This window comes from Terrapene carolina, unplaced genomic scaffold (genome assembly GCF_002925995.2).
Source record: "Terrapene carolina triunguis isolate 2854851 unplaced genomic scaffold, T_m_triunguis-2.0 Scaffold111, whole genome shotgun sequence".
Classification (NCBI taxonomy): Eukaryota; Metazoa; Chordata; order Testudines; family Emydidae; genus Terrapene; species Terrapene triunguis.
In genome coordinates, this window is record NW_020664462.1 from 6,002,806 (window position 1) to 6,108,426 (window position 105,621).

At 43.1% G+C, this 105,621-nt stretch overlaps 1 protein-coding gene across 7 annotated transcripts; it reads right to left on the reverse strand.

The window, feature by feature from the left end:
- Nucleotides 1-11,726: 11,726 nt before the first annotated feature.
- On the reverse strand, nt 11,727-86,779 carry NKTR (natural killer cell triggering receptor). 7 transcript variants are annotated; one of them, XM_026652169.2, is made up of 17 exons: nt 86,700-86,779; nt 82,012-82,106; nt 69,926-70,000; nt 67,872-67,979; nt 66,198-66,242; nt 64,212-64,299; nt 52,524-52,553; nt 50,542-50,687; nt 47,197-47,392; nt 46,323-46,478; nt 42,028-42,115; nt 36,558-36,703; nt 20,289-23,252; nt 19,148-19,243; nt 18,496-18,555; nt 17,721-17,822; nt 11,727-14,346 (listed from the first exon to the last, which is right to left on the reverse strand). In XM_026652169.2, exons 2-17 carry the CDS (start codon nt 82,067-82,069, stop codon nt 14,268-14,270), a joined length of 4,437 nt encoding a protein of 1,478 aa, XP_026507954.1. In that variant the 5' UTR covers nt 82,070-82,106; nt 86,700-86,779; the 3' UTR covers nt 11,727-14,267. The 7 variants fall into 7 exon arrangements, with proteins under 7 accessions (XP_026507954.1, XP_026507953.1, XP_026507952.1 ...); XM_026652168.2 differs by having other exon boundaries at nt 46,323-46,481; XM_026652167.2 differs by having other exon boundaries at nt 47,170-47,392.
- Between the last annotated feature and the right edge of the window lie 18,842 nt (nt 86,780-105,621).

Below are 105,621 nucleotides of genomic sequence, written 5' to 3' on the forward strand. Positions count from 1 at the left end.
TATCAGGGATGGTCTAGACAGTATTTGGTCCTGCCATGCGGGCAGGGGACTGGACTCGATGACCTCTCGAGGTCCCTTCCAGTCCTAGAATCTATGAATCTATGAATCTATGAATAAGTGGTACCTACTGGCATTTTATCTGTTAACTATTTACATATACACATCTCATTTCCAGAGCACTGCTGTAATGTAGTGGACCACTATAGTTAAGGTTGCATGGTAGTTGCCATTCTAAGCTCCTGTCTTTAGTCTCTTAGGACTTATTGAAATGTTCCTCCATCAGGCTGAAATTTTTCTGGGTCATGGGCACACTTAAATTTTTGTGGGTTGTTTTTTGGAAAGTTAGAACAAAAATTCTTCAACCATTTTGAAACAAGGGAGTGGGGAAATTACATACATTATACACATACATACTCTTCATTTTAAAATAATTCTTGCATATTCTTTTTGAACAGCTTTGCACCTGAAGTGAGATAGGAGTAAAAATCCAAAATTTAGGCCCTGACCCTGCCATGAGATGATTTCAGTCATACCCTTCCACTCACGTAGAGTGCTGGGATATAATCTCATTGCAGGATTGGGGCCATAGCAGGGAAACAGCTCCCGTTGAGAAGTGTCTTTCAGTGCTGTGATGAAAATTGTTTAGATTTCAATGAGCGATGAGCTGATAGAATCTGCAGTGTGCGTACATGCAATGCCTTTTGTAATTGGCTTTTTTGCTATGCTTAAGTATGCGCTTATGTTACCCATACCCACTCAGTGTGGTGCTCTGTCCCCCTCTAGTGGTGGCTAGGCCACATATAGAGGTTGATGAGCCAGCTACAACCTTGGATAAGAGAGAGCTGAGTCTTTTAGCTCATGCAATAGAGGCTTATGCTTTAAGAACCAGGGATACCAATGCGATCCCTGCTGCTGGCAATCTACCCAGGGGCATGGCATTTAACTTAAAGCAAATATTTAAGTACTTGACTGAAATGAAGTAGCAAAACAAAGCAAAGCTGCTAGTGTATGCTCAGAAATACCGGTTTCTCTTGTGTTGGTCGCTGAAAAATGCACTCTTTTCACGGTACCACATTCCTTTTGGGACAATGACACCCTCTCACCATTGCTGCTCCATACTATGACTTTTCACCCAAAACACTTCACATTTTTTGGGCATTGTACCACTTTAAAGATGAATGGAAAGTAGTCCCTTCAGCGGGGAGAAGAAAAAGAGGGGTAAATATGGTTTTGTTCCTTGTGGGGAGCCTTAGTTAGAAAACAAATCTTTAGGGACACAAGCCCCCAAACCTGATACTTAAATAATGTTATAATTTGTTCAGGGAAATGTCCTATCAATTGTAAATAAATTAAAATAAAGCCACTACTTAACCACAGGAAAATAATAGGGTTTATCTAGAATCTACAATGGCTTTGCAGCAGTTCACTAAATTCATTGAGTTCTATGGTGCTGTCTCATTCTATGTCTGTACAGGGCCTAGGACAATTGGCCCCTGTTCTTGGCTGGTCCCTAGGCACGACCAGAGTATCAAAGCAGGGGTCGAGTATTATACTGGTAGAGGTTCCATCTGGAGAACCCAAGGTTAGATACATATCCACTGTTTTAAGTGGAGGACAATTTTAACACAAAGTATTTCCTGCAATGGTGACAAACCCGGACATCCGCCACTAGAATGATCTGAGTTGGATTTCCTGCCTCCTAATACTTGTTCTTCTGCACATAGGTGAATATATGATCCTAAATCATTAAACAACATTTATTGGTTCTCTTTGGACCATTCTATTTTTTGCTATTTAATTGTCTTTACTCATCCTGATGGATGGTATAAGATTGTAAAAACAGAAGGGTTGAAAGGTACCTAATGAATACTGTGAGTTTTTAGTATCCAAGTCTGTAGTCACATGGGCTCCAACACTGCTAGAAGTGTTTGCTTTCAAATAAAAAATTCAGAACATAGACTAAAAGCCCTTAGAATCTATGCTCTAAGTGACAGTGTCTATTACTTCACCAAAATGCAAAATAAGAGAGATGGAGCAGGAACTTGATTGTTAATTGTTACTAAAAGTAGACTGCATTAGGGATACAGCCAACAATAAATTCCAAGCCAGGTCATTAAAGATCCCATTGCAATTTTTGTAAAAGCACAGGTGTTTACCTCAGTGTATTGGCCATATTCCAGTTGCTGGGTAAAATGAAAGAAAAGTGCTATGACAAATAGGATTACAGGTAAGCAATCTTCACTTATTTTTACACTTTCACATTTACAAATTGTAATCCTGATCTGCTGTCAACCTTGGTGCTTGGTCATCAAAGAGGTCTGGAGGAGATCCTGCAGTATCCACAAAGATGACATCTCTAGTGTGTTTCCTTGGAATCTCTTATCCCTCATGTCAGATTATCGACAGTGGTTCTAAAAGATATAAACCCACATGCATCAACTACAGCAGGTTAGACTTCTCCAGGAGCAGATTATCTCATAACTGCCTATATCTGGGCTTTGCACACCATCCTCTGAAGGATCTGGTGTTGGCAGCTGTCAGATTGGATATCGGACTAGTTGGATTAGGGTCTGATTCAATACGTCTCTGAACCCATTTGCAGAGAGACATTGAATCTTACCTACTACAGGACAGGCCCAACAAGGAAAATAACAGAACACCACTGGCCATCACGTACAGGCCCCTGCTAAAACCTCTCCAACGCATTATCAACAATCTACAACCTATCCTGGAAAACAATCCCTCACTCTCACAGACCTTGGGAGACAGGCCAGTCCTCGCTTACAGACAGCCCCCCAACCTGAAACAAATACTCACCAGCAACTACACACCACACCACAGAAACACCAACCCAGGAACCAATCTCTGTAGCAAACCTCGTTGCCTACTCTGTCCCCATATCTACTCTAGCAACACCATCAGAGGCTCCAACCACATCAGCCACACCATCCAGGGCTCATTCACCTGCATGTCTACTAATATGATATATGCCATCATGTCCCAGCAATGCCCCTCTGCCATGTACATTGGCCAAACCGGACAGTCCCTACGTAAAAGAATAAATGGACACAAATCGGACATCAGGAATGGTAACATACAAAAGCCAGTAGGAGAACACTTCAACCTCCCTGGACATTCTATAACAGATTTAAAAGTAACTATTCTTGAACAAAAAAATTTAAGAAACAGACTTCAAAGAGAAACAGCAGAATTAAAATTCATTTGCAAATTTAACACCATTAATTTGGGCTTGAATAGGGACTGGGAGTGGCTGGCTCATTACAGAAGCAGCTTTGCCTCTCCTGGAATTGACACCTCCTCATCTATTATTGGCAGTGGACTACATCCACCCTGATCGAATTGGCCCTGTCAACACTGGTTCTCCACTTGCGAGGTAACTCCCTTCTCTTCATGTGTCATTACATAATGCCCTGCATCTGTAACTTTCACTCCATGCATTGGAAGAAGTGGGTTTTTTTGCCCACGAAAGCTTATGCCCAAATAAATCTGTTAGTCTTTACGGTGCCACCGGACTTCCTTGTTGTTTTTGTGGATACAGACTAACATGGCTACCCCGATACTTGAATTTTACCGTTGTTATAGATGTGCATATTGGGAGGGTAGGGAGCAGCACCTTGTTCTGGTCTAATTATCACTAAGGCTAAGATTTGGTCATGGTTATTTTTAGTAAAAGTCACGGTCAGGTCATGGGCAATAAACAAAAATTCAGGGAGCCCGTGACCTGCCCGTGACTTTACTAAAAATAACCAGGGGCAGGGCTAAGTAAGGGGAGAGGAATGGAGTCCCATGGGCGGGAGGGGGCGACTGACAGGCCGAGAACCCCGCCATGGTGGGTGGCCCACCCCTGGCTCCAGCTGCTCCAGCCAGGGGCGCAACAACGGGGGGGTGCACAGCCCCTGGTCCAGAGCTGGCCACAGCTGCAGGACAGGGGTGCCCAGCCCAGCTGTAGCCCTTGCCAAGTCCAGGCGGCAGCCGGGGCGGGGAGGCACAGGGCTCTGGGAAGCCGCGAATGGGGCACATGGCACCCACTGGCCGGGGCACACAGCCCCAGCTGCAGCCCCCAGCTGAAGCTGCAGGGCTGGGGCGCAGCCACAGGGGGGCACGCAGTCCCCCTCTGGAGCTGGCTGCAGCTGTGGGAGAGGGGTGCGGTGCACAGTCCAGGGATGCTGCAAGGGGGGCGCATGGCCCCGGCTGCAGCCCCGGTGGAAGCTGTGGGGTTGGGGCGCAGTGGGGGGGGGCACAACCACGGGGGACACAGCCCCCGCTCCAGAGCTGGCCGCAGCTGTGGGACAGGGGCGCACAGCCTGGCTGCAGCCCCCCGCCTGCAAGCTGCAGGGAAGGGGGCACAGGGTCCCTGCTTCCAGCCATCCAGCCCCAGTGACAGCAGGGCAGGGGTGCACAGTCCCACCTCCAGCTGCTGAAAGCTGAAGCAGAAGAAGTCACAAAGGTCCAGTCAAGTCATGGAATCTGTGGCTGCTGTGACTAAATGGTAGCATTAATTATCACTTCCACCAGGTAGTGGCACAGGCCTTTCAACCACCCCTCTGCCTTTGGAGACTTACAGATCTTGCTGGACTCCCAAATTCTCTAGGGCAGAATGTTGTGCAGCCACTGGACCAGTGAATTAATGGGCCGGAAGGGCATTAGAAACATCAGTTATCTACAATCATCAAAGCATTAGCTCTCAGATGTCCCCTTCCTTGATGTTGTCTTCACAAGACACCATAATTTATAGATGCCGAGACAGATCCGGCACAAGAGGAAGCAGGGTTTGCCTGGGACTCGGACAACCTGGTTTCAATTCCTTGCTCTGCCACAGGCTGTGTGAACATGGGGTATGTGACGCAATGTCTCTGTGCCTCAGTATCTCCTCTGTAAAAAGGGGACAATAAACAGCACTTCTCTACCTCACAGAGGTGTTGTGAAGGCGAACACATTAAAGATTGTGTAGATACTTCAGTAATGGAGGCCATATTGATCGAGAGAGGGAAGGGGACACGAACAGTGGCGGGGAGCACTGATTGCGGAGCTGAGAGATTTTACAATCGAAGGTCAGGGCTGTGGTGAGGACTCAGAGGTTTCTTCTCTCCTGTTACAGAACATCTGTGAATTCCCTAGCAACAGAACAGCCAGATAGTGAGCCGTCTGATTAAGCTGGGCTGTCTTCCCCAAGGGCTCAGTCTAATGTTTCCTGCCATCAAGAGCTTTCATCTTACTTTGCAGCGAAGACAGAGTGGATTCAGGATAGGGTCCCTAGTGTCACCATGGGGCAGCTCGAGGAGCCCTTGCCTCATACTAGTGAGCATACTTGGTTGGCATAGAACGACACTCATCAGTAAGTGATGATCACCAACACAAGGGTTTCACAGTTCAGCTGTTCAAGCAAGCTAGAGCAAACGCACTGAACAATTCAGTGGGAGTTGGAATCCTAAACCCCATCGGTTCCTTTAATAATCCCAGCCACCGGTCCACCCCATTTCACAACAGGGTGAACAGGGGATATCTGCTGTACTGTGTGTGAAGATCTATTGCTCCATGATTGATAAAAGCCAATGAGAAATGCATAGATCTACTGCTGCTGTGGGGGATCATTAACACTTCCCTTAAAGATGGTTTAAAACTCTTAAAAACAAAAACAAACCAACCACCTGAAACTTTAATTTCAATGACAATTAACCCTTTGGAGAAATAAAAAGAAGGTTATTCACTCTATGCATGAACTGAGGTTCTTTGAGATGGCTGTCCGGTGGGTGTTGAATCTGTGCTCCTGCACTTGTAATCAGAGATTTTTAGTAGCAATGCCTGGTTGGGTATCACATGCGCTGATCCCCTCTCATACGGTCTCTGGCAGTTACATAGCACCGTGACACCAATCCCCGCTCATTTCCTTCTCTACCGCAGAGCCACTAGCATGAAAACTCTGAAGTAGAGGTGAGAAGGTAAGGGTAGTGTGCAGCACCCACAGGGACAAGCATCTCAAAGAACCTCAGTTACTGCCCATGGTGAGTAACCTTCTCTTCTTCTTCAAGGGATGGCCCTGTGGGTGCTCCACTTTAGGGGACGGTAGAGCAGTGCCCCTCAGGGGAAGGGAGGGGTTTCAGAGTTGCAGTCATGGCAGATGATAAAACCACAAGTCCCAGTACAGCGTGTGATGTCGAGTGCTGCGTGAACATATGGGTTGACGCCCAGGTTGCTGCTCTGCAGATGTCCACAATGGGCACATTGTTGAGGGAGGCTATCGATGTAGAGAGAGCTCTGGTGGAGCGTCTGTGGGTCCCTGGTGGGGGTTGTAGCTATTGATGGCGATTGCAAAAGTCAATGCAGCTGGAGATCCATTTCGACAGCCTTTGTCTGGATGTGGCGTCGATGGAAAGAAATAACTTTGGTGACTTTCTGAAAGACTCTGTCCCTTCAATGTAAAAAGTTAGCGCCCTTCGGATGTCCAGGGTATGAAACATTGCTTCTTGCTTGTTCCCGTGAGGATTTGGGAAGAACGATAGGAGATGGATGGGTTGATTCAAATGGAATGTGGAACTATTTTAGGTAGGAACTTGGGGTGTGGTCGTAGGGTAACTTTGTTTTTGAAAAATATTGTGTATGGGGGATATGCCATGAGGGCCCCCAGTTCTCCCACTTGTCAGGCGTAGAGTTGCCAACTTTCTAATTGCACAAAACCAAACACCTTAGCCCCGCCCCTTCCGAGGCCCTGCCCCCATTCACTCCAGCCCCCCTCCCTCTGTCACTCGCTCTTCTCCACCCTCACTCACTTTCACTGGGATGGGGCAGGGGGTTGAGATGCGGGAGGTGAGGGCTCTAACTGGGGGTGCAGGCTCCAATATGGGGCCAGAAATGAGAGGTTCAGGGTGTGGGAGGGGGCTCCAGGCTGGGGCAGAGGGGTTCAGTGTGTGAGGGCTCTGGGCTGGGGCAGCGGGTTGGGGTTCAGGGGGGTGAGGGCTCTGTCTGGGGGTGCAGACTCTGTGGTGGGGCCGGGGATGAGGGGTTTGGGGTACAGGAGGGTCTCCAGGTTTGATGGGGGGCTCAGGGCAGGGGCACGGGCTTACCTCCAGCAGCTCCCAGTCAGCGGCGCAGTGAGGGTGCTAAGGCAGGGTTCCTGTCTGTCCTGACTCTGCGCTGCACCCCAGAAACGGCCAGCAGTTCCGGCTCCCAGGCAGAGGCGTAGCAGGCAGCTCTGTGTGCTGCTCTCACCCGCAGGCACCGCCCCCACAGCTCCCATTGGCCACGGTTCCCAGCCAATGGGAGTGAGGAGTCAGTGCTCGGGCAGCATACGGAGCCCCATGGCCCCCCTCCACCTAGGATCCGTACCTGCTGGCCACTTCCAGGGTGCAGCACAGAGCCAGGACAGGTAGGGACTAGCCTGCCTTAGACCCTCAGCACCGCCGACCAGACTTTTAACGGCCTGGTCGGCAGTGCTGACTGGAGCCGCCAGGGTCCCTTTTCGACCGGGTGTTTCAGTCGAAAAACGGACACTGGGTCACCCTAGTCAGGTGGATGCGATAGCAACAAGGAAGGCCACCTTCACGGAGAGGTGGAGAAGTGAGCACACTGCTATGGCTCAAAAGGGGACCCTGTACGGTATCACAGCACCAGACTGTGGTCCCATGATGGAGTGGGGGCTCGTATTTCAGGGTAGTGGTTGTGAAGACCCTTGAGAAAATGTTTAGTGGTAGGGTGGACAAAGATTGAGAACTTGTCCATTTTGTGGTGGAAAGCTGTGATTGCCTCAAGGTGTACTCTGATTGAGCTCACTGAGACACCCGATTTCTTGAGGGCCAGTATGTAATCCAATACCATTGGTAAAGGAGAGGTAATTGCAGTGTTTGCTTATTCTGGCATCATGTATGAAATCTCTTCCATTTGCACAGATAGGTATACTGTGTTGTAGATCATCTGCTGTTTAAAAGAATGTCCCTTACCTCCTGTGAACAGGTCATTTCACTGTCTCGGAACCATGGAGTAGCCATGCCTTCAAGTGGAGTCTTGCCAGGTTCAGGTGTTAGACTTGGCCAGTATCCTGAGACAGGAGATGGAGGTAGAAATGGAAGTGGGTGTGGTGGGCACACAGCCATCTTCAGGAGGTAAGGAAACCACGTTTGTCTGGGCCACCTGGGGGCTATCAAGAGGACTCTGGGGTTGTTGGTACTTATCTTGTGTATGACCCTGGCTAGAAAAAGGGTTGGGGGAAAGGCATATAGTAGATGTGTATTCATTTGCAGAGAAAGGCATTGCCGAGAGAACATGGTCCCCGCCCCGCTCTGGAGCAGAAGTATGGGCACTTGGTGTTCTGGTTTGTTGCAAGGAGGTCTATAGTTGGGAACCCCCGTGTCTGAATAGACGATGTGGGAGATGTCTCAGGTCCTTGACCAAACCCTCAAAACTGTTGTTTAGAGGGAGGCTGTTGGGATGTTGAGAGCTGAGAAGGGAGTGGTCTCCGTCTATTGAGTCTCTGTGGGTCATATTGCCTCTGAGGTTGGGTGTAGGGCACAGATTTTGTTCTTTATGCCGAGTAATATTTCCCCCATTTTTTTCTTTTGAGTAGGTGTGTAAATACCCAAGGATCTGAGGGTCACCCTGGAGTCCTTTAATGTGAAGCAACTCATCCGTCTTGGCTGCGAATAGCTTCGGGCTCTCAAACAGAAGATCCTTGAAGGTACATTGTACCAATTTTGGAAAAACCAGAGATGGAGCCAGGAAGCTTGTTGCATGACTACAGTCGTGGCAATGGAACGTGCTGCTGTATCTACTGAGTCCAGTGAGGCTTGTAAGGCTGTTCAGGCAAGAAGGTGGCCCTCCAAGATGGCTGCTTTGAATTGCTCTTTTTTATCCTCAGGTAGAAAAATCAATACATTCAGACATTTTTGAATAATTTGTGTAACTGTATTTGAATGCCTTGCAATTGGCAATCCTAAATTGTAGGTTGCTGACGAGTAGGCCTTACGTCCAAAAAGGTCCAACCGCTTCCAGTCCCTGTCATATGGGGTGGTTCAGGAGTCTTGTCGTCTGTCCCTTTCTTTCAGGGCCTCTACCACCAGAGAGTTTGGTGTGAGATGTGAACAAAAATTCCATGCCAGGGTCTGCCAGATGGTCTTGGCCAGGTCCAGGAAAGCCTCATTTATTGGTAGGGCAATCTTGGAAGAAGTTGAAGTCTGGAGGATGTCCAACAGCTTTTGTTGGGATTCTGCAACTTCTCCCAACAGAATCTCTAATGAATCGGTGATCCTCTTAAACAATTCTGGAACTGTTTAAAGTTGTTCCCTGTCATGGGTGGTGAGGGCATGATAGGAGGAAAAATTGGTAGCTGGGGTTACTTCTTGATCAGAAGTCTCCTCCAGTTCCTCAACTGGCTATTGTGGAGGTTCAAAGGGTTCTGGTACAGAGGGTGATGGGGAATGCCTCACCCTCTCTCTGTGCGTGAACTGGGAGGCTTAGCACAGAGTTGGCGGTATGCTGCCCATGGGCCCCAGTAAGGCCACTGTGATGGGAATGGCATCCTTGGGTGTCTGTATAATCCTGGAGTTTCAGGGTCTGGGATGGTATTCATGGTGCTCTGGTGGACCTGGTCTGGTAGTTGTGCGGATAGGCAAGGAGCGATGTGAGGAGTAGATTTCTCCTTCATCATTATCATCCTCGTTGCTGGATATAGGAAAGTCCGTCAGAAACCAGGATCGACGACCAGCAAATGAGGCAACGTTTAAAACCTGGGGAGCTGGCCATGCCCCTTAGAATAGGGTAAAGGGCAAATTAAACAAACAAAAACCAAGACACACCTTAATAAACCCTGACTAGAATTTTCTACATCATGGGGAAAACACAAAAAGGGCCATTGCCCTGTCTCCTCCATGTGCTTGTTTGCCTCAGCCAGTCTTGTCTTTTAGATTATAAGCAGTTTGGGGCAGAGACTTTCATTTTCTGTATTTTTTACACAGCAGTTAGCATAACGGGGGCCCAACATGGCTGGCCCCTGGGTACTATCAATGCTAAATAAGTTCCATTTAAAAAAAAATTCATTTGCAGATCACCTTTAAGGGCTTTAAATATGACAGACTGCAAAATAGTAAGGACTTGTATTATATATATATATATCTATATATACACACACACACACTCCAGTACCAGTGTTTTAGCTTTATAAAACACTGGTAACACATTCTAACTGGTTATACCCATGCAATTCCATTGACTTCAGGTTGAATGGGTGTAATTTTAAATGCAGAAATTGGTCCCTTTAATTAACAGTTTATAAAATTTTAATAAGAGATTTAACCTCCTATAAATAAATAGCTAAAAACTATCCTAAAATGCAGGTGGATAAGTGTGTTTCACAACCATATTAATGCAAAAAGTTGTTTATATTAGTGTATGACTGCAGGAGAATTTGAAGCTTTATCTTCTTGTGATTTAAATCCTAGGCAGCATTCATGTTGGAAATTACACCAGATGGGTTCCAGCGTTCTGCAGCTCAAGGTCATCTAAATGCTGCGTTCTGCTCCAAACGGTAAGCATGATCATGATGAACCACGTAAGGCCATCAACAGAAATTTAATACTGTCAGACAGTGGGTGATCCTCAGCTAGAGCATTTTAAAATGCTTCTTACCACCCCAGGACAAGGACACAAACAACCCTCATGTAAAGGTGATACTGGAGGAACTAGAGACCTCTTCATGTGCAAATCTATTTAAAAAAGAAAAACTGCATTTATGTTGCTGCTCTTTAAACTGTTTAGAGCACAAGAGCTAGTTATTCATGTGATGGATTCCATTATGCCCAAAGTTATTATTTTCCTCCCTTAGGCATATTAAAAAGGAAATTGCTTACCTGTAATTATAGATTCCTGAAGATAGTATCTTCTACAGAGCTACATTGTTAGAGCATTCTGGATGCAATGTAGTTGATAATCTAATAAAAACAGCCAGAAATATAAAGACATAACCCACTGAACCAAATTTAGGTTTCTTTAAAATGGGGTTCTACTGTATTTGAAACATAGGTATTATGTTCTAGGATTTTAGATTTCAATTTTATGGAATGATGCCCTAAACTAACAATACATCCCTTAATATATGGAGATATACCTATCTCATAGAACTGGAAGGGACCCTGAAAGGTCATTGAGTCCAGCCCCCTGCCTTCACTAGGGGGACCAAGTACTGATTTAGCTCCAGATCCCTAAGTGGCCCCCTCAAGGATTGAACTCACAACCCTGGGTTTAGCAGGCCAATGCTCAAACCACTGAGCTATCCTTCCCCCCGAGAGACAATGCTGATCTTTCCATGAAATCCAGTTTTTCTGGAACAGAAGTTCTAAAAGACTAATGGCTTAGTTTGCTAAGCCATTATATCTGCTGACTAAAACTAATCCCATGTTTTGAGTATTACACAAATTATGTGGCAATGTGTATTTGGGAAAGAATATTTAGCTCAGCATTTAAAGTGAGATCATTTCAGCAAAGATCTGTTAAAGTGTATTCCTTCACAAAGAATATGCACCTTTTACATATCTTGATTTGGTGTCTGACTACTTCCTTGCTTCAAACCTTTTCAAAATATGTGTTCCTCACGCAGCTATTATGTAAATTCACTATACAGATGTAGGAATCCTTTCCTATATTGGTCAGGAAGAGAAAAGACAACTTGTAGTCTTTTAGAGAAAAAAGAACAACCACACAGATGGATATAGAACTTGAAGTATACTTTTAATTTCTTTAAGTTCCCCTCTTAAGTACTAGAGGAATTTTTTCAAATGTAAAGAAATCAGTGTTTGCATATATGTACAAAAATTCCATTGACATTTTTAACCACCACCTGCTTCAGAATAACAAATTTGCAGTAAGTAAACAGAACATTATAAAAACGCTCAATAGTGCATTTTCTATTAAGACAATTCGACGTAATACAGAGTCCTAAATACAGCGTGAATCCCTTTATAAAGCTGACAATTGCTGATGTGAACCATAAAAATATAACATTCTAGCAGTATGCTTTGGACTGGTATAGTTATTAGTTGACAGTATTTCTATTGCACCCAGTTTTTCTAGCTTTAAAAGTCAACTCTAGCCTGAAACACAACAAAGTTATAGCCTGGGAACACTTTTTGTTTTACCCCATGTGATATGGCAGTGTTGAAGATTTTGGATGCCTTATTGCATGTTTAGTACTCAAAATAGTAAAACTAATATGGATTAATCCCTTGCACACAAGGTGAAATATTCACTTACTTTTGCATTTAAAATTATGGATCTGCACCAAATAACACTGTAGTTGTTTTGAGTTAGCAAGGACATATTCATTCATGATTCTGATTAGCAGGTTGCAACTTTATTAGAAAAATTTCTGTAAACCTGCATGACCTGCTAGAACACAACTATTTATAGCTTCAGTTGAATGTATATTTCAAGAACTTACAAAATATGGATTTAGAAGATTGTGGGTGTGCCTTTTCTTTTAAAGCTACCATAAATGTTAGAAGGGTTTAATCCTAACTTTTGGAATTAAGAACCTGATTCGGACCTATGTTTGAAAGCTGGATATTCATATCTCAATTAGTTCAGTTCTAGGTATCCCAGGACCTTGCAAACTAATGGCCTCCTCTTATCTATGCACAGAGGGTAAGTGGAGTATGACATTACATTTTCAACCTTCTTTTTGAATTTCCTTTGCATGTTTCAGTTGAGCACCTAAAGACTAATTTTTAAGTAATTTAATGCTATCAAAAATTATTGAATTAACTAAGAAAAAAATTGACAACTTTTTACACTTCAAAGCTCCTGATACAAAATAATAATAATTTTCACTGTTGCAAAACATTTGAGAAAAGTAAACCATCTCAAAATATTACAGAAAGTTAGTAAAGCAAGCTATTATAGTACATTGCAGTACTCATTAGCACCGCTAAAGCTAGATTAGTCAGCTTTTCCATTATAAACCCAGATTTCAGGAGTTTATTACTGCCATTTAAATAAAAAAATCATTTCTTAGTATACAAATTCTTAAACAATGAAAAATGTATTTATTTACAAGTAATTTTAAATCAGTTGAACCAGAGTTTTGCAAAAAATTATTCAACACAAAATTTTTGCAAACCATTTGTCCATAATGTGGACTCACTTTTGGTATTAAACTTCCAAAGTACTGTGGATACTTTTTATTAAGCAGATCACTTTTATAGCAATGCCATATTACAGATTAATAAATAGTCCAATAACTGCACAATGACATCTCCCTAAGACAGAAGGGATACATCCGAACTTAGAAGACAATGTTTTACCTACAAACATTTTGGAATGGGCCATTATGATTTATTCTGTCAAAACTACTTTTCATGTCTATTTTCATGGACTTATAATGTGACTCAAAGATTTATAATGTTCAACTTCAAAGACAAACTGATGTGTTCCACGCACAGCGGCATGAATTGAAATAGGACTGCCTAGAAGCAATTTTTTTTCTGGGGTCTTAAACATTGGGCTTATTATCACAAAGAAAATCACTTAAAAACATTTAAGTTCTTAGATAACAAGTCAGATATTAAGAATCAACTCTGATTCATCACCCTTTTCTTTGCACATTGTGCCTAATTATTACAATCTGCATGGTTTACAATATCTCACCCTTTTCCTCATACCTCTGGAATATCAAGGTACAAAGGGGTTGAGTGTTAAGACAGTGTGGCAGTCTGTTTTCATCACCTTGCTACTGTTAATCAAATCTATGTTTATAAGAAGTATGTACAAGACACCACTGAACTGATGGCCAGCATTTAAAAATAAGCATTTTAATAAAATATACAGATGGCAGCCTTTACAAATATTTTTCTTCAAAGTTTTATAGCTATCAGCATTTATTTCAAAATAATAGGCTGAGAGCCCTCCGGTATTTATATGGACACTTTGAGACAGTACAGATTGCTGCACCCAGAAAAGGAATACCAGCAAATGTACATAAATGTAATTTCATGGCTTGGAAAATGTGATTCAATCAAATAAAGTTAATCTTCATAGTTTGTTACAGTAGCATTTGGCATAAGGGAAAAACCCCCAAACCTTAGCTGAATTGTGCTCAAAATGTCCATTTGTCAATGCAGCCAGTCAAATGAATCCACTGCTAATAAGCAAGTTTCACCTCACTCAGTAAACATCCTTCACTTTCACTTGTGACACTGACAGAACAAAGGTATTACAACATTTACATAGAATTACTAAATACAATCTACATTGCTGAGGAGACATTTTCAGCTAGATCTGCTGCTTTCACTGGGGCTTCGGTTGTTAGAATAACTGCGATCACTTTCACTGTCAGAGCCATAAGACCTACAATTTAAAAAAAAAAAAAAAGATTAAAACTCCTTACAAATCAGATTTCTCTCTTTTTGTTTCAAGTTCAAAACTGGGTTAATCCAAATCTTAGGAGAGGAGTGTAGGTGAAAGGAAAAAAATCTGTGGAACCTTCTACAGGAACACAATATATATCCATTTTGAAGCACTTGGAGGAGAGGAAGGTGATCAGGAAAATCAACATGGATTCACCAAGGGCAAGTCATGCCTGACCAACCTGATTGCCTTCTAGGATGAGGTAACTGGCTCTGTGGATATGGGGAAAGTGGTGGACGTGATACAACTTGACTTGAGCAAAGCTTTTGATACGGTCTCCCACAGTATTCTGGCCAGCAAGTTAAAAAAGTATGGATTGGATGGAGTATAAAGTGGACAGAAACCTGGCTAGATCGTCGGGCTCAGCAGGTAGTGATCAACAGCTCGATGTTTAGTTGGCAGCCAGTATCAAGCGGAGTGCCCCAGGGGTCGGTCCTGGGGCCGGTTTTGTTCAACATCTTCATTAATGATCTGGATGATGGGATGGATTGCACCCTCAGCAAGTTTGCTGATGACACTAAGCTGGGAGGAGAGGTAGATACGCTGGACGGCAGGGATTAGGATAGAAGAATCCCATGCACTGCTACAGGCTGGGGACTGATAGGCTAAGCGGCAGTTCTGCAGAAAAGGACCTGGGGATTATAGTGAACGAGAAGCTGGGATGAGAGTCAACAGTGTGCCCTTGTTGCCAAGAAGGCTAATGGCTAATTGGGCTGCATTAGTAGGAGCATTGCCAGTAGATCGAGGGAAGTGATTATTCCCCTCTATTCACACTCATGAGGCCACATCTGGAGTATTGAGTCCAGGTTTGGGACCCCACTACAGAAAGGATGTGGACAAATTGGAGAGAGTCCAGCAGAGGGCAACAAAAATGATTAGGGGGCTGGGACACATGACTTATGAGGAGAGGCTGAGGGAACTGGGCTTATTTAATCTGCAGAAAACAAGAGTGAGGGGGAATTTGATAGCAGCCTTCAACTATCTGAAGGGGGGTTCCAAAGAGGATGGAGCTAGGCTGTTCTCAGTGGTGGCAGATGACAGAACAAGAAGCAATGGTCTCAAGTTGCAGTGGGGGAGGTTTAGGTTGGATATGAGGAAACACTATTTCACTAGGAGGGTGGTGAAGCACTGCAATGGGTTATCTAGGGAGGTGGTGGAATCTCCATCCTTAGAGGTTTTTAAGGCCCGGCTTGACAAAGCCCTGGCTGGGATGATTTAGTTGGGGTTGGTCCTGCTTTGAGCAGGGGGTTGGACTAGATGACCTCCTGAGGTCTCTTCCAACCCTAATCTTCTATGGTTCTATGATTCCATTGAAAATGTGATCATTTTGATAGAGCTTCATCATTTCAAAGCCTATTTGTTACATCCAAAATGTTGCTAAATTTCCAGAGGTTGCAGTGAGGTCAACAGGGCATTTGCCATTAACTTCAGTGTGGCCAGGATATCACCCACAGTAACTAAATTTTGGAAGCAGAACCAAAAATATATTTTGTTTTGCTTGAGTTCAGTGAGCTAGCACAGGCTGAACAGGCAGTGTCTTTTTGAATGGATCCTTAGAGCTGTTTTACTTATGTTTTCTCCAAGGGCCTAATCCTGCAAAACCCTTACCTCATGTGAGTAGTATCAAATCAACATGTGAGAAGGGGTTTGCAAGACTGGGCCCCCTGAAATGATAAAACTAGGCTTTGGAAATATCAGCATATCAAAATGAGCATAGGCACTTCCTGGCTGTATAAACCAGAAGTGTTGAATACTTGGCCAATGGCCAGGATGCAGCTCGCTTGATGTTCTTTTTTGGTCCTTTTGGTTGTGAAGAAAACCTTCCAAATGTAAATAAGTGTACCCTGATCCAATGTTGTCTTCCTGGTGTTTGCAGGCAGCCTGAAACAATTATTCAGAGGGGTCTATTTCCCACCCTCTGTTATCCTCATGAGGATGTCAACATTAATGCATAATGAAACTTAACTTTATGGGCATGTCTTCACAGTGTGGTAATGCACACCAGTGTGGGGGTGTCAATTCTAGTGTTGTGCACTAACTGACTGACATAGACCCTGTTGGTGTGCACTAAAAGTTCTCTAGTGCACAGTAGGAAACTTTGAGTGCACACCAGCAGGGTCTACACAGGCCAGTTAGCATGCAACACATTGGTGAATGTTAGAATTCACACCTCACTGATGTGTTACATTGCACTGTGTAGACAAGCCCTATGTCACCAGTGGATGGGATGGGAAGGGGTGGGAGTGATTTCCACAGGCTAGAAATGGAATTGTTACAAGGAGAGAAATATAGAGGAAACAAGAAAATTGGGGAATGAAAAAAGAAAGGAGAATGGAGAAGGAAGAAAAAAAGGGCAGAAACAGTGATGTTGCTAAATGCTGGCACATTTTTCCACCAAGTGATGCTGGTTGAGAGAACAACTAAAACTTAACTTACTACCGAAAGATCATATTCCACCCTTGATCTTTGTGCAAGCCTCCCACAGACATCTGAAGGAATTCCATTGTGGATTGAGGATGATATATAGTCCCAAATTTATATCATGGACCACACTGTACAGACAGCAATACCAGCAATGCACTAGGCTTGTAGACAACGATTCTTTTTTAAACATGTGCTAGGAACGTCACCTTTAACAGCAACTGGACTGTGAAGAATGTAGCCAAAGTCTATAGAAGTGTAAATGTAATTACACTTAGAGTTACTTTAATTGTAGCTGTAATTACATTGTAGGAAGCATCATTTCGATTGTCATTCCTGTTAGCATAGTTATTTTTCATCTCCCTTTCACAAGTTTTTTGTATGAGACATTGAGGTCTAGCTAAAAAGGATCTACCATCCAGTAGAATCTTGACACTCAGGGTAGTTTTCGGTCCTTTATACCCATGGCATTTAAGCACAAGCATGGTCAAATTTAAATTCTGCAATTACTATTCCTGATTTAGCCAATGGGAACTAATTAACAGATTTTTAAAAAATGTGTATATGCATGTGTAGAGATGAACATATGCACACGTCCACACAATGGATTACATAGAATAGTACAATGATTTCTCTCTCCTCTCAAATCCCTCTGCCCTCCTCTTTATTTTGGAATTTTTGAAGTACTGATTGCGTGTGTTTGTGTTAACTCTTTATATTTCTGGTTCTTAATTTACCATTAAACAAATTTGCTAGTAACAGTACATTTTATACTTGAAAAAAAGACTGCATCTATTGAAATGTTGTTCCTTATAAACTTCCAGTAAAGCACCTAAAGAAATTAATTGTGTACAGTTAAGTTTTTGAAATTGTGGCACTGAAAAATTACATACCTGGATCGTCTGTCATAACTTCGAGATCTGCGGTAGCTGTCACTCCTCTGACTTCTACTTCGACTACGACTTCTGCTATAGTAACTATCATAAGTATATGACCTATTATAACAGGGAAAAAATCATTGAAGATTTTGGAAAGTTCTTTTCTAAAATGATAAAAATTAGAATTTTGGATGTTTCTTGTAAAGACATTTATATAAGGAAAGATTTTTGTTGCTATATTCCTATTACTTGAAGGATTTGGCAAATAAGCCAAAATAATTGTAAATGTAATAAAATGTTTATCAGGAAGAGTATAAAGTTTCTTCACAAAGCAGCGGTTTACCCAAATAAGTGGTTTACTTTTAAAAATAACAATATATTTTAAAATAAAATAAAAAAATTTACAAATCTGTCAACAAATTTTGCACAAAGTATCAAGAATATCAAGCCTTGACTTCCCTCCTTGACCATACTCTTGTAAAATAAACAGCAGAAAAATTTGGGGGGGATTTAAAACAGAGGACAAAAGAGTAGAAAGCAGCAGTAAAGGGCACCAATCAATTCAATTCTCTTCAGGGCCTAATACCATGCCCATGACTGATATCTGGATACTCTGATTGCTCTTTTCCTCTTTTAAAACAATCTGATTTAATTTCCAGAAAGGTAAGTTTGCAATATTTTGGCTTACTATAAAGCTGTATGTACTTTGAACAATATCACTGTCTTAATATATTTGCTCATTATAAAAATTACTTTGTTCCCAGTGTTCGTGAAGTATCATAATCCATACCTGGATCGACTGTGATGATCATATGAACTGCTTCTGGATCGACTTCTACTATAGGTTCGACTGTGACACAATCAAAGAAATACATTTTAAGCATGACATTTAACGTAATTATTCTTCAAAAATAAGCAGTTACAAAAGTCTGTTTCTATTCTTAAAAAGTATACATATTTCAGAGTAGATTGCTTCCAGGATGCACTTGCATAGCTACAACTCACCATCAAAAAAACTAATTTAACTTACTAGGATGTGTCTGATTTGTAACATACTCAGGGTATTCTTATCTCAAATCACAGAAACTTACCTATGATTAAGGTTAAGATTTTGTCATGGGAATTTTTCAAAGTCACGGACAGGTCATGGGCAATAAATAAAAATTCACAGAAGCCCGTGACCTGTTGGTGAGTGGGGGACAGACAGTCCAAGCCCCACTGCAGGGGGTGGAGGGGAGGGGCTGAGAGCCGCTTCAGCCCTGAGACTCTAGAAGGGGGGCAAAGAGCTGAAAGCCACTCCAGCCATGCTACTCCAGACCCTGGGGGCGAGGGGGAGGGAGGGCCCTGAGAAATGCTCCAGCTGAAGCTGAAGAAGTCACTGACATCCATTAAAGTCACGGAATCCATGACTTCTGTGACCTCCGACAAAATCGTATCCTTACCTATGACTCTTGTAACTGTGGTAAGATCTACTTCGACTTCTTGACCGATCTCTACTGTACCATCCTCTGCTTCGGCTTCTTGTATAGCTTCTTGATCTATAATTGATAAACAACTTTGAAAAGCATATACAGTGACTCCTCATTTAACGTTGTCTCACTTAACGTTGTTTCAATGTTACGTCCCTGCTCAATTAGGGAACATGCTTGTTTAAAGTTGTGCAATGCTCCCTTATAACGTCGTTTGGCTGCCTGCTTGTAAGATTCTGTGGAAGAGCAGCGACTTTACAAGGGAGCATTGCACAAGTTCCGCTTTTCTGCCTCCTCCTCCCAGTGCTTCCCCAGCTGTTTGGCGGCTCTTAGGACTTTCTGGGAGGGAGGGGCAGAAGCGGGGAAGCCCCGTGTCTCCACTCCTCCCTCTCCCAGCCCGAAAATCCTAAGTGCCGCTAAACAGCTGTTTAGCGGCACTTAGGACTTTGGGGGGGAGGGGGATGTGGCGTGCTCCGGAGAGGAGGTGGAGCGGGTGAAGAGGTGGGCCTGGAGTGGAGCAGGGACGGGAAGAGGCAGGCCTGGAGCATTCCCAGCAAAATCCGAACCTGTTCTCTGGGGAAGCTGCCGCTACTGCTGCAAAGGTGCTTCCTAGCGTCCTTGCCTGCAGCGGGCTGTGCCTGTGTGGGGTAAGCCAGGGGCACCTTCCCAACCACAATACAGTACAGCACAATACTGTACAGTATACAGTATCATTCCTTTTGTCTGCCCCCCCCAAATTTCCTTGGCACCTAACCCCCCGCATTTACATTAAATCTTATGGGACAACTGGATTCATTTAACATTGTTTCACTTAAAGTTGCATTTTTCAGGAACATAACTACAACGTTAAGTGAGGAGTTACTATACCAAAATATAATTAAAATGAAGTGACGGAAACAGAATTAACACTTCAAGATAAACTTGAAAAGTAAAGTGCTTTATTGCAAACTAGTCAGTGAAGAGATATATTGCTAGTTTCTACTTAGCACATTACTGCTGGAAAATGAGAGATCCTGTCAACACAGAACTTGCACTTCTATTTCAAATTCATTTGCTTACTGTTTAAGTAAAACTGTAGATTACTAAAACAGAGATTACATAACAAATTACTAACCTATATGAGTAAGTGGAACTTCGTGATCGACTTCTTGAGTGACTGTAGGATAGAGATCTTGTTCTATGTCTGGATTTAGATTCAGATTTACTTCGTGACCTACTTAGACTCCTGGATTGGCTGTTGTCATCTCTACTTGGAGGAGACTGTTCATCACTTGAACTCTCCTGGTTCCTTGGTCTCCGATTTAACCGTGCTGTCTTTCTAACTTCATCAAACAGAGATCCTGGCCTGACTTTATTTTTACTTTTTATTTCTATTCTTAAACCTTGTGGCTTAGAGTCAGGTGCTGAAGTACTGTTTGTAACTTCTGCAGCACTACTAGTAGTAGCAGATTGTAGATTACCTACACCCTGTAAAGGTTTCCATTTATTATCGATCATACTGCTTTGTGTATTTTCAGTTATTTCAGTTTTCAAAGTGTTTTCCACAGTAGTGACCATGGTGACGGAGCTGCTGTCTTGTATTTCTATTTTTTTGACTTCTTTAACATTGATCAGTTGTTTAATACGGTTTCCTTGTTTGGCTGTGTCTGGTCCAGGGTTCTCATTCTGTAAATCTTTGTTTGCATTAATATTTAAAGTCTGAGATTTAGCACTCAGGATGACAGGAGACAAAATGTCCACACCCACCTTCCCAGGAGAGTTACGATCTGGAGTACAAATCTCCATGTTATCATCTGTCTGCATAACATCCTCTGATCCATTTTGTTTACTTTCTTCAATATGTTTAACACCTTTCTTTGAAGTAGCCACATTTATTTCTGGATTTAATGTACTGGCTGAATAGTTGTGCTCACTGTTGTCTTTATTAAGGTGACTATGCTCTGGTGATGTATTGCACGTAGTGTTCCTACTTGAGAGGTTCTCATCTTCACAAGACTTTTCACCATTTCCAGTTTTATCTTTGCACATTTTGTTGTTTTCATAAGCTTGTTGGTTTTTATCTTTACTGTCCCTGGTAAGTTGCTTTTGTTTTTTATCATCTCTGGTAACAGGCTTTTCATTCATGTCCTCATCTTCCTCCTCCCCAAACTCCAGTGGAGGCTGCCAGTGAAAAAGCTCTTTTTGTTTCTGAACCTTATGCTTCTTCTCTTTTTTCTCCTTTGATTTCTCTTTGGCTTTTTTGGAATGTGATTTTTTGAGGTTCTTTTTGGACCCATGTTTGTGTTTTTTTGACTTTCCTTTAATATTTGCCAAACTGGAGTGGGAATTCTCAGATGCAGAAGAGGAGGACTGTTGCTTGCTTGTTTTCCAAGTATGATCAGAAGAATCCAGAAAACCTTCTGAAGAATTTGATTTAGTTTTCACCCTGCTTTTGGTAAGACTGAGCTCTGTATCAGATCCTGATGTGGCCTCACCTTCCTCTTTACTGGACGAGGGCCTAGAATCTTCTCTACCGTTTCTAGTCTCTCCTCTTTCTGAATTTGATTCCGAGTCCCATTTACTGCCTGAATAAGTCTTTCTTTTTGTCTTTGCACCACTTCTATGCTGTTCAGAAGTTTTCTCCCTCAAAGATTTCTTTTTTGAATGGTCACTGTCCCATTCAGACTTGGATTTCTCCTCACTTCTGTCAGCAGTCAAATTGTTTTTATTCTCTTTCTGGTTGTCTCCTTCTGGTTGAGAATGTCCTTCTTTCTCCTGGACTGGCTGTATTTTAACAGAATGCTCACTATCTGTAGAAAAGTCTAAAGATGATCTTCTCTCACTCTCTTTTCGTCCTTGAGAAGACTCATCATAGGTTTTACTCTTCCTGACAACTGTGCTACTTTCAGAGCTACTCTCTTGCCTTTTCTTCAATGATTGGAAATTTTGCTCACTGGATTCAGATTTCCTTTTGCTTCCATGTCTATCGTCATCACTAAGAGAGTAATAAGATGATGACCCGCTATAACCTGATTGATCACTGCGGTATCTATTTGGTGATTGAGATCTGCCAGTTGACCGAGATCTTGATCTTGAACTAGATGGACTCCTTGATCTTGTATAAGATCTAGAGTAGGATCTGCTTCGAGAAGACCTGCTCCTTGATCTTAGCCAACTATCTGAACTTCTCTCACTATGAGACCTTGAATAACCACTTCGATCACTATCTGAACTCTTTTGTCGCTTACGGGAGGAGGAGGAGGAAGTATTAACCTCTTTAATATTTGTTAAATTGTAGTTACTTTGGGTAGGGATTAAATGGGTTGTTTTAGCTTTCATTTCCTGAATTCGCTCATAGGATGGTTTCCAGGGCTTTTGTCCAGGTTTCCACCTGGAAGGTGGAGGACTGTCACTTAACGATATAACCGGAATATTTTCAGCTACAACAGGTTGTACTACAACTTTATCACTCTGTGGTATTGCTGCTCTTACAGGTTCAGTCTTATTTGGCTTATTTTCATTCAATTCTGCTTTAGTATTTCGTGGTGAATTTGAAACTGTCCTGTGATGCCTGGAGTTAGTGCTAGATCTTGATCTGCTTCGAGAATGAGATAATTTAGATGCTGTTCTTGATCTAGAACTCCTTCTGGAATAAGACCTTGATCTAGATCTAGATCTGGATCTACACCTGGACCTGTAATATGAATGAGAATCTCTGCTCGATAGAGTTGATGAACTCTGGTCATCTTTGTCAGATTTAGACCAGTCTCTTCTGGATGAGCGTCTAGAAGATAATGAGGAAGAAGGAGACTTCCTTTCACGATCCCGAGATGACTTTGTCCTCTTGATAGAAGAACGAGAGGATTCTACCTCTGATGAGGGTGAGGTTCTCTTTTTTTTAGTTTGTTTATGTTTCTTGAAATGCTTTTGCTTTTTGGCTTTCTTTTTGTGTTTTGTCTTCTTTTTCTCTTTTCGGTGCTTTTTGTGGTGGCTGGTATACCTCAGGGTACTGAGATCAGAATAGCCATTATGTGACCAAGATCTTGATCGCTGGGACAAACTTCTGTCATCCCATCTGCTTGAACATGGGTCACTCAACCTTAAAAAAAAAAGTAGACATTAAAGGAAATTCCTTAAAATTAGTTTGCTTATTTTCTACATCCAATATAGAATATCAATACAATTGGTTCTCCAGAGAGCTGAATGAAACTAGATACAGGAAAATGCTATATTTGGTAATAAATAAGGCCTTCTTTCACAAGGGAACATATACATCTTAAAAAAAGCCTATTATACTATAACAAAAAATTCCCTTTCAGATGTGAAATGGCTTTAATTAATTATGAAGTTATTAGACAGCTACTTCTCATCTGGGAGATAATAGCTATCAATATCAGTTAATCATTAGTTTTACAGCATGCAGATAAGCTAAATGATGTGATTGGCTTATATACTGCACAATCTCACCATCCAAAAAAAAAAAAAGCCTGGTAGCTTACCAGTACAGTAACTGTTGTTCTTTGAAATGTATTGTACCCATATACACTGCAGGTGTTTGTGCACCCCGTGCACTCGAGTCAGACTTTTGTGAGGAGTACCACCAGATGGAGCATGTGCGCTGCTTTCCTCGTGCTCTGAGGTGAGGGCATAAAGCAGGTATGGCTACTGCCTCCCTCTCTATTCCTTCGCATTGTTGTATATAATGTCCAAAGTAGCAGAGAAAGTGGGAGGGTCCTGGAATGTATACGTGCACAACACATCTCAAAGAACAACTGTTTTTTCTCTTTTGTGTGATTGTGCACATATACATTCCACTACTGGTGATGCATAAGCAGTTCCCTTACAGGTGGAGGGACTTCAGATCATCTGAACAGAGATTGTAACACTGACTTGCCAACGTTGGCATTGTCACGAGACGCTTGAGAGATGGTGTAATGAGCGCAAAAAGTATGTACAGACAACCACATTACTGCCTTGCAGCCATCAGCAAATGCAACATTGGTCATAAATGTTGATGAAGTGGACATGGAGTGACGTTACTCTTGGTGGAGGAGAGACTTCAGCAAGATTGCAGTAGAGCTTAATGCAGTCAAAAACCCAATGAGCGATTCACTGTCTGACCCTTAACTTGCTCAGCATAAGCTACGAAAAGCTTGGGAGAACTCTAGTGAAGTCCAAGTAGAACACCAAAACTCTATGAACATCCAATGTATGAAGTGTTTTCTCAGCTTTAGAGGAAAGGTTTCAGGAAAAACACCGGCAAATTAATAGATTGACTCAGATGGAAAGCTGACACTACCTTAGGGTGTGATTTAAAGGAAACTGTCTTAATGGAAGTCCATGAAAGGAGGATCAACAAGAAAATTGTGATGTTCTGCAACCGTCTTAGCAGATGTGACTGCCACCAGAAAGGCCACTTTCATACACAGTAACGGTAATGAGGTTGTAGCCAGAGCCTCAAAAAGGGGGGGGGGGAGGGGAGAGTCTATTGAATTTGGAGAGGACTAGACTTAGATCTCATATAGGTACAGGATCAGACATAGGAGGGTAAACATTGAGTAGATCTTTCAAAAATCAGGAAACGAGAGAGAGAGAGAAAATGGAAAACCCATCTACTGGTGGATGTAGAGCAGAAATAGAAGCAGGTGAACTCTCACAGAACTAACTGAAAGCCTGACCATTTTGGGAAAACAGGTACTCCAGTACATATATAGCCTCTGTGTGAAGGGGCGATAAATGTTAAGATTGTGCCCAAATCAAAAACCTCTTCCACTTTCCTGCATCTGTGGCTCTAGTGGTTTCCTTTTTGCTGTTCAATGGTGGTCTGAACCTCTTGAGAGCACAATTTCTCATGAGAATTCAACCAGAGCTCATCCATGTCATGAGATCGAGAGATTGGAGGTTTGGATGTAGAGACTTACCTTGGTTCTGAGACAACAGATCCTCAACCAGAGGCAAAGTTAATGGAGGTCGAACAGAGAGCTGATGAAGGACTGTGAAGCAATACTATCTTGGACGTGCCGGTGCATCAAGATTGAAGTTACTTTTCAGTTTTCTGAATACTCTTGGAATGAGAGGCATTGAAGGGAATGCACATAGAAGAAAACTGGACCATGGAAAAAGAACAGCATCTGTGATGGAATCTGGGTTGCAGCCCATCCTGGAGCAAAATCTCGTGCACTTGTTGTTCAGGTTGGTTCCAAACAAATGTGTTACTGGTGAAAAATCTGGAGGAGAACGTCCTTCCTGATTGACCACTTGTGTTGATCTATGAAAACCCTGCTGAAGGAATCTGCAAGTGTGTTTCTTAATCCTGGATGGTGAAAGTCCTCCAGGGAAACATGATGAATGCATAAATTCCATAGGATAGCCTCCTGGCACAGTTGGGATGATCTTGCACCTCCCTGCTTCTTCAGATAAAATATGGCAGTGGTGCTGTATGTAAGAACTTGTACCACCAGATTCTCGATGGTGGACATAAACATCTTGCAGGCAAACTAATAGCTCGGAGCTCTACACATTTATGTGGAGCAAAACTTCCTGGGGCGACCAAAGAGCTTGTGTCCAGAGTTGACCGAGATGGGCTCTCCAACCTTTGGTAGATGCATCTGTTATCAGAGTCATAGTCAGTTCTGGGGACAAGAATGGAATCATCTTGCACTCATTGTGGGGATCCAACCACTAAATGACAGACTGAAGCACTCATGGCAGGTACGCAAATCCATATGTCCAGAGGGTTCTGGGAAGGACTATATATTGAATGGAGCCAGGCCTGCAGACAGGTAAGGTGAAGTCTGGTATGCAGAGTTACGTACATGCATGAGGACATGTGGCCCAGAGCTGAAGGCAGGCATACACTGTTGTCACTGGGTAGGAATTCAGGATTTTGGAAAGGAAGGCTAAAGATTGATATCTTTAATTTGGAAAGTAAGACTTGGCTGTCCTGGCATTAAGGTCTGCTCCTATGAAGGATATGCATTGATTATAATTGTGATTTGTCCACATTTAGTTTCAGACCCAGATGAGAGAACAACTGCCTGATTAGAATGCTGTTTTGGACCTGGTTGCTTGATGCTCCACAAACTAGTCAATCATCAAGGTAAGGAAATACCTGAACACCCCAGCAGCAGAGGTGGGCCGCTACAACTTCCATGCACTTGAAGACCCTTGGAGCTGATGACAGTTCGAAGGGAAGCATTGCATACTGGTAATGATTGGTGTCTGCTAAGAATCGAAGGTACTTCCTTGTCAGAGGAATTTATCGCCACATGGAAGTAAGCGTCTTGTAAACTGAGTGCTGCATACCAATCTCCAGGGAAGGTGTAACAGCAGTGAGAGTAACCAGCCTGATCTTGATTTTTTTTTGTTTTTGTTTGGTTGATGAAATGGTTCAGCTTTCTTAGATCTAGAATGGGGTGAAGGCCACCAGATTTCTTTGGGACCAGGAAGTACCAGGAATAGAAACACTTTCTTCTGTGTTGGTAAAGAACTTCTGTCACTCTCAATTATAGAAGAGACTGGCGTTCTTGAAATAACAGTCTAGTGAGAAGGGTCACTGAAAAGGTACGGGAAGGTGGGTTGGGAAAAGGAAGGGAGGTAAATTGGAGAACATATCCCTCCTTCACTGTGCTGAGCATCCACTTGTCTGAGGTGATGCTTCCCCAAACACTCTGAAAGTGGGACAGGTGCGATCCAGGGAAGAGATGTAGTTGGTGTGCTGTCCTCAACTAAAAAATCAAAATGATTGCTTGGAGGATGAAGCTGCCTGGTGAGAAGGACCTCCCACTGATTAAGATGGCTAGTTATGTCGGGAAGGACTTGACCTTATCTTGAACGCATATTATGACCTCTGTTGGAAAGAGGATCTGGAGTAAGACTGGGGCCTAAACAGTTTCCTCTTGGTAACCAGAGTATAAATGCTTAACAAACCAAGAGTTGCATGATAGTCCCTCAGTGTGTGCATAGCGTCATCTGTTTTAGCATCACACAGTTTAGAACTCTCAAAAGGTAATTCCTCTATTGTGTTCTGCAGCAACCTTGAAATGCCAGAAACCTGTAGTCAGAAAGAACATGGCATGGAGACTGCAATGCCTTTGGAACACAAAGCTGTATCAGCAGCATCTACTGCTGCCTGAAGAGACATGCAAGCTGTAAGATGCCCCTGAAACCAGCACTAAAAACCATTCCTTATATTCCTCTGGCAACTTGTCAGCAAATTTAGAAATTGCAAAGAAATTAATAAAGTTATATTTTGACAAAACAGCCTGATAATTAACAACTCTTATTTGAAGTGTGGTAGTGGAAGAAATCTTTGGGCTGTATAAATCCAGTCTCTCATTTTTTTTATCCTTGGGAGTAGCCTAAGGGTGAGACTGATGGGATCATTCATTAGCACCTGTGAACACCAAAGAATCAGGAACTGAATAGGTAAAGAAATAGTCAAAATCTTGTTGAGGGATTTGCTATTGTCTGTCCACTAGCTTGTCCATAGGTGGTATAGAGGCTGGAGTTTTTCAGAGAGTTTTCGCTACCTACAGTAATGCTTCACTGATGTGAAGTGCAACTCTTCCTGCGGGAGAGGGCTGTAAAATAACTAGGACAGTGGGGTGGATTGTCTTGTACAAGTTTCTACTGTACCCCCACCAGAAAGTGTCAACCCTCCTAATCAGGTCCTGAAAAACTCTGAAGTCCTTGGAGGGGGAGATGAAGTCTCTGGTGTGACTGCCTTATCTGGTGAAGATGAAGAAATAGAAGAAGGAAGATCTAAGGGTTCTTCCATTAATTCCTCGTCTTCTTCCATGGGATCCAGCACAGCAGGTTGAGGGATGGTAGCAGGATGATGAGTAGAGGTTTTTGGCAGCAGGGGAGTAGGAGAATTCCTTCTAGAGTGAGGGAGAGCTAGATTCTTTTGGAGCAGCCCAAGATCAGTAAGGGGGACCCCAGGCTGGGATTTCCTTATAGGAAGACCAATCCTGACCTTTAGGTCTGGTAGTTGAAGACCTGTAAGGCGATCTAAACAGTGTCAAAGGTGAGACAGATTCTTCTCTTTTTGAGGTAGAAGAAGAAATTTAAGCCTTCTCAGAATATGGAGGAGCAGTTCCCATTGGTGTTCTAGGTGGCCTGGATATAAGAGACTTTAGGCTCCAAACAAAGCAAGGGTTGGGGTTGGCCGAATGAAGATGAAGTGATCCATGCCAATGATGCCAGCATAACTCATAAGAGCATAAGAATGGCCACACTGTGTCAGACTAATAGTCCATCTAGCCCAGTATCCTGTCTTCCGACAGTGACCAATGCTAGGTGCCCCAGAGGGAATGAACAGAACAGGTAATCATCAAGTGATCCATCCCCTGTTGTCCATTCCCAGCTTCTGGCAAACAGGCTAGGGACATTTCAGAGTACAGTTTTGCATACAGTCATCCGAGAGGTGACTGTAACAGGGATAGTGCCCGCGGTGCCAGGTATGTTGATGGCTCTGAAGACACTATCACTGAAGACACTGTCACTGGTTGTAGCAGAGGAGAGTCCGGCAGGGAAAAACAAAGGAGATCCCCTGAGGACAACAAGGCCCACATGGTGGAAGGTACCTCAGGTAAGTGTGTCAACAGTACCAGTGGAACACAGGCAGACTGAAACAGCTGAAAAGAGCTGATAAATTGCATGACCACACTTTGGTTCATTATGAAAAATAGTCAAGAGACCAAATAACCAATGTCAGTCAGGTATAACAACACGGTACAGGAAAAAGGACCTATATGATACCAGTCTCTGAAGAACAGTCCTATGAAACAATGTTATATTCACCTTATGCAGAAGGTGTGCTCCCCAAGTTACACATTTCAGCTGGTATTATTTATATGATTTTACAAGCTACACATTCTTACTACACGTCACCAAAATCCAACCCACCACTTTCTTCCATATTCCTAACTTGTTATTCTGTTCCCTCCTTACTTTGGTTTTGGATACTAGCATTCCAGGTACTGATCTGTGAAGGTACTTCCGTAGCTTGTATTGAGAGACAGAAGCAATATATCTTGATTTTGACAAGTTCCCTATCTGCTTGTGACAAAGGCTGATTTCACTAAATGCAAGGTGTTATGGGACACTTAGCATAGGAAGTGAACAAGATTATGGTAAAGGCTGGTTTAGGTTATATCACTGTTACAGTATTTGTGCTTAATTTATACCACACACACAGTATTTACATGCTAGCCAATATATATTAGTCAGCAAGGACAAAAGATTCATCATGGGTGAAGACACTGGACTTGACGGTGCTCCCTCATATGGAATTGGTGAGCACTTACATTTGTGAAGCCTCAAACGGGTACCAGAGGATTTACCGGAAGATTTTCTGGGGAAAGACCAAAACTTTGAGGATTTGTTAGCATTGGAATGCACATGTCGCTTTGTTGAAGCTGACAGGGAAGACAAAGCATGATGTTTGTCACTGGACTTGCGTTTTAAAACAGGAGGAGCTGGAGGGGCACTTCTGCTTGAATCTGAGTCCCCTGCCTCATGGTCAGGGCTCAACTATGATGCAAGATGCATTGCCTCTTTCACAAGGTGGACTTTAAGTCAAAATTTCCTCTGTTTTTGGTCCTGGTGAGGAAGGAGGTACAAATAGAGCATTTGTCCCTCATCTAAACCAGACAAATCAAGCAGCTCTTGTGCCCATCTGTGACCGGGATAATGGCCCCGCAGGCAGCACACTGCTAAAAACCTGGGGATTTTTTCCATATTAAAATCCTCCAGGATAACGAGCTAAAAATTATAATTAGCCAGCTAGCTAGACTACTACTAACTATATTACATATATAAATAAAACAAACTTTTAGAGATGCTGGCTAACTGAAGCAAATGCTACAGGGAGTTCCAATGCTCACTGTGGGAAGTGAGAAGGAACTGAAAGGGAGGAGGTGGCCAGGCCCCTTTTATGTCTTTGCCTGAGAGAACAAGGAGAGCAGGGACACATCCACTGCATAGTGGTACTGCTGGCAAAAGTCTCTGACTCAAGTGCACTGGGTGCACAAACACCTGCATTGGAATGTATGTGTGCACAATCATTTGAAGGAGAACTATAGATTCCTAAGTTATGTTGAAATCCAAGCTTAACCATTTTCTCATACTTATTTTGTGCTTCTCTACCAAACTATCTTACAATATATGAACACATAGAAGGAGTTCATAGCAATTGGGATGTTTTGTTTAGGACTTATATTCAATAAAAGACTGTTACTCACCTTTGTAACTGTTGTTCTTCGAGATGTGTTGCTCATATCCATTCCAATTAGGTGTGCGCATCTCGCGTGCATGATCGACGGAAGATTTTTACCCTAGCAACACTTGGTGGGTGGGCTGAGGCGCCCCCTGGAGTGGCGCCTTTTTGGCGCCGGATATATGCCCCGGCCGACCCAGCACCCCCTCAACTCCTTCTTGCCAGCTATTCTGACAGAGGGGAAGGAGGGCGGGTTTGGAATGGATATGAGCAACACATCTCGAAGAACAACAGTTACAAAGGTGAGTAACCGTCTTTTCTTCTTTGAGTGCTTGCTCATATCGATTCCAATTAGGTGACTCCCAAGCCTTACCTATGCAGTGGGGTCAGAGTGAGATGTCGCGGAGTGAAGGACCGCTGAACTGAATGCAGCATCACCCCTGGACTGCTGCACTATTGCATAGTGGGCGGCCTCAGGTAGAAGACAAGGAGGAATATGTCCTGGTTGACATGGAAGGCAGACGCCACCTTAGGGAGGAAGGCCGGGTGGGGTCGCAGCTGTACCTTGTCCTTGTGGAACACCGTATACGGTGGTTCCAATGTGAGTGCCCTGAGCTCAGACACGTGCCTCGCCAAGGTGATAGCTACGAGGAAGGCTGTCTTCCAGGAAAGGTACAGGAGCGAGCAGGTGGCCATCGGCTCGAACGGGGCACCCATGAGTCTGGATAGGACCAGGTTAAGATCCCACATAGGGACCGGTTGTCGAATTCTTGGGAACAGGTGCTCCAACCCCTTGAGAAATCTGCTGACCGTGGAATTGGAGAAGACCGAGCACCCGTTTTCGCCTGGGTGGAAAGCCGAAATAGCTGCCAGGTGCACCCTGATGGAAGATATTGCCAAGCCCTGCTGCTTTAAGGACAGGAGGTAGTCCAAGATGATAGGTACTGACGCCAGGGGGGAGGGGGGGTCGTCGTATGATTCCGGGCACACCAGCAGGAAAACGGCTTCCACTTGGCTAAGTATGTGGACCTGGTAGAGGACTCCTGCTACCCAAAAGGATCTGCTGGACCGAGTGAGAACAGCACAGCTCAGACTGATTTAGCCATGCAGCAGCCACGCTGTGAGGTGGAGAGTTTGCAGGTTTGGATGACAGAGTCGACCGTGATCCTGATTGATCAGGTCTGGCCACAGCAGGAGTGGAATCGGGGTGTCCACCGACTGCTCTAGGAGAGTGGGTATACCAGGGCTGTCTGGGCAATGCCGGGGCGACCAGAATCAGACGGGCTCTGTCCCTGCGCAGCTTGATTAGGACCCTGTGGACTAGCGGGAATGGAGGAAAGGCGTAGCACAGGTGATCCTTCCACTGAATTAGGAAGGCGTCCGACAGGGTACCCGGAGAGCGCCCTTGGAGAGAGCAGAACACCTGGCATTTCCAATTCTTGCAAGAGGCGAATAGGGCTATCAGGGGAAAGCCCCACTTCAGGAAGACAGAGTGGATGACGTCCGGGCAAACCGACCACTTGTGAGCCTGGAATGATCTGCTGAGGTGGTCCGCTAAGGTGTTCTGGACCCATGGGAGAAACGACGCCACCAGATGGATTGAGTGGGCTATGCAGAATTCCCACAGACGAGTGGCCTCCTGACAGAGGGGGGATGACCGGGCTCCCCCTTGCTTGTTGATGTAAAACATGGCCGTAGTGTTGTCTGTGAGGACTGCAACACAACGGCCGTGAATGCGCTCTTGGAATGCTAGACATGCCAGGCGCACTGCTCTGAGTTCCCGTACGCTGATGTGCAGGGATAACTCTCCTGCCAACCATAGCCCCTGCGTACGGAGGTTCCCGAGGTGGGCTCCCCATCCCAGGGATGATGCATCCGTGACTAGGGACATGGAGGGCTGCGGGGCATGAAATGGCACCCCTTCGCACACTGATTTGGGTCCAGCCACCAGCCTAGAGAGGTTAATACCCCTGGCGGGATGGTAACCACTGTGCTCAAGCTGTCCCGACCGGGGTGGTATACTGTTGATAGCCAGGCTTGGAGTGGACATAGTCGCAGCCTGGTGTGCCTGGTCACAAACGTGCAAGAGGCCATGTGTCCCAGGAGGCATCGGCATGTTTTCATGGTCGAGGTCGAGAAGCTTTGCAGGCTGTGGACGATGTTCACCAGGGATTGGAAGCGTGCTTCCGGCAGAATTGCCCAGGCCAGGCCTGAGTCTAATACTGCTCCTATGAATTCTATCCTCTAGGTTGGTACCAGAGTGGATTTCGCGACATTGAGCCGGAGGCCCAGCCGATTGAACATGTTCATGGTGAGCTGAACATGAGACTGCACCTGATCCCTGGAGCGACCCCGAATAAGCCAGTTGTCAAGATATGGGAATACTTGGACCCGTTGTCGACGAAGGGAGGCCGCCATCACAGCCATGCATTTGGTAAACACCCTGGGGGGTGGATAGGCCAAAAGGAAGGACGGTGAATTGAAAGTGCTGTTGATTGACCACAAAGCAAAGGAAGCGTTTGTGCGCTGGGTAGATCGCAATGTGGAAGTACGCGTCCTTCATGTCGAGGGTGGTGTACCAGTCTCCAGGATCTAGGGAAGGAATAATGGTCCCTAGTGAGACCATGCGGAACTTCAACTTTACCATAAATTTGTCGAGTCCACGTAAATCCAGGATGGGCCAAAGCCCGCCCTTGGCCTTGGGGATTAGGAACTAGCAGGAATAAAAGCCCTTGCCCCTTGACTCTCCCGGAACCTCCTCTATCGCTCCCAAAGCCAGGAGTGATTGGACCTCCTATAGAAGGAGGTGCTCGTGAGAAGGGTCCCTGAAGAGGGACGGGGGGGGGGAAGGGGAGAAAGCAAATTGGAGGGAGTATCCTCTTTCCACCGTGCATAGGACCCAACGGTCTGATGTTATGTAGGACCACGGATGGAGGAAATGGGAGAGACACAATTTTGGAAAGGCGGGGAGGGATCCTGAATGGAGACTGGTGCTCCGTCCTCGGGCGCACCTTCAAAAGTTCTGCTTAGGCCCTGCCGATGGCTTGGGAGGGCCCTGGGCTTGGCTGGCTTGGTATCCAGTTTGTTTCCTTTTACCACCTCGGCCGCGTCTTCTAAAGAAGTCCTATCTCGGCCGAGGAGGAGGGTATGACCTCCGAGACTGTGGTCTGAAGGGCCTTCTCTGCGTTACTGGGGTATGCATTCCCAGAGAGCGCATGATAATTCTCAAATCCTTCAGACTCTGCAGCCTTGAGCCTGTCTGCTTGGAGAATAGGCCCTGGCCATCAAAGAGCAGGTCCTGGAGGGTCTGCTGTAACTCTGGTGGTAAGCCAGAGACCTGCAGCCATGAGATGCGGCGCATGGCTATGCCCGAGGCCAGGGTCCTGGGTCCTAGCTGCTGAGTCTGCTGCATCCAGAGAGGCTTGTAGGGAGGTTCTGGCCACCTTCTTGCCCTCCTCTACTATAGCCCCAAATTCCTCTCTGGACTCCTGTGGAGCCAACTCCTTGAATTTCTCCATAGAGTGCCACGAATTATAATCATATTGGCTCAGGAGTGCCTGCTGGTTGGCCACCCTGAGCTGCAAGCCTCTGGCTGAGTACACCTTGCGCCCACACAAGTCTAGGTGTCTAGCGTCCTTTGATTTAGGCGCCGGGGCCTGCTAACCGTGCCGCTCCTTCTCGTTGACCGAAGCCACGACAAGGGAGCACGGTTGGGGGTGCATATAGAGGTACTCGTAGTCCCTTGAAGGGATAAAGTACTTCCTTTCCACCCCCTTGGCCGTAGGTGGAATAGAGGCTGGCGATTGCCAGATTGTCTTGGCATTGGCCTGTATGGTTCGTATGACGGGGAGGGCAACTCTGGACGGTGCCTCCGTGGACAGAATGTCCACCACAGGGTCCTCTACCTCCACCACCTCCTCTACCTGGAAGTTCATATACTGCACGCCACTCTGCGGAGTAATTCCTGGTGGGCGCGAAACCGTAGTCCCCGCCACTGCCTCATCGGGCGAGGACGATACCCCCGGGACTAAGGGATCCTGCGCGAGGTCCTCTTGTGGAGGATCTTGTTGCTCAAGATCCATCAGGCTAGGAGCGTGGGCCTGCATTGGTGTTGGAGCAGTCGCCGCCGAGCCTCCGGGGGGGACAGGGGGGGGGGAGGGGAAAGGCGCGAGACACAGTGACCTCCGGTACTCGGGGCTCCAAAGGGGCGGAACGGGAAGTTCCTGAAGGAGTCCCCTGGGCCTGATGGTATGCCCAGGGGGTCCAAAAGGACCACTGTGGGGGTTCGTGGCCCGGGTCCTGGCCTTCTTCTAGCCACTGGCCTGTACCGCCCTTGCCCTGGTCCTGGTAGCCACCTTGCGAGTGTGACGACGCAGAGGCGGAGCGAGATGGCCAAGGCGGTGCTGTACGCGCCAGTGCCAAGTACCCCGGTGCTGTACCGTGCCGTGGTCCGGTGCCGTGAGGCAGAACGGTACCGAGACGTCCATCGGTGCCTGCAGTCGTATCGGTACCGGGAGCCTGATCTGGATGTCGATGTCGACCTCCGGTGAGATCGGCGTCGGAATCGGCTCCGGGTCGAGTGCCGCTCTGACCGGTACCGGGAGTCCGATCGGTACCGGCTGTAGCGCGATTCGGAACTCCGCGAGCCGGAGCGGCATCACGAGTACAACCGGCGCCAAAAATGAGAATGGTGCCGGGACTGCGAGCGACGCTGTGATGGGTGCCGGGAAGATCGGGACTGGGACCGGTGTCGTCCTTCTTCACTCGGCGACAGTGGTCGCATGAGGGACGGCTTTCCCTTCGACAGCACCATCCGTGCCGGAGGTGCTGCTGGCTGCAGAGGAGTCGGTTCTGTGAGTGCGATCAAGTCCCGCGCCGTTGAAAAGGTGTCCGCTGTGGGAAGATAGTCTCAGCTCGACCGCAGTGTGCCCAGGGGACCTTACGTGCATCGGAGTCGACGGCCCTTGCGGTGCCGGAGTCGATGGTGCAGGAGTCAATATTTGTCCTATGCGCTCCGGCAATGGACATGGCTCCAACTGCGGTGCGGGAAGCATCAGCGGCTGTCGCACCGACAAATCAGAAGTGGCCGGCACCTGCTTGGGCTGCTGCTGCTTCTGGCTCGGAGATAGAGACCTGCGCCATGATAGTGGAGGTGCCGGGGAGATCTGGCACCGCGAGTCTTTGGTAGAGTCTGAACGTGGTGCCGGACCAGGCGGTGTGGCAGGGGCACTCCGCACCGAGGACGACGGTGCCGAGTCTCGGCACGCGGAGGAAGGGACCGGGCTAAGTGCCGCCTCCATAAGGAGCTGCTTCAGTCTAAAGTCCCGCTCCTTCCTGGTCCTCGGCTTGAAGGTTTTGCAAATGCGGCACTTGTCTGCTTCGTGGGATTCCCCCAGACACCTTAGGCAAGAGTCATGGGGGTCTCCCATTGGCATCGACCTCTGGCAAGCTGATCAGGGTTTGAAGCCTAGAGACCCAGGCATGGGCCTGGGTACCGGGATAGGGGAGAAGACCCCGTTCCCCCGCACTGATTAAACTAACTCTAACTATACTAAGTAATTCACAACTATTAACAACTATAACCAACTATTAACAATTAATCAGAAACTATTAACAAGTACTAAAGCGAATGCTAGGGAGAGTGGAGATCAGCAAAGCTGTGCTCCACAGTTCCAATGACCGTCATGGGCAGTAAGAAGAAACTGAGGGGGTGCTGGGTCGGCTGGGGAATATATCCGGCGCCATAAAGGCGCCACTCCAGGGGGCGCCTCAGCCGACCCACCGAGTGTTGCTAGGGTAAAAATCTTCCCATGATCGTGCACGTGGCGCGCGCACACCTAATTGGAATCGATATGAGTAAGCACTCGAAGAAGAACCATCAGATACATAAACGCAGAAAACTGAACAAGACTATACATATACTCTGATGGTATAACAAAATTCACACCACAGTTACCAAGTCATTAGAATTTCTTGATAGAGCTGCTTCTGTTGAAACATTTATAACTGTATAAGGACTGTTTACAAGATTGATACATTTCATTTTCACTGTGCTTCCAAGAGAGACCGTGGCATAGTAACAATACGGAAAGGTTATGGAACAAGTCTTTTCTATTTTTATTATTCTGAACGTGAAGACAAGTAACATATATAACCGTTTAAAATTTGTAGTAAAGATCTTACTTATCTCCTTTACTCCACTTCTCCCCACTGGGTGGTCTGTATGTTCTTAACCTCTGCATCTCCTCTTTCCAATGAGGGGGGGTTTCACTGCTCTCATCATCATCAGATTCAGAACAGGATCGTGATCGAGGTGGTGTGTGGTATCGCTGGAAGAGTACAAAAGCAAGCTTAAACAAAGGGCAAAAAGGAAACCAAGTACCCAATAGGAGAGAACTGAGGCAAAAGTATCATTCAGCTGTTCTCAATAACACAAGCAAAGTCAGGAGTCTCATCCATAAATTCATAGATTTTAAGGCCACAAGAGACTATAGTGATCATTTAGGCCTAGTCTACACTACTGCGGTAAGTCAACCTAAGTTGTGCTACTCCAGTTACATGAATAAAGTAGCTGGAGTCAACGTAGCCTAGGTCGACTTACTGCAGTGTCTACATTGTGCTGCATCGACGGGAGATGCTTGACTCTTGACCTACCTTAATCTTCTTGTTCCGGTGGAGTACCGGAATTGACCGGAGAGCACTCTGCGGTCGATTTAGCGGGTCTAGACCCCCGCTGCATCAATCGCAGCAGCATAGACATGGCCTTAGTCTCACCTTCTCAATAACACAGGACAAACAACCTCACCCAGTAATCTCTGCATCAAGCCCATAAAGAACAATTACTTACCCTACAGTAAGTGTAGTTCTTCAAGGTATGTTGAGCACCAAAAGTGGAACCCATTTGGACATGTGTCCCATGTGCATGAGATCTGTTCGGAGTATTGGTCAGCAGTATTTACTTTAGGGCCCCCATCTGACGGCATAATGGATTAAGTGAATCCAACTGTCTCAGTTCCTTTGCCAAAACAGAACCCCAGAGCAGTAGGATTCCATAAGAGCAGAGGAGGGAAGGTTGCAGAATCCATGCAGACAACACATCTCAAAGAACCACAGTTACTGCAGGATAACAAACCTTTCTTCTTTGAGTCTACATGTATTTCACTAACAAAGCAGTTGTCTGTTTGCTTGGAGGAGGGTGGTAAAAGTCCTATTTAAATTTGACGGCAGTACATCTCTTCCAAAATGAGCATCCAATCTGGAAGCCTCTATTAAGGAATAATGTCTTGTAAATATGCAGACCAAGCTCCAAGTAGCTGTTCTACAAATTACAGATGTAGGGCCATTTGTCAGATAGCCTGAGCTCTAGTGCAATGAGCTCCAATATGGCTAGCTAGATTGAATCTGACTAACTCATAACATGTCCTTATACAACTGGAGACCTCCTCAGATAACATGAATGTATATAGGTTGCTCCTTAACTCTATCAGCAAAGGCCACAAATAGTCTGGCGGTGCTCCTGAACGATTTTATCTTGTCAATGTAAAGAGACAGTGCCCTTTCTGTGTGAAGTTTAGCTTCTCCCACGGTTAAGTGAGACTTGGGAAAGAAAACTGGGAGGTGAATGGAGTGGTTTATTTGGAACTCTGAGACAATCTTGAGCAGAGGTCTAAGAGTAACCCCATCCTTATGAAATACTGTATGAGGACCTGAATCTTTCCTACCCTGCAAAATGATGAAATGGTTACTAAAAAGGCAGTCTCCAGTGAGAGGTGGCATAGGGAACAGATTGCTATGGGCTCAAAGGGAGAACCCATCAGCTCTGCTAATACTAAGGTCCCTTGATAGAGGGAGCTCCAGAGCTGGGGAAAAAAGTGCACTGCCCCGGATAGGAGAATGATGCTGATAAATGGACCCTTATGGACCTGAGAAAAGCCCAGATTGTTTCAGGGCTAGTAAACAGTCCAACCACTGCTGAAATTATTCATGACAATGGAAGAAGCTGGTGCTGAGCTGCCCAGATAGAAAACCTCTTCCATTTAGCTTTGTAAGTCTCTCTGGTTGAAGGTTTCTTGCTTTGGAGCAGAATATTCCAAACCTCAGCTGAACAGCTTCTTTTGGTGTGTGTCATGCAGACAGGATCCAGGCTGTCAGATGTAATGAAGCTGGGTCTAAGAGGCTATTGCTCTGCAAGACTATCAGGCAGGGTCAGCAGGGTGGGGGTGGGGGGTACTGTGTTAAAAGGTTCCTCAGATCTGAATATAAGAACTGCCTGGCCCATGCTGGGGCTATCATAATCTGAGTTTTGCCTCAGTTTCCTTAGAACTCTCAGTATCATGGGGATCGGGGAAAGTCATACATCAGTCTCAGTGTACAGGGGATGAGGAATGCATCTATCAGGGAGCCTGGGCTTGAACCCCTTCGGGAGCAAAATGTCTGACACTTCTTGTTCCTGGTCTCGGGCAAATAGGTCTATTTCTAGGAATCCATACTTGTGAACAATGTTCTGCAGGATGAAGTCTGACAGAACACCCCAGTTGTCTGAGGATGCCTGCTGAATTGATCTGCCAAGGTGTTCTGAAGGTTGAGAAGGTGGAGAGCCATCGGTTTGATCAGAGTCAGAATACACCAACTACAGAGCCAAATGGTCTCTTGACAGAGCACAGACACAATCTTTCTCCCTCTTGTCTGGTGAAATAATGCATAGCTATGGTGTTGTCTGTCAGCACTAGTATTGTGGATCTCCGGAGTCGAGAATGGAATATTCTGCATGTGAAATTGACAGCTTTGAGCTTTAAGATATTTAAATGGAAGCAAGCTTCCAGAGAGGACAATAGGTCCTGATTTTTAAGGTGACCTGGATGACCTGCTCATCTCTGAGTGATGGAGTCTGCCATCAGCATCATGGTAGACTGAAGTGTAGATAGGATACTCTGTGGCACACCTGAAGAGAGTCTTTTTCCACCAACTTAATGAAGAGAGAACTTCTTGAGGGACTGTAATCATTATGTTCATTCAGTGTCTCTTGGGTAGATACAATGTGCATAGACCATATGGGGGGGCGGGGGGAGGGATAGCTCAGTGGTTTGAGCATTGGCCTGCTAAACTCAGGGTTGTGAGTTCAATCCTTGAGGGGGCCACTTAGGGATCTGGGGCAAAATCTGTACTTGGTCCTGCTAGTGAAGGCAGGGGGCTGGACTCGATGACCTTTCAAGGTCCCTTCCAGTTCTAGGAGATGGGATATCTCCATTAAAAATATGTGAAGTCTGGCAATTGCTTCACATGGGTACATGAGACTGCATGTTCCAGAAGCCTGAGGCATGTTTCCACTGATATTCTGGGTGATCCTGAAGTTGGTTGATGACACCTACTATTGCTTGGAATCTTTTTTGTGGAAGGTACACTCTTCACTGATCTGGAGTCTACCAGTCCTCCTATTAACTCTATGCTCTGAGTCCAAGTCATTGTAGATTTCTGTCTGTTGACCTTGAGGCCCAGTGAGGCAAACAGGTGTGAATTACTTGAACTGAAAAGATGACCAGTTGGAGTGATCTGCCTCAAATTAGCCCGTCATTGAGGTAAAGGTAGAGTTGGATTCCTTGTCTTCTTAGGTGAACTCCTATAACTGCCAAACACTCAGAGAACACCCATAGTGTGGAAAGACCAAAGGGCAGGACCCTGTACTGGTAATAAAATGTTCCACAGGAAATATCTCAGATTTCTCATAGGGCTTGCTGGCTATATGTAAATAGGCATCTTACAGGTCACGAGCTGCAAACCAGTCTTGAAGACCTAATGAAGGAATTATGGAGGGTAGAATCATCATCCTGAACTTGAAATGGAGGATATAGATGTTGAGATATCAAAGGTCCAAGAGGGAGTCACCAACCTCCTTTCTTCTATAGGATAAGAAAGTAACGGTAATCAAACCCCCAGCCCTGAACTCAAAGGGCAACTCTCTCCACTGGTCTGAGTTGAAGAAGAGAGTCTACATACAACATTCAGGACCCACAGGTCCCAAGTAACCCCAGCCCAAGCTTCCCGAAAATAAAAGGCACTTTCCAAAGGGATGGGGAATCTTAGAAAGTAAAGAATTCTTTAGTGGTTCTATTAGGCTCTCAACATTGGCATCAAACTTGATGTCCGGTGGGAGCCCAAGCCTGTGAAGCAACAGACGAGGAGGCAGAGGGTCATATGCGACGGCATCTCTGTGGCCAATAGTAATACTGGGCAGAGGAATGCTGTCTGAAGGATGGCTGCAGCTGTGGTTACTTCCTTCTTGGAGCTGAGTCAAAGACTCAAAGTATACTCAGTTACCTTTGAATCTTTCAAGGAGCAGAGGGCCTCAACAATTCCAAGGTTAAAAAGTTGGTTTGCCTCAAATGGGAGGCGCCACGAGGACTGAAGCATGACAACGTCCTCATAGCTACTGCCATGATCATAATATTCAAAGAACTTCTGTCTGAGTAATAGTATAGCTTCTAGAAAAATATCCAGTATTGATTTAGAGACTTAGTGATGGAGAATCCAACATATCCCTATGCAAATTGCTGCAGTGGCTAATTACCTTCACTTAAAAATCTGCACCTTATTTCTAGTGTAAATTTGTATAGCTTCAGTTTCTAACAAACTTCTTTTGCCTTTTTCTGCTAGATTAAAGAGTTATCGGAACTCTCTTCCCCCATTAGGCTCTTCTCACCTCAAACTTTTCTTGGATAAATAATGTACAGTATTTTGACCTTCCATGTCTCATTATAAAACATGTTTTTCCTAGACCTCAAACCATTCTTTCAGCTCTTCTCTGAACCCCTTCCAATCTTTCAACTTTCATGACTAAATTATAGGTGAATGTGACTCTGAGATATTGACCTTGCATTAAACAACATTACACTTCACCTGTGGCTCATGTAACTCATTGCACAGTGCATCTAAGATGAGACCTATGTTGACCAACTGACCTACAACTACATGTGTCTCTTACTTTGGCTAGCAAAACCCATCAAAATAGAGACTGAAAGGCTAAAACATCCAAAGATCCCTCCCCCATACCACTGAATCCTCAGACCCCAACAATGTTACTCTACTTTCTCGACTACATATATACAGTAATCAGAAGGGTACAGTTACTATAACTGGAGACATGATCAACAGCCATCATAACAAAAGGCAAAAGAGACAGTACTTCCTTATCTCTGCGCCTTACAATCCTGGGGTTCAATGAAGGCTATTGCTCTCTGGCAAATGGAGAGAGGTAGCAGCTATTGTCATTGTGTTGGGCTGCTCCTGTAGTCTATCGTCCAGGGTGCCATAAGTTGGGATCCAGCGGTGATTAGGAGATGAATCTAGCGGGTATTATTTACCCTCGAAGTATTTCATCCTTAAGTGATTTCGATACCCACTCACGACTAAGGGGCAAACATCTTGCTTTTCCCATCAATCTAATAGGTAAGCCTGTTTTTAGTGTGCGGGGTAGAAAAATTTGATGATTTAACAAATACAGTTTTAATTTTGCTGCAACATTTCGACACACCAACCAAGTAAGCTATGGTCCTTCAACCTCAGTTATAATAAAATCACATGCAAACCATATGAGTAATTTAAAACTCTGGGAAGTGGAGGTGGGTAGGGGAAGGGGTGAGAGGAAATATATACATACTATTGTTCCTCTTCCTTTAATTTTTCTTCCAGATTTAGAGACTGACGGCTTCTGGTCAGTCAAAACTGGTGCAACATCAAGAAGTTTCCTAAAATAAGAAGAAAAAATGGGTTTATTGTAACACAGTAATAAAAATATGAATTTGTTCCTCATACATCATTAAGCTAATAATGTAAAAAATATTTACCAAGAGGTCCAATAAAACAAATTGGAATACTGAAAGTCAGTGTACTGAGAAAGCGATATTATGAGAAAAAGAAAAAATAAGTGAACAATAGATAGCTTCCCTATGAAAGGTGGATCACTACCATAGTAATTTTCACCCAGCTAACAAGATTAGACTATCTACAGTAAATAATGATGACTTATTAATGAACTTGCAAAATGATCTGTTAGAACAATGCACCCTTTTTCTAGGACACAGTCATTTTTTATCACCTGTCTGCTAATCATATGTGCACTGAGTAATGCCCGGATCCCCGCATCCACAAATATATTACTTTAAGAGCTTGTCTACACAGACATTTAGTTCTCAGCAAACTGGGGTGTAAATCTAACCCACGCTATGCCTGCCACACACTAGGGTCCATGTGAACCCTGACAATGCACACTAGAGAATTGTAAGTGCACATCAGGACGGTCCACACTCACCCTTACCGTGCAGCAAGCTAGCATGAGATAGAATTACATCCCAGCTCGCCACAAACTACATATTCATGTACAGAAGCCCTAAGGGGCATCACTAGATTACCACCTATGGATAATTGATCAGTTCTAATGATTTTTAGCAATGAAAGGCAATTCAACATTCCTGTAAATACACTTTAGTATGCTCAGTAGAAATGAGTAGTTGTCAAAGCTTGAAGAAATGATTTATCATTTCAAGCAGTGATTTATTTGATATTGTCAACTTTATTACATTCATGAATATTGTTTGAATGTAAACAGGCTCTGTAGATGATTGACCAGTACTGCATATTAAGCCATTCAGGCCATTACACAGCGTATGCTATAGGAAAGAACATTCAAACTTTGTATAATATTTCTATTATATTTAATTTGCAACTATTTTACAAACTCATGATTGTTTGGTTTCTCTAGAAAGATAGTTTTTTTGGAAAATAGGGAGAAGAATATTAACATCAGGGTCTTGACCAAATTCCAACTGATCACAAGACTGAAATCAAATTGCTCTTACAGTTTAAATTGGAAAGGTAATACTTAGTTTTCCCTCTTAAACTACTCTGTTATATTGCTATGCACTGCTAAACAATTACTGCATTTTATCCTGGGGTTTCATACAGAAGCAATGGATGAAGTGATCTATTTGTATTGTTTAATATTTCAATTTAGGTTTGTAACACATTTAGGATCCTTAATGTAAAGTTATTACTAGGGCTGTCAAGCAATTAAAAAAAGTAATCTAGATTGATCACGTGATTAATTGTGCTGTTAAACAATAATAGAATACCATTTATTTAAATATTTTGGATGTTTTCTACATTTTCAAATATATTTATTTCAATTACAACACAGAATACGAGGTGTACAGTGCTCACTTTATATTTTTATTACAAATATTTACACTGTAAAAAACAAAAGAAATTGTATTTTTCAATTCACCTAGAACAGGGGTTGGCAACCTACGTCACGCAAGCCGATTCTGAGTGGCACGCTGCTGCCTGCCTGCCGAGAGGAGGAGGAGGGGCAGGAAAGCACCACGCTGGGGGAAGAAGCGGGGAGAGGGGAAGCTTGGCTGCCGTAGGACCAAGCTTCTTCCTCCTGCCCCCGCAGGGGAGAGTGATGGGGGGGGTCCCGGCCCCCAGCCCCACTCAGCCCCCCCGCTCTCCCCTGCGGGGGCAAGAGGCGGAAGCTTGATCCTGCAGCAGCCAAGCTTCCCCCCCTCTCCCGCTTCTTCCCCCAGCGTGGTGCTTTCTTGCCCCTCCTCCTCCTCCTCCCTGCCGCCGATCAGCTGATCGCCCTTGCGAGGGGGAGGGGGACGAGTAGCAGCGTGCTCTCTGCTCCGTAGAGGAGGCAGAGAAGAGGTAGGGACGGGGCCTTGGGGAAAGGGGTGGGACGGGGCATATCCCTTCCAGCCCCCTGCCGTAAGCCGCTCAGGGCAGGGGGCTGGGAGCACCCCAGCCCTCTGCCCTGAACCCCCCCACACCCAGCCTTCTGCCCTGTACCTCCACAGACACACCAGCCCTCTGCCCTGACCCCTGAACTCCCCCCCCACACCCAGCCTTCTGCCCTGCACCCCCACACCCCCCCAGCCCTCTGCCCTGACCCCTGAACCCCCCCCCAGGTCTGGGATCCCGGCTGTCGGCCCCTTGCCAGCCGGCGTCCCGGCCGCAGGCCCCGCTCAGCCCGCGGCCGGCCTAGGTGAACAGAAGCCCAGGCTGGAAGTGGGCTGAGCAGGCTGGCGGCGTAAGATCAGCATTTTAATTTAATTTTAAATGAAGCTTCTTAAATATTTTGAAAACCTTGTTTACTTTACATACAACAATAGTTTAGTTATATATTATAGACTTATAGAGAGAGACCTTCTAAAAAATGTTAAAATGTATTACCGGCACGCGAAACCTTAAATTAAAGTGAATAAATGAAGACTCGGCACACTGCTTCTGAAAGGTTGTCTACCCCTGACATAGTACAAGCTCTGTAGTGCAATCTCCATCATGAAAGTTGAACTTACAAATGTAGAATTATGTACAAAAGAATAACTGCATTCAAAAATAAAACAGTTTAAAACTTTAGAGCCTACAAGTCCACTCAGTCCCACTTCAGCCAATCGCTCAGACAAACAAGTTTGGTTACAATTTGCGGGAGATAATGCTGCCTGCTTCTTGTTTACGTCACCTGAAAGTGAAAACAGGCGTTCGCATGGCACTGTTGCAGCTGGCGTCGCAAGATATTTATGTGCCAGATGCGCTAAAGATTCATATGTCCCTTCATGCTTCAACCACTATTCCAGAGGACATGCGTTCATGCTGATGATGGGTTCTGCTCGAGAACAATCCAAAGCAGTGCGGTCCGAAGCATGTTCATTTTCATCATCTGAGACACATGCCACCAGCAGAAGGTTGATTTTCTTTTTTGGTGCTTCAGGTTCTGTAGTTTCCGCAGCTGAGCGTTGCTCTTTTAAGACTACTGAAAGCATGCTCCACACCTCGTCCCTCTCAGATTTTGGATGGCACTTCAGATTCTTAAACCTTGGGCTGTGCGATGTAGCTATGTTTAGAAATCTCACATTGGTACCTTCTTTGCGTTTTGTCAAATCTGCTGTGAAAGTGTTCTTAAAACCAATATGTGCTGGGTCATTATCTGCTATAATATGAAATATATGGCAGAATGCGGGTAAAACAGAACAGGAGACATACAATTCTCCCCCAAAGAGTGCAGTCACAAATTTAATTAGCGCATTATTTTTTTAACAAGCATCATCAGCATGGAAGCATGTCCTCTGGAATGGTGGCTGAAGCATGAAGGGGCATACGAATGTTTACCATATCTGGCACGTAAATACCTTGCAACACCAGCTACAAAAGTGCCATGCGAACGCCTGTTCTCACTTTCAGGTGACATTGTGAATAAGAAGCAGGCAGCAGTACCTCCTGTAAATGTAAACAAAACTTGTTTGTCTTAGCGATTGGCTAAACAAGAAGTTGGACTGAGTCCACTTGTAGGCGCTAAAGTTTTACATAACTACACTCAAAAACAAAACAAAAAAAAACCAAAAAAATCTACATTTGTAAGTTGCACTTTCACGATAAAGAGATCGCACTACAATACTTGTATGAGGTGAATTGAAAAATACTATTTTTTAATCATTTTTACAGTGCAAATATTTGTCATCAAAAATAATAATATAAAGGGAGCACTGTACAATTTGTATTCTGTGTTGTAATAGAAATCAATATATTTGAAAATGTAGAAAAACATCCAAAAATATGTAATACATTTCAATTGGTATTCTATTGTTTAACAGTGCAATTAATTGCGATTAATTTTTTTAATCACAATTAATTTTTTTGAGTTAATCGTGTGAGTTAACTGCGATTAATCGACAGCCCTAGTTATTACATAAGATTCGATCTGATGAGATTAGAGACACAGGCTGAAGTGGAAGTTCCAGTGGAGAATGTTACAAGCAGCTAAGTTACTTAATGTTTAAGAACCTTACTTTCACCACTAGGTGGCCCTCCAAGAGTCAAAACAGAAAATCCTTTTTGGAAAGAACATGCCCACTAAGTTAATACTATAGTGTAACAAAAAAGGTTAAATCTGCTGCTTACGGCTCAGATTCTACTTTGACAACAGGCACATCTCTTCTCAGCAAAAATCTATTTTCAGGCACTGGTGGAATTTCTTCAGGGCGAACCACAGGTTTGTCCCTTTTTGTGCTCAAGTCAACTGATTTTCTCTCGTTTACATCACTCTTGTCAGAATGGCTGCTGGGGATGGGGGGGGGAAAAGCAATTTACAAAGCAAAACTATTATCTAAACCTAGGCTGAAAGAGGCACAGATTATCAAAACTGATTTCAAAAAAATAACCTTAAGTGACATATACAACCTTATCACATTGTTAACTCATTTAATTTTATGCCAACATCTACAAGTCAAGCTATCAAAGAACTAGAGAAACAAGGCTCCTTTCACATTTAACAGACAAAAGTTATATTTCCTTCTTTGACCATCAGTTAACTTATTACAGTGTCAACAGGTATCTTAGTATTCTAAAATATAGGAAATCATAATTGAAAATAAATATCACATTTTAATGTGAGTATCCTTAACAGTACAGGGAATTTTTCTCTATTTTAAAAACTATCGCAAATAGTTAAATCTTGTCTCCATGCATTAGTTTCTCCTTTCCAATGTATGTAAACATATTATGTCCCAAATGACTTTTCAGTGTGCAGAGATGCAGTTTATTACTTGTTATTAATAGCTTCTCTATAATTATTTAGTAAAGAGTCTTTAATTAAATCTACAGTAAACTTGACTTTAATTTTAAAGGATGAACAAAATCAAACTTCCAGAATTAAATACACCTTAATAATGTTTTCCATAAAGCACCTATATAATTAACATGGTAATTTCAGACATGATTTCTTTGGGATTCTTAACAGATTAGTCACCCTCTTTGGTTTGATATCCGTTTGCACCTTGGCTCCTCTTTCTTTTTCTCTTCCCTTCTTCGCTTTCTTGATTGTTTAATTTTAGTTCTTCTCTTGCGCTTTCTTCTTCTACTTTTCTCATTTTCAACTTCACTTTCCGATGAAGATTCTGAAGAGGTTGATGAGCTAGAGGAGGAATCTGAAGCTTCTGAGTGAGTAGATGCTTTCCTCTTTTTCTCTAAAACTTAAGACAAGACTATTATAAAAACATTATTCTCCAAAAGAGCAGAGTATAAACTAAAAACAATCATCATCAACTCCCTTATTTCCCGATTAGCCATAACTGAAAAGAAACAGGACACTTAAATGTGCAATTACATTAAGTAAGTGTTCAGACCATACATATTAAATGAATGAAGTATCAATGAAATGATTAACCTGAAGTATAATATTTTTTTAAATCCGAGTAAGGATGGGTGTGGTAAAATTCTTCAGTTTCTACCAAGTGAACTATACAGCTCTCCAATTTACATCTCTCTGCCCTAAAAAACAGAGTGTACCACTTTATAACCAACATTTCAATTATACGTAATACAGGAGGATTTTTTAATATTTCAATAAACAAATTATAGTACAGGAACAAGATGAAAAGCTTGCCATATGAACAAATAAGTGTTTTATAAAGAAATTTTAATAAGTAAATGTGTGGATATTTGGTCATATGAACAGGACTATTACACAAATTAAACCATGTTTTTGTAGTTACTTTAAAATAGGGCTGTCAATCGCAGTTAACTCACACGATTAACTCAAAAATTAATTGTGATTAATAGCACTTATAACAATAGAATACCAATTGAAATGTATTAAATATTTTTGGATGTTTTTCTACATTTTCAATATTGATTTCAATTACAACACAGGATACAAAGTGCACAGTGCTAACTTTATATTATTTTTATTACAACTATAGGCACTGTAAAAATGATAAACAAAAGAAATAGTATTTTTCAATTCACCTCATACAAGTACCGAAATGCAATCTCTTTATCATGAAAGTGTGCAGCATGCTTTCAGATGTCTTAAAAGAGCAACACTCTGATGTGGAAACTACAGAACCCAAACCACCACCAAAAATCAACCTTCTGCTGTTGGCATCTGACTCAGATGATGAAAATGAGCATGCATCAGTCCACACTGCTTTGGACCATTATCAAGCAGAACCCATCATCAGCATGGACGCGTGTCCTCTGGAATGATGGTTGAAGCATGAAGGGACATATGAATCTTTAGCGCATCTAGCATGTAAATATCTTGCAACACCAGCTACAACAGTGCCATGTGAACGCCTATTCTCACTTTCAGGTGACATTGTAAACATGAAGCACGCAGCATTATCTCCCGCAAATTGTAATCAGCCTTGTTTGTCTGAGTGATTGGCTGACCAAGAAGTAGGACTGAGTGGACTTGTAGGCTCTAAAGTTTCACACTGCATTCAAAAATAAAACTTTTTTTTTTTTTTTTTTACATAATTCTACATTTGTAAGTTCAACTTTCATGATAAAGAGATTGCACTACAGTACTTGTATGAGGTGAATTGAAAATTTTTTGTTTTGTTTTTTACAGCACAAATATTTGTAATCAAAAATAAATATAAAGTGAGCACTGTACACTTTGTATTCTGCGTTGTAACTGAAATTAATATATTTGAAAATGTAGCAAGCATCCAAAATTATTTTAAACAACAATAGAATACCATTTATTTTATTGCACGATTAATTGTAATTAATTTTTTAATCACTTGACAGCAAATTTTGCAAAATTTTAGTTTGCAATATTGTGATTTCATGTCACTGGTTCTTCCTAGGACAAAGAGAAAGATGAACAAGGATTGTCCACAGTCATCTGATTTTTATTTTTATTTTTTTTGACTAAAACATCTTAGATGAGCAACCCACAAGTTACATGTTAAAATCAATATCAAGACTCTCAGACTCAGTCCCAATGTCCACCTCTTCTCATAGAAACCACAGCGGTCTGCTCTATCATTCATCTTCATACTTGTAGAGAATTTGTCTACTACCCTCTAGGAGAACACCTAATCAACTAGGGGGAAACCTTCACAAAAGGGAATGTCACCCTCCTCCCCTCTCCTCCTGCAGGAATACTGTAAGCTGTCCCTCAGGCAACAAGACCAAAGTCTCTTTGTTCTAACCCTTTGAAAGTGAAGCTTCAAGAGAGAGTGTTTCTCCTCTCTCTCAGACTTGGTGTTCACTTTCCCAACCAAGCCACTAAATTCTTCCTCAACAAATCTCTGCTAATTTTCACAAGAAGACAGAAGGAAGTCACTGAACCAGCAGTCAGTTAAGAAAGACTTTCCCTCCAATTCAAAAATCCCTCCATCTTTCTTCCTGGGGTCAGTAGCATGTGAAATATTTTTTGCTATATTGTCTGCCCATCTGTAGTCTCTCAATCCATAACTCTTCACAATTTTAAACGTTTGCACCATTTTAAAAAAAAATAATGAAATCTTATATTTCACTCAAAATTTAAAGGGACTCAGTTTAAATTCACAAAATCAATTTTGTCCTTTTTCAATTTGGCAAGCTTATTATTGTAGTTTATTGTGGGTAATTCCGAAACCTATGCTGACTGTCTTTAGTTTATTTGGCATGTAAAAACAATTGCAGTGACACCAGCAAGAATGTACTTTGCACTAGTGTTTTGCCGAGCATTGAGGAAGTCTGCATATCTTATTTTGGTGTACTGTCACTAAAATGGCAAATGGTTTTGGTTAAGTTCAATTAAGTTGTGGAGAATTGGTTGCGGGAAAGGAAGGGGATGGGTGGGAAAATATTTAGAATCCGTAGGCCTACCCCCATCTTTTAACAATTTTGAAAAAGGTCAAATCTTGGCCTATACAAATTTCCAGTGGTGCTTTGGATAAAATTTTTACAAATGATGGGATACCCAGTAAAGTTTGATCCTCATACATTTTCCTCCGATGATTTAAGGGGAAAAAATTCTGTTAACATAAATCTAGTCATGAAATTAATGTTAACAGCTCAGGTATCCTGAAAGGTCTATAGTTTGTGCAGTACCAAGGACTATATTTAAAGCTCTACCTCTCAAATACTGGGAAAGAAATTAGTGTTCAAGTTCAGTATGGCAGTTCACAAAAATAAATGTAAGCAATGTTGACAGGAAATGGGCGTGCCCTTTTTCAAGTGAGAGAATCTTCAGTTTAGAAAAAAAAATCTAATTCTCAGACATCTTTAAATCCAAATTAAAAAGCCAGAGAACCATTGTAAGTTTTTAGAAAAAAGTACAAATTTTGTATTCTTTGCATGCGACAACTTTCAATGTGTTTCAAGCAACAACAGGTTTGCTTACCATTTTTTGCTGATTTTGTAACAAGCACCCCACAGTCAATAACTCGCACGTCTGCATATGGCCTACTTGCAGTATCAGTTTTCAGATTTTCTATTTGTTCTATTACTTCAAAACCAGAAATAACCAGTCCAAAGACAACATGTACACTGCAGAAATACAAGATTCAGAAAGTACAATTGTTTAGGTATAGCTGGGACTCTTCTCCACTGACTTCTTCATAGACTGAAAGTCATATTCTTACATGGAAGAATTCAGTTCCATCTGTATTACCAGGTTGTTTATGTCCAAAATTTAGGGTCAGTAAAACCATCTTTCAAAAAACAAAAAAACAACCCCCCCCCCCACATGATGTTATCAAAAATGTAAGGATTTCATGCACTAAAAACAAAATAAAATAAAAAAATAAAAGAGGGTCATGCCATGCATAGCTTCTTCTGGACGTCAACAGCAGCTTTGGAAAACAAATCCACCTTTGCATGTGCACTTTATTAGGCCAGAATTTGGCTCCTAATCACAATCAGGGGCAGCGCCAGCCTCTTCTCACTGGAGGGGCTGAGGTGGGCTAGACAGAAAATTGGAGAGGGGGGCAGGGAGAGAGGAATGCACCCTCCCTCGCCACGAGATTCTGCCCCTCTTATGAACCGCCCCCCCTCCTCAATTAAGTGCTGGCATTGCCTCCTCCTCCGCCCCCTGCAAGGTCTTGCCTCTGGCCAGGTCAGAGGCCAGAAGCCAGAGCTAGGCAGCTGCTGCCATGAGTCGGGTGACTATGGCACTCCCCCATCTCCTCCTGCTGCTCAGGGCCCTGGGGCTGAAGCTGCTCCTCAGCTCCCCATCGTCCTTTGAGTCGGGGTTAAGTCCAGAGTTGTGGCGCTGCCAGACTATGGCAGAGGGCAAATCCTTGGCACAAGGAGGGGTGTGTGTGGGGGGGGAGAATAGTTATCCCGATGGAGTGAGCCTCCTGCTGTGTTTGCAAAAATAGGGTGGGTGGCAGGGGGCCTTTTTTATTTCCCCTCTCATAGGACCATTTGTCTAAGCACCCACTTCCCAGGGCTGTGTCCTTAAAGACACAGGGCATCCCAATGCCTAGAAACAGCAGCTCTTCTCTATCGGATATAACATACTGAGGTGCTAAAGGAGACACGATTCAGTGAAATATTTTGCATACACCCCCCAAAAATTGCGTGTCACCCATTGAGTGTTTAAAAGAGTCCCTTATCAGATCCCAGCCTGCCTGGCAAAAGGGTATAATGGCTCAGAAAGGTAGGGAAAGCACAGCCTGCTGAAAGAGGAGCACAATGACAACCCAGCAGACAGCTGTGTGGGTTGCCCTTGGCACTGACAAGCCAAGGAAGAATGGGATCATGGAGGCACCATGCGGAGTGTTCGTAGGGCTCTAAATTGCCTTTATTGAGAGAACTACTCAGTTTAGGTATTTGATATCTCAAGGCATTGACAAACTTATTACCTACCTTACTGATATGCAGTGAGAAATCATTATCAACTTTTTAGACAGGAAACTAAAACAGAAGTTAAAGGGCTTGCCCAAAGACACATGGTAAATCAGCAATATAACTGGGATTATTCTTTACTCTCTATTCATTAGAGCACAATGACTTCTAAATTCTTCCTCCCATTTTCTAGTCTCATAATTAATATTTGCAGTGACTCTAAAGTATTTGTGGATACTAGCTATATGGAAGACACTTCAGAAAATAATTTTATTATAATTTTATTTTTATATTTTTAAACCCAGAGGCCCAAAGGTTGACAACAAAATTCATGACTACATGACATTCATGACTATGTAGGTTATTGTGTAAAGATAGCCAAAAAAGTTGAAATGGCAAACCTCTGCCACATTTTTCTACCAACCAATTATTTTTTGTTTCTAAGTTCTGTCCATCCTTCAATTGAGATGTGAAGTACTTATTCCTGAATATTAGAATTTTATTAACTGTACAAGTTAAAAATAGAATTCTTACCCATCAAGATGAGGAGCAGGCTTTGTTGTTCTAATTTGACATACATCAACATGGATATGATGGTAAAAATCAGGGATTCAGATGAAGAGGTAAAAAAGTAGAATGGCAGAGTAAACAAAAAAGTGAAGGTAAAAGACAAAAAACAGTAAAAAAAAATCCAGTTAAAAATTTGATAAAGGTCTAAATAAAGATTAAAATCATATTAAGTACAGGGAATTGTGAACATTAGTATAAAAATTAATTTATGTTAACGAGTACAACATTTATAAGTCCTATTTAAAAAAATCTCATTAAATGCATGCAATATTCATAGATATGCAATAAACAATTTTTTCAAGTATTAATGTATTAATTAATACATTAATGAATGTATATTAATAAATATATACTCCAAGACATCTCATGGTAATATTTTTGAAGATAAAAAACTATACTATTTGGCAATAAAAAAAAGTGGGTGAAGTACTTCTGAAATTATTACAGTACAAGAATGTAACTATTATTTTGAAGTGAATTCTATTACGCATCACACAAACCAACTCCTCCTCCTCCCCCCCCCAAAAAAAACAAACAAAAAAAAAAACCCAGGAGTTACAATACAGGAAAGCACATTTTTCCTACTTTCTCATTCTCCTTCTATTTTGCTGGCTCCATGAATCAGCTTCCAAAACAATACATCTAGATAGAACATCAAGACTACAATACTGCCTCACATATTAAGTTTGCAGTCCTCCCTACAGCAGCAGATTGCTCTGCTGGGTAAGGAATCAGCTGTATAGTAAGAGATGCTAACATTATCCATGATTAATGCCTCATATAGATACCTCCATTCATTTAGGTTAGAAATAGCTGGGTGTGTAGGAGCCAACAGAGAAACAGTCACTGCACTACATCCAGTAAAACAGAGCTACGTCTGTCACATTTCTTATTTCCCTTCAAGATCAGAATATTAATTTAAAAAGATGTGACTCAAACAATTTTGTAAAAGGCATTTAATTTTATCATAAAGGATTGGAGTCACTCTTTAAATTCTCTCCCAGTGAGGAAAGGAAATTACTTCCAAGTTCAGAAACACTACCATGACATAATACTTGCATCCAAGTTCACTCTGTTCAAAGCAAGGCTGCATTAAAAGATGCAAGCAGAACTGCGCTATTTAGACACAGAAATTCAACAAGGGACATCATTTAAAAAAACAACAACCCACCATCACATTAATTTTACTCATTAGAATATCAACATGATCTGTACTTTAATTTCTTTTCTCAAATTATTCCCTGAACCCAAAGAAATCATGATTTTCCCTTTCTATGCCCCTTCCACCAATTCTTTTCAAATAATGGGGGGTCCAGAGTAGATGTTCCATTTGAGGTTTCGTTAAAGCAGACTTGGTATCAAGGATTCAGTACTTAAACTATCATTGAAAAGTTACTTTTTAATCAGACCATTCAAAACTAAATTGGCGGCCATGATTCCGTCCAATAAAATCAATGGGGTGTTGCAGCTCTGGATCACACCTGCCAAAAGATGGAACTACAAAACATTCATGCCTCACCTTTATTCGTGTCCAAACACCACCACTCCCTTCCTTCCCCACATTACATAGTGCAGAAAACCATTCTAGTGCAACTCCAAGACAAGAGCTGCTTACATGGAAGACATTTAATGTCTTTACTGTGTTGCATGTCCCTTCTGTTCGTTCATAAAATAAATCTTACTTTCTCGATGAAATATATTACTATGGATAAGCAATTTCTTATGGCCATTGTAGTTTGATAAACAAAAAAAAATTAATTACATTAACAATCTACATCCAAGTAAATATTTTATTTTAACCAGGTTTAATTATAAAACTGTTCTAAAAGATTGAAATTGAAACAAGCGGATACTTTAGTGAAACCAGCACTGAAATGTATACTTTTCGTTTTTAGAAGTCAAGAAAATAATATGCAACAGTTTAAAACACAATGAATATACTAGTGACTACTGAGTGACAAGAAAGACGTTGATACCGATTTGGCAAAGCACTAAGATGGGCTCAGGTACTTTGTTGAACTGGGGCTTGGATTAATAAAGAAAAGGGCAACCACTGGGGCAAAACCCATCTAGAGGTTTTTCCTCCCTTATTTCACTGGCAGTTTGAGTCTGCCAAAATGGATAAACGGTTTTCCTCATTTGCTTGCTCATGAAGCGAAAACAGGAAAAAGTCAAGGGGGAGATTTTCAAATGCACAAATGGAAGTTAGGTGAACAACACATAAGCCTTTAATGGAATCTGGGTGCTTAACTGTTCGTTGTGCCGCTGAATATCTCCTCACAAGACTACTTAAAATTAGATTGATTATATTTCAGTTAATTTTTTAAAGTCAGCTAATATTTCCACAGGAAGAATACTCTGAAATTTCATCTGTCTCATTTCTTGCACTATCACTTTTCAAGACAAGAAGTAGGCTCTGTCTATCCCCAAGAAACATTTAATTTCATATAGAGAAATGTATTCCTACATAACTTCATTTTACTAACAATTAAACAAACTTCAAAAACTGCCATCTAAGAGACAGTATTATCCAAGTTAATAATTACAGAAAAAAGTAACCATTGTCAGTGAAGATAGCCAGTAAATTGATTAAAAATATTATTGCCACACAGAAGAGAATCTTTCTGATAAAGCAAGTTTATTTGTATTCTTAAAAGGACTTCAGCACTAACACAGGATTCAATGCACATAATAACATGATCAGAAAAAGACAAGAAAGAACGAGAAAAACAGGAAGAGAAGAAAAGAAAAAAAGGACAGAGCCTTAGAGGAATGAGACATTACCTTTGGAGCGCACGATGTAACACTGTTTCTGTAAATTTTACACAAAAATGGCAAGAAATAAATTGTAATACATTTTCAAACAAAATGGAGTCTGTTTTATTAAAATACAAATTTAAAATTAATATTTTTATAGAGTGTATGCAAAACAAGGATGCTTTAAAAATAGAGGGCTCTAAATTTTCTATAGAACAAAAAGGTATTTGGAAAGCTAGAACAAGTTTTGTTTTTAAACACTAAAGAAATGCCCTGCTTGAGCACTGAATTACAAAGACAAACCGCTGTGAAAATGGAATCCACTCATACCCTTATTAAATCCTCAATCCAGCAAAGCACTTGAAAACAAGCATAATTTAGCAAATGAGTAAGTGATTTCAATGGGACTACTCAGATGCTTAAAGTTACACAGGTGTTTAAGTGGTTTACTGAAGCAAGTCCTAATTCTATACTTTATAGGATGCCATACTACTACATTTCTTATATAAATAAGATACTGAAAACGACTGATTTACCAGTAAAATGTTAGAAATCTGTAAATTCACACTTTCACAAGTTCCAGCAACTGGCTAAGACTTCTCTCATGTTAATAAGTTTCCCTTAAAATGGGAAAATAGACACTATCACTAAAAAGCAAAGGAGCGCAATCATTTAACTAGAAATCTAACAAGGAGATCAAGCTTGAAGATGCACAGAAGAAGTATTTTTACCGTATGACTTTACATTTTTGTTTTGACATATTTCTAAAACTGCAGCATTATTTCAGTAATACAATTAACCTATTTGAAATAAAGAAGATACACTGAACAGCTAAATATTGCTTAGTTAAATTAATCTCCAAATTAACAACTAAACAAAGAGCAGGGTTTTTTTTACTCTGCCTTTACACACATAGGCCATGATCCTGCAGTGCTTAAGTATGTGCTTAACTTTACTCATGTGAGTTGTGCAAGTCAATGGGATTATTCCTGTGTTAAAATTAAGCACGTATAAGCATTTTGAAGGACTGTGGTCAAAAACACTGAATCCCCTTTGATCTATTTAGTAGTTTAGTAGCTTTTCGGCTCTCTGTGAGCTGAGGGGTGAAAACATTACTGTAAAATAGTACAAATAAAATTAAATAGAAAATTTTACTTCAAAGTAGTAATAATGGAAAAATTCTGAATGTTATTTGGGATACTCACATTATAAGACCTTAATCGAAAAGCTTAGTAATTAACGGTTTCCAATTAGTCATTGGTAATATACAGAAGTGGCTGTAATAATCATCATATAGCACAACCCTCAAAATGAGTTTTCTTCTTCACTCAGGAGTTCAAAGATGTTTATTCTATTTTTGTTACAAAACATGTCACTGCGCTTCAGAAATGTTACTTTCTGAAATGTTAAAATTCTACCAGGAATTAATTTATCAGCATGAAAAAGTAGACATGTAATTCCTGTGGAGCACAGCATTAAACTGATACTAAGTAAGATTTTTTCCTCAAATGATGTTTAGTGCAGAAACAAATGGCTTCAGAACTTCATAAACTAACTCTTAAGATATAAATGCAAAAATTCCATACACTTCAAAATAATGGGGAACAATATTTTCACACATCTTCAAGGAGCTTTGGAAAAAAATCACTTGAATTCTCCGTAGGCTAACTGGTTAGTTTGAAGAAATACTGACAAGATCATAATATGAAAAATGTGTACCTATTATTGTTACAAGTAGTATCTATACTACGATAACGAAGAGAAAATGTGTTTTCTAGCTTTTCAGTCTTCGGTTTTTTTTGTTTGTTTTTTTTACACTTTGGGCCTGATCCTGCAATCAAATACATGTGCTTATCTTACTATTACAAGTAGTCCCACCGAAATCAATGAGGTCTGTCTTTGGATTCTTGAACTCCCCCCTCTCCCCAACTGTGTGTGTGAAAAGTAATGCTGCCAACAAGTGTTTGCAGGATCAGAGCCTTTGTGAATGTTATAACATTTTGTATGTACTCAGTTTCACTGTTTTGTTGATGGTCAGTTACACTTGTAGTCTCATGTATTACTAGTATAATTATTACCACACTATACTCATGCACCACTCTAGGATGGCTCACACATGTTCTTCCCCAGGCGTTGCAAGAAGATATTTACCAGTAACAGCACCAGCACATCTAAAACTGAGCAGGCACTGGGCAGTGAGGAGAAAGAAGGTTAATCCTAGTATATCCAGTATTGATTTCTGTCCCATCCAAAAAACACTTCTGAATATCTACATGGGATCAGGAAAATGTTTGTTTGTTTTTCAAGGTTTAGAAAAAGTCAGGACATACCTATATACTCGTTCATAAGCTGAATTTTTTTTAGTAAAAAAGGGAAGCACCAGAGAAAGGGGTCGGCTTATAAACGGGTATAGAGAGGGAGAGGTGGGACACAGCCCCTCCCCCCAACAGAGGGAGCAAGGAGAGGCAGCACAGTCAGAAGGGAAGAGGCGGGGCCAGAGTCTCTCCACTTCTGACCACGCTGCTCTCCCCCAAGCCTCCGAAGCAGCTGCAGCTCCGGGGCTGGCAGGCTGCAGCCGGGCGCTGAAGCACACTGCAGCCGTGCCACCCGGCCCAGCCCGCTGGAATATGCTGCGGCCACGCCGCCTGGTCTGGCCCGCCGGAGCAGGCTGCGGCCGCGCTGCCCAGCCTGCCGGAGCAGCTCCAGCCAGGCCAGAGACATCCTCCCCTGGCCCTCCCCAGATAAGGTGGGAAGGGATGGGATGGGGAGAGTATGGGGGTCCCAGGCTAGGGGTGGGGTCATGTGGGAGGTGGTCACAGGGGTTACTCCCCTGACCCCCAGCTTCTCCCCCCCCAAAAATTTCCCCACCAGTTGCTGTCCCGGCCCGTCAGGGTAAGCAACTGGCGCGCCGGGACACTTTGTTTACTTAGGTTTACCTCCGTGCCTGCGGCCGCTCGAGATAAACCATCTCGGCCCGCCAGCGGCTTATCCTCATGGCCCGGGAGCCAAAGTTTGCTGACCCCTGAATTATAGGGTCAGCTAATGAATGGGTCATAAAATTTTTCCATTTTTACTTATCCATCTTGGGGGGGTCGGCTTATAAACGAACTGGCTTATGATAGAGTATATACAGTACTATATTTAAAGGGTGTTCTCCCAGAACCCTGAATTATCTGAAAGTGGTTAATATAAAAAATTGAAGTTGGCAGTGGTCCTTTATGAGAAAAATATAAATGGGTAATTTTTAGCTTTACACTATTGCTTTATAATTTGTATTCAACATGTAACAGCCAAATCTAAGAACCTGCAGCATATTCCCATGAAATATTAGGAGCAACACCTTGAATATTTAAAATCAAATGGTATAGAAAGTAGACTTCTTGAACATCTACTTAATTAAGCAACAATGTGCTTCAGTAACACTGGTGAACAGAATAATTCCTATTAGTACATTTAAAGATTGGTTATTCCGATAAATGTGATCTTGTCTTCACCTAAGTATTTTCTATTCATACCAAATCATTCCCTGCATTTAATAATCATAATACAAAGTTAAATGGCAGAAAATAGTCTAACAATAAAAGCCTTTTATGTACCACTTGTGACACAGAGCACACTTCATTATGTTTCTGTGACCATGTCTTATTCTCTAAACGTTTTTTTTGTCTTGTTTGTTCTTCTCTCAAATTGATCCTTAATTTTCCCCCTAACCTAGAATATCAGGGTTAGAAGGGACCTCAGGAGGTCATCTAGTCCAACCCCCTGCTCAAAGCAGGACCAATCCCCATACAGATTTTTGTCCCAGATCCCTAAATGGCCCCCTCAAGGATTGAACTCACAACCCTGGGTTTAGCAGGCCAATGTTCAAACCACTCAGCTATCCCTCCCCCCCATATTTCTTCAGTCTTTTCCATTTAAACTTCTCTACCAGTGCTTGAAAAGAGACCAGTTTCTCTGCCCTACTCATTCACATCCATGACATTCCTATTAATGAACTACACCGTTACCTCGATATAACGTGACCCGATATAACATGAATTCAGATATAACGTGGTAAAACAGTACTCTAGGGGGGCGGGGCTGCGCACTCTGGTGTATCAAAGCAAGTTCAATATAACGCGGTTTCACCTATTACGTGGTAAGATTTTTAGGCTCCCGAGGACAGCGTTATATCGAGGTAGAGGTGTACAACTGAAGCGGTCTGAAATAAGTAAAATTCTCTGCTTATAAGATCAGAGCATTAGTGTCCAGTATAATCAATTTCAAGTAACTCACAATATAATAATTCAATTTAAATTTGTTTTTCATTGGGCATTTGGTGGAGCATCATACTGGACAGTAGCAACTGTGCATTAATCCAGTCTATCAGCCAAGAGAATATTCACAGCCTAATAGGATATTGAAAAGTACAGTTATACCAAACAGCACTAATGCCTGATAAGAGGAAAGGCCCTCTTAAAATGAGGCCAACAAATAAGTCATTTTGAACGACCATGTCTTTAAAGTTGTGCAATCCTTTATTTCTATTTAGGCTTCAGTCCTGCAAACACTTATGCTTAACTCCAAGCATTAATCCATGGTTTTAGAGTTCAGCACATGCATAAACACTTGCCAGACTGGGGCCTCAGTTTGTATGGAGAAATAAATAAAAATAAAAATAATAATTTAAAAAAAAAAAAGTTTTTTTTAATTTAAATTGGAATTTTTTTATAAAATGCTTTTTGAGGAAAAAACCTATCTAAAGATAGTTTTAATTAAGATACAGTATAGCTCAAAGATATCTCTCATCATGGAATAGGGATTATAAATTCTAATTCTATAGTATGAGACAATATATTCATGTAATGTTTAAGAAAAGTTTTGTAAATGAGTTCCAACAGTTCATGGATTAAGAACCCAATATTATGTGGTTCCACAGGCTTCTGTATAGATTATTTAGGTTAATCTTTCTATTTACCCAATGGGACTCAGTGCTGAGTCTAGAAGATACCATCAGAGATGCTTAGTTTTGCAGTTCTCAAACTGTGTATTTGTGTCTCCAGAGGTAACATGCTTGTTAACAGCAAAAATGTTTTAAAATAAATAAATAATATATAGAGGTGAGAAATAACAGACCTCAACTCTATTGTCCCTCTGCAAATTTGTGTACACAGAGGGACCTTACCTCTCTCTAAAAGTGCAAAGTTTCAAAAAGTTAAATGACTAGAAGATTGTTGGGGGCGGAATAGATCTGTACAAGGAAAAAAGTCTGGAGATAAATGTGAGAAGCGAGGAACATATACTTCTTTCGTTAAAATATTATGTGTTTGCTGTTGAAGAAAAAAATCCAGAATACTTAACGTTGTTTTAGTTAAATAAAACAATTGAAATGTCTGTCTGGTGATGTTCTCCTCCTAATACAGCAAGAAAATCCTCCAAATATTAATGATTAACCTGTTGAATTGGAGATATTTATGAAGTAATTGGGAGGTAAACTATCTGCTTCATTTACCTTTGGTAAATGAAATAACCAAACAACCATTCATTTTCTGATATAGCTGTAAAACTAATCTGAGAAGTTTTCAAAATAAATCACTGTTTAAAAATTTATAGTGCAGGGGTTCTCAAACTGGGGGTCAGGACCCCTCAGGGGGTCGCGAGGTTATTACATGGGGGAGAGGGGGGTCACAAGCTGTCAGCTTCCATCCCAAGCCCCGCTTTGCCTCCAGCATTTATAATGGTATTAAATATATAAAAACATGTTTTTAATTTATACGGGGGGGGGGGTCGCACTCAGAGGCTTGCTATGTGAAAGGGGTCACCAGTACAAAAGTTTGAGAACCACTGGTATAGCGTATACCTTCCAAAAATGAAAACTGCTTCTATCTCTGAGTTGTGAAGAATATGTATTAATGTTATAACAACCAACCAGAGTGCACTTTTATGTAGAAAATCATGATTAAATCGAGTCTTCCTGACTAGGAAATCAAATCCACCCTGTGGAGAAATGTAAAGCTCTTGACACCAATACAAATATGTGCAATATCAGAATATGCTATCCAATCATGCACCAAATCCTGTATGTGCAAGATTGAAAACAAAATTAAGGAAGAGTTGACATATACACCTCTACCCCGATATAACGCGACCTGATATAACACGAATTCTGATATAACGCGATAAAGCAGTGCTCCGGGGGGCGGGGGGGAGGCAGGGCTGCGCACTCCGGCGGATCAAAGCAAGTTCGATAGAACGCGGTTTCACTTATAATGTGGTAAGATTTTTTGGCTCCCGAGGACAGCGTTATATCGAGGTAGAGGTGTATCTCCTTCTATAAATCCAACAAGTTGGATTATCATTTCAAAAAGCTTTGACTGTGTTTTATTTAAAGTCTGAAAATGTCCTTTAAAACCTACCCAATAATCTTTTTAGCTATATAAACAGAATTATATATTTTAAAATGAACATTCTATTTAATATTAAATATTAAGATTATATTAATTTTGCCTCTCAAACAGCTTGAAGGATGAGGTCAGGAAAGGACTATTTTGGGTTTCAAGAACTGTATACTTTAATAAGGGTAAATCAGGTTGTACAAACTTAATGGCATTCAGCTTGGAGGAATATTGTAAGTAGAGGTAACTTTGCTGAGTAAGAACAACTACTTTAATATATTACATTTTAAACTTTTAAACGATGAAATCATTGGGAGTGAAATCTGGAAACAATTCTTTTTAAGAGCAATCTAAACCTGAAACTGTGCACGTTAGAAGCTATCTTATGAGCAGTTGCTATGATTTGTGAGTTTATACCCATAAAGGAGAGTTTGCATGAAAAGAAAGCCATGGCTGTATTTTGTGGTCTCTCATGACCCACCCTTGCCCAACCACAAATCAAAATTACTAAAGAAGACCCCGCGTCTGCAACTGATCATGCATAGCCATACTGCTGCACCTGTGCAGCATTTCAATGCAACTTGTATGGTTGCAGCAGTCCCGCCCTGTGAGCTATCAGTTGCAGGATTCATGCTTAACTGTAAAACTTTTTCTTTGAGAGAGAGAGAAACAAAAGTGATATCAATTAATGCAGTTTTTAAAATACACGTGCTCTTAAAAACATTTCATATGTTTGAAGAGTATAATAGAAATGTTTCTTTAAATATTTATCTTTCCATGATTAAATTGAATAATTTAAATTTTGAATTCAATGTTATCTTAATGTTCTTTTTTATTTAAAAAAAAGTTAACCTAAACACAGCAAACACTCAGCTTGTCTATTTAAAAAAATTTGATACACATATCTAAATATAATATGGGAAACATAAAAGAAACTTTAGAGCCCTCAGATGGCAGCTTCTTGATTGATGTAGCTCATTAAATTTTCAAATTTACAGTTCAGATAAACTCAAAAATGGAAAATTATGACTTGAGAATCAAAAAGCAAGTCACTATATATTACACTTAAAAGGTAATAGTGAACTAATCTGTTTTAAATACTTATTTGTAAGTTATGTAATTTTATAGATGTATGTAACATATGTTATCTATACACAGCTTAATGTATAAAGTGTACTGTACTAAGTAATACACAGCCATCTTCCAGCCACACTGACAGAGATAACAGCAGGTGGCACCACAAACCTGCAGCTTTTTGGGGAGCAGAGGGTTTCTGAGTGTCAAATCAGAAGTAAATCAATTTCCAAAGATGGCCTCTTGTGCTTCTATTTGTTTTCCATTTTTAGGACATTCTTTAGGAAGTGACCTAAAAATGTCTCTTATCTGAACCTTATTGGATTACGTTGAAGACCTCTTTTCAGCAAAGAAAATGAGCATCCTTTTGGACAATTTACTCCTTTATTGAAGACAGTGAAGCGCCATTCATTCTTATCCGTCAAGAAAGATGGCAAAGTAAACAAAGTTTTAATGTAACAAACTATATTATTGTTTAATTTCTGAAGAATAACAATGGAAAGATACTTCACAAGGAAAGCCTCCTCCCCAACATAAACCCAAAGTTAGAAACCAGATTTTTTTCATATATGCACTGTGAAATGTTAAAACGGAGGACAACTTTTAAAAGATAGTGAAGTAGATGCATGGTCAAACATTAGCAAATTTTAAAGAGAGATATTAGTGAGCCTAAAATTTGATGTCAGCCAAAACGTGAGTTATTTCTTTCAGTATAGAACAGTTATTCCTGTTAGAGCTGTACTTTAGTCAAGTAACTTGCATATTGTAACAGAAATATGCTTATAAACTGGAGTGTTTTATAAGAGAAATAAGAACTGTATGAGAAGGGCTCTTCTACAGTCCCTTCAACAAACACCCTTAATTTAAATCCAGTTTAACCAGTGTTGGCAGAAAAGCCATTTGTACACAGATATGTACAGTACTATGCAGCAACAGAGAAGAAAGGCACTTCAGGGATAGACTTGAATAGTAAGAAAGAATACCCCACAAAAACAGACCACATTTTGAAAACACACGCAACTGTTGACATTTAAACTGTCTATATATTAGACATCTTGTCCTTTGCCACATAAAATTTTGAAGTTTGGAGTCTACAGATGCTCAATTATAATTTATTTCATGTGCATGATATTGAAGAACACAAAGCAAAAAACAATCTACCCCAGGGACACTAATGAACACAAAAGCCTAGGCCAATGTTACTTTAGAAAAAGAAGCAACAAACAAGTAACATTAATATATGATCAATTCTCATGCTCCAGAAAAGCACAAATAAATTGAGACTATCGTATTTAATGTTTCCTAATTACAATAGCTCAGAGAGCAGCAGGTACCCATTGGATTCTAGTCAAACATCCATATATATTTAATTTAGCAATACCATCTTTCTCATGAACAGCGCTTCTCTGTTTAAGAAAAGCTCAGCTCTAAAGTTACATCTACTCACATGAAAAATTGGGAACCATTGGTATGTTTGCCTCGGTTTGCCATTGACAAAAGGAACGCTCTGTCATGTTTGAGAACAAAGTTTTCATCTGTTTGAAGGGGAAAAAAAAAAATGTTAGTTTCCCCCATAAATGAATACAAGTATAATTTTCTTAGCAGCACATGGACAGTACAACGAGAAATTCTTCTTCTGCTCACTAAGGAAACTTGAACACTTAAAAAAAAAGAAATCTATGCAAAATCTCTCAAAAATGAAGGGCGGAGACAGATTTATATTTGTTAAGTCAGAAATACCAAGTAAAGAACACAGGAGTTTGCTTTTTTTTATAAAGTCACAACTGCTTTAGAAACAATCTGAAACATATTGTTAAGAATAAATGTATTTAAAATGTTTTGTTATTGTCTTCAAAACAACTTGAACTCATCATACGCTTCCAACAACTTAAACCCAACAATGTCTCCTGAAAGAAAGCCACTTTAATAACAGACTCTCCCTCTCCCATCCTAAAACATGGCTGAACATATTCAATGCTATCATTTACACATCATGTTGAGTATAACTTAGGTAGGAAGACACAGTTAAACAACTTTTTCCCTGCCAGGGTGTTAACTAGTGCACTACAGCAATCTACGGAACCCAAACTTGAAGTTTCAAAATCCGAAAGGAAATTAATTTAATAGTGACACTTGCATGGGAGGAGTAAAACACGTCCTCCTCTTCAACCCAACTGTAAAAGACAGATTAGAGGTTGAAAAATAAGAATGTATTATTTAATCCTAAGAACTACGTAAAGAGGACCCATAGTTGTGCAGTTAAAATATTTTCAATCATCAAAATGAAATAACTACACAACTAATTTACCACAAACTCATATTAGACTTAAGGTTGTACCATTAATGTTTAAAAGTGCAGACAAATATACAGTACCAGATTTTTAGCACTTACCAATCCAAGTGTATTCTTTAGAAACAAGAGCTGAACTTTTTAGAGTAGGGATCTGTTCATATAGCTGCTTCTGATTAACAGCTGTAATATTCTGACATCTAACTATGCTTCCTTATAACATATTAAAGAAACTTCACAGCATGCACCTAACTACAAAGAATTGCTCACAGCACACAATACATGAAACACCCAACAGCTTATGTACAGGCTTGTGTCAAAACTGGAATAGCACAATAACTTCCCATTTTTTACATTTAAAAATTATTCTGTACCTTGCCTCCTAAAAGCACTGATTACCATTACAAACGCTCACACCTCTCTCTTTCCAAAAAAGCTTTAGAAAGAAGGTGAATGGTGTACATTTATCTGCTCTATGCAAGCAAATAAATAACTTGCACAGGAGTATAAATACAGCCACATATTTTTAGAAACCAAACACTAAATATACAAACCTCAGAGGGAAAAAATGGACAGTATTTTTAAAGAAAAAAAGAACTGTTTTGAACTGGGAATAATTCCAAGTATTTATTCTCCAAATAATTAATTTCCCCTCAAAAAAGTTAGATACAGAATTCTCCACGTCTCCAAGCAATACAGATATCCATCCACAAACTGATACATTATCAGTTGTCCACATATTTACTAGGGAGGGTGCAAGGGAACAGAGTTTGAATTTGTGTTACTGAGCTTGTGTCTCTTACCTTTTCATTTTGCAAAAGACCACATTCTCTATAAACAAAAGAATATGTTGACAGTTTTAGGCAGGAAGATAGGAGTTTTCATGAATAAAGTTGCCTAACCTCCATGCTGAAAGTCACGTTTAACCAGTAAAGTTAGCCTTAATTAATTTTGTCAGTTAACATTAAATATCTCAATAAATGTATCTGAAATCCATGCATATAAAAATAACTGTCATGCAACATTAGTTTCATGCAAAAGGTGACCTATAAGTAGACCTTTCCACATTAAATATCTTGGGAATTAAAACTTCTTTTATCTCAGAAATGAAGCAACAGACCATAAAGACATATTAGCCCTTACCTTTAAAATATCCACCATAAATAGATTCACCTCCTTTTCCATTACCTATGTAGTAAAAGCATGTATTAAACTTTATCAGAAGATTTTAAGTTTGCTTTATAAACAAACAATTTTAGAATAGTAAGTGACAAATTATTTTTAAAAGGTACTATTTGTAAATAATATGAACTAAAGGGATACACTCAAGTATCAAATATCCAACATTTAGATTTTGTACAAAAGTTTTATAAAGTCTAACATGAAGAGTTTCTTTTAATTTCATGAAATATTTTTGTTTGGCTTTAAATATGCCCCTATGGAGTCTGCAACTCAGACCTTTGCAGCAGTGTTGTAGTTCACAGTCCAGTAAAGCTTGCCCTGGGGAAGGAGGGGACTGGAAAAACTCAAGTGAGGCTCCAAAGCAGTGGTGGGCAACCTGCTGCCCGTCAGGGTTCTCCGCTGGCGGGCCGCGAGACAATTTGTTTACATTGACCACACACGGGCACGGCCGTCTGCAGCTCCCAGTGACCACGGTTCACCGTTCCCGGCCAATGGGAGCCGCGGGAAGTGATGCAGGCTGCAGGGACGTGCTGGCCGCTGCTTCCCGCAGCTCCCATTGACCAGGAACAGCGAACCGCGGCCACTGGGAGCTGGGGGCCATGCCTGCGGACGGTCAATGTAAAATTGTCTCGCGGCCCGCCAGTGGATTACCCTGATGGGCCATGTGCAACCCGTGGGCTGCAGATTGCCCACCACTGCTCCAAAGGCTACTCCTCTCCCTTAGCACTTATTGATCTGCAAACAGGAGGAAACAGGAAAAAGTAGCAGCAGGTATCAGAGAAGAGAGCTAACAAACAAGGTTGACAGCTTTCCATGCCCACAGAAATCCAGCTGTGGCTCAGATGCCACAGAAGTGAAAAAGTAGCTACCAGTTCTTTCAAAGCAACCCCACTCTATATCTGTCCCCTAGCTTCTTTGTTGGTACAACGTACCTGCAGAGGCAGCCTTTTACCAGTTGAGAGAGTTCAATTTGCAAGGCCAGTAAGAGTGCAGCGGTAAAGAAAAATCCACTTTGGGGAGGGCAAACATTTTAGGGAAGGGCTGAGGGAGGGACACTAAGTTGTGTGTATATTGGGGGAAAAGAAGCAGAACAAGTCCTTGACGCTTTGAATTTGCATTTGGAGGCTCATCCAATAAGTATTTTCAATGCACCCATCACCATTGTACTTATTCCCATAGTTACATCCCTTTAATGCAGTATTGTACCAGCACAAAAGAATCAGAGTTAACATTACTAGCATTGCCCACACTGTGTAAAATGCAACAAAGAAAAGATTTAAAGTAAATTAGATTTAAGGTGTTTTCTTTAAACAACAAAAGATAGCGTTAGCAACTCAGGCAAGGAAATCTGTGTTTTAAAACTATATATTTTTTAACATCTAACAAGAACATTTTAGAACCTCAGTATCAAAAAATACCTAAGGGGATTCTTATGGTATTCCAAAGACTCCACAATATTTGCAATTCTAAATACAATCTTAATTATAATATACAAGAATGAAAAATAATGTAATATTTGCTTTAATATCTACAAAGTATAAACACATTTAAGGAATTTTCTGGCAGTAATTTTAACTTTGTAAATTAGAACTGCAATTAAATCTCTTAGCACAGAGAAAAAATTTTCTGTTTTACCTTCACTGAAGTCTCCACCCTGAATCATGAAGTTTTTAACCACACGATGGAAAGTAGAGCCTTTGTAACACAGCTTTTTTCTAGTTGTTTTTCCAATTCCTTTTTCACCTGGTGAAAGGAAATGTAAAAAGTAACTACCACCAATTTATTTGTTAAAAAAGTCAAATTACTGCCCAAACCCCTAAGCAGGGATATATTTTTTCTGGGAAACTCGGAGCTTAAGCGACGCCATCAAAACGGGGAATGTAAGACAGCCTCATACAGATAAGGGAAAAGGGATGGAGCCCCAGATACTAGGATAATGCAGACAGCATCTGGTCACAGCACCAAAAGGAGTATTTTAAGGAGGCTGACCCAGGAGGACAGCAGCACTGAGCACTGCTGCAGACAGGAACTTCCTGTGATATGTATATGCATTGGGAGGGGGCACCAGAGAGATTCCTCTGTCTGCAGCACCAAATGGATACACTGAGCCTGATTTTCTTTTCACAGCAGTGGAAATTGGGCTTTCATTGACTTTGGTCAAAATCAACAGGGTTATGCCCACTGATGCCTAGAACATTCCCTAATATTTCAAAATTGATGTGCAGCACCACAACCCTTCAGGCCATGTCACTGTTAAGGAATCAGCAGAATTGTATGTAACAGGCAGGTGGTGGGAAGGGCAGGAACAGAGTCTCTATCCCTGAACCCGAATGCCCTACCCTTAACCTTGGAGATCTCCACCCACATGAGAACCTCAAAGCACTTTATAGGGCTGAGGAAATTCACCTTCCTGGGCCCTTGGGCCAAGAGGAGAGAAAGGAAATTAAGTGTCATTATAGTCAGTTCCTGACACTTTGACCCCCTCATGCTCTCCCATGTCCCCACTACCCAGACTTGTAACCTCCATGTTGCCTTTTACTCTCACACACATTCCCACCCCAAACATCCTGGCTGCCACTAAATAATCTTTGTTCTCCATCACAAACACAATCCCAACAAATCCTGACAGTTCTGCTTATGTAGGCCAAGTTGTATACCCAACAAAAAAGAGCAGCCTATTGAGCTGCTGGCAGTGATGTGTGTACAAAAGAAGCAGGGAGTGATAGAGATTTCTGTCTGCAGCACCATACGGGCATTCTGTGGGCCTGACTAGTGGAAATCAGGCTTTTCCAATTTTCACCAAACTCAGAGTTCTGCCCGTTGATGCCTACAACATTCACTGAAATGTTAGAATTGATTGGATGCGGTGTTGAAAAGTCATCACATTATATACACAGAAGGACATGCCCCTGAGCTGAGTCCAGGGTCTCACTTTACTTAGCCAATAGGCCGTATAGATAAGCGTACTGTTAGCGAGAGGAAAAAAAAAAAAAAAAAAAAGATAGTTAATGACAAAACACTGTCTTAAAATCTTAGTAGGGTTATGTACTCAAATATGTGAAAAATATCTATGTATTTCACACAGTGGGATGAAATTTTAGAATACGCCTTTTGTCAATTGCTCCACTCAAGTTAGCTTTTAAACCCTTAAAAGCTGGAGCAGGAGTATATGCAGTCTCAACTAAACAGCAATGAGTTACTGAAAATGAGTAATTCATCTATGTTGCCATCCCCAACATAACATAAATGTGGGTAATTGCTACATTGCCAGTGCTCCGATCTCCACTTTCAGCTGTCAAACCCATGCATAACTTCTTATAGTCCCCAATCCACTCTCTGGTACCAAACCCTCACAATCTTTTATTCCCCTAACGAGCACCAGGAATAACCCACCTGCAATCCCCCCTTACCAACCCAGTATTCTGAATGTCCTTGAAACTTCTAAAAACACACTTGTTCCACAAAACCTACCAGCTATAATATCCACTCACCACTGTCTGTTCTCTGTATGGTATGCATTTATGCATTTAGATTCTTAAATTTTGGGGGCTGGAATTGTGCTCTTTGTTCATGGTATTCTGCACATTACACACTACCAAATCAATTATGGTGCTGTAGCTAATACTAAGAAACAACTGTAATGATAATTAACAATAAATGATTAATAATAATGGGAAAAAATTACTTACCTGAACATAAGCAAAGAAAGTTTTTGCAAGTCTTTGGACATACATCTGAGAACAGCTGAAACATAATTCGACCAACTGGAAGAAAATATAAGTATATGGTGTTACAAAGTTTTCGGTTTGCCAGTTTTTTGTCATAATAAACAAGCAAGCATGATTTTTATTTACCATTTCACTGAAAATGTATTTTAAGAAGTAGATTTAGAACTGAGCAAGTTCTGAAAATGTAGTATTAAAATAAGTGGTTGGAAAGAGAACAGTGACTGGAACAATTTACCTGAAATTAAAATGAAATAACTTCACCACATTTAATTATTGAAAAATCCTAATCACTTAATAGTGGCTTGAAATTAAGAAATAAAGGTCAAATTAGACCTACAATAAATATTTTATTTTGTCTATAACAACTGTTTTGAAACAAGTCACCTAAATTGCTTTATGCCTTAGATAAATATTTTGAGTATCACAGGAGCAATGGGAATTTTTTTTTTAAGGTAGCACACTTTGTACAAGGATAGTTACATTTGAAGCTGTAAAAGTTATTTATATTTCATTATCACCTAGAGGCCTCAACTAGATCAGGGCCCCACTGCATGAACCGTTGTACAGATAAAAGAACAGGAGTACTTGTGGCACCTTAGAGACTAACAAATTTATTTCAGCATAAGCTTTCGTGGGCTACAGCTCACTTCTTCAGAGGCATAGAGTGTGTTTCACTCTATGCCTCTGAAGAAGTGAGCTGTAGCCACTTCTTCAGATGCATAGAGGTCAAGAGTTTAAATGGATTTGGAAAAAAAAAATCAACGTCCAATAGTTACATGTAATAGTATAAATAAAATATTTATAGAAGAGATAAATGTTAAGAAAAATACTTCCTATGGAAGTAAATTATTCCATAATTGTCCACAACAGCATTTTTTCCATCTTGAATGATCTGGTACTGACCACTTTTATGATGATAGCTCCAGAATAGCTCCAGAATAAACAGCTATGTGTCTGACGCAATGTAAGCTGCTCTTAGAAGAATGCCTCACTGCTTTCTGACCTTCCAGACATTATCTCCTTTACCTCTTCCTGTAGTTCTTCCAGAACACAGCTTGACAGATTGCCACACAATAGACAAATGGTAGGTCAATATGGCTTTCACTGTAGAAGATCCTTCTTCCTGACACCACTGTAGCCTGTGGTGGTTTTTATTTTGTTTTTTTTCCATTTGCCAGGGACATCAAAAGAAAAGGAGTCTGGGTGTTGAGAATTGGATTGGATTCCCTCCCCCGCCGGAAGGACTTGCTATAACAAGTCTGTCTTCTGCTAAACTAGTGGGATGGACAGGTGTTATCCATAAACCCTTGTTAGGATCCATAAGGACAGCATTGAAAGGCAGGGTCAGTCTGCTGGTTGATGAAGTTTCAAGATCTTAAACTTATGAGCCTTTTCGTCAACTGTGGAAAGTTTGAAATCCAATGGATCTTGTGAGCAGATCTTAGAAGGATTTAAATCTGCCATGGTTGACACTGATGTCATCTCCAGCATAATACCCTCTAGAGAAGAGGAGGCATTAAGATTATTGTCTATGACCTTTTCCTTAGGACAATTTCTTTGCCTATGGATTCTGAACGCATCCTCAACAAGATGCATAGGTGCTTTGGCAGGTTTGGAGGCTGACCTTACAATTGCTGATGCAGCATCAGGAAGATAAATAATTGCTCTTGAGTGTTTCTGCACTGATTCTTAGGTTGCTGACCTTATAACTGCAAGTGCCATAAAGAGCCAAGCGACTCAAAGAACAGCCTCCTCATAAGCATAAGAATGGAACAAATGATCCCAACTCAGAAGACCAAGAAAGCAGGGATTGAAACCAAGATATAGGGGGTTAATTGACGTTTTCTATGCCAAAGGTGGAATCAAACATCTAAATTGAGGTAGAGTGGACCAAACGTGTCTGCAGTGAGCCTCCAACTCCATCGTGAATGGTGGCAAGACAAATTCCAGGAACTCTTACATTCTAATCACTTCCAAGTAAATCTGTGGCACTGCCCTAGATGGGGTTGTAATTGGAATGGGCTTCTTCCTGGGTGTACTAAAGATGTAGTTTGAGAGGAGGAGGAGAGGATAGAGTCCTGCACTTGCATCCTCTCTCTCTCTCCCCCCAAGAAGGAGAGTGAAACAGAGGATGGTGGCCTAATCCTTGAAACAAGGGACAAAGACTTTCCCCTCAGAACCAGGGGCCCTTAAAAGCAGAAGTTTCCTGCTTCAGCACTCTCTCTTTAGTGCCAATTTCCTGCTGGAAAGCTATCCATTGACTTCTCAGAAGTGAAGGACAACACTAGGGAGCAATGGTACCATCTCTCTCCTCTTTTCATGGTGTTTCAATCCCAGAGGAAAGGGGAGGATTTGGCCTGGTCTGAAGCTACCTCTTGGAACTTAACTTCAATATGCTCTGAAACTTGGAAGAAGGACCTGGTGTCAGCTTAGACTTCAAGATAGCCTTGGAAACAAATAGAACTTCTCCATCAGCATGGCTCAGAGCAGAGACCAATGGTATAAGCATTCTCTGGTGGATTGTCACTGGTTTCTAAGGAACCATGAAATTGTCTAACCCACTACATAAAACAGAATTTTAACTATCATTATGAAAAATAATGATTTTCACTAAAATTAGTCCTTAACCAGGGAGAAAAAAGCCCCACAAAAAAGTACTAATCTGAAAGTCAAGGCAAACTGAAATACAGAGAAATGAGGTGACTTGCTCAAGATCGCAGAGCAGGTCAGTAGTAGATCCAAGCTAGAATCCAGCTCACAGTCCAACACCTATGCTGCCTGCTTTTTGCAAAACATCCTACCCTCAGCCACAAACTGAGATGGTCTTTCACATTGCAAAACCACTGCACTAAATAGAGAAAAGTGGTTTAGTGGCTTAAAAGACCCTGCTATGACTATGAATCCCTTGGCAAGTCAACTATGCCAACATTTTCAAGCCTGACTGTATAACTTTAGTTATCTAAATCCACATTTGGGCACCTACATTTGAAAATGCTGGCCTTCAGCACTATTTGCTTCAGACTCTATCTATAAAATAAGCACAGAAATTTACCTGCCCACAGGGCCATTGGGAAAATACTCCTGGGGGAATTCTACACCAAAAAATTCTGTACACAATATTTTAAAATTCTGCATATTTTATTTGTCAAAATAACACAATATAATCACACCAGTTTCAATTATTTTTGGTAATTTATTTCAAAATATCTGTCAGCAAGTATGTCTGTAACAATACAGACGGCTAAAAAGATTCAGGAAATGCTTTTTGACAAATAGATTTCTTACTAGGCATATTAACTTAACAGAACTCTGAGTAATAATTCATTTAAACTACAATACAGAACCGTATTCCCCACACCCTTCAGAAGCAGTGCAAAGGCTTGGGGGAGTCAGGGGTAACAGAGGAGCTGAGGGAGAGGGAAGTAATTGCTGGGAAGGAGCCTGGGTGTGAACTTGCAAGGTTGTTGGGTATGGGTGAGAAAAGTATGGAACAGGTTTTGTTTTTTTGTGGGGGTATTTTTTGTGGGGGGGGGAAGGAGGAGAGACAGGGAAGGATTGTTAGGGAGCTTCCCCCATGCAGACCCTGGCTGACCCCTAGCCTCTCCCATTCAGTCAGGCACATGTGCTCCTGTCTACATGTGTCTCTCCATCCCCACTCAGACACCCCTTCCCCCATCCCCATGTGTCCCTGTGCTCTCACGCAGCCACCCCTCTGTCCTCATGTGGCCCTGCGCCTCCACTCGCATTCAGCCCCTGCCCCAGTCTGTCCTCCCCCACTAGCCCTTACGAGCCCTGGTCTGTGACCCCCGCCAGCATTCCCATGCTGTCTTCTCTCCGCCCCCCCACCCCCAGCCCCTGTCTCCTCACCTGGCCTGACAGGCACTGTGAAGGCGGCACTGCAGGTTCTCTCTTCCCTTGCTGGCCAGAAGCTATTGCTCTGTTCTAGTGCCACAATGCCCTCTGGTGGGCAGAAGGCAGAACTGCAATAACTTTCCAGCAGAAGCTATTTTCTGCACAAAAAATTAAAAGTATGCACAGCTCATTAATTATTTGTGAGCGCAATGGCGCAGAATTCCCCCAGGAGTAGGAAAATAAGAATGTTTACGAAGTTCTTTAAACAAAACTACTTCACAGATGTACTGTTGCTTTTAGCCCACAATCCAACTGAAGAAGTATAACATCAATTGCCTACATACAATTTAATTGTGTAGCCAATGTTGTGACCAAAAAGGCCTGGTTTTAACTATTAAAGTCCAATCTACACTAACTAGAGGAAACACGTTTGCTGCTGCGATCTATGTAGATGAGTACTTACAGCTTCTTTCACAGCCTGTTCTACTCCTGTGTTGCAATTTCCCTAATTGTACAGCTCAGCAACAGAGCTGACACTTTTCCTTTTAGGGCATGTCTATACAATGAGTTAGTGTGTGCGGCAAGCTGGAGTGCAAACTTACGAAGCTTCAGTGTGCCACGCAATAACTGTCTGTGTGGACCCTGCTACTGCACTAACTCATGGTATAGACATGTCCGCAGGCAGATGAATACAATGAGGTGTTTAATAGCGGTGCAATCCCCACTAGTGAGCCTCACAGCATGAAGGAATTTCAGGATATCACAGACTTCTTAGCAGCAGCAAGATGTTGCAAAATGCTGTCTTTCTGGGCATGACTGGAGTTGTGCGGGAAGAAACTGTAGATGGTAGCATGCTGCCCACAGAACATGTGCAATACGTGGAGAGTGGCATTTTAGTGCGTGACCACCTCCTGTTTCATCTGGTGTCCTCAATTTTCCTAGGCCTATCAACTTTCTCAAGTGCTCCCTCCTTCTTTCTGACTGAATTGACACCCCATAAATGTATTTAACGTCTCTTCCTGTTATAAAGATTAGATCATCCAATTAGAGAAGAGAAAACATACCACATGACTTTGGTGACTAACCACAGACCTTGAATAGCAAATTCTGGATACTGAAGGATTATTTACTATAAACAGTTTGTGAACAACATATAAAACCTATCTGAACAAGTAAAAGTAAGTTAGCTAAATATGAACTGTTTACAAATAAATCTGCAATGAATATTTCAGCCAGCTTTAGTTAAGTGGTCCTTCAGAGCTTTCACTTTCACAGGATACCCACAGCACGTTGGGGGTCGGTGTCCATCACTAGGGCTCCTAGGTGCTATAGTAATACAAACACATAAGAAAGAATGTTGAGGATGTAGTTCCTTTTTTCTCCTGGTGAACTCCCTCATCCAATCTGAGCTGCAAGTCTCCCTGTTACCCACCTTTCAAAACCTTCTTGGACCAAACAGAGTACTGGGAAAATTACAGCACACTCCTACTACCATTAATAGGAGGCTCATAATGAAGTATAGGCTCCTAATGTCAAGACAGTGGCATACAATCTCTGCAGCATTGAGTGTGTAACGATGGCAGCCTGCCAGAAGCCTGAGGACCACACACAATTTGAACCTAAATTTAAATTATTTAATAAAAAACAGATGCATGATCACATATCCCTCAGAGTTTGAAATTCATGGGAATAAAAGTTTAACCAAAACAAAAATTTTAAATTGCAATAAAAGTGAAAGGGTGGCTACATTTCTTTTTACACAAGAAGTTATTCTATTAAGAGAAATGAATAGCTTTGTTATTTAAATTATTAGTTAAAAAAACTTGTTGTGTCCCCCTCTGGTCGGGCATTTAAGGGAAAAGAGTCTTATCAAAGCAACACTTGAATAATTATTCTTTTCCCCTTTCTTGCCCTGCATTCTCTGAAGCAACCTAAAGCCCCACAAAAACTTCTTCCTTCCACAGCACTAACCCCGTCCCCAATAAATGTGTCTGTCTTCTGCTGCCACAAATATAAATGTATTTGAGTACTACCTGAAGGTGATTAGGACTGTCAAAAATTACTCTTTTTCTGAATAACTGAATAAATTAGGTGGGAGACTATAGTAATCAATCTTCTCCAAGCACTAGTTTCTGCTTAAACCTCTGATTAATTTGGTGCCTTCAGTTTGCTGTGTTCCTAAACACAATTTGCTTTAGGCTTCATTTCAAATCTCTATGGTCTTTCACTAAACACTAACAGTGAGCATAGCTCTATATAAAACAGTGAAAGATATCGTGCTTGCCCCAAAGATTTATCAAGTTGGCTCACAAAGGAGACCACCCCATCCCATCTCTTTCATACTATACTATGAGTGAGGGAATGAAGAGAAAACACATGGGAGAGAGATTGAGAGGAGAGAGAGTATTAATAAGGAAAGTTCAGTAGAATTTAAGGGAGAGAGCAAATAAGAATAGCAAATACAGTAAGTTTTCTGGAGGATAAAGGGATTGTGGTCATAAGTATTAAGTCTGGGGTTATTCAGCTTTAAATTCACCACTCAAGGGGAAAAATAAATCAGGAAACATTGCTCTGCCATATAAGTTACTGAAACCTGTGAGTGAATAAAACGAAAAACAAAACTCACACACACACACTCCTATCCAGAGCTTTACAAACCTTTGACATGTTTAAAACACAATCCAGAACACCACAACGTTAAATGGAGTTATTCAACTATGCATGTGCTGGTAACCAGACTATTTGGGAAAACAGGTACTGCAACTAGTCTGTCCCTATAAATACATATTTAAGAAGTGTTTTTTCCATGACATTTGCAAAAAAGGTAAAAAGCACACCAAGAACAAATACACTACACTATTAATAGCTCTCTGCGCTACTGTCAAATGCAAAGTTCTCACACTTGCTTATATTTCCAATTTATTTTGCAATTAGTGCTGAAAAAAACCACACCAACCATAAATATAAAGAAATACATACCACAGAAAACTTAGGTCCTACACTACCAGAACTTCTAGCTATCTTCGAGACACCACTGACTTCCTGAGGAAACTACAATCCATTGGTGATCTTCCAGAAAACACCATCCTGGCCAAATGGATGTAGAAGCGCTTTACACCAACATTCCACACAAAGATGGACTACAAGCTATCAGGAACAGTATCCCTGATAATGTCACGGCAAACCTGGTGGCTGAACTTTGTGACTTTGTCCTCACCCACATCTATTTCACATTTGGGGAAAATGTATATCTTCAAGTCAGTGGCACTGCTATGGGTACCCGCATGGTACCCGCATGGCCCCACAGTACGCCAACATTTTTATGGCTGACTTAGAACAAGGCTTCTTTAGCTCTCATCCCCCAACACCCCTACTCTACTTGCGCTACATTGATGACATCTTCATCATCTGGACCCATGGAAAAGAAGCCCTTGAGGAATTTCACCATGATTTCAACAATTTCCATCCCACCATCAACCTCAGCCTGGACCAGTCTACACAAGAGATCCACTTCCTGGACACTACAGTGCTAATAAGCGATGGTCACATAAACACCACCCTATACTGGAAACCTACTGACCACGATACTTAAATACATGCCTCCAGCTTTCATCCAGACCACATCACATGATCCATTGTCCGCAGCCAATCCTAAAATACAACCGCATTTGTTCCAATCCCTCAGACAGAGACAAACACCTACAAGATCTCTATCAAGCGTTCTTAAAACTACAATACCCACCTGCTGAAGTGAAGAAAGACTGACAGAGCCAGAAGAATACCCATAAGTCATCTACTACAGGACAGGCCCAAAAAAGAAAGTAACAGAACGCCACTAGCGGTCACCTTCAGTCCCCAACTAAAACCTCTCCAGCGCATCATCAAGGATCTACAACCTATCCTGAAGGACGATCCTTCAGTCTCACAGATCTTGGAAGACAGGCCAGTCCTCGCTTACAGACAGCCCCCAAATTTGAAGCAAATACTCACCAGCAGCCACACACCACACAACAAAAACTTTAACCCAGGAACCTATCCTTGCAACAAAGCCCGTTGCCAACTCTGTCCACATATCTATTCAAGGAACACCATCATAGGCTAATCATATCAGCCACACCATCAGAGGCTCGTTCACCCGCACATCTACCAATGTGATATATGCCACCATGTGCCAGCAATGCCCCTCTGCCATGTACATTGGCCAAACCAGACAGTCTCTACGCAAAAGAATAAATGGACACAAATCAAACGTCAGGAATTATATCATTCAAAAACCAGTCGGAGAACACTTCAGCCTCCCTGGTCACTCAATTACAGACCTAAAAGTCACAATTCTTCAACAATTTTTTTTTTCAAAAACAGACTCCAATGAGAAACTGCAGAACTGGAATTAATTTGCAAATTGGACACCATTAAATTAGGCTTGAATAAGGACTGGGAGTGGATGGGTCATTACATAAAATAAAAACTATTTCCCCATGCTAATTTCCCCCCTACTGTTACTCACACCTTCTTGTCAACTGTTTGAAATGGGCCATCCTGATTATCACTACAAAAGTTTTTTTCTCCTGCTGATAATAGCCCACCTTAATTGATTAGTCTCGTTAGAGTTGGTATGACAACACCCATTTTTTTATGTTCTCTGTATATATCTTCCTACTGTATTTTCCACTGCATGCATCTGATGAAGTGGGCTTTAGCCCATGAAAGCTTATGCCCAAATAAATTTGTTAGTCTAAGGTACCACAAGTACTCCTCATTCTTTTTGCTGACACAGACTAACACGGCTACCACTCTGAGATCTAACTGTGTGGCAGAGAACGCCACTCAAATTCTCTCCCCACCACACTGCCTTCCAGACCAATCAATACACTATCCTTTATTTTTATATGAAACTCAATTTGTTTTATACTGTTCCCATATCTTAAATTGCTGCAGATCTCATGACAATAAGTAACTGCCTTGTAGTATATATCAGGGGAAAGCTGAAGGTTTTGGATGTGTGGACAGGTTGGGGCTTTGGGCACCCAGGAAATCATGGGAAGTTATTATAGGTTTTAGTACCCAGAAGACAACCAAGACTTCTGGTACTATGCAAAGGATGCTTCTCACCTTATCCTCCCGGTTTTCAGCAAAGGCAGAGATCACTTTAAAATGTCTATGTATGTTTGTGGGTAGGGGGTGATTTCTTGCTCTCCATCACAGCAACATTTGACAATAATTAGATGTGCCACTACACCCTGCTCCAACCTCTCTGCTATATCCAATAATGATGAATAAGCACACTAGCCTGATATTTTTCTAAAATAATCCACAGTTAACTGGATAATTTTGACATTTAAGCAGTCATCAGATTTCTGAATTAATACCTCACTGATAGGAGCAAGGCAGGGCAGTACACATCTCTGAGAGCCATTGTTTCAAGCCATCTGCAGATTCAGGCAGACATCACTGTATAGTTTATATTTAATTCAGATTTTGAATGTCATCAAAAGGAGTACAGAATAAATAGGTACTGGATTTCTAAGGGTGACATGGTATTACAAATAAATGCAATATTTATCTAATCTCAAATAATAGCCCATAACAGTCTCACAGAACCAATACTGCAATATTGGGATCTTCACTGCTAGAAAGCACTTGTCTGTTCATTTTTATAAGGGTGTGGAGTATGGTTGAATGGTTTAGAGCAGTGGTTCCCAAACTTTAACAGCCCACGAACCCCTTTCACTAAATTATGAAATCTCGTGAACCCCCTCCTAAAAATGAATATTTTCAGGGATTTAAGTTTAAATTTCCTCAGTGTGATGGATGCCCCAACCGCCCACCCCGCTCTTCCTGGGGCTCGGGCTGGGGTTCGGGCTGCCGGCTCCCCCGCTGATGGGGGTGGAGCTCGGGCTGCCAGCCCCAACTGCCCAGCCCTGCTCTCCCTGGGGCTCAGGCTGCCAGCCCCACGCAGAGCACTGGGGTTTGGGCTGCCGGCTCCCCCGCTGACCGCCAGGACTCGGGCTGCCAGCCCCAACTGCCCGGCCCTGCTCTCCCTGGGGCTCGGGGTGTCTGCCCTGCAACCGGATCCCACCTGCTGTCTCCAATGCCCGGGGTCCTCTGTCCACCATTAGTGAAATTTTTCTGGTGAACCCCCTGTAACGTTCTGCGAACCCCCAGGGGTTCACGAACCCCAGTTTGGGAACCACTGGTTTAGAGAGACAACAAATCCTGCATCTTGGCAGGGGGTTAGACTAGATGACCTTTTCGGTCCCTTCTAACCCTAACGTTCTATGACTTAGCTTTCATTTTAAAAGAAGGTTAACATTCTGAAGTACAATTAAGTGATAAATTCAAAAAGAATTATTATGTACCAATATATGGTGCTGCATAATCACATTATACATCATTCCTGATCTTAATGTTAGCACAATTTGTAAATCAGCATGGTTGGCATTTGCACAGGAAAACATTAACCAATTGCAATAAATACAGCAGAGCTTTAAAATTGTTGTGCAGTTGTGAGGATCATTCAACTTTAAAGATGGAACAAGTTACATCATACCACACACAGAATATGTCAAACAACATCTGAGTTGAAAGAGAAAGGATTAATATCCAACCTTCCTCTATTTGCACCAACAATATAAGGTAATCTCTAAGAGAGGGGCAGTAGTTTAGGCCTCCCTTAGCTTGTCAGCCACTGAAGGCAAATTGGCAGTCTACCTCCTCTTGTGGATGCAAATACATGGCTGAGGAAGGGGCCAGAAAGCAAACAAGAGACAGGTGGAGTTGGGAGCAGAAGACTGAACAAGGTAGGGGAGATTAGGGGAAGCGATCAAAAACAAAACACATAGGATGAGGTCTAAAATAAACTCCCAGGATTGGAGAAATGCAGAAGGAAGAGATCACTGAGAATCAATAAAGGAAGTTTTTGGATGGAAATTGCATTGTGTTTCTTTCTATTGCAAATCCATTTAACTAACGCATTTAGACTGGAAACCAAAGATGCAGAATTGTAACCTTCCCCCCACAACCTATTTCTGAGTTTGATTTTTTGAATGCTCCCATCCTATGACAAGAGTGGATTTAAAGTTGTGGAGAATTGTGACTTTTGTATTACAACTGAAGCTCTGTTTTTGATTTCTGTTCAGAAATGGAGTGTAGAAAATGTACAGTAGTGTGAACTTCTAACAATACAGCTGTGAATTATGTTGCAGTGAGCTTATTCTTGTAACAAGCTATTGAAAACAGTTAATCTTTGCTCCTGAAGATTTTATAGAAGAGTGAAAGCAAGCAAAATGGCTTCAATATACATCTGAATATGGCAGAAATTTGGAAGTATAAACAGAGAAACTTTTATTTCAGTGATACTTCTAAACTTAAAGGCTTTCAGGGAAATGGTAAGATAGAAAATGAAAGTAAAAGGAGCCATCGCCCTTTACAATGTTTATTTTTGGGTGTGTGTTGGGGCAGTGAACAGTAGAAACACAACATTTAAACAGCACTTTAAAAGTTCACAGAGCTTTACAACATTAATCCTCATAACAGTGAGGTAGACACAAATACTACCACTTTACAGATCAGGAAATTGAGACAGACGGTGAAGACTATGCAGCAACTCACATAGCATAACAGGGACTAGAACTCAGACCTCCCAAAACTGGCAGACTATACTGCTCCTCATAGGGAACTATGAGCTAGGTATGGAAGAGATGTTTTAGACCATCCACTAATGGTACTTACATATAAGTGATAAGTGTCTTTAAGAACTGTAATAAATAAAGCTCCATCATCCTGCACAATCCCCTCATCAGTTTTATCCATTTTCTGTAGTTTGTTTTGTTTGTACAAACAATCTTGAAGATACAACAAAGCACACATGATGCTTAACTGGTTAGCACTTATACCATACAGTCCTTTTCACCTTCAAAGTACTGAGCATTTATTAACCCTACCAAACCCCTGTAGGGAAAAACCTGGTTAGAGAAAAATTCCACAATACTATGAAAGACATTCCAAACACAACATCAAATTGCAAAGAATATTAAACTACTAGAAATATTAAGTATCTTATGTACAGTTGATCAAACCCACAAGAAACACGCTGATTGCCTAAATCAGTGGTAAGAGCCTATCCAATATATAAAGCAGAAAACTGAGCAAACACTAATAAATAAATAAATGTCATGCAAAGCCCCAAATCTTACCTGGTTCCCGATTTATTTCTATATCAAAGAAGCACTGAGGCCGGTCCTGCGCCCCCATGGCAGCAGGGAGCTCCAGCCCCTCTCCTCCTCGCCACCTTGACACAGAAGAGAACAGAATAAACCAGGAGACATGCAGCACATCTTAAGATCCCGCCCCAGTGAGGGACTCTATCCTATTCTAGTCAAGTCCTTGTATTACAGTCCCCAAACTGAGCCAGGGCTCCCTCCCTTCCCAAGAAGGGATGGAAACAACAACACTGTATCATTTCCAATCCTGGAAACAACAGCACCCCACATCTCCCATCCTCCAAAAGCAGCCAATAATGACTCGTGCGTTAACGAGAGGAGACAAAATGAAATAAAGGTTTATTATTATTAATAATGATGAATATCTCTCACTGACAAGTAGGGAGCGAAGTGGGCCTTTGCCCTTACCCACCCCAGGGAACTGGAATGGAAGAACAGACTCCTTTCCGATCACTGGAAATTCGGAGGAGCAAAGAATGTAAACTCCTGTCCCCAAATCATTCAGAGTTGAGGGCAGGTTGGGAAACCTGCTCCACTTTGGTACAAATATTGCAAAAGATGGGTGAGAACTCTGCTTACTGCCCCTTCCTCAGGAATTTGGGGTGGGGAAGCGAGGAATCTGGGTACGTGGGGATGCTAAGTCCTTCCCTGCTGCTTCCCCTGCTTTAGGGGGAATTTGGGTGTGTGGGGTTAAGATCTTTCCCTATCCCCCCACTTTTTTGGTGAATTTGGAGGGAGAGTTCAACTCCTACCCTACTGCCCCCCCTTTGGGCAATTTGGGGGTGAGTGCGTGAGGAAGCTAAGATCCTTCCCTGCTGCCCCCACTCTGTAGGAGCTAGGATGGAGAGTTAGGTCCCTTCCCCACACACCTTTTAGGGGAATTTGAGAGGAGTGAGCCCCCTGCCTTGCTGTTCCCCCTTATAGGAATGTGTGTGGAGCTTGGGGAATACACTGCCCCACTTGGGAATGTGTCATTGAAGAGTTGGGGAAGTCCTTTCCTGCTGCCTCCCCCTTACAGGAACGCAGGGATGTGCACAGGGGAGGGGGGAAGAAGGGGCTGCTGGGAGGACAGCAAGCTCCTCCCGGAGCAAGGGGGAGCAGAGGAGGGAAAAGCAAGCTCCTATCTACGGAGCGGGGGGGGGGGGAGGGGGGAGAGAGCACAGGAGGGAAGAGTGAGCTCCTGCTGGAGGCGGGTCCACAGAAAGAGGTCAAAGTTAAATTTCTCCGCATGTCCCTGCAGGAAGGCGGGAGTGAGGACCCCACCAACCCCCTCAGTTTTGGCTGAAATGGTGACATTGCCTCACTGGGAATTTGGGGTGACCCCATAGGAACTTGTAGGCCTCCCTCGCCTCGCCTCCCCGCCCCAGGGGCAGAATTAGCAGTCGCTGCATCCTTCCCTGGCAGCTCCTGCACTTTATTCCCATTCCACCCTATGAGGAGCTGCAGCACCAGCCACTAGCCCCAAACACCATTAACTGGCTGACTTACCCCCCCCTCCCCCCTCCCCCCCCCCCTCCTGTGTTTCCCCCCTCCCCCCCCCCCCCTCAACACAGGCACTGTGCTCAGCACCGCACCCTGCACCTCTACCCAGGAGGGACGTGCCTGGGCCCTCCCCTCCATCCTCCTTGACCACACCAGGAGAGGAGAGAGCAGATTCCAACTGTAATCCTGTGAGAACACACGTCTCATGTTTTCCACCCTCACCATGATGTGGCAGTAAAAGGGCAGGGGTAATAAATGGAAATTGCTGGTACAGGTTTCAAATCAGCACTCCCCCATTCACACACACTCTGCCCCCTCTAGTGCCCTGCATGCTCCCCCTGGCATGGGCTCATTCTGCTCATGTACAAACACCCCCTCCTCCGTGCTGTCCCACCTATCACTCAAGGTCAGCGCAAGCACCCCCCAGCACAAGTACCACCCTTCCCCCAGCAGGCTGGACCCCTCCCACACCAAGAAGGGACAGAAACAATCACACTGTCTCACTGCCAACCCGGGCACAGCAACACCCTCCTCTGCCCCACAGCAATGTCTAGTGTTGTACCCAGATGAGACACAGCATCAGATAAAGGTTTACTGTTCTGAACAGTAAAGAGCACCTCTCCCTGGCAGATGGGGGCAAGAGGGCCCTTGCCCTCTGACCCACCCCAGTGAATTAGAAGTGGGGAGCAGACACCATTTAGATCACTGGGAATTGGGGGAAAACAAAGACCCTAGACTCCTGCCCCCACATCAGTGGCAGTAGGAGGCAAGTTTGGGGACCCTGCTCCCACTTTGGTAAAGACACTGTGGAGGAAGAGCGAGGGCTCTGCTTGCCGACCCCTCCTCCTCCCTTAGGAATTGGAGGGAAGCAAGGGATCTGGGTTTCTGGGGAGGTTATGCTTCTTCCTTGCTGCCCCCTTTGGGGGATTTAAATATGTTGGGAGTTAATATCTTCCCCTGCTGCCACCCCTCTCTCCCCATTTTGAACAATTTGGGTGGTGGTAGGGGGGATGCAGCAGAGTCCTTGACGGTTCCTTACTCAGGGAACCTGACCATACCCAGTTATCTACATGCGTGGTCACAACACCAGCCCCACTTCCCCATTATTCACAAGGGGGTGGGGGGGATTCCCTTTGTTAGCCTCCTTAATGCTCTCTCCAGCTGGGGGATCAAAACGGAAGTCACAAACACCCCACACTTTTGGGGATACTCTCTCCCTGAGGTCTCAGAAGAAGGGAGGTGGTGAGCTACAGCGCTGCAAACAACCCAGTCCCTTAAGTTATGGGTTTGGGTAATTCGCTCTGGCTGGGTCTCTGTGGCAAGCTCAGCCTATCTGTCTTACCCTGGGAGTCCGTTGTACTCTTCTCAGGGTCACGGAGAAGGTCTCCTGCCTAAGCCTTCCCTCTGCCCCGTCAGCAACCACTCCTGCGGTCTGATGCTTTAGAGTGATCTTGCTCCTCCCCGCCCCCACTGCAGTTTCCCCCCCTTCATGCATGATTGACAAGGCCCGAGGGGTGGGGCTAGACCTACAAAAGTCTCTCTGGCCTATTCCTCATCCCTAGGGACTACACCCCGTCACAAGGGGGTTAAGATAATTTCTGGCTGCTCCTACATTGTGGGAGTTGGACGGAGAGTCAGGACTCTTCTCCATGCACCCTTCAGGGGAATTTAGGAGGGAGGGATTGCCTTATTGCCCCTCCCCTTATAGGAACACATATGGAGCTAGGGGAAGACACTACTTCCTATGGGAATGTATCATGGGGAAGTCCTTTTCCTAATACCTCCACAGAGGAAGGTGGGGGGGAGAACCCCACCCTCCCTCTGTGTGGTGACTGGAGGGGTGACCCTCATTGAGAATTGGGGGGGGGGACCTGTGGGAACTAATAGGCTTCCCCTCACAGGGAACAAGGAGGTGACCCTGTATGAACTAATCGGCCTCCCCTCCTCCCCACTGGGAAAAAGGGAATGACCCCGTGGGAACCAGCTGGCGGACTGGCCCCACTCCGCCGCGTCCCCTCATCATCATCCTCACAGGCACGGCGCTCGCCCCCGCGCGCCCGGCCGGTGAAGCAGGCGCGCGCGCGCGCGCCCCCGCGAGGAGAACGGATTCCACGCTGTAATCCCGCGAGAACACGCCCGTCTCGGGTTTGCCGCCCTGCCCATGATGTGGCAGTAAGAGGGCCGCGGGAACGAAGGGAGGTGGCTGGGGTCGCGGTCTCCTTGGCAGCCCCACTTCCGCACACGCTCTGCCCCCGCGGGGCGCGTTTGCCTCCCGCACAAATACCCGGCCGGACACGGCTCCAAGGCAGCTCCCCCCCCCCCCCCGGGCAGGGCCCCGCCCCCCCAAGAAGGGACGGAAGCAACCCCAGTGTCACAGCAGCTCGCCCCCCCCCCCCCAGCAATGGCTCGTGCTGTGCCCAGAGGGGCCCCAGCCCTGGATAAAGGGTTATCGTGCACCATAACGAGCTCCTCTCCCTGGCGAGTAGGGGGAGGGAGGCGGCCCTTGAGCCCTGACCCACCGAGGGGCGGACACCGCTTGGTCGGGGGGGGCGAAGACCCTCGACTCCTGCCCCCACATCACTGGGAGCAGGTTTGGGGATCCTGCTCCCACGCTGGTGCAGACGTTGTGGAGGACGAGTGAGGGCTCTGGCTGCTGCTGCCCGCGCCTCCTTCCCCGGGAACTGGGGCTGGGGGAAGCGAGGAAGCTGGGGGGGGAGGGGGATGCTCGTGGCCTGCGGCCCCCCCCCCCCTTGGGGAAGTTTGGGTGCGTGTGTGGGGGGGGTTAAGCTCTCCCCCCGCTGCTCCCTCTGGGGGAGTTCAGAAGCAGATCCCTTCCTGCTGCCCCCGCTGGAGCCAGGACCCTTGCTCACACCCCTTAGGGGAATCGGGGGGGGGGGGAGTGAGCCCCTGCCTAGCTGCCCACCCCCCACTAGGAACATGTGTGGAGCTGGAGAAGACCCCGCCCCCTATAGTAAGGGGGGGCGGGGAGGCACTTTCCTGCTGCCCCCCGCTTACAAGAAGGGGGGGGTGAGGACCCCACCCTCAGTGGTGACTAGAAGGGCGACCCCGTGGGAACTAATAGGCCTCCCCGGCCCCACCAGCAATTAGGGGGTGACCCCGTGGGAACCAGTAGGTCTCCCCTCCCCACTGGGGGAGATTAGCAGCAGCTGCGTCCTTACCTGGCAGCGCCTTCGCTTTGTTTCCCTTCCCCGGTTCCGCCCCCCGTGTGAGGAGCCACAGCCGGAGCCACCGGCCCCAAACGTCAGTAACGGGCTGACTCCCCCCCCTCTCCCGCGCGTCCCCGCCCCCTCCCCTCTTCACGGGCGCGGCGCTCGCCCCCGCGCCTTGCCTGCGCACGCGCCCAGGGCCAAGAGGGAAGCTCGCGCTTTGCCCCCTGGGCCCCGCCCCCCTCGCGCGCGCCTCGGACCAACGGTCGCTCTCGCTCCGGTCAGGAGCAGTGAGGGGAGGTGGCTGCTGGGGCCGGTTTCACAAGCGCCCATGCCCCGCTACACACCCTCAGCCCCACGTCTTCCCCCGGCCTGGGCTCCTTCTCCTCACGTACAAACACAACCCCGTCTTTCTATCCCCGCCCTTGGGGAGAAGGGGGGGGGGGTTATGATCTTATGATGCTTCTCTGCTGCCCCCCCCTTTCGGGGAAATTTGGATGTGGGGGGTAAGATTCTGTTACCAAACCCCACTGCCAACTCTCCTTGGTCTCACAGTGTTTCCCTTTGTATGTGCCCCTATCAGCCTTTTGTAACACTCCACTCATACTTCCAGAAAGAGCTACAGTACTTCACATTGGGAATGCTCAGAGACGAAACACAGGCATAAGCATAGACTCCCATTTTTATTCCATCATTTCATCTGTACAGTCACATGCATCACGGTATCTTGATTCCTATTATCAAACCCACCGACCGCTATGCCTACCTTCATGCCTCCAGCTTCCATCCCGGACACACCACACAATCCATTGTCTACAGCCAAGCACTGAGATACAACCGTATCTGCTCCAACCCCTCAGACAGAGACCAACACCTACAAAATCTTCACCAAGCATTCTCAAAACTACGATATCCGCATGAGGAAATAAGGAAACAGATCAACAGAGCCAGACGTGTACCCAGAAGCCTCCTACTGCAAGACAAGCCCAAGAAAGAAACCAACAGAACTCCACTGGCCATCACATACAGTCCCCAGCTAAAACCTCTCCAATGTATCATCGGTGATCTACAACCCATCCTGGACAACGATCCCTCACTTTCACAGGCCTTGGGTGGCAGGCCAGTCCTCGCCTACAGACAACCCGCCAACCTGAAGCATATTCTCACCAGTAACTACACACCGCACCATAGTAACTCTACCTCAGGAACCAATCCATGCAACAAACCTCGATGCCAACTCTGCCCACATATCTACACCAGCGACACCATCACAGAACCTAACCAGATCAGCCACACCATCACCTGTTCATTCACCTGCACGTCCACCAATGTAATATACGCCATCATATGCCAGCAATGCCCCTCTGCTATGTACATCGGCCAAACTGGACAGTCCCTACGAAAAAGGATAAATGGACACAAATCAGATATTAGGAATGGCAATATACAAAAACCTGTAGGAGAACACTTCAACCTCCCTGGACACACAATAGCAGATTTAAAGGAGCCATCCTGCAGCAAAAAAACTTCAGAACCAGACTTCAAAGAGAAACTGCTGAGCTTCAGTTCATCTGCAAATTTGACACCATCAGCTCAGGATTAAACAAAGACTGTGAATGGCTAGCCAACTACAAAAGCAGTTTCTCCTCCCTTGGTGTTCACACCTCAACTGCTAGAAGAGGGCCTCATCCTCCCTGATTGAACTAACCTCGTTATCTCTAGCCTGACTCACTCTTGCTTGCATATTTATACCTGCCTCTGGAAATTTCCACTACATGCATCCGAAGAAGTGGGTATTCATCCACGAAAGCTCATGCTCCAAAACGTCTGTTAGTCTATAAGGTGCCACAGGACTCTTTGCTGCTTTTACTTGATTCCTATTCTTACAGTGACCGACACCTTGTATTCCACCCAGAAATAAGTAACCAGTGCAGAGCTCTGAGCACTGATGAAATATGCTCACAGTAATAATACGCCATCTGGGAGATGAGCTTTGGCCTTCTGCACTTGCTGACCCCCTTCCAGATGCTCTCCAAAGTCAGCACAAACGAGAGCCCATTGTAGTATCTAGCCTGGAGATGAGAACTGTTTTGAAGTCCACATTGAAGAGGAGGGTTCAGAAATCTCCTGGCAACCTTAGATAACAAACATACTATGAGTGAACAGAGGCAAGATGGAAATAAAAAGATATTTTAGAAGTCAGAAATAAAATTGTGACAGAATGTATTGGATTTTGGTTATTTACCGGCTTTATGGCCTTCATCACTATTTCTGAGCACCTCACTAAACCAAAACTCAGATTCTTTCATCTTGACTCATGTTTCATGATACATTACTATGCACTGTAGTCCCACTGGGGATTCAATTGTTGTGTACTTTCACAGGTTTGTAAGACCATTGAGACTACTTGCAAAGTATCATTTCACTAAATATGAGTAAATATGACAAAATCTGGCCCTAATGGATCTATCTGCACAACAACCCGTGTGAGATAGGGAAGCAATATTATCCCAGTATTATAGATGGAGAACAGATACAGAGTGATTAAATGCCTTGCCCCAGGTCACACAGGAAGTCTGTGGCCGAGCCAGGATTGGAACCCAGATCACCTTGCTTTCCTTTGTCTTCCTAAAGTAACAAATATCACCTGGTATTATTCTTTTCTTTATAACTGAAGTACATCTGTACTAATTCATTTCCCCCTTCCTACATTATCTGATCTTCTAATTTTATTGGAACTTGAACTCTGGGCTAAGAGCAAACAAACAAATTAAAAACACACACATAAAAGACTTGGAAATATGCTAATTATTCTTATTGCAGGTAGCAAAGGATTTCCAGCTATTAAAAAAAATTTCAAGCCCCAATTACTTTAATAAAGAACTAAATTAAGAAAGTCTGGTGCTCTGGGAAATGAACTCTCATAATCATATCTAGGACAGAAGCTGATAAATATGCAGCTCAGTGGAGGAAAAGATATTATATGAAGAAAAAAGTTTGCTAAGCAATTTTGAGGCCATTCTTTTGAACCAGATCATGAAATATGTACGCCAGTTGCAAATAATTATTTTTTCATGCTATTCCAATGCTAGGTGCTACTGCAGATGGTGCTTTAGTTGAATTAGGGTCTGATCCTGTGCCCACTGAAATCAGTAACAAAGCCCGGGGCCCTATTGATTTCAATGGGCACAGGGTCAGGCTCCTAGAGGAAGAGAGTACACTCAGTGGTTCATCTCTATAGATAAGGCTGCTTAATTGTTTCTGTTATAAATCTTGTTTTTGTTTGTCATAAGTTCCTGAAACATTAAATTTCTGGTTGAAATTTTCCAGGCTTAGGCCCCAGTCCTGCAAACACCCATGCACAACAGTAGTCCTACTGGCAAATCTGCTTGAAGGTGAATTTTTTTTTGAGAGAGAGACTGAACAAACTCGGTTCAGCTATTTTTGAGACTTTCCCCATTATAATACATTGCTTGCACCATTTATTGAACAGCTGTGCAGCCAAAACAGCTGGGGTTAGAAGGTTCAAATTTGGAAGCTATTCCTCATTGTAGGAAGTGCCTTTGTTCTGGTGACCATTGGTTTAGATATGACCGCAGGAGGGTAGCTAAATAGTTTTAGCTTCTGAAATTTTTTCCATCTTTTTGGAAATTTTGTACAAAAAAGCATTGTGTGAAATTTAAAATGAACAGCGACTTGTCAAATAGTGCTTGCTCTTAAATTTTCCATTGCAGTTAGATAACTTTACTGAATTATTTGTGGTATTACACAGACTTCTCTGAGCCTACTGTACTTGTGGTCTGTTTACTGGATGCTGCATAAGGATCCATATAGAATTTGCACTTGGAGTGCTTCTTAGCTACATAGGGCAGACAAGGAAATGTTTGGACACGGGCCTTACAATACCTGAAATTTATCTGTGTAGGACTCAAATCACTTCATATAACTGCATATTCTGTAGCTGCTCTAAACATAAAAGGCCAGATCCTCATTGATATCAGTCGATATAGCTCCATTGACTTCAGTGGAACTAAGTCGATCTGCACCATGTGAGGAACTGACGCAGAACTCTCAGTGAGGCCTAGTGAAAGTACAGAATACCAAGGAGAGAACATACCAGACAACAGGAGTAGAAGTTTCATAGCTAAATCTGAAAACTTGAATAACAAAGAAGATCAAAGCAGAATCCAGTGTGTTGCCAGTCATGCAAAAACAGTTTTTTAATTTCTTCTTTCTGGAATGATAATATTGCAGTGCAGAATAACTTAAAAAGTACTTTAATTAGCAAATGCTTCGCTGCTGAGCAAACAAGCAGTTAGGAGCAAAAAGCCAGCAGGCAGTTACCCATTAAGTAAATTCAAATAATGAAAAGGAACTTAATTAAAAATATCCTTGCCAGCTCTTGATTTAGGAGTTCAGAATTTTAAAGGAAACTAAATGGCTTTGGGGTTGGTTCTTTCTTTCTTTCATATGTCAATTTGAAAAGCAACATTAAAAGTCAACATCCAGGTTTATTATCATCTAATCTGTGGTTTCTGTTGACATGGAATGAATCAAGGCTGTCCCTCCAGACAAGGATCTTAGAGAGCAGCAGTTCACTAGATGTTCCATGGTTTGGATGTCTTCTCTACATTGTCATATCCAGCTGTCCTTCATTTTCCATTTGTGTAGTAGGAAATTGCATTGGCTACCCTCACTTGGTTTAGCCCGCTTGTTGAAGCAGTTTACCAGAGTGTGGCCGCTGTTATATGCAAACAGCTACTTGGAGCCACAGGTGAGAGCTGGGTGTAGGTGGGGGCCAAAGTGGATGAACTAATCCCTAAGGAGCACGACAGGTTCGTCCAACAGAGGTACTACCCTTCCCTAGTATACACCTCATGCACCATAAGGGTAGCCGATGGGTCTTTTGCCCTCAGCGAGATAGGGAAACTGCCTTTCTCTAGCATGCAAAGACTGTTCCAGTGGACTTGCCCGGGGAAATCAATTTGTGATTCAATGGCCATGAAGGTGGTTCAGCAACCAACGTGCTGTGGCACGTGGAGAGCATGACAAGGCACGGAAGATGTCCTGGTCACCCACTGCAGCTAAGGAAGTCCTCAGCCATAACGATTCTTCATGCTGCTGGAATCTGACTTCCACAGCCGAGAGAGAGGGACTGCCCTGGTGCAACGGTTTTCTCGGACAAAAATTTCCCGCACAGGTTTTCTTGCAACTCTCATCCCATTAACATCTTATCAAATCTCATCATCATTATCATTCGATCATTCATTCAAGTCCTGCGGCGATGGGGGCCTGGCAAAGCAACAGATGGAGATGAACTGGCAGTCACGTAGGCGGCCTTGGGCCATTCAGCTCTGTCCCCGGGGCAGCAGAGAAGTTCGGCAGCATCCTAGATGACTGAGCAGCCCTTTTTAGGATAGCACTGCTCACGCTTTTTAAGGGAAGGGGCTAGAAAAGGTGCCCAAAACATTGCCTGCCCCATAACATCTGGCCAGACTACCACAGCTGGCAGATCATCCTACAGCGGTTGAAAAACAATAAAGAAGAAAACACTCTAGGAACATGGAATGTCCACACCCTTATGGATGGAGGTGATGCACAAAGGCCTGAGAGAAGAACAGCTCTTGTCTCCAGAGAACTTGACCGCTACAATATTGATATTGCAGCACCGAGGGAGACTAGATTGGCCGGAGAAGGTTCCATCAGTGAGCTAGGAGGCAATTACACTTTCTTTTGGAAAGAAAAAGCAGAGGATGAAGACAGAATCCATGGAGTCAGATTTGCAATAAGACCGTCACTTCTGAAACAACTTCCCGACCTCCCTGTTGGCCTGAATGAACGGCTCATGAAACTTTGATTTCCCCTGACTCCTCTACGGCATGTCACTATCATCAGTGCCTGTGCACCTACACTGACCAGCACAGCGGAAAGCAAGGAGCAGTTCGACTCTGACCTGGACTCCATCATCAGATCAACCCCTGCATATGACAAGCTCATCCTCCTGGGAGACTTTAATGCTAGGGTTGGTAGAGACAGCAGTGACTGGAGAGGTGTGATAGGATGAAATGGAGTGGGAAAGATAAACAGCAATGGACTCCTCCTCTTGGGTAAATGTATAGAACACAGTCTGCTCATCACTAACACTATCTTTAGGCAAAATGATAAATATAAAATGACATGGATGCACCCACAGTCCAAACAATGGCACTTGATCGACTATGTTATCACCCGCCAACGAGACAGCCGCAATATCAGAATTACCAGAGCTATGTTTGGTGCAGAATGCTGGACAGACCAAAGATTGGTAAGAGCAATGCTGAACCTTCATATAGTCCCTTCACAGCGCAGGCGTCCCAAACTTAATAGAACAGCCTTCAACATAGCAAAGCTCAAGCACACCAACTATCAGGCGCAGTTTCAGCAGTCACTTGATGACAAGCTTTTTTCATGGCCGCCAATCACTGGCAACCCAACAGAAAAATGGAAACAGTTGAAACGTGTGATTATTGACACAGCTAAATCAGTGCTGGGGCCAAAGAAAAGGATACACCAGGATGGTTTGATGAGAATGACAAGGACGTCGCCAAACTCCTAAGTGACAAGAAGAAATCATTTGTTGAATGGCAGAATAAACTCACCTCCATCTCAAAGAAAGATAGGTTTAAATACCTATAGTGCAAAGCCTAGTCTGAACTAAGGAGGATGCCGTATGAGTGGTGGGAGAGAAAAGCTGCAGAAGTCCAGCATTACACAGATAAAAACAATGCAAAGATGTTCTTTGACTCTCTCAAAGCAGTCTACGGACCATCTAACTCTGGCACAGCCCTCTTGAAGTCGGCAGATGACACAACCCTCATCAAAGACAAGGAGGGAATAGTACAGAGATGGGCTGAACACTTCAATAGTCTACTCAATGGACATCCACAGTCGATCAGCGTGTCCTTGATTATTTACCTGAGAAACCCATCAAAGAGGATCTTGATCTCCCTCCATCGGTTGAAGAAGTTATAAAAGCCATCAAACAACTGAACTCTGGTAAAGCATCGGGAAAAGATGATATTCCAGCAGAATTGTATAAAGGAGCAGGCCCAAAGGCTATTGAGGTGTTTCATGACATCTTGAGTAGCATTTGTGAGGAAGAAGAAATGCCACAAGACTTCAAAGATGCAATTATTGTATCACTGTTCAAAAACAAAGGCAGCAAAGCTGACTGCGGAAACTACAGAGGCATTGCTCTCCTCTGTATAGCAGGCAAAATTCTAACTCGCATTTTACTGAACAGACTCATTGCAAACATATCTGAGGAGATTCTGCCAGAAGCGGAGTGTCGTTTCAGACCAGGTTGTAGTACTATGGACATGATCTTTGTCATAAGGCAGGTCCAGGAAAAATATTTAGAGCAGAACATGGACCTGTATGCAGCTTTCATTGATTTGACCAAAGATTCCCAGCTCCAGTTCCACCCAGTATGGTTCCCACTGTGTCCCTCTTGCCTCTACGGTTTCTGTGTCTGTGAAATATGCCTCCCACCGGATCATGACATAATCAAATGTCTGCCTTATATTGTAACTGAATCATTTCTTACATGGAGCCGGGCAGGTTCCAAGCAATATGTATTTTGTAAAATTTAAAATGAGTGGGAGGTGTATCCAATTTACATCTTCCACCCCTGTTTCCTGAATGAGGTGTATAAAAATAACATGTTCGGGCCATGGAGTGGTCACTGGACATAGAGGAAGAGTGTAATATTTATGGTGGTCAATGGCAGAGGTACTCATTTCAGGCTGGGCCATGAGATGGGCCTACAAGGAGAGATCCTGCCCAAGAAGTAGGGGAGAGACTGACAAGCCCTCAGGGAAGATGGGGCTGTGCCCAGGTGAAACTGGGGTGAAGACTGCATGAGTGTTTTGTTTTGAAAGACTTTGTGTTGGACTACTGGGAGAGACACTGAACTAGAGGGCCATTGGGCACCTGAGGAATAAATAAATGAGACCCTTCTGGGGATTGTTTGAATTCTTTTGTGAATCTGAGTTGGCTTAAGGAGCCCTGAAGCAGGGGAAAACAGAGCTGTCTGGTCATGAGGGGGCGCTCTGATGGCAGCCAGCCCTGCTACAAGTCCGAAAAGAGTTGGCTGAAGAGATCTCCAGCCCAATGATGTTAATTTTTAATAAACCTTAGAATACAGGAGACATTCCAGAAGACTGGAAGAGTCCTCATGTTGTGCTTATATTCAAAAAGAGCAAGCAAGATGACCTGGATAACTATTGGTTGACTAGGTTGCCATCAATCACAGACACAATAATGGAAGAACCGATTCAGGATCCAAGTGATAAAGAGTTAAAGGATAGGAATATAATTAATGCCAGTCAACATGGTTTTATGAAAAATAGATTTTGTCACACAAACCTGATTTCATTCTTTGGTGAGATTACAAGTTTGATTGGAAAAGAACAGCATAGATGTGATATACTTAGAGTTTTGTAAGTCATTTGACTTAGTACTGCATGACATTCTGATACAAAAGTTAGCCCTATAGAATATCAATACAGTTAAATGGATTAAAAATGGGCTGACTGACAGCTCAAAAAGTAGTGCTCAGTGGGGAATCATAATCGAATGAGGGTGTTTTTAGTGGCATTCCACAGGTATTGGTACTAGGTCAAAGACTGGTGGAATGGTAAGTAATGATGAATACAGGTCAGTCATACAGAGTGATCTGAATCACTTGGTAAGCTGGGCCCATTCAAACAAAATGCATTTTAATACAGCCCAGTGCAAATCTATACATCTAGGACCAAGGAATGCAGGTCATATCTACAGAATGGGGGACTGTATCCTGTAAAGCAGAAACCATGAAAAGGATTTAGGGTTCATAGTGGACAAGCAACTGAACATGAGCTCGCAGTGTTATACTGTGGCAAAAAGGGCTAATGCGATCCTTGGATGTATAAGCAGGGGATCAGGGAGTAGAAACGGGGATGTGATATTACCTCTGTAGATGGCATGGGTGAGACTGATACTGGATTACTACGTACTGTTCTGGTGTCCACAGTTAAAAAGGGTGTTGAGAAATTGGAGATGGTACAGAAAACAGCCACAAAAACGATTCAAAGGCTGGAGAAGATGACTTACTGTGAGATGCTTATAGAGCTCAATCTATAGTTCATCAAAAAGAAGACTGAGAGGTGATTTGATGGTATACCTTCATGGGGAAAAATACTGAGTATTAACGAGCTCTTTAACATAGCGAAGAAAGGCAGGACAAGAACTGATGGCTGGAAGATGAAGCCAGACAAATTCAAATTAGAAATAAAGCACCATTTTTTAACATTGAGGGTGATTAACCATTGAAACAAACTCCTAAGGGAAGTGGTGGTTTCTCCATCTCTTGATATCTTGAATTCAAGCCTGGATTCCTTTCTGGGAGCTATGCTTTAGCCAAACACAAGTTATTGGGCTCAATATAGGGGTAACTGGGCAAAAGTTAATAGCCTGTGATAGACAGGAGGTCAAACTAGATGACCTATTAGACTCTTCTGGCCTTATACATTCGTAGATTCATAGAGTTTGACTGACACTGTTCGGGGAAATTTTTGCAAAACAGTAAAGTGCCTAAACCACTATCGCTTGTTGCTAACAGTAGCCGAGCTAGCAGGCCGTACTGAACCACTATTGTGTGTTGCTAACAGTAGTCAAGTTAGCAGGCTGTATTGAACCATTCTGGCTTATTGCTAAAAGTAGCCAAGTCAGCAGGTTGTAAATTGGTCATGCAGTGGCCTCAGCATAACCAAGACAGGAGGGGAGGGGGTTTGGGGAGCCACAGATAGGGCGGCTTGACCCCGCACCCTTCCTGCTAATAGTGTTGAAATTGCTGATGCATGTATTTTAGAAAAACAAGAAGTCTGTTTATATGCGCCCCCCCATCCCCGGGAATGTTTGTCAGGGCCCCAAGGCATGGACACTCTGAAAAAAAAAATCTCTGGTTAATTGATGATCATAAGGTGCTTGACCTTTTAAACCTGCTTGCTTAGCAAGTTTTCTTTAAGGGATATGCCATTGTATTACTAATGTATAAATAAGGGGGAAATGTTTGAGGTAATTGGACTTCTCAGAAGGGGCTCTTCAGGGACGCTCCCTCTAGATGCATCTTCGGGACCCCACCGGCAGACAGAAGCCTGGCCAGCAGAAGCCTGTTACGGTGCCACTCAAAAGCCACGCTCGGCTTCAGTAATTTCGAGGGTTGGGGGTGTTTTACTAACCTGTTGCAGACGTGTGTAAGTGCTTGAGACTAAGTAAAGTTTAGCTTTAAGTGAAAGCACTCTTGTGTTGTCCTGTTCGTGCCAGCCATCTATCAGTCGGACGGCCATGTATCTCTTGATTTATTTCCTGACACCACCTCACACAGAGTAAAAGTTACCAAGAGCTTTGGGTTGAAAGAACCCCAGATAACAGCACCACTGCAATAAATAAATAATAATTGGATGTAATTATCCACAGATCAAAGAACAAGTTGATATCAGCCATCAATACCTTCCAGCATAACAATACCCTGCCCCATCTCAGTTCTGCCCATCCTACCAAGAGAGTTTCAAATGTTGGCACCAGAGTGACTTGTCTCCCAGACAGGAAAAAAATAATAATGATGCATGAGAGGGGAGACATATACATGAAAGAGCCCCTAGCACAGAGGATGGGGGAAAAGAGTTGCAGGGAGACTCTGAACTAGAGAGGGAGGGGAGGGTGGCGGACAGAGAGCTTCTGGGGGGAATGGAGGAATACTAGAAGCCCATGGCATGTGCAATGAACTTGGCCAACAGAAGCAGCGAAGGGTGCAACCATTTGATAGTAGTAGTTATAATAATTATTATTAATAATATGAATAAATAAGACTAGCATAAAATTATGATCAGTTTGTTGTATGATCCTCTTGTTGTTTGTTGTATGATCCCATTATTTGGGAGTGAACAATTATATGCAGAGTGTGCATGTGTGTGTTCATGTAGGGGACTGGACTAGATGACCTACTGGGATCCCTTCCAGTCCTTCATTTCTATGATTCTGTGCAGTGTGTGTGTGTGTTTTCCTCCATTGTTTGGGACTGAACAATTAGATGTGGAGAGTGTGTATGTGTGTGTGCATGCGCCTATACTCCTCCATTGTTTGGGAGTGAACAATTAGATGGTTGGGGTTGGTCCTGCTTTGAGCAGGGGTTGGACTAGATGACCACCTGAGATCTCTTCCAATTCTAATTTTCTATGATTCTATGGTGTGTGTGTGTGTGTGTGTGTTTTCCATTGTTTGGGAGTGAACACAATTAACTGTGGAAAGTGTGTGTGCAGGGAGGCTATAGGGCAGTGGTTCTCAAACTTTTGTACTGGTGACCCCTTTCACATAGCAAGCCTCTGACTGCGATCCCCATCCCCCTATAAATTAAAACCACATTTTTATATATTTAACACCATTATAAATGCTGGAGGCAAAGCGGGGTTTGGGGTGGAGGGTGACAGCTCGTGACCCCCAGTTTGAGAACCCCTGCTATAAGGTCTTCTGAAGCATTCAACATTGGCCATTGTCAGAGGCAGGATACTGCATTGATCTGTTTGGGAATGACAATTCCTATATTCTGCAGCAATAGCAAAATAGTCATTCAGAAGCCTTGACCTCACTTAATTCGATACTAATAGATCCTTATAGGGGGCAGAAAGACATAAAATTGTCAATTTGATCTAGTGAGAACCCTTGTTTATGTCCCTGCATAGGAACAATTTGTCTGATGATTAAGCAGAAGCTGAAAATAAAATAAGATGACTGGCATTTAGTTTAGAGACTAACAAATTTATTTGAGCATAAGCTTTCATGGGCTACAGCCCACTTCATCGGATGCATAGACTGGAACATATAATAAGAGTATATATATACATACAGAGAAGTTGCCATACCAGCTGTAAGAGGCTAATTAATTAAGATGAGCTATTATCAGCAGGAAAAAAACTTTTGTAGTGATAATCAAGATGGTCAATTACAGACAGTTGACAAGAGGTTAAGGATAGTTATCATAAGGATATATGACTGGGAATGGCTCAGTCATTACTCTATTTGAATCTATGACTGGGAATGGCTCAGTCATTACACTATTTGAATCTATTTCCTTATGATAACTATCCTTAACCTCTTGTCAACTGTCTGTAATTGACCATCTTGATTATCACTACAAAAGTTTTTTTCCTGCTGATAATAGCTCATCTTAATTAATTAGCCTCTTACAGCTGGTATGGCAACTTCTCTGTATGTATATATATACTCTTATTATATGTTCCATTCTATGCATCCGATGAAGTGGGCTGTAGCCCACGAAAGCTTATGCTCAAATAAATTTGTTAGTTTCTAAGGTGCCACAAGGACTCCTGTTCTTTTTACGGATACAGACTAACACGGCTGCTACTCTGAAACCTGGTATTTAGTTGACACTGTAAATTCTAGATCCCCAAATATATGCAACTAACATAAGAGTCATCGTCTGAAGTGTAGTCTGGGCTTCTGTGCATTTGTTCCAACATAGAGAAATACTAATAATGCCTAAGAAATTGTAATCAATGCTGCCATGTTCCTTCAGCAGATTGCATTTGTTGTTATAAATGAGCAATAATTGCTTGGGCTTTTAACATCTGTTGCAAATGTACTTTTTACGTAGAATTCCATTGTCTATGGCAGGAGCTGCAGCACCTTTCCCTTTAACGTATTACAGTATGGAGGCAATTTGCAAAGAAAGTAATGAAGGTTCTCATTGTAACTATGAATTATTACTTTTTGCAGTACGCACATAGAGCTGATTCTGGTCCCACTGAAGTTCATGACAAAACTCCCTTTGACTTCAGCGGGGTCAGGATTTGCCACATGGGGAGCAGGACTGGACCTCTGATATTGCAAGAAGGGACTTTCAGTTTCCTTGGTATAAATCCAGGCATACACTGGTGTAACTGAGGACAGATATTGGCCTTAACCGTGTGTTAATAACCTAATTTAGTTACAACTAATCACTAGAGAGATCTTGGAGTCATCGTGGATAGTTCTCTGAAGACGTCCACACAGTGTGCAGCGGCAGTCAAAAAAGCAAACAGGATGTTAGGAATCATTCAAAAAGGGATAGAGAATAAGACAGAGAATATCTTATTGCCCTTATATAAATCCATGGTACGCCCACATCTTGAATACTGCATACAGATGTGGTCGCCTCATCTCAAAAAAGATATACTGGCATTAGAAAAAGTTCAGAAAAGGGCAACTAAAATGATTAGGGGTTTGGAACGGGTCCCATATGAGGAGAGATTAAAGAAGCTAGGACTTTTTAGCTTGGAAAAGAGGAGACTAAGGGGGGATATGATAGAGGTTTATAAAATCATGAGTGGTGTGGAGAAAGTGAATAAGGAAAAGTTATTTACTTTTCCCCATAATATAAGAACTAGGGGCCACCAAATGAAATTAATGGGCAGCAAGTTTAAAACAAATAAAAGGAAGTTCTTCTTCACACAGCGCACAGTCAACCTGTGGAACTCCTTGCCTGAGGAGGTTGTGAAGGCTAGGACTATAAAAGGGTTTAAAAGAGAACTAGCTAAATTCATGGAGGTTAAGTCCATTAATGGCTATTAGCCAGGATGGGTAAGGAATGGTTTCCCTGGGTACCTGGCATTGGCCACTGTCGGTAGACAGGATACTGGGCTGGATGGACCTTTGGTCTGACCCAGTATGGCCGTTCTTATGTTCTTATATGTTCTAACCCAAGGGTTTATCACAATCCAGGTAGTAATGAGTGAAAAAAAATCCCATGGCCTGGATCCTTTATTTGGCTATAATTATTTCTGTAGCATCAATAAGAGAGCTAGTGACTCCAAGTATAAACACAGAGCTGTCACTAGCTGAAGGTAACCTGTGCCTTCTGCATACAGCTTGGAAAATGTATCCCGATTGAGTAGTGTGCCTCTGTCAGTCAAATAAAGATAAATGCTGCTATTTTGTAAAGGTGAATATACATCAATTGGGATATTAGCTGTGTTATAGTCCCCTACAGTACATTTTGGTTATTTTGCTCAGTGCTGGAAAACATTTATCTGGAGGTACCTGCTAGTCCTTGTGAGAGGAATAATGAATAAATAGACTATTTACTATCACCAGTAATAAATGAAGTGCTAACAATGTATCAAAGAACAAACCATGTGGAAATTCAGCCATGCAGTTATTAGTGTCAACTGGAATCCTACTATATAGCCAGATCTGTAAAACCTAATGTCACTAGATGTGTGTCTGAATGATATAATGGTGGAACAGCAATAAAAATAAATATAAATATCAGATTGTACATATCCTGAAGGTGACTGCAATGGCTTTGCCTCTACGGTGTTTCATTTGTTGTTTATTTGATCAAATGAACAATGTCCCAAAGCCTTAGTCACATATTCTAAGCATGTTACAATATCTTTTTGTTGCAGAGACTTCACCAACCTCTAAGTTATGTACATTTATTTTAGGAGTGGGAGACATGTTTGCTGTACCAAGGCTAAGATAAATAGCTTCCCTACGTGCAAAAAAAGTCTAACTTTAAATTATCTAGCCATTGATTTATTTGTAGGAGGAAGCCAGGAATATTCAGTTCCTTTGCTATTTTCCCCACATTCTTTTAAACTGAGCTTGAATGTCAGTAGCCACCATCTGTAGATCAGGACAAACTGCATTCAATACAGGAGAAGCAGGTTTAAAGTATTTTTTCGGAATCAGATGTAGACATGGCTAAGTCTGATCTAAACATCCAGGCCAAAGTTTTGATCAACACTCACTGAGGTCAACTGGAGTCTTTCCATCAACTTCATTAGTCATTGGATCAGGCCCATTATTTGTTCAAGTTCGGATGTTTTCCAAGTAGGACTCAGCCTCCTGGAGTTGGTGAGGGACCAGATTCCCTGCTGGTGGCACACCATTGGGTCAAATTCCTACTGCAATGTAATTGAGAGAAGAATATGTACTGTCATCTCCACTTAATGTATCAAATACAATTGCTCACCCGCTAAAACAACATCTGCCTATACCTCACTTTGTATCTTCTCTTTCTGATTTATCCTACCAGTTTCTTCCCACTCTCTCCTTTGCCAGAGTACTACCTCAATCATTCTGCTCCCTCAAAGGCTCCCTCCATAGGAGATTTGTCCCCCAACAGCTGCATGATGACCCTTACTGTTAGAGAAGATCTTCTGCTTCCTTGCATTTGTTGAACTGGAACTGTGTTGTGCCACAGATTCACTAAAAACTTCTCTCTGCATACCATTTCTTTGTCCCAGTTACGGCAAAATAAAGGATTAAACAAATGATTTGCATCTTTGCAGCATCCTTAGGGAACAAACCACTCATAGGAAGAATGCTGAACAAGCACACTCAAATGGGAGAACTCTAGAGCTAATATGAAAACTTGATGTAGAATATTATTAGGATTTGAAGGGACCTCAGGAGATCATCTAGTCCAACCCAAGCAGGACCAATCCCCAGACAGATTTTTGTCCCCGTTCCCTAAATGGCCCCCTTAAGGATTGAACTCACAACCCTGAGTTTAGCAGGCCAATGCTCAAACCACTGAGCTATCCCTCTCCCCTATGTGAGATGTGTGGTAATTAGGGCAGCATGTGGAAAAGTTTACGCCAAGCAAATGTTTAATTCAATGGATGCATCCTCTTTTTCTGTTTGTGGGGTTTTGAGATTTTTTTCCATTTGATTTGTTATTTGAAATGATTTTCTGAAAACTTTCTCCCAATCAGTCTCAGTCTGTATATTGCTCATTAACAGCTCATTGTTGGTATTTGATAGCCAAACACTGAACTGGGTTGGTTAGTTTTGATTGGACATACAGGTCAGAGGTATCGGGTCTGTACTTTGACTGCGTTACCTTAGACTCGTATTTCCGGAACAAATACTGTTTGCGAGTTCAGATGTCATGTTCTGGGTGAAACTGACTCCACTTGCATTCTTTCCAAACAATGTTCCCTCTAATTTTTTACATCCATGCGTGGAATGAATTTTGTTATGTGCACCAATATGGAGGTGATGTGTGGCGGGGGTGGGGCCGAGGGGTTCGGAGTGTGGGAGGGGGCTTAGAGGGTGGTGCGGGGTGTGTGTGTGTGTGAAGGGCTGTGGCTGGGGGTGCAGGCTCTGGGGTGGGGCCAGGGATGAGGGGTTTGGGGTGCGGGAGGGGACTCAGGGCTAGGGCAGAGGGTTGGGCTTCGGGTGCAGGGGACGAGGTCTCTGGCTGGGGGTGCGGGCTCTGGGGTGGGGCTAAGGATGAGGGGTTTGGGGTGCGGGAGGGGGCTCAGGGCTGGGGCAGAGGGTTGGGGGGCAGCAGGGTGAGGGCTCCAGCTGGGGGTGTAGGCTCTGGGGTGGGGCTGGGCATGAGGGGTTTGGAGTGCAGGCTGCCCTGGGGCTGCGGCAGGGAGAGAGGACTCCCCTCAGCCCTTGATAGCCGCAGCAGCCCAGGGCTGAGGTCGGGGAAGAGGCGCCTCTCCCCGCCGTGGCAGTTCTGGGGCTGGGGCCAGGGGAGAGGCACAACTGCCCGCCGCAGTCCTGCATGCCCCAACTTGCTCTCCTCCCAACCCCCCCCCTCCTCTCCTGGCCCCTGGGGCTGCGCGGCTTTGCGGCCCTTCATAGCCTGCTGCGCGGATCCCAAATACCTGAGCTCTGTGCTGGAAGACTGAGGAGTCCTCCACTGCTGTTCCAGCTCACAGGAACTGCATGTTTGCATGTGCTGCTGGAGCCATGTAAGTGTAGATTTGTGCCCATTTCCTTGGCCCATCCCAGCCTAGTGCCCACAAAGTGGCCTTCTGTTGGGTGTGGGCATGCAGGACACTTCTGTAGCATGCAGAGGGTGTGCAGCTTCCAGGGGTGAAAGTAAGAATAAATTCTTACTGGTACAGGGACTGGCTCCGGCCCCTGGAAGGGGCGGGGGCCTCAGGCGGAAGGTGCGGGGTTGGGGGGGTCAGCCTCCCCCAGCCAGCCCATCCGCGCTGCCTGGCCCCCACTGCCCGGGGCTCTGGCGGCCGCTGCTGCGGTAGTGGTGGCGGTGGGTGGGAGCCCCAGGCCCTTTTAAATCACCAGCCCCAGGGCAGCTGCCCTTTTTGTCCCCCTGGGTCAGCGGCCCGGGGGGAGGCAAAAGGGGCTACAATGTTAAAGCGCTGTGGCAGTGCTTTAAGCAGGGTCCTTTGCTGTGGCAGCGCTTTAACTTTGCTGCCCCTTCCCCCACCCCGTCGGCGGCCCTGCCGGTACGGACCTTACCGGCCGGGCCGCCGACGGGGGAGGCAAAAGGAGCAGGGACGTTGAAGCGCTGCCACAGCGCTTTAACATGGGCTCCGTACGGGCCGGTACCAGCTTCTTACCGGTACACTGTACTGGCTCACTTTCACCCCTGCCAGGTTCCCCTGTGTGCACACTCACCAGGCAGATGGGGGGAGTCTTGAGCCATGAAAATGTCACTTTCTGTGCATAGTCTCTGTTTGCTGATTCCATGAGCATTCGCACCAGGAAACTCATTTGCTAGAATATTTGTGGGCAACGTGTGCAGGATGTAAATGCCCAGCTCCCAGGAACTAGTTCCTTTCACATCTTCTTTTTAAGATGTGCCACTTTGTGCAGATGGTAAAACCTGCTATAAAGCCGTTCCTTTTTCCCCCCCAGCAAAGAAAGTAGCAAACTGATTAGCATAAAAGAAGTGATGAGTCACCTGAACTCTGCATACCCTCTCCCAATGTACACTTGCAGTACTGACAGTCCCAAGTGTTTAAAACTCATGAGACTAGGGCAGTGTCTCTCAAACTGGGGTCGCCGCTTGTGTAGGGAAAGCCCCTGGCGGGCCCGGCCAGTTTGTTTATCTGTCCTCTCCCAGGTCCGGCGGATCGTGGCTCCCACTGGCCGCGGTTCGCTGCTCCAGGCCAATGAGAGCTGCTGGAAGCGGCGCAGGCCGAGGGACTTACTGGCCCCCACTTCCAGCAGCCCCCATTGGCTTGCAGCGGCGAACCGCGACCAGTGGGAGCTGCGATCAGCCGGACCTGCGGATGGGGCAGGTAAACAAACTGGCCCGGCCCGCCAGGGGCTTTCCCAGTTTGAGAAACACTGCAGACTCCAGAAAATTGTGAGATTGGCTTAAAAATCATGAAACTTTGACAATAATAAATGCTGGGGTCTTTTTTAATTTCATTTCTGTTTTTGAGCATTTAGGATTCAAAGTTCCAAGCTGAAGTCCAGGAATGAGCCATGTAACCGCCTCTCTTCTCTCTCCCTGACAGCTGGAGGATTGTCTAATCTTCAGACACCTTATCTGGAAGTTGTAAAAATGACACACCTATTCCATAAGGGTAACTGTAACTGTAAACTGGGGCTGGTCCACACTAAGCCCCCAGTTCGAACTAAGATACGCAACTTCAGCTACGTGAATAACGTAGCTGAAGTCGAAGTATCTTAGTTCGAACTTAAAGGTACTTACCGCGGGTCCACACGCAGCAGGCAGGCTTCCCCGTCGACTCCACCTACTCCTCTCGCGGAGCAGGATTACCGGTGTCGACGGTGAGCACTTCCGGGATCGATTTATCGCGTCTAGACAAGACGCGATAAATCGATCCCAGAAGATCGATTGCTTGCCGCCGAACCAGCAGGTAAGTATAGACGTACCCCTGAGGACTGCAATTCAGTTGACCAGCCAGAGTGGCCACTGCAATTGTTAAACTAAGGCTTTTTCCTTCAAGGGGCTGCTTCACTGGGAGTTGAGGATGCTGAGTACTTTGCAGGATTGAGCTTTTAGTCTGCTGAACTGCTGTTGAAAAGACCCATGTGTGTATGTGACAGCCTGTGCATGTGTTTACTTCCTGCAGTGCTTCAGATAAAAGCATCACACATCGATTCTCGAGTGAAA

What these genes read in the sequence shown, in the direction of transcription:
- NKTR (XM_026652166.2), bottom strand. Translation starts at nt 82,069, where the DNA reads ATGGGGGCGCAGGACCGGCCTCAGTGCTTCTTTGATATAGAAATAAAT. An exon ending in CGGATATCAAACCAAAGAGG is followed by an intron (nt 46,482 to 47,169) that starts GTGACTAATCTG and finishes CCCCATCCCCAG; the next exon opens with CAGCCATTCTGACAAGAGTG. An exon ending in GTCAAAGTAGAATCTGAGCC is followed by an intron (nt 42,116 to 46,322) that starts GTAAGCAGCAGA and finishes TTCTTATTTTAG; the next exon opens with GAAACTTCTTGATGTTGCAC.